Raw genomic sequence first — 144,179 nt, forward strand, 5'->3', positions numbered from 1 at the left:
AAAGGGGTTTACAGGCATCCTAGACCCCCTAAAGTCCAGAAAATATTGGTGGCCTAAAAACTGTCAGATAGCTCTGAATATCCCAAAAACATTTGCAGCCTGGAAGGGGCATTAACCCGCATCCCAGACCCCTGAAATTCCCAAAAATATTTTTGCCACAAAAAATGCATCCTACACCCTTGAAAGTTCGGTATATGTTAGCAGCCCAAAAAAGGCCTAAAAATGCTTCTTAGGCCTGCAAAAATGTTGAAAACTTTGAAGGCCCAAAAAAGTGGGTTATAGGCATCATAGACCCTTTAAGGTCCAGAAAATATTGTTGGTCCAAAAACTGTGCCAGACAGCTTTTCATGTCCCAAAATCATTTGCAGCCTGAAAGGGGCATTAACCCGCATCCTAGACCACTGAAATTGCCAAAAATATTTTGGCACAAAAAATGCATCCTACACCCTTGGAAGTTCAGAATATGTTAGCAGCCCAAAAAAGGCCTTAAAATGCATTTTCGTCCTGCAAAAAGGTTGAAAACTTTGAAGGCCCAAAAAAGGGGTTTACAGGCATCCTAGACCCCCTAAAGTCCAGAAAATATTGGTGGTCCAAAAACTGTGCCAGACAGCTCTCCATGTCCCAAAATCATTTGCAGCCTGAAAGGGGCATTAACCCGCATCCTAGACCACTGAAATTCCCAAAAATACTTTTGGCACAAAAAATGCATCCTACACCCTTGAAAGTTCAGTATATGTTAGCAGCCCAAAAAAGGCCTAAAAATGCATCTTAGGCCTGCAAAAATGTTGAAAACGTTGAAGGCCCAAAAAAGGAGGTTACAGGCATCCTACACCCCTTAAAGTCCAGAAAATATTGGTGGCTCAAAAACTGTGCCAGAGAGCTCTGCATGTCCCAAAAACATTTGCAGCCTGAAAGGGGCATTAACCCGCTTCCCAGACCCCTGAAATTCCCAAAAATATTTTTGGCACAAAAAATGCATCCTACACCCTTGAAAGTTCAGTATATGTTAGCAGACCAAAAAAGGCCTAAAAATGCATCTTAGACTTGCAAAAATGTTCAAAACTTTGAAGGCCCAAAAAAGGGGTTTACAGGCATCCTAGACCCCCTAAAGTCCAGAAAATGTTGGAGTCCCAAAAACGGTGCCAGAGAGCTCTACATGTCCCTAAATTATTTGCCGCCTGAAAGGGGCATTAACCCGCATCCTAGACCACTGAAATTCCCAAAACTATTTTTGGCACAAAAAATGCATCCTACACCCCTGAAAGTTCAGAATATGTTAGCAGCCCAAAAAAGGCCATAAAATGAATCTTATACCTGCAAAATTGTTGAAAACTTTGAAGGCCCAAAAAAGGGGTTTACAGGCATCCCAGACCACCTAAAGTCCAGAAAATGTTGGTGGCCCAAATACTGTCAGATAGCTCTGAATATCCCAAAAACATTTGCAGCCTGGAAGGGGCATTAACCCGCATCCCAGACCCCTGAAATTCCCAAAAATATTTTTGCCACAAAAAATGCATCCTACACCCCTGATAGTTCAGAATATGTTAGCAGCCCAAAAAAGGCCTTAAAATGCATTTTCGGCCTGCAAAAAGGTTGAAAACTTTGAAGGCCCAAAAAGGGGTTTACAGGCATCCTAGACCCCCTAAAGTCCAGAAAATATTGGTGGCCTAAAAACTGTCAGATAGCTCTGAATATCCCAAAAACATTTGCAGCCTGGAAGGGGCATTAACCCGCATCCCAGAGCCCTGAAATTCCCAAAAATATTTTTGCCACAAAAAATGCATCCTACACCCCTGATAGTTCAGAATATGTTAGCAGCCCAAAAAAGGCCTTAAAATGCATTTTCGTCCTGCAAAAAGGTTGAAAACTTTGAAGGCCCAAAAAAGGAGTTTACAGGCATCCTAGACCCCCTAAAGTCCAGAAAATATTGGTGGTCCAAAAACTGTGCCAGACAGCTCTCCATGTCCCAAAATCATTTGCAGCCTGAAAGGGGCATTAACCCGCATCCTAGACCACTGAAATTCCCAAAAATACTTTTGGCACAAAAAATGCATCCTACACCCTTGAAAGTTCAGTATATGTTAGCAGCCCAGAAAAGGCCTAAAAATGCATCTTAGGCCTGCAAAAATGTTGAAAACGTTGAAGGCCCAAAAAAGGAGGTTACAGGCATCCTATACCCCTTAAAGTCCAGAAAATGTTGGTGGCCCAAATACTGTGCCAGAGAGCTCTGCATGTCCCAAAATCATTTACAGCCTGAAAGGGGCATTAACCCGCATCATAGACCACTGAAATTCCCAAAAATATTTTAGCACAAAAAATGCATCCTACACCCCTGTAAGTTCATAATATGTTAGCAGCCCAAAAAAGGCCTTAAGTTGCATTTTCGTCCTGCAAAAAGGTTGAAAACTTTGAAGGACCAAAAAAGGGGTTTACAGGCATCCTAGACCCCCTAAAGTCGAGAAAATGTTGGTGGCCCAAAAACTGTGCCAGAGAGCTCTGCATGTCCCAAAATCATTTGCAGCCTGAAAGGGCCATTAACCCGCATCATAGACCACTGAAATTCCCAAAAATATATTAGCACAAAAAATGCATCCTACACCCCTGTAAGTTCATAATATGTTAGCAGCCAAAAAAGGCCTTAAATGCATTTTCGGCCTGCAAAAAGGTTGAAAACTTTGAAGGACCAAAAAACGGGTTTACAGGCATCCTAGACCCCCTAAAGTCCAGAAAATATTGGTGGCCTAAAAACTGTCAGATAGCTCTGAATATCCCAAAAACATTTGCAGCCTGGAAGGGGCATTAACCCGCATCCCAGACCCCTGAAATTCCCAAAAATATTTTTGCCACAAAAAATGCATCCTACACCCTTGAAAGTTCAGTATATGTTAGCAGCCCAAAAAAGGCCTTCAAATGCATTTTCGTCCTGCAAAAAGGTTGAAAACTTTGAAGGCCCAAAAAAGTGGTTTACAGGCATCCTAGACCCCCTAAAGTCGAGAAAATGTTGGTGGCCCAAAAACTGTGCCAGAGAGCTCTACATGTCGCTAAATCATTTGCAGCCTGAAAGGGGCATTAACCCGCATCCTAGACCACTGAAATTCCCAAAACTATTTTTGGCACAAAAAATGCATCCTACACCCCTGATAGTTCAGAATGTTAGCAGCCCAAAAGACCTTAAAATGCATCTTAGGCCTGCAAAAATTTTGAAAACTTTGAAGGCCCAAAAAAGGGGTTTACAGGCATCCTAGACCCCCTAAAGTCCAGAAAATATTGGTGGCCTAATAACTGTGTCAGATAGCTCTGAATATCCCAAAAACATTTGCAGCCTGAAAGGGGCATTAACCTGCATCCCAGACCCCTGAAATTCCCAAAAATGTTTTTGGCACAAAAAATGCATCCTACACCCTTGAAAGTTCATAATATGTTAGCAGCCCAAAAAGGCCTTAAAATGCATTTTCGTCCTGCAAAAAGGTTGAAAACTTTGAAGGACTAAAAAAGGGTTTTACAGGCATCCTAGTCCCCCTAAAGTCCAGAAAATATTGGTGGTCCAGAAACTGTGCCAGACAGCTTTCCATGTCCCAAAATCATTTGCAGCCTGAAAGGGGCATTAACCCACATCCCAGACCCCTGAAATTCCCAAAAATATTTTTGGCACAAAAAATGCATCCTACACCCTTGAAAGTTCAGTATATGTTAGCAGCCCAAAAAAGGATTTAAAATACATTTTAGGCCTGCAAAAATGGTGAAAACTTTTACGGCCCAAAAAAGGGGTTTACAGGCATCTTAGACCCCCTAAAGTCCAGAAAATGTTGGTGGCCCAAATACTGTGCCAGAGAGCTCTGCATGTCCCAAAATCATTTGCAGCCTGAAAGGGACATTAACCCGCATCATAGACCACTGAAATTCCCAAAAATATTTTAGCACAAAAAATGCATCCTACACCCCTGTAAGTTCATAATATGTTAGCAGCCAAAAAAGGCCTTAAAATGCATTTTCGGCCTGCAAAAAGGTTGAAAACTTTGAAGGACCAAAAAACGGGTTTACAGGCATCCTAGACCCCCTAAAGTCCAGAAAATATTGGTGGCCTAAAAACTGTCAGATAGCTCTGAATATCCCAAAAACATTTGCAGCCTGGAAGGGGCATTAACCCGCATCCCAGACCCCTGAAATTCCCAAAAATATTTTTGGCACAAAAATGCATCCTACACCCTTGAAAGTTCAGAATATGTTAGCATCCCAAAAGGCCTTAAAATGCATCTTAGGCCTGCAAAAATGTTGAAAACTTTGAAGGCCCAAAAAAGGGGTTTACAGGCATCCTAGACCCCCTAAAGTCCAGAAAATATTGGTGGCTTAAAAACTGTGTCAGATAGCTCTGAATATCCCAAAAACATTTGCAGCCTGAAAGGGGCATTAACCCGCATCCCAGACCCCTGAAATTCCCAAAAATATTTTTGGCACAAAAAATGCATCCTACACCCTTGAAAGTTCAGTATATGTTAGCAGCCCAAAAAAGGCCTAAAAATGCATCTTAGGCCTGCAAAAATGTTGAAAACGTTGAAGGCCCAAAAAAGGAGGTTACAGGCATCCTACACCCCTTAAAGTCCAGAAAATGTTGGTGGCCCAAAAACTGTGCCAGAGAGCTCTGCATGTCCCAAAATCATTTGCAGCCTGAAAGGGACATTAACCCGCATCCCAGACCACTGAAATTCCCAAAACTAGTTTTGGCACAAAAAATGCATCCTACACCCCTGAAAGTTCAGAATATGTTAGCAGCCCAAAAAAGGCCTTAAAATGCATCTTAGGCCTGCAAAAATGTTGAAAACTTTGAAGCCCCAAAAAGGGGGTTTACAGGCATCCCAGACCACCTAAAGTCCAGAAAATGTTGGTGGCCCAAATACTGTGCCAGAGAGCTCTGCATGTCCCAAAATCATTTGCAGCCTGAAAGGGGCATTAACCCGCATCCTAGACCACTGAAATTCCCAAAACTATTTTTGGCACAAAAAATGCATCCTACACCCCTGAAAGTTCAGAATATGTTAGCAGCCCAAAAAAGGATTTAAAATACATTTTAGGCCTGCAAAAATGGTGAAAACTTTGAAGGCCCAAAAAAGGGGTTTACAGGCATCCTAGACACCCTAAAGTCCAGAAAATGTTGGTGGCCCAAATACTGTGCAAGAGAGCTCTGCATGTCCCAAAATCATTTGCAGCCTGAAAGGGGCATTAACCCGCATCCTAGACCACTGAAATTCCCCAGACTATTTTTGGCACAAAAAATGCATCCTACACCCCTGAAAGTTCAGAATATGTTAGCAGCCCAAAAGGCCTGAAAATGCATCTTAGGCCTGCAAAAATGTGGAAAACTTTCAAGGCCCAAAAAAGTGGTTTACAGGCATCCTAGACCCCCTAAAGTCCAGAACATTTTGGTGGCCCAAAAACTGTGCCAGAGAGCTCTGCATGTCCCAAAAATATTTGCAGCCTGAAAGGGGCATTAACTCTCATCATAGACCACTAAAATTCCCAAAAATATTTTGGCACAGAAAATGCATCTTACACCCCTGCAAGTTCAGAATATGTTAGCAGCCCAAAAAAGGCCTTAAACTGCATTTTCGGCCTGCAAAAAGCTTGAAAACTTTGAAGGACCAAAAAAGGGGTTTACAGGCATCCTAGACCCCCTAAAGTCCAAATAGTATTGGTGGTCCAAAAACTGTGCCAGACAGCTCTCCATGTCCCAAAATCATTTGCAGCCTGAAAGGGGCATTAACCCACATCCCAGACCCCTGAAACTCCCAAAAATATTTTTGGCACAAAAAATGCATCCTACACCCTTGAAAGTTCAGTATATGTTAGCAGACCAAAAAAGGCCTAAAAATGCATCTTAGGCTTGCAAACATGTTCAAAACTTTGAAGGCCCAAAAAAGGGGTTTACAGGCATCCTAGACCCCCTAAAGTCCAGAAAATGTTGGTGGCCCAAAAACTGTGCCAGAGAGCTCTGCATGTCCCAAAAATATTTGCAGCCTGAAAGGGGCATTAACCCACATCATAGATCACTAAAATTCCCAAAAATATTTTGGCACAAAAAATGCATCCTACACCCCTGCAAGTTCAGAATATGTTAGCAGCCCAAAAAAAGCCTTAAAATGCATTTGCAGCCTGAAAGGGGCATTAACCCGCATCCCAGATCCCTGAAATTCCCAAAAATATTTTTGGGACAAAAAATGCATCCTACACCCCTGCAAGTTCATAATATGTTAGCAGCCCGAAAAAGGCCTTAAAATGCATCTTAGGCCTGCAAAAATGTTGAAAACTTTGAAGGCCCAAAAAAAGTGGTTTACAGGCATCCTAGACCCCCTAATGTCCAGAACATTTTGGTGGCCCAAAAACTGTGCCAGAAAGCTCTGCATGTCCCAAAATCATTTGCAGCCTGAAAGGGGCATTAACCCGCATCCCAGACCCCTGAAATTCCCAAAAATATTTTTGGCACAAAAAATGCATCCTACACCCTTGAAAGTTCAGTATATGTTAGCAGCCCAAAAAGGATTTAAAATACATTTTAGGCCTGCAGAAATGGTGAAAACTTTGAAGGCCCAAAAAAGGGGTTTACAGGCATCCTAGACCCCCTAAAGTCCAGAAAATGTTGGTGGCCCAAAAACTGTGCCAGAGATCTCTGCATGTCCCAAAATCATTTGCAGCCTGAAAGGGGCATTAACCCGCATCATAGACCACTAAAATTCCCAAAAATATTTTGGCACAAAAAATGCATCTTACACCCCTGCAAGTTCAGAGTATGTTAGCAGCCCAAAAAAGGCCTTAAAATGCATTTTCGTCCTGCAAAAAGGTTAAAAACTTTGAAGGACTAAAAAAGGGGTTTACAGGCATCCTAGGCCCCCTAAAGTCCAGAAAATGTTACTGGCCCAAAAACTGTGCAAGAGAGCTCTGCATGTCCCAAAATCATTTGCAGCCTAAAAGGGGCATTAACGCGCTTCATAGACCACTAAAATTCCCAAAAATATGTTGGCACAAAAAATGCATCCTACACCCCTGCAAGTTGAGAATAAGTTAGCAGCCCAAAAAAGGCCTTAAAATGCATTTTAGGCCTGCAAAAAGGTTGAAACCTTTGAAGGGCCAAAAAAGGGGTTTACAGGCATCCTAGACCCCCTAAAGTCCAGAAAATTTGGTGGCCCAAAAACTGTACCAGAGAGCTCTGCATGTCGCAAAATCATTTGCAGCCTGAAAGGAGCATTAACCCGCATCATAGACCACTAAAATTCCCAAAAATATTTTGGCACAAAAAATGCATCCTACACCCCTGCAAGTTCATAATATGTTAGCAGCCCAAAAAAGGCCTTAAAATGCATTTTCAGCCTGCAAAAAGGTTGAAAACTTTGAAGGCACAAAAAAGGGGTTTACAGGCATCCTAGACCCCCTAAAGTACAGAAATTGTGGTGGCCCAAAAACTGTGCCAGATAGCTCTGCATGTCCCACAATCATTTGCAGTCTGAAAGGGGCATTAACTCTCATCATAGACCACCAAAATTCACAAAAATATTTTGGCACAAAAAATGCATCCTACACCCCTGCAAGTTCAGAATATGTTAGCAGCCCAAAAAAGGCCTTGAAATGCATTTTCGGCCTGCAAAAAGGTTGAAAACTTTGAAAGACCAAAAAAGGGGTTTACAGGCATCCTAGACCCCCTAAAGTCCAGAAAATATTGGTGGCCTAATAACTGTGCCAGAGAGCTCTGCATGTCCCAAAATCATTTGCAGCCTGAAAGGGGCATTAACCCGCATCATAGACCACTGAAATTCCCAAAACTATTTTTGGCACTAAAAATGCATCCTACACCCCTGAAAGTTCAGAATATGTTAGCAGCCCAAAAAAAGCCTTAAAATGCATTTTAGGCCTGCAAAAATGTTGAAAACTTTGAAGGCCCAAAAAAGGGGGTTACAGGCATCCTTGTCCCCTTAAAGTCCAGAAAATGTTACTGGCCCAAAAACTGTGCAAGAGAGCTCTGCATGTCCCAAAATCATTTGCAGCCTAAAAGGGGCATTAACGCGCTTCATAGACCACTAAAATTCCCAAAAATATGATGGCACAAAAAATGCATCCTACACCCCTGCAAGTTGAGAATAAGTTAGCAGCCCAAAAAAGGCCTTAAAATGCATTTTAGGCCTGCAAAAAGGTTGAAAACTTTGAAGGACTAAAAACGGGGTTTACATTCATCCTAGACCCCCTAAAGTCCAGAAAATATTGGTGGTCAAGAAACTGTGCCAGACAGCTTTCCATGTCCCAAAATCATTTGCAGCCTGAAAGGGGCATTAACCCGCATCCTAGACCACTGAAATTCCCAAAAATACATTTGGCACAAAAAATGCATCCTACACCCTTGAAAATTCAGTATATGTTAGCAGCCTAAAAATGCATCTTAGGCCTGCAAAAATGTTGAAAACTTTGAAGGCTCAAAAAAGGGGTTTACAGGCATCCTAGACCCCCTAAAGTCCAGAACATTTTGGTGGCCCAAAAACTGTGCCAGAGAGCTCTGCATGTCCCAAACTCATTTGCAGGCTGAAAGGGGCATTAACCCGCATCCCAGACCCCTGAAATTCCAAAAATATTTTTGCCACAAAAAATGCATCCTACACCCTTGAAAGTTCAGTATATGTTAGCAGCCCAAATAAGGCCTAGAAAGGCATCTTAGGCCTGCAAAAAGGTTGAAAACTTTGAAGGCCCAAAAAAGGGGTTTACAGGCATCCTAGACCCCGTAAAGTCCAGAAAATGTTGGTGGCCCAAAAACTGTGATAGAGAGCTCTGCATGTCCCAAAATCATTTGCAGGCTGAAAGGGGCATTAACCCACATCCTAGACCACTGAAATTCCCAAAAATACATTTGGCACAAAAAATGCATCCTACACCCCTTTAAGTTCATAAAATGTTAGCAGCCCAAAAAAGGCCTTAAAATGCATTTTTCGTCCTGCAAAAAGGTTGAAAACTTTGAAGGCCCAAAAAAGGGGTTTACAGGCATCCTAGACCCACTAAAGTCCAGAAAATGTTGGTGGCCCAAAAACTGAGCCAGAGAGCTCTGCATGTCCCAAAATCATTTGCAGCCTGAAAGGGCATTAACCCGCATCATAGACCACTAAAATTCCCAAAAATATTTTAGCACAAAAAATGCATCCTACACCCCTGCAAGTTCAGAATATGTTAGCAGCCCATAAAAGGCCTAAAAATGCATTTTAGGCCTGCAAAAATGTTGAAAACTTTGAAGGCCCAAAAAGGGGGTTACAGGCATCCTAGACCCCCTAAAGTCCAGAAAATATTGGTGGCCTAAAAACTGTGCCAGAGAGCTCTGCATGTCCCAAAATCATTTGCAGCCTGAAAGGGGCATTAACTCGCATCCTAGACCACTGAAATTCCCAAAACTATTTTTGGCACTAAAAATGCATCCTACACCCCTGACAGTTCAGAATATGTTAGCAGCCCAAAAAAGGCCTTAAAATGCATTTTCAGCCTGCAAAAAGGTTGAAAACTTTTAAGGCCCAAAAAAGGGGTTTACAGGCATCCTAGACCCCCTAAAGTACAGAAATTGTGGTGGCCCAAAAACTGTGCCAGATAGCTCTGCATGTCCCAAAATCATTTGCAGCCTGAAAGGGGCATTAACTCTCATCATAGACCACCAAAATTCCCAAAAATATTTAGGCACAAAAAATACATCCTACACCCCTGCAAGTTCAGAATATGTTAGCAGCCCAAAAAAGGCCTTGAAATGCATTTTCGGCCTGCAAAAAGGTTGAAAACTTTGAAAGCCCAAAAAAGGGGTTTACAGGCATCCTAGACCCCGTAAAGTCCAGAAAATGTTGGTGGCCCAAAAACTGTGATAGAGAGCTCTGCATGTCCCAAAATCATTTGCAGCCTGAAAGGGGCATTAACCCGCATCATAGACCACTGAAATTCCCAAAACTATTTTTGGCACTAAAAATGCATCCTACACCCCTGAAAGTTCAGTATATGTTAGCAGCCCAAAAAATGCCTAAAAATGCGTCTTAAGCACGCAAATATGTTGAAAACTTCGAAGGCCCAAAAAAGGAGTTTACAGACATCCTAGACCCCCTAAAGTCCAGAAAATGTTGGTGGCCCAAAAACTATGCCAGAGAGCTCTGCATGTCCCATTATCATTTGCAGCCTGAAAGGGGCATTAACCCGCATCATAGACCACTAAAATTCCCAAAAACATTTTGGCACAAAAAATGCATCCTACACCCCTTTAAGTTCATAAAATGTTAGCAGCCCAAAAAAGGCCTTAAAATGCATTTTTCGTCCTGCAAAAAGGTTGAAAACTTTGAAGGCCCAAAAAAGGGGTTTACAGGCATCCTAGACCCACTAAAGTCCAGAAAATGTTGGTGGTCCAAAAACTGTGCCAGACAGCTCTCCATGTCCCAAAATCATTTGCAGCCTGAAAGGGGCATTAACCCGCATCCTCGACCACTGAAATTCCCAAAAATACTTTTGGCACAAAAATGCATCCTACACCCCTGCAAGTTCAGAATATGTTAGCAGCCCAAAAAAAGCCTTAAAATGCATTTTAGGCCTGCAAAAATGTTGAAAACTTTGGAGGCCCAAAAAAGTGGGTTACAGGCATCCTTGTCCCCTTAAAGTCCAGAAAATGTTACTGGCCCAAAACTGTGCCAGAGAGCTCTGCATGTCCCAAAATCATTTGCAGCCTAAAAGGGGCATTAACCCGCATCATAGACCACTAAAATTCCCAAAAATATTTTGGCACAAAATATGCATCCTACACCCCTGCAAGTTCATAATATGTTAGCAGCCCAAAAAAGGCCTTAAAATGCATTTTCAGCCTGCAAAAAGGTTGAAAACTTTGAAGGCCCAAAAAAGGGGTTTACAGGCATCCTAGACCCCCTAAAGTACAGAAATTGTAGTGGCCCAAAAACTGTGCCAGAGAGCTCTGCATGTCCCAAAATCATTTGCAGCCTGAAAGGGGCATTAACCCACATCATAGACCACTAAAATTCCCAAAAATATTTTAGCACAAAAAATGCATCCTACACCCTTGAAAGTTCAGTATATGTTAGCAGCCCAAAAAAGGCCTTAAAATGCATTTTCGTCCTGCAAAAAGGTTGAAAACTTTGAAGGACCAAAAAAGGGGTTTACAGGCATACTAGACCCCCTAAAGTCCAGAAAATATTGGTGGCCCAAAAACTGTGCCAGAGAGCTCTGCATGTCCCAAAATCATGTCCAGCCTGAAAGGGGCATTAACCCGAATCCTAGACCACTGAAATTCCCAAAAATACTTTTGGCACAAAAACTGCATCCTACACCCCTGAAAGTTCAGAATATGTTAGCAGCCCAAAAGGCCTTAAAATGCAGCTTAGGCCTGCAAAAATGTTGAAAACGTTGAAGGCCCAAAAAAGGGGTTTACAGGCATCCTAGACCCCCTAAAGTCCTGAAAATATTGGTGGCCTAATAACTGTGTCAGATAGCTCTGAATATCCCAAAAACACTTGCAGCCCGAAAGGGGCATTAACCCGCATCCCAGACCCCTGAAATTTCCAAAAATATTTTTGGCACAAAAAATGCATCCTACACCCCTGAAAGTTCAGAATATGTTAGCAGCCCAAAAAATGCCTAAAAATGCATCTTAGGTCTGCAAAAATGTTGAAAACTTTGAAGGCCCAAAAAAGGGTTTACAGGCATCCTAGACCCCCTAAAGTCCAGAAAATGTTGGTGGCCCAGAAACTGTGCCAGAGAGCTCTGCATGTCCCAAAATCATTTGCAGCCTGAAAGGGGTATTAACCCGCATCATAGACCACTAAAATTCCCAAAAATATTTTGGCACAAAAAATGCATCCTACACCCCTGCAAGTTCATAATATGTTAGCAGCCCAAAAAAAGGCCTTAAAATGCATTTTCGGCCTGCAAAAAGGTTTAAAACTTTGAAGGCCCAAAAAAGGGTTTACAGGCATCCTAGACCCCCTAAAGTCCAGAAAATGTTGGTGGCCCAGAAACTGTGCCAGAGAGCTCTGCATGTCCCAAAATCATTTGCAGCCTGAAAGGGGCATTAACCCGCATCCTAGACCACTGAAATTCCCAAAAATACCTTTGGCACAAAAAATGCATCCTACACCCTTGAAAGTTCAGTATATGTTAGCAGCCCAAAAAAGACCTAAAAATGCATCTTAGGCCTGCAAAAATGTTGAAAACTTTGAAGGCCCAAAAAAGGGGGTTACAGGCATCCAAGACCCCTTAAAGACCAGAAAATGTTGGTGGCCCAAAAACTGTGCCAGAGAGCTCTGCACGTCCCAAAATCATATGCAGCCTGAAAGGGGCATTAACCCGCATCCTACACCACTGAAATTCCCAAAAATACCTTTGGCACAAAAAATGCATCCTACACCCTTGAAAGTTCAGTATATGTTAGCAGCCCAAAAAAGACCTAAAAATGCATCTTAGGCCTGCAAAAATGTTGAAAACTTTCAAGGCCCAAAAAAGTGGTTTACAGGCATCCTAGACCCCCTAATGTCCAGAACATTTTGGTGGCCCAAAAACTGTGCCAGAAAGCTCTGCATGTCCCAAAATCATCTGCAGCCTGAAAGGGGCATTAACCCGCATCCCAGACCCCTGAAATTCCCAAAAATATTTTTGGCACAAAAAATGCATCCTACACCCTTGAAAGTTCAGTATATGTTAGCAGCCCAAAAAAGGATTTAAAATACATTTTAGGCCTGCAAAAATGGTGAAAACTTTTATGGCCCAAAAAAGGGGTTTACAGGCATCCTAGACCCCCTAAAGTCCAGAAAATGTTGGTGGCCCAAAAACTGTGCCAGAGAGCTCTGCATGTCCCAACATCATTTGCAGCCTGAAAGGGGCATTAACTCTCATCATAGACCACTAAAATTCCCAAAAATATTTTGGCACAAAAAATGCATCTTACACCCCTGCAAGTTCAGAATATGTTAGCAGCCCAAAAAAGGCCTTAAAATGCATTTTCGGCCTGCAAAAAGGTTGAAAACTTTGAAGGACCAAAAAAGGGGTTTACAGGCATCCTAGACCCCCTAAAGTCCAGAAAATATTGGTGGCCGAAAAACTGTGCCAGAGAGCTCTGCATGTCCCAAAATCATGTGCAGCCTGAAAGGGGCATTAACCCGAATCCTAGACCACTGAAATTCCCAAAAATACTTTTGGCACAAAAACTGCATCCTACACCCCTGAAAGTTCAGAATATGTTAGCAGCCCAAAAGGCCTTAAAATGCAGCTTAGGCCTGCAAAAATGTTGAAAACGTTGAAGGCCCAAAAAAGGGGTTTACAGGCATCCTAGACCCCCTAAAGTCCTGAAAATATTGGTGGCCTAATAACTGTGTCAGATAGCTCTGAATATCCCAAAAACACTTGCAGCCCGAAAGGGGCATTAACCCGCATCCCAGACCCCTGAAATTCCCAAAAATATTTTTGGCACAAAAAATGCATCCTACACCCCTGAAAGTTCAGAATATGTTAGCAGCCCAAAAGGCCTAAAAATGCATCTTAGGTCTGCAAAAATGTTGAAAACGTTGAAGGCCCAAAAAAGGGTTTACAGGCATCCTAGACCCCCTAAAGTCCAGAAAATGTTGGTGGCCCAGAAACTGTGCCAGAGAGCTCTGCATGTCCCAAAATCATTTGCAGCCTGAAAGGGGTATTAACCCGCATCATAGACCACTAAAATTCCCAAAAATATTTTGGCACAAAAAATGCATCCTACACCCCTGCAAGTTCATAATTGTTAGCAGACCAAAAAAGGCCTAAAAATGCATCTTAGGCTTGCAAACATGTTGAAAACTTTGAAGGCCCAAAAAAGGGGGTTACAGGCATCCTAGACCCCTTAAAGACCAGAAAATGTTGGTGGCCCAAAAACTGTGCCAGAGAGCTCTGCATGTCCCAAAATCATTTGCAGCCTAAAAGGGGCATTAACCCGCATCCTAGACCACTGAAATTCCCCAAACTATTTTTGGCACAAAAAATGCATCCTACACCCCTGAAAGTTCAGAATATGTTAGCAGCCCAAAAGGCCTTAAAATGCATCTTAGGCCTGCAAAAATGTTGAAAACTTTCAAGGCCCAAAAAAGGGGTTTACAGGCATCCTAGACCCCCTAATGTCCAGAACATTTTGGTGGCCCAAAAACTGTGCCAGAAAGCTCTGCATGTCCCAAAATCATTTGCAGCCTGAAAGGGGCATTAACCCGCATCCCAGACCCCTGAAATTCCCAAAAATATTTTTGGCACAAAAAATGCATCCTACACCCTTGAAAGTTCAGTATATGTTAGCAGCCCAAAAAAGGATGTAAAATACATTTTAGGCCTGCAAAAATGGTGAAAACTTTTACGGCCCAAAAAAGGGGTTTACAGGCATCCTAGACCCCCTAAAGTCCAGAAAATGTTGGTGGCCCAAAAACTGTGCCAGAGAGCTCTGCATGTCCCAAAATCATTTGCAGCCTGAAAGGGGCATTAACTCTCATCATAGACCACTAAAATTCCCAAAAATATTTTGGCACAAAAAATGCATCTTACACCCCTGCAAGTTCAGAATATGTTAGCAGCCCAAAAAAGGCCTTAAAATGCATCTTAGGCTGCAAACATGTTCAAAACTTTGAAGGCCCAAAAAAGGGGTTAACAGGCATCCTAGACCCCCTAAAGTCCAGAAAATGTTGGTGGCCCAAAAACTGTGCCAGAGAGCTCTGCATGTCCCAAAAATATTTGCAGCCTGAAAGGGGCATTAACCCGCATCCCAGACCCCTGAAATTCCCATAAATATTTTTGGCACAAAAAATGCATCCTACACCCCTGCAAGTTCAGAATATGTTAGCAGCCCAAAAAAAGCCTAAAAATGCATCTTAGGCCTGCAAAAATGTTGAAAACTTTGAAGGCCCAAAAAGGGGGTTACAGGCATCCTAGACCCCTTAAAGACCAGAAAATGTTGGTGGCCCAAAAACTGTGCCAGAGAGCTCTGCATGTCCCAAAATCATTTGCAGCCTAAAAGGGGCATTAACCCGCATCCTAGACCACTGAAATTCCCAAAACCATTTTTGGCACAAAAAATGCATCCTACACCCCTGAAAGTTCAGTATATGTTAGCAGCCCAAAAAAGGCCTTAAAATGTATCTTAGGCCTGCAAAAATGTTGAAAACTTTGAAGGCCCAAAAAAGGGGTTTACAGGCATCCTAGACCCCCTAAAGTCCAGAAAATGTTGGTGGCCCAAAAACTGTGCCAGAGAGCTCTGCATGTCCCAAAAATATTTGCAGCTGAAAGGGGCATTAACTCTCATCATAGACCACTAAAATTCCCAAAAATATTTTGGCACAAAAAATGTATCCTACACCCCTGAAAGTTCAGAATATGTTAGCAGCTCAAAAGGCCTTAAAATGTATTTTAGGCCTGCAAAAATGTTGAAAACTTTGAAGGCCCAAAAAAGTGGTTTACAGGCATCCTAGACCCCCTAAAGTCCAGAACATTTTGGTGGCCCAAAAACTGCCAGAGAACTCTGCATGTCCCAAAATTATTTGCAGCCTGAAAGGGGCATTAACCCGCATCCCAGACCCCTGAACTTCCCAAAAATATTTTTGGCACAAAAAATGCATCCTACACCCTTGAAAGTTCAGTATATGTTAGCAGTCCAAAAGGCCTTAAAATGCATCTTAGGTGTGCAAAAATGTTGAAAACATTGAAGGCCCAAAAAGGGGTTTACAGGCATCCTAGACCCCCTAAACTCCAGAAAATGTTGGTGGCCCAAAAACTGTGCCAGAGAGCTCTGCATGTCCCAAAATCATTTGCAGCCTGAAAGGGGCATTAACCCGCATCCCAGACCCCTGAAATTCCCAAAAATATTTTTGGCACAAAAAATGCATCCTACACCCTTGAAAGTTCAGTATATGTTAGCAGCCCAAAAAAGGCCTTAAAATGCATTTTCGGACTGCAAAAAGGTTGAAAACTTTGAAGGCCCAAAAAAGTGGTCTACAGGCATCCTAGACCCCCTAAAGTCCAGAAAATGTTGGTGGCCCAAAAACTGTCCCAGAGAGCTCTGCATGTCCCAAAATCATTTGCAGCCTGAAAGGGGCATTAACCCGAATCCTAGACCACTAAAATTCCCAAAAATATGTTGGCACAAAAAATGCATCCTACACCCCTGAAAGTTCAGAATATGTTAGCAGCCCAAAAATGGCCTTAAAATGCATTTTCGTCCTGCAAAAAGGTTGAAAACTTTGAAGGACCAAAAAAGGGGTTTACAGGCATCCTGGACCCCCTAAAGTCCAGAAAATATTGGTGGTCCAAAAACTGTGCCAGACAGCTCTCCATGTCCCAAAATCATTTGCAGCCTGAAAGGGGCATTAACCCGCATCCTCGACCACTGAAATTCCCAAAAATACTTTTGGCACAAAAATGCATCCTACACCCCTGCAAGTTCAGAATATGTTAGCAGCCCAAAAAAAGCCTTAAAATGCATTTTAGGCCTGCAAAAATGTTGAAAACTTTGAAGGCCCAAAAAAGGGGGTTACAGGCATCCTTGTCCCCTTAAAGTCCAGAAAATGTTACTGGCCCAAAAACTGTGCCAGAGAGCTCTGCATGTCCCAAAATCATTTGCAGCCTAAAAGGGGCATTAACGCGCTTCATAGACCACTAAAATTCCCAAAAATATGTTGGCACAAAAAATGCATCCTACACCCCTGCAAGTTGAGAATAAGTTAGCAGCCCAAAAAAGGCCTTAAAATGCATTTTAGGCCTGCAAAAAGGTTGAAACCTTTGAAGGGCCAAAAAAGGGGTTTACAGGCATCCTAGACCCCCTAAAGTCCAGAAAATGTTGGTGGCCCAAAAACTGTACCAGAGACCTCTGCATGTCCCAAAATCATTTGCAGCCGGAAAGGGGCATTAACTCTCATCATAGACCACCAAAATTCCCAAAAATATTTTGGCACAAAAAATGCATCCTACACCCCTGCACGTTCAGAATATGTTAGCAGCCCAAAAAAGGCCTTGAAATGCATTTTTGGCCTGCAAAAAGGTTGAAAACTTTGAAGGACCAAAAAAGGGGTTTACAGGCATCCTAGACCCCCTAAAGTCCAAATAGTATTGGTGGTCCAAAAACTGTGCCAGACAGCTCTCCATGTCCCAAAATCATTTGCAGCCTGAAAGGGGCATTAACCCACATCCCAGACCCCTGAAATTCCCAAAAATATTTTTGGCACAAAAAATGCATCCTACACCCTTGAAAGTTCAGTATATGTTAGCAGACCAAAAAAGGCCTAAAAATGCATCTTAGGCTTGCAAACATGTTCAAAACTTTGAAGGCCCAAAAAAGGGGTTTACAGGCATCCTAGACCCCCTAAAGTCCAGAAAATGTTGGTGGCCCAAAAACTGTGCCAGAGAGCTCTGCATGTCCCAAAAATATTTGCAGCCTGAAAGGGGCATTAACTCTCATCATAGACCACTAAAATTCCCAAAAATATTTTGGCACAAAAAATGCATCCTACACCCCTGCAAGTTCAGAATATGTTAGCAGCCCAAAAAAAGCCTAAAAATGCATCTTAGGCCTGCAAAAATGTTGAAAACTTTGAAGGCCCAAAAAAGGGGGTTACAGGCATCCTAGACCCCTTAAAGACCAGAAAATGTTGGTGGCCCAAAAACTGTGCCAGAGAGCTCTGCATGTCCCAAAATCATTTGCAGCCTAAAAGGGGCATTAACCCGCATCCTAGACCACTGAAATTCCCCAAACTATTTTTGGCACAAAAAATGCATCCTACACCCCTGAAAGTTCAGAATATGTTAGCAGCCCAAAAGGCCTTAAAATGCATCTTAGGCCTGCAAAAATGTTGAAAACTTTCAAGGCCCAAAAAAGTGGTTTACAGGCATCCTAGACCCCCTAATGTCCAGAACATTTTGGTGGCCCAAAAACTGTGCCAGAAAGCTCTGCATGTCCCAAAATCATTTGCAGCCTGAAAGGGGCATTAACCCGCATCCCAGACCCCTGAAATTCCCAAAAATATTTTTGGCACAAAAAATGCATCCTACACCCTTGAAAGTTCAGTATATGTTAGCAGCCCAAAAAAGGATGTAAAATACATTTTAGGCCTGCAAAAATGGTGAAAACTTTTACGGCCCAAAAAAGGGGTTTACAGGCATCCTAGACCCCCTAAAGTCCAGAAAATGTTGGTGGCCCAAAAACTGTGCCAGAGAGCTCTGCATGTCCCAAAATCATTTGCAGCCTGAAAGGGGCATTAACTCTCATCATAGACCAATAAAATTCCCAAAAATATTTTGGCACAAAAAATGCATCTTACACCCCTGCAAGTTCAGAATATGTTAGCAGCCCAAAAAAGGCCTTAAAATGCATTTTCGGCCTGCAAAAATGTTGAAAACTTTGAAGGACCAAAAAAGGGGTTTACAGGCATCCTAGACCCCCTAAAGTCCAGAAAATATTGGTGGGCGAAAAACTGTGCCAGAGAGCTCTGCATGTCCCAAAAACATTTGCAGCCTGAAAGGGGCATTAACCCGCATCCCAGACCCCTGAAATTCCCATAAATATTTTTGGCACAAAAAATGCATCCTACACCCTTGAAAGTTTAGAATATGTTAGCAGACCAAAAAAGGCCTAAAAATGCATCTTAGGCTTGCAAACATGTTCAAAACTTTGAAGGCCCAAAAAAGGGGTTAACAGGCATCCTAGACCCCCTAAAGTCCAGAAAATGTTGGTGGCCCAAAAACTGTGCCAGAGAGCTCTGCATGTCCCAAAAATATTTGCAGCCTGAAAGGGGCATTAACCCGCATCCCAGACCCCTGAAATTCCCATAAATATTTTTGGCACAAAAAATGCATCCTACACCCCTGCAAGTTCAGAATATGTTAGCAGCCCAAAAAAAGCCTAAAAATGCATCTTAGGCCTGCAAAAATGTTGAAAACTTTGAAGGCCCAAAAAAGGGGGTTACAGGCATCCTAGACCCCTTAAAGACCAGAAAATGTTGGTGGCCCAAAAACTGTGCCAGAGAGCTCTGCATGTCCCAAAATCATTTGCAGCTGAAAGGGGCATTAACTCTCATCATAGACCACTAAAATTCCCAAAAATATTTTGGCACAAAAAATGTATCCTACACCCCTGAAAGTTCAGAATATGTTAGCAGCTCAAAAGGCCTTAAGATGTATTTTAGGCCTGCAAAAATGTTGAAAACTTTGAAGGCCCAAAAAAGGGGTTTACAGGCATCCTAGACCCCCTAAAGTCCAGAAAATGTTGGTGGTCCAAAAACTGTCCCAGACGGTTCTCCATGTCCCAAAATCATTTGCAGCCTGAAAGGGGCATTAACCCGCATCCTAGACCACTGAAATTCCCAAAAATACTTTTGGCACAAAAAATGCATCCTACACCCCTGTAATTTTATAATAAGTTAGCAGCCCAAAAAAGGCCTAAAAATGCATCTTAGGCCTGCAAAAATGTTGAAAACTTTGAAGGCCCAAAAAAGTGGTTTACAGGCATCCTAGACCCCCTAAAGTCCAGAACATTTTGGTGGCCCAAAAACTGCCAGAGAACTCTGCATGTCCCAAAATTATTTGCAGCCTGAAAGGGGCATTAACCCGCATCCCAGACCCCTGAACTTCCCAAAAATATTTTTGGCACAAAAAATGCATCCTACACCCTTGAAAGTTCAGTATATGTTAGCAGTCCAAAAGGCCTTAAAATGCATCTTAGGCGTGCAAAAATGTTGAAAACTTTGAAGGCCCAAAAAGGGGTTCACAGGCATCCTAGACCCCCTAAACTCCAGAAAATGTTGGTGGCCCAAAAACTGTGCCAGAGAGCTCTGCATGTCCCAAAATCATTTGCAGCCTGAAAGGGGCATTAACCCGCATCCCAGACCCCTGAAATTCCCAAAAATATTTTTGGCACAAAAAATGCATCCTACACCCCTGAAAGTTCAGAATATGTTAACAGCCCAAAAAATGCCTAAAAATGCATCTTAGGTCTGCAAAAATGTTGAAAACTCTGAAGGCCCAAAAAAGGGTTTACAGGCATCCTAGACCCCCTAAAGTCCAGAAAATGTTGGTGGCCCAAAAACTGTGCCAGAGAGCTCTGCATGTCCCAAAATCATTTGCAGTCTGAAAGGGGCATTACTCCGCATCATAGACCACTAAAATTCCCAAAAATATTTTGGCACAAAAAATGCATTCTACACCCCTGCAAGTTCATAATATGTTAGCAGCCCAAAAAAGGCCTTAAAATGCATTTTCGGACTGCAAAAAGGTTGAAAACTTTGAAGGCCCAAAAAAGGGGTCTACAGGCATCCTAGACCCCCTAAAGTCCAGAAAATGTTGGTGGCCCAAAAACTGTACCAGAGAGCTCTGCATGTCCCAAAATCATTTGCAGCCTGAAAGGGGCATTAACCCACATCCTAGACCACTGAAATTCCCAAAAATACTTTTGGCACAAAAAATGCATCCTACACCCTTGAAAGTTCAGTATATGTTAGCAGCCCAAAAAAGGCCTAAACATGCATCTTAGGCCTGCAAAAATGTTGAAAACTTTGAAGGCCCAAAAAAGGGGTTTACAGGCATCCTAGACCCCCTAAAGTCCAGAAAATGTTGGTGGCCCAAAAACTGTGCCAGAGAGCTCTGCATGTCCCAAAATCATTTGCAGCCTGAAAGGGGCATTAACCCGAATCCTAGACCACTAGAATTCCCAAAAATATGTTGGCACAAAAAATGCATCCTACACCCCTGAAAGTTCAGAATATGTTAGCAGCCCAAAAATGGCCTTAAAATGCATTTTCGTCCTGCAAAAAGGTTGAAAACTTTGAAGGACCAAAAAAGGGGTTTACAGGCATCCTGGACCCCCTAAAGTCCAGAAAATATTGGTGGTCCAAAAACTGTGCCAGACAGCTCTCCATGTCCCAAAATCATTTGCAGCCTGAAAGGGGCATTAACCCGCATCCTCGACCACTGAAATTCCCAAAAATACTTTTGGCACAAAAATGCATCCTACACCCCTGCAAGTTCAGAATATGTTAGCAGCCCAAAAAAAGCCTTAAAATGCATTTTAGGCGTGCAAAAATGTTGAAAACTTTGAAGGCCCAAAAAAGGGGGTTACAGGCATCCTTGTCCCCTTAAAGTCCAGAAAATGTTACTGGCCCAAAAACTGTGCCAGAGAGCTCTGCATGTCCCAAAATCATTTGCAGCCTAAAAGGGGCATTAACGCGCTTCATAGACCACTAAAATTCCCAAAAATATGTTGGCACAAAAAATGCATCCTACACCCCTGCAAGTTGAGAATAAGTTAGCAGCCCAAAAAAGGCCTTAAAATGCATTTTAGGCCTGCAAAAAGGTTGAAACCTTTGAAGGGCCAAAAAAGGGGTTTACAGGCATCCTAGACCCCCTAAAGTCCAGAAAATATTGGTGGCCCAAAAACTGTACCAGAGACCTCTGCATGTCCCAAAATCATTTGCAGCCTGAAAGGGGCATTAACTCTCATCATAGACCACCAAAATTCCCAAAAATATTTTGGCACAAAAAATGCATCCTACACCCCTGCACGTTCAGAATATGTAAGCAGCCCAAAAAAGGCCTTGAAATGCATTTTTGGCCTGCAAAAAGGTTGAAAACTTTGAAGGACCAAAAAAGGGGTTTACAGGCATCCTAGACCCCCTAAAGTCCAGAAAATATTGCTGGCCTAATAACTGTGCCAGAGAGCTCTGCATGTCCCAAAATCATTTGCAGCCTGAAAGGGGCATTAACCCGCATCATAGACCACTGAAATTCCCAAAACTATTTTTGGCACTAAAAATGCATCCTACACCCCTGAAAGTTCAGAATATGTTAGCATCCCAAAAAAGGATTTAAAATACATTTCAGGCCTGCACAAATGGTGAAAACTTTCAAGGCCCAAAAAAGGGGTTTACAGGCATCCTAGACCCCCTAAAGTCCAGAAAATGTTGGTGGCCTAATAACTGTGTCAGATAGCTCTGAATATCCCAAAAACATTTGCAGCCTGAAAGGGGCATTAACCCGCATCCCAGACCACTAAAATTCCCAAAAATATTTTGGCACAAAAAATGCATCCTACACCCCTGCAAGTTCATAATATGTTAGGAGCCCAAAAAAGGCCTTAAAATGCATTTTCGGCCTGCAAAAAGGTTGAAAACTTTGAAGGCCCAAAAAAGGGGTTTACAGGCATCCTAGACCCCCTAAAGTCCAGAAAATGTTGGTGGCCCAAAAACTGTGCCAGAGAGCTCTGCATGTCCCAAAATCATTTGCAGCCTGAAAGGGGAATTAACCCGCATCATAGACCACTAAAATTCCCAAAAATATTTTGGCACAAAAAATGCATCCTACACCCCTGAAAGTTCAGAATATGTTAGCAGCCCAAAAGGCCTTAAAATGCATCTTAGGCCTGCAAAAATGTTGAAAACTTTGAAGGCCCAAAAAAGTGGTTTACAGGCATCCTAGACCCCCTAAATTCCAGAAAATGTTGGTGGCCCAAAAACTGTGCCAGAGAGCTCTGCATGTCCCAAAATCATTTGCAGTCTGAAAGGGGCATTAACCCGCATCATAGACCACTAAAATTCCCAAAAATATTTTGGCACAAAAAATGCATCCTACACCCTTGAAAGTTCAGAATATGTTAGCAGACCAAAAAAGGCCTAAAAATGCATCTTAGGCTTGCAAACATGTTCAAAACTTTGAAGGCCCAAAAAAGGGGTTAACAGGCATCCTAGACCCCCTAAAGTCCAGAAAATGTTGGTGGCCCAAAAACTGTGCCAGAGAGCTCTGCATGTCCCAAAAATATTTGCAGCCTGAAAGGGGCATTAACCCGCATCCCAGACCCCTGAAATTCCCATAAATATTTTTGGCACAAAAAATGCATCCTACACCCCTGCAAGTTCAGAATATGTTAGCAGCCCAAAAAAAGCCTAAAAATGCATCTTAGGCCTGCAAAAATGTTGAAAACTTTGAAGGCCAAAAAAAGGGGGTTACAGGCATCCTAGACCCCTTAAAGACCAGAAAATGTTGGTGGCCCAAAAACTGTGCCAGAGAGCTCTGCATGTCCCAAAATCATTTGCAGCCTGAAAGGGGTATTAACCCGCATCATAGACCACTAAAATTCCCAAAAATACCTTTGGCACAAAAAATGCATCCTACACCCTTGAAAGTTCAGTATATGTTAGCAGCCCAAAAAAGACCTAAAAATGCATCTTAGGCCTGCAAAAATGTTGAAAACTTTGAAGGCCCAAAAAAGGGGGTTACAGGCATCCAAGACCCCTTAAAGACCAGAAAATGTTGGTGGCCCAAAAACTGTGCCAGAGAGCTCTGCATGTCTCAAAATCAGTTGCAGCCTGAAAGGGGCATTAACCCGCATCCTAGACCACTGAAATTCCCAAAACCATTTTTGGCACAAAAAATGCATCCTACACCCCTGAAAGTTCAGAATATGTTAGCATCACAAAAAAGGCCTTAAAATGCATCTTAGGCCTGCAAAAATGTTGAAAACTTTCAAGGCCCAAAAAAGTGGTTTACAGGCATCCTAGACCCCCTAATGTCCAGAACATTTTGGTGGCCCAAAAACTGTGCCAGAAAGCTCTGCATGTCCCAAAATCATTTGCAGCCTGAAAGGGGCATTAACCCGCATCCCAGACCCCTGAAATTCCCAAAAATATTTTTGGCACAAAAAATGCATCCTACACCCTTGAAAGTTCAGTATATGTTAGCAGCCCAAAAAAGGATTTAAAATACATTTTAGGCCTGCAAAAATGGTGAAAACTTTTATGGCCCAAAAAAGGGGTTTACAGGCATCCTAGACCCCCTAAAGTCCAGAAAATGTTGGTGGCCCAAAAACTGTGCCAGAGAGCTCTGCATGTCCCAAAATCATTTGCAGCCTGAAAGGGGCATTAACTCTCATCATAGACCACTAAAATTCCCAAAAATATTTTGGCACAAAAAATGTATCCTACACCCCTGAAAGTTCAGAATATGTTAGCAGCCCAAAAGGCCTTAAAATGTATCTTAGGCCTGCAAAAATGTTGAAAACTTTGAAGGCCCAAAAAAGGGATTTACAGGCATCCTAGACCCCCTAAAGTCCAGAAAATGTTGGTGGTCCAAAAACTGTCCCAGCCGGTTCTCCATGTCCCAAAATCATTTGCAGCCTGAAAGGGGCATTAACCCGCATCCTAGACCACTGAAATTCCCCAAACTATTTTTGGCACAAAAAATGCATCCTACACCCCTGAAAGTTCAGAATATGTTAGCAGCCCAAAAGGCCTTAAAATGCATCTTAGGCCTGCAAAAATGTTGAAAACTTTCAAGGCCCAAAAAAGTGGTTTACAGGCATCCTAGACCCCCTAATGTCCAGAACATTTTGGTGGCCCAAAATCTGTGCCAGAAAGCTCTGCATGTCCCAAAATCATTTGCAGCCTGAAAGGGGCATTAACCCACATCCTAGACCACTGAAATTCCCAAAAATACTTTTGGCACAAAAAATGCATCCTACACCCTTGAAAGTTCAGTATATGTTAGCAGCCCAAAAAAGGCCTAATCATGCATCTTAGGCCTGCAAAAATGTTGAAAACTTTGAAGGCCCAAAAAAGGGGTTTACAGGCATCCTAGAACCCCTAAAGTCCAGAAAATGTTGGTGGCCCAAAAACGGTGCCAGAGAGCTCTGCATGTCCCAAAATCATTTGCAGCCTGAAAGGGGCATTAACCCGAATCCTAGACCACTAAAATTCTCAAAAATATGTTGGCACAAAAAATGCATCCTACACCCCTGAAAGTTCAGAATATGTTAGCAGCCCAAAAATGGCCTTAAAATGCATTTTCGTCCTGCAAAAAGGTTGAAAACTTTGAAGGACCAAAAAAGGGGTTTACAGGCATCCTGGACCCCCTAAAGTCCAGAAAATATTGGTGGTCCAAAAACTGTGCCAGACAGCTCTCCATGTCCCAAAATCATTTGCAGCCTGAAAGGGGCATTAACCCGCATCCTCGACCACTGAAATTCCCAAAAATACTTTTGGCACAAAAATGCATCCTACACCCCTGGAAGTTCAGAATATGTTAGCAGCCCAAAAAAAGCCTTAAAATGCATTTTAGGCCTGCAAAAATGTTGAAAACTTTGAAGGCCCAAAAAAGGGGGTTACAGGCATCCTTGTCCCCTTAAAGTCCAGAAAATGTTACTGGCCCAAAAACTGTACCAGAGACCTCTGCATGTCCCAAAATCATTTGCAGCCTGAAAGGGGCATTAACTCTCATCATAGACCACCAAAATTCCCAAAAATATTTTGGCACAAAAAATGCATCCTACACCCCTGCACGTTCAGAATATGTTAGCAGCCCAAAAAAGGCCTTGAAATGCATTTTTGGCCTGCAAAAAGGTTGAAAACTTTGAAGGACCAAAAAAGGGGTTTACAGGCATCCTAGACCCCCTAAAGTCCAAATAGTATTGGTGGTCCAAAAACTGTGCCAGACAGCTCTCCATGTCCCAAAATCATTTGCAGCCTGAAAGGGGCATTAACCCACATCCCAGACCCCTGAAATTCCCAAAAATATTTTTGGCACAAAAAATGCATCCTACACCCTTGAAAGTTCAGTATATGTTAGCAGACCAAAAAAGGCCTAAAAATGCATCTTAGGCTTGCAAACATGTTCAAAACTTTGAAGGCCCAAAAAAGGGGTTTACAGGCATCCTAGACCCCCTAAAGTCCAGAAAATGTTGGTGGCCCAAAAACTGTGCCAGAGAGCTCTGCATGTCCCAAAAATATTTGCAGCCTGAAAGGGGCATTAACTCTCATCATAGACCACTAAAATTCCCAAAAATATTTTGGCACAAAAAATGCATCCTACACCCCTGCAAGTTCAGAATATGTTAGCAGCCCAAAAAAAGCCTAAAAATGCATCTTAGGCCTGCAAAAATGTTGAAAACTTTGAAGGCCCAAAAAAGGGGGTTACAGGCATCCTAGACCCCTTAAAGACCAGAAAATGTTGGTGGCCCAAAAACTGTGCCAGAGAGCTCTGCATGTCCCAAAATCATTTGCAGCCTAAAAGGGGCATTAACCCGCATCCTAGACCACTGAAATTCCCCAAACTATTTTTGGCACAAAAAATGCATCCTACACCCCTGAAAGTTCAGAATATGTTAGCAGCCCAAAAGGCCTTAAAATGCATCTTAGGCCTGCAAAAATGTTGAAAACTTTCAAGGCCCAAAAAAGTGGTTTACAGGCATCCTAGACCCCCTAATGTCCAGAACATTTTGGTGGCCCAAAAACTGTGCCAGAAAGCTCTGCATGTCCCAAAATCATTTGCAGCCTGAAAGGGGCATTAACCCGCATCCCAGACCCCTGAAATTCCCAAAAATATTTTTGGCACAAAAAATGCATCCTACACCCTTGAAAGTTCAGTATATGTTAGCAGCCCAAAAAAGGATGTAAAATACATTTTAGGCCTGCAAAAATGGTGAAAACTTTTACGGCCCAAAAAAGGGGTTTACAGGCATCCTAGACCCCCTAAAGTCCAGAAAATGTTGGTTGCCCAAAAACTGTGCCAGAGAGCTCTGCATGTCCCAAAATCATTTGCAGCCTGAAAGGGGCATTAACTCTCATCATAGACCACTAAAATTCCCAAAAATATTTTGGCACAAAAAATGCATCTTACACCCCTGCAAGTTCAGAATATGTTAGCAGCCCAAAAAAGGCCTTAAAATGCATTTTCGGCCTGCAAAAATGTTGAAAACTTTGAAGGACCAAAAAAGGGGTTTACAGGCATCCTAGACCCCCTAAAGTCCAGAAAATATTGGTGGGCGAAAAACTGTGCCAGAGAGCTCTGCATGTCCCAAAAACATTTGCAGCCTGAAAGGGGCATTAACCCGCATCCCAGACCCCTGAAATTCCCATAAATATTTTTGGCACAAAAAATGCATCCTACACCCTTGAAAGTTCAGAATATGTTAGCAGACCAAAAAAGGCCTAAAAATGCATCTTAGGCTTGCAAACATGTTCAAAACTTTGAAGGCCCAAAAAAGGGGTTAACAGGCATCCTAGACCCCCTAAAGTCCAGAAAATGTTGGTGGCCCAAAAACTGTGCCAGAGAGCTCTGCATGTCCCAAAAATATTTGCAGCCTGAAAGGGGCATTAACCCGCATCCCAGACCCCTGAAATTCCCATAAATATTTTTGGCACAAAACATGCATCCTACACCCCTGCAAGTTCAGAATATGTTAGCAGCCCAAAAAAAGCCTAAAAATGCATCTTAGGCCTGCAAAAATGTTGAAAACTTTGAAGGCCCAAAAAAGGGGGTTACAGGCATCCTAGACCCCTTAAAGACCAGAAAATGTTGGTGGCCCAAAAACTGTGCCAGAGAGCTCTGCATGTCCCAAAATCATTTGCAGCTGAAAGGGGCATTAACTCTCATCATAGACCACTAAAATTCCCAAAAATATTTTGGCACAAAAAATGTATCCTACACCCCTGAAAGTTCAGAATATGTTAGCAGCTCAAAAGGCCTTAAGATGTATTTTAGGCCTGCAAAAATGTTGAAAACTTTGAAGGCCCAAAAAAGGGGTTTACAGGCATCCTAGACCCCCTAAAGTCCAGAAAATGTTGGTGGTCCAAAAACTGTCCCAGACGGTTCTCCATGTCCCAAAATCATTTGCAGCCTGAAAGGGGCACTAACCCGCATCCTAGACCACTGAAATTCCCAAAAATACTTTTGGCACAAAAAATGCATCCTACACCCCTGTAATTTTATAATAAGTTAGCAGCCCAAAAAAGGCCTAAAAATGCATCTTAGGCCTGCAAAAATGTTGAAAACTTTGAAGGCCCAAAAAAGTGGTTTACAGGCATCCTAGACCCCCTAAAGTCCAGAACATTTTGGTGGCCCAAAAACTGCCAGAGAACTCTGCATGTCCCAAAATTATTTGCAGCCTGAAAGGGGCATTAACCCGCATCCCAGACCCCTGAACTTCCCAAAAATATTTTTGGCACAAAAAATGCATCCTACACCCTTGAAAGTTCAGTATATGTTAGCAGTCCAAAAGGCCTTAAAATGCATCTTAGGCGTGCAAAAATGTTGAAAACTTTGAAGGCCCAAAAAGGGGTTTACAGGCATCCTAGACCCCCTAAACTCCAGAAAATGTTGGTGGCCCAAAAACTGTGCCAGAGAGCTCTGCATGTCCCAAAATCATTTGCAGCCTGAAAGGGGCATTAACCCGCATCCCAGACCCCTGAAATTCCCAAAAATATTTTTGGCACAAAAAATGCATCCTACACCCCTGAAAGTTCAGAATATGTTAACAGCCCAAAAAATGCCTAAAAATGCATCTTAGGTCTGCAAAAATGTTGAAAACTCTGAAGGCCCAAAAAAGGGTTTACAGGCATCCTAGACCCCCTAAAGTCCAGAAAATGTTGGTGGCCCAAAAACTGTGCCAGAGAGCTCTGCATGTCCCAAAATCATTTGCAGTCTGAAAGGGGCATTACTCCGCATCATAGACCACTAAAATTCCCAAAAATATTTTGGCACAAAAAATGCATTCTACACCCCTGCAAGTTCATAATATGTTAGCAGCCCAAAAAAGGCCTTAAAATGCATTTTCGGACTGCAAAAAGGTTGAAAACTTTGAAGGCCCAAAAAAGGGGTCTACAGGCATCCTAGACCCCCTAAAGTCCAGAAAATGTTGGTGGCCCAAAAACTGTACCAGAGAGCTCTGCATGTCCCAAAATCATTTGCAGCCTGAAAGGGGCATTAACCCACATCCTAGACCACTGAAATTCCCAAAAATACTTTTGGCACAAAAAATGCATCCTACACCCTTGAAAGTTCAGTATATGTTAGCAGCCCAAAAAAGGCCTAAACATGCATCTTAGGCCTGCAAAAATGTTGAAAACTTTGAAGGCCCAAAAAAGGGGTTTACAGGCATCCTAGACCCCCTAAAGTCCAGAAAATGTTGGTGGCCCAAAAACTGTGCCAGAGAGCTCTGCATGTCCCAAAATCATTTGCAGCCTGAAAGGGGCATTAACCCGAATCCTAGACCACTAGAATTCCCAAAAATATGTTGGCACAAAAAATACATCCTACACCCCTGAAAGTTCAGAATATGTTAGCAGCCCAAAAATGGCCTTAAAATGCATTTTCGTCCTGCAAAAAGGTTGAAAACTTTGAAGGACCAAAAAAGGGGTTTACAGGCATCCTGGACCCCCTAAAGTCCAGAAAATATTGGTGGTCCAAAAACTGTGCCAGACAGCTCTCCATGTCCCAAAATCATTTGCAGCCTGAAAGGGGCATTAACCCGCATCCTCGACCACTGAAATTCCCAAAAATACTTTTGGCACAAAAATGCATCCTACACCCCTGCAAGTTCAGAATATGTTAGCAGCCCAAAAAAAGCCTTAAAATGCATTTTAGGCGTGCAAAAATGTTGAAAACTTTGAAGGCCCAAAAAAGGGGGTTACAGGCATCCTTGTCCCCTTAAAGTCCAGAAAATGTTACTGGCCCAAAAACTGTGCCAGAGAGCTCTGCATGTCCCAAAATCATTTGCAGCCTGAAAGGGGCATTAACCCGCATCCCAGACCACTAAAATTCCCAAAAATATTTTGGCACAAAAAATGCATCCTACACCCCTGCAAGTTCATAATATGTTAGGAGCCCAAAAAAGGCCTTAAAATGCATTTTCGGCCTGCAAAAAGGTTGAAAACTTTGAAGGCCCAAAAAAGGGGTTTACAGGCATCCTAGACCCCCTAAAGTCCAGAAAATGTTGGTGGCCCAAAAACTGTGCCAGAGAGCTCTGCATGTCCCAAAATCATTTGCAGCCTGAAAGGGGAATTAACCCGCATCATAGACCACTAAAATTCCCAAAAATATTTTGGCACAAAAAATGCATCCTACACCCCTGAAAGTTCAGAATATGTTAGCAGCCCAAAAGGCCTTAAAATGCATCTTAGGCCTGCAAAAATGTTGAAAACTTTGAAGGCCCAAAAAAGTGGTTTACAGGCATCCTAGACCCCCTAAATTCCAGAAAATGTTGGTGGCCCAAAAACTGTGCCAGAGAGCTCTGCATGTCCCAAAATCATTTGCAGTCTGAAAGGGGCATTAACCCGCATCATAGACCACTAAAATTCCCAAAAATATTTTGGCACAAAAAATGCATCCTACACCCTTGAAAGTTCAGAATATGTTAGCAGACCAAAAAAGGCCTAAAAATGCATCTTAGGCTTGCAAACATGTTCAAAACTTTGAAGGCCCAAAAAAGGGGTTAACAGGCATCCTAGACCCCCTAAAGTCCAGAAAATGTTGGTGGCCCAAAAACTGTGCCAGAGAGCTCTGCATGTCCCAAAAATATTTGCAGCCTGAAAGGGGCATTAACCCGCATCCCAGACCCCTGAAATTCCCATAAATATTTTTGGCACAAAAAATGCATCCTACACCCCTGCAAGTTCAGAATATGTTAGCAGCCCAAAAAAAGCCTAAAAATGCATCTTAGGCCTGCAAAAATGTTGAAAACTTTGAAGGCCAAAAAAAGGGGGTTACAGGCATCCTAGACCCCTTAAAGACCAGAAAATGTTGGTGGCCCAAAAACTGTGCCAGAGAGCTCTGCATGTCCCAAAATCATTTGCAGCCTGAAAGGGGTATTAACCCGCATCATAGACCACTAAAATTCCCAAAAATACCTTTGGCACAAAAAATGCATCCTACACCCTTGAAAGTTCAGTATATGTTAGCAGCCCAAAAAAGACCTAAAAATGCATCTTAGGCCTGCAAAAATGTTGAAAACTTTGAAGGCCCAAAAAAGGGGGTTACAGGCATCCAAGACCCCTTAAAGACCAGAAAATGTTGGTGGCCCAAAAACTGTGCCAGAGAGCTCTGCATGTCTCAAAATCAGTTGCAGCCTGAAAGGGGCATTAACCCGCATCCTAGACCACTGAAATTCCCAAAACCATTTTTGGCACAAAAAATGCATCCTACACCCCTGAAAGTTCAGAATATGTTAGCATCACAAAAAAGGCCTTAAAATGCATCTTAGGCCTGCAAAAATGTTGAAAACTTTCAAGGCCCAAAAAAGTGGTTTACAGGCATCCTAGACCCCCTAATGTCCAGAACATTTTGGTGGCCCAAAAACTGTGCCAGAAAGCTCTGCATGTCCCAAAATCATTTGCAGCCTGAAAGGGGCATTAACCCGCATCCCAGACCCCTGAAATTCCCAAAAATATTTTTGGCACAAAAAATGCATCCTACACCCTTGAAAGTTCAGTATATGTTAGCAGCCCAAAAAAGGATTTAAAATACATTTTAGGCCTGCAAAAATGTTGAAAACTTTTATGGCCCAAAAAAGGGATTTACAGGCATCCTAGACCCCCTAAAGTCCAGAAAATGTTGGTGGTCCAAAAACTGTCCCAGCCGGTTCTCCATGTCCCAAAATCATTTGCAGCCTGAAAGGGGCATTAACCCGCATCCTAGACCACTGAAATTCCCCAAACTATTTTTGGCACAAAAAATGCATCCTACACCCCTGAAAGTTCAGAATATGTTAGCAGCCCAAAAGGCCTTAAAATGCATCTTAGGCCTGCAAAAATGTTGAAAACTTTCAAGGCCCAAAAAAGTGGTTTACAGGCATCCTAGACCCCCTAATGTCCAGAACATTTTGGTGGCCCAAAATCTGTGCCAGAAAGCTCTGCATGTCCCAAAATCATTTGCAGCCTGAAAGGGGCATTAACCCACATCCTAGACCACTGAAATTCCCAAAAATACTTTTGGCACAAAAAATGCATCCTACACCCTTGAAAGTTCAGTATATGTTAGCAGCCCAAAAAAGGCCTAATCATGCATCTTAGGCCTGCAAAAATGTTGAAAACTTTGAAGGCCCAAAAAAGGGGTTTACAGGCATCCTAGAACCCCTAAAGTCCAGAAAATGTTGGTGGCCCAAAAACTGTGCCAGAGAGCTCTGCATGTCCCAAAATCATTTGCAGCCTGAAAGGGGCATTAACCCGAATCCTAGACCACTAAAATTCTCAAAAATATGTTGGCACAAAAAATGCATCCTACACCCCTGAAAGTTCAGAATATGTTAGCAGCCCAAAAATGGCCTTAAAATGCATTTTCGTCCTGCAAAAAGGTTGAAAACTTTGAAGGACCAAAAAAGGGGTTTACAGGCATCCTGGACCCCCTAAAGTCCAGAAAATATTGGTGGTCCAAAAACTGTGCCAGACAGCTCTCCATGTCCCAAAATCATTTGCAGCCTGAAAGGGGCATTAACCCGCATCCTCGACCACTGAAATTCCCAAAAATACTTTTGGCACAAAAATGCATCCTACACCCCTGGAAGTTCAGAATATGTTAGCAGCCCAAAAAAAGCCTTAAAATGCATTTTAGGCCTGCAAAAATGTTGAAAACTTTGAAGGCCCAAAAAAGGGGGTTACAGGCATCCTTGTCCCCTTAAAGTCCAGAAAATGTTGGTGGCCCAAAAACTGTACCAGAGACCTCTGCATGTCCCAAAATCATTTGCAGCCTGAAAGGGGCATTAACTCTCATCATAGACCACCAAAATTCCCAAAAATATTTTGGCACAAAAAATGCATCCTACACCCCTGCACGTTCAGAATATGTTAGCAGCCCAAAAAAGGCCTTGAAATGCATTTTTGGCCTGCAAAAAGGTTGAAAACTTTGACGGACCAAAAAAGGGGTTTACAGGCATCCTAGACCCCCTAAAGTCCAAATAGTATTGGTGGTCCAAAAACTGTGCCAGACAGCTCTCCATGTCCCAAAATCATTTGCAGCCTGAAAGGGGCATTAACCCACATCCCAGACCCCTGAAATTCCCAAAAATATTTTTGGCACAAAAAATGCATCCTACACCCTTGAAAGTTCAGTATATGTTAGCAGACCAAAAAAGGCCTAAAAATGCATCTTAGGCTTGCAAACATGTTCAAAACTGTGAAGGCCCAAAAAAGGGGTTTACAGGCATCCTAGACCCCCTAAAGTCCAGAAAATGTTGGTGGCCCAAAAACTGTGCCAGAGAGCTCTGCATGTCCCAAAAATATTTGCAGCCTGAAAGGGGCATTAACTCTCATCATAGACCACTAAAATTCCCAAAAATATTTTGGCACAAAAAATGCATCCTACACCCCTGCAAGTTCAGAATATGTTAGCAGCCCAAAAAAAGCCTAAAAATGCATCTTAGGCCTGCAAAAATGTTGAAAACTTTGAAGGCCCAAAAAAGGGGGTTACAGGCATCCTAGACCCCTTAAAGACCAGAAAATGTTGGTGGCCCAAAAACTGTGCCAGAGAGCTCTGCATGTCCCAAAATCATTTGCAGCCTAAAAGGGGCATTAACCCGCATCCTAGACCACTGAAATTCCCCAAACTATTTTTGGCACAAAAAATGCATCCTACACCCCTGAAAGTTCAGAATATGTTAGCAGCCCAAAAGGCCTTAAAATGCATCTTAGGCCTGCAAAAATGTTGAAAACTTCAAGGCCCAAAAAAGTGGTTTACAGGCATCCTAGACCCCGTAATGTCCAGAACATTTTGGTGGCCCAAAAACTGTGCCAGAAAGCTCTGCATGTCCCAAAATCATTTGCAGCCTGAAAGGGGCATTAACCCGCATCCCAGACCCCTGAAATTCCCAAAAATATTTTTGGCACAAAAAATGCATCCTACACCCTTGAAAGTTCAGTATATGTTAGCAGCCCAAAAAAGGATGTAAAATACATTTTAGGCCTGCAAAAATGGTGAAAACTTTTACGGCCCAAAAAAGGGGTTTACAGGCATCCTAGACCCCCTAAAGTCCAGAAAATGTTGGTGGCCCAAAAACTGTGCCAGAGAGCTCTGCATGTCCCAAAATCATTTGCAGCCTGAAAGGGGCATTAACTCTCATCATAGACCACTAAAATTCCCAAAAATATTTTGGCACAAAAAATGCATCTTACACCCCTGCAAGTTCAGAATATGTTAGCAGCCCAAAAAAGGCCTTAAAATGCATTTTCGGCCTGCAAAAATGTTGAAAACTTTGAAGGACCAAAAAAGGGGTTTACAGGCATCCTAGACCCCCTAAAGTCCAGAAAATATTGGTGGGCGAAAAACTGTGCCAGAGAGCTCTGCATGTCCCAAAAACATTTGCAGCCTGAAAGGGGCATTAACCCGCATCCCAGACCCCTGAAATTCCCATAAATATTTTTGGCACAAAAAATGCATCCTACACCCTTGAAAGTTCAGAATATGTTAGCAGACCAAAAAAGGCCTAAAAATGCATCTTAGGCTTGCAAACATGTTCAAAACTTTGAAGGCCCAAAAAAGGGGTTAACAGGCATCCTAGACCCCCTAAAGTCCAGAAAATGTTGGTGGCCCAAAAACTGTGCCAGAGAGCTCTGCATGTCCCAAAAATATTTGCAGCCTGAAAGGGGCATTAACCCGCATCCCAGACCCCTGAAATTCCCATAAATATTTTTGGCACAAAAAATGCATCCTACACCCCTGCAAGTTCAGAATATGTTAGCAGCCCAAAAAAAGCCTAAAAATGCATCTTAGGCCTGCAAAAATGTTGAAAACTTTGAAGGCCCAAAAAAGGGGGTTACAGGCATCCTAGACCCCCTAAAGTCCAGAAAATGTTGGTGGTCCAAAAACTGTCCCAGACGGTTCTCCATGTCCCAAAATCATTTGCAGCCTGAAAGGGGCATTAACCCGCATCCTAGACCACTGAAATTCCCAAAACCATTTTTGGCACAAAAAATGCATCCTACACCCCTGAAAGTTCAGTATATGTTAGCAGCCCAAAAAAGGCCTTAAAATGTATCTTAGGCCTGCAAAAATGTTGAAAACTTTGAAGGCCCAAAAAAGGGGTTTACAGGCATCCTAGACCCCCTAAAGTCCAGAAAATGTTGGTGGCCCAAAAACTGTGCCAGAGAGCTCTGCATGTCCCAAAAATATTTGCAGCTGAAAGGGCATTAACTCTCATCATAGACCACTAAAATTCCCAAAAATATTTTGGCACAAAAAATGTATCCTACACCCCTGAAAGTTCAGAATATGTTAGCAGCTCAAAAGGCCTTAAAATGTATTTTAGGCCTGCAAAAATGTTGAAATCTTTGAAGGCCCAAAAAAGGGGTTTACAGGCATCCTAGACCCCCTAAAGTCCAGAAAATGTTGGTGGTCCAAAAACTGTCCCAGACGGTTCTCCATGTCCCAAAATCATTTGCAGCCTGAAAGGGGCATTAACCCGCATCCTAGACCACTGAAATTCCCAAAAATACTTTTGGCACAAAAAATGCATCCTACACCCCTGTAATTTTATAATAAGTTAGCAGCCCAAAAAAGGCCTAAAAATGCATCTTAGGCCTGCAAAAATGTTGAAAACTTTGAAGGCCCAAAAAAGTGGTTTACAGGCATCCTAGACCCCCTAAAGTCCAGAACATTTTGGTGGCCCAAAAACTGCCAGAGAACTCTGCATGTCCCAAAATTATTTGCAGCCTGAAAGGGGCATTAACCCGCATCCCAGACCCCTGAACTTCCCAAAAATATTTTTGGCACAAAAAATGCATCCTACACCCTTGAAAGTTCAGTATATGTTAGCAGTCCAAAAGGCCTTAAAATGCATCTTAGGCGTGCAAAAATGTTGAAAACTTTGAAGGCCCAAAAAGGGGTTTACAGGCATCCTAGACCCCCTAAACTCCAGAAAATGTTGGTGGCCCAAAAACTGTGCCAGAGAGCTCTGCATGTCCCAAAATCATTTGCAGCCTGAAAGGGGCATTAACCCGCATCCCAGACCCCTGAAATTCCCAAAAATATTTTTGGCACAAAAAATGCATCCTACACCCCTGAAAGTTCAGAATATGTTAACAGCCCAAAAAATGCCTAAAAATGCATCTTAGGTCTGCAAAAATGTTGAAAACTCTGAAGGCCCAAAAAAGGGTTTACAGGCATCCTAGACCCCCTAAAGTCCAGAAAATGTTGGTGGCCCAAAAACTGTGCCAGAGAGCTCTGCATGTCCCAAAATCATTTGCAGTCTGAAAGGGGCATTAACCCACATCCTAGACCACTGAAATTCCCAAAAATACTTTTGGCACAAAAAATGCATCCTACACCCTTGAAAGTTCAGTATATGTTAGCAGCCCAAAAAAGGCCTAAACATGCATCTTAGGCCTGCAAAAATGTTGAAAACTTTGAAGGCCCAAGAAAGGGGTTTACAGGCATCCTAGACCCCCTAAAGTCCAGAAAATGTTGGTGGCCCAAAAACTGTGCCAGAGAGCTCTGCATGTCCCAAAATCATTTGCAGCCTGAAAGGGGCATTAACCCGAATCCTAGACCACTAAAATTCCCAAAAATATGTTGGCACAAAAAATGCATCCTACACCCCTGAAAGTTCAGAATATGTTAGCAGCCCAAAAATGGCCTTAAAATGCATTTTCGTCCTGCAAAAAGGTTGAAAACTTTGAAGGACCAAAAAAGGGGTTTACAGGCATCCTGGACCCCCTAAAGTCCAGAAAATATTGGTGGTCCAAAAACTGTGCCAGACAGCTCTCCATGTCCCAAAATCATTTGCAGCCTGAAAGGGGCATTAACCCGCATCCTCGACCACTGAAATTCCCAAAAATACTTTTGGCACAAAAATGCATCCTACACCCCTGCAAGTTCAGAATATGTTAGCAGCCCAAAAAAAGCCTTAAAATGCATTTTAGGCGTGCAAAAATGTTGAAAACTTTGAAGGCCCAAAAAAGGGGGTTACAGGCATCCTTGTCCCCTTAAAGTCCAGAAAATGTTACTGGCCCAAAAACTGTGCCAGAGAGCTCTGCATGTCCCAAAATCATTTGCAGCCTAAAAGGGGCATTAACGCGCTTCATAGACCACTAAAATTCCCAAAAATATGTTGGCACAAAAAATGCATCCTACACCCCTGCAAGTTGAGAATAAGTTAGCAGCCCAAAAAAGGCCTTAAAATGCATTTTAGGCCTGCAAAAAGGTTGAAACCTTTGAAGGGCCAAAAAAGGGGTTTACAGGCATCCTAGACCCCCTAAAGTCCAGAAAATATTGGTGGCCCAAAAACTGTACCAGAGACCTCTGCATGTTCCAAAATCATTTGCAGCCTGAAAGGGGCATTAACTCTCATCATAGACCACCAAAATTCCCAAAAATATTTTGGCACAAAAAATGCATCCTACACCCCTGCACGTTCAGAATATGTTAGCAGCCCAAAAAAGGCCTAAAAATGCATCTTAGGCTTGCAAACATGTTCAAAACTTTGAAGGCCCAAAAAAGGGGTTAACAGGCATCCTAGACCCCCTAAAGTCCAGAAAATGTTGGTGGCCCAAAAACTGTGCCAGAGAGCTCTGCATGTCCCAAAAATATTTGCAGCCTGAAAGGGGCATTAACCCGCATCCCAGACCCCTGAAATTCCCATAAATATTTTTGGCACAAAAAATGCATCCTACACCCCTGCAAGTTCAGAATATGTTAGCAGCCCAAAAAAAGCCTAAAAATGCATCTTAGGCCTGCAAAAATGTTGAAAACTTTGAAGGCCCAAAAAAGGGGGTTACAGGCATCCTAGACCCCCTAAAGTCCAGAAAATGTTGGTGGTCCAAAAACTGTCCCAGACGGTTCTCCATGTCCCAAAATCATTTGCAGCCTGAAAGGGGCATTAACCCGCATCCTAGACCACTGAAATTCCCAAAACCATTTTTGGCACAAAAAATGCATCCTACACCCCTGAAAGTTCAGTATATGTTAGCAGCCCAAAAAAGGCCTTAAAATGTATCTTAGGCCTGCAAAAATGTTGAAAACTTTGAAGGCCCAAAAAAGGGGTTTACAGGCATCCTAGACCCCCTAAAGTCCAGAAAATGTTGGTGGCCCAAAAACTGTGCCAGAGAGCTCTGCATGTCCCAAAAATATTTGCAGCTGAAAGGGCATTAACTCTCATCATAGACCACTAAAATTCCCAAAAATATTTTGGCACAAAAAATGTATCCTACACCCCTGAAAGTTCAGAATATGTTAGCAGCTCAAAAGGCCTTAAAATGTATTTTAGGCCTGCAAAAATGTTGAAATCTTTGAAGGCCCAAAAAAGGGGTTTACAGGCATCCTAGACCCCCTAAAGTCCAGAAAATGTTGGTGGTCCAAAAACTGTCCCAGACGGTTCTCCATGTCCCAAAATCATTTGCAGCCTGAAAGGGGCATTAACCCGCATCCTAGACCACTGAAATTCCCAAAAATACTTTTGGCACAAAAAATGCATCCTACACCCCTGTAATTTTATAATAAGTTAGCAGCCCAAAAAAGGCCTAAAAATGCATCTTAGGCCTGCAAAAATGTTGAAAACTTTGAAGGCCCAAAAAAGTGGTTTACAGGCATCCTAGACCCCCTAAAGTCCAGAACATTTTGGTGGCCCAAAAACTGCCAGAGAACTCTGCATGTCCCAAAATTATTTGCAGCCTGAAAGGGGCATTAACCCGCATCCCAGACCCCTGAACTTCCCAAAAATATTTTTGGCACAAAAAATGCATCCTACACCCTTGAAAGTTCAGTATATGTTAGCAGTCCAAAAGGCCTTAAAATGCATCTTAGGCGTGCAAAAATGTTGAAAACTTTGAAGGCCCAAAAAGGGGTTTACAGGCATCCTAGACCCCCTAAACTCCAGAAAATGTTGGTGGCCCAAAAACTGTGCCAGAGAGCTCTGCATGTCCCAAAATCATTTGCAGCCTGAAAGGGGCATTAACCCGCATCCCAGACCCCTGAAATTCCCAAAAATATTTTTGGCACAAAAAATGCATCCTACACCCCTGAAAGTTCAGAATATGTTAACAGCCCAAAAAATGCCTAAAAATGCATCTTAGGTCTGCAAAAATGTTGAAAACTCTGAAGGCCCAAAAAAGGGTTTACAGGCATCCTAGACCCCCTAAAGTCCAGAAAATGTTGGTGGCCCAAAAACTGTGCCAGAGAGCTCTGCATGTCCCAAAATCATTTGCAGTCTGAAAGGGGCATTAACCCACATCCTAGACCACTGAAATTCCCAAAAATACTTTTGGCACAAAAAATGCATCCTACACCCTTGAAAGTTCAGTATATGTTAGCAGCCCAAAAAAGGCCTAAACATGCATCTTAGGCCTGCAAAAATGTTGAAAACTTTGAAGGCCCAAGAAAGGGGTTTACAGGCATCCTAGACCCCCTAAAGTCCAGAAAATGTTGGTGGCCCAAAAACTGTGCCAGAGAGCTCTGCATGTCCCAAAATCATTTGCAGCCTGAAAGGGGCATTAACCCGAATCCTAGACCACTAAAATTCCCAAAAATATGTTGGCACAAAAAATGCATCCTACACCCCTGAAAGTTCAGAATATGTTAGCAGCCCAAAAATGGCCTTAAAATGCATTTTCGTCCTGCAAAAAGGTTGAAAACTTTGAAGGACCAAAAAAGGGGTTTACAGGCATCCTGGACCCCCTAAAGTCCAGAAAATATTGGTGGTCCAAAAACTGTGCCAGACAGCTCTCCATGTCCCAAAATCATTTGCAGCCTGAAAGGGGCATTAACCCGCATCCTCGACCACTGAAATTCCCAAAAATACTTTTGGCACAAAAATGCATCCTACACCCCTGCAAGTTCAGAATATGTTAGCAGCCCAAAAAAAGCCTTAAAATGCATTTTAGGCGTGCAAAAATGTTGAAAACTTTGAAGGCCCAAAAAAGGGGGTTACAGGCATCCTTGTCCCCTTAAAGTCCAGAAAATGTTACTGGCCCAAAAACTGTGCCAGAGAGCTCTGCATGTCCCAAAATCATTTGCAGCCTAAAAGGGGCATTAACGCGCTTCATAGACCACTAAAATTCCCAAAAATATGTTGGCACAAAAAATGCATCCTACACCCCTGCAAGTTGAGAATAAGTTAGCAGCCCAAAAAAGGCCTTAAAATGCATTTTAGGCCTGCAAAAAGGTTGAAACCTTTGAAGGGCCAAAAAAGGGGTTTACAGGCATCCTAGACCCCCTAAAGTCCAGAAAATATTGGTGGCCCAAAAACTGTACCAGAGACCTCTGCATGTTCCAAAATCATTTGCAGCCTGAAAGGGGCATTAACTCTCATCATAGACCACCAAAATTCCCAAAAATATTTTGGCACAAAAAATGCATCCTACACCCCTGCACGTTCAGAATATGTTAGCAGCCCAAAAAAGGCCTTGAAATGCATTTTTGGCCTGCAAAAAGGTTGAAAACTTTGAAGGACCAAAAAAGGGGTTTACAGGCATCCTAGACCCCCTAAAGTCCAGAAAATATTGCTGGCCTAATAACTGTGCCAGAGAGCTCTGCATGTCCCAAAATCATTTGCAGCCTGAAAGGGGCATTAACCCGCATCATAGACCACTGAAATTCCCAAAACTATTTTTGGCACTAAAAATGCATCCTACACCCCTGAAAGTTCAGAATATGTTAGCATCCCAAAAAAGGATTTAAAATACATTTCAGGCCTGCACAAATGGTGAAAACTTTCAAGGCCCAAAAAAGTGGTTTACAGGCATCCTAGACCCCCTAAATTCCAGAAAATGTTGGTGGCCCAAAAACTGTGCCAGAGAGCTCTGCATGTCCCAAAATCATTTGCAGTCTGAAAGGGGCATTAACCCGCATCATAGACCACTAAAATTCCCAAAAATATTTTGGCACAAAAAATGCATCCTACACCCCTGCAAGTTCATAATATGTTAGCAGCCCAAAAAAGGCCTTAAAATGCATTTTCGGCCTGCAAAAATGTTGAAAACTTTGAAGGACCAAAAAAGGGGTTTACAGGCATCCTAGTCCCCCTAAAGTCCAGAAAATATTGGTGGCCGAAAAACTGTGCCAGAGAGCTCTGCATGTCCCAAAAACATTTGCAGCCTGAAAGGGGCATTAACCCGCATCCCAGACCCCTGAAATTCCCATAAATATTTTTGGCACAAAAAATGCATCCTACACCCTTGAAAGTTCAGAATATGTTAGCAGACCAAAAAAGGCCTAAAAATGCATCTTAGGCTTGCAAACATGTTCAAAACTTTGAAGGCCCAAAAAAGGGGTTAACAGGCATCCTAGACCCCCTAAAGTCCAGAAAATGTTGGTGGCCCAAAAACTGTGCCAGAGAGCTCTGCATGTCCCAAAAATATTTGCAGCCTGAAAGGGGCATTAACCCGCATCCCAGACCCCTGAAATTCCCATAAATATTTTTGGCACAAAAAATGCATCCTACACCCCTGCAAGTTCAGAATATGTTAGCAGCCCAAAAAAAGCCTAAAAATGCATCTTAGGCCTGCAAAAATGTTGAAAACTTTGAAGGCCAAAAAAAGGGGGTTACAGGCATCCTAGACCCCTTAAAGACCAGAAAATGTTGGTGGCCCAAAAACTGTGCCAGAGAGCTCTGCATGTCCCAAAATCATTTGCAGCCTGAAAGGGGTATTAACCCGCATCATAGACCACTAAAATTCCCAAAAATACCTTTGGCACAAAAAATGCATCCTACACCCTTGAAAGTTCAGTATATGTTAGCAGCCCAAAAAAGACCTAAAAATGCATCTTAGGCCTGCAAAAATGTTGAAAACTTTGAAGGCCCAAAAAGGGGTTTACAGGCATCCTAGACCCCCTAAACTCCAGAAAATGTTGGTGGCCCAAAAACTGTGCCAGAGAGCTCTGCATGTCCCAAAATCATTTGCAGCCTGAAAGGGGCATTAACCCGCATCCCAGACCCCTGAAATTCCCAAAAATATTTTTGGCACAAAAAATGCATCCTACACCCCTGAAAGTTCAGAATATGTTAACAGCCCAAAAAATGCCTAAAAATGCATCTTAGGTCTGCAAAAATGTTGAAAACTCTGAAGGCCCAAAAAAGGGTTTACAGGCATCCTAGACCCCCTAAAGTCCAGAAAATGTTGGTGGCCCAAAAACTGTGCCAGAGAGCTCTGCATGTCCCAAAATCATTTGCAGTCTGAAAGGGGCATTACTCCGCATCATAGACCACTAAAATTCCCAAAAATATTTTGGCACAAAAAATGCATTCTACACCCCTGCAAGTTCATAATATGTTAGCAGCCCGAAAAAGGCCTTAAAATGCATTTTCGGACTGCAAAAAGGTTGAAAACTTTGAAGGCCCAAAAAAGGGGTCTACAGGCATCCTAGACCCCCTAAAGTCCAGAAAATGTTGGTGGCCCAAAAACTGTGCCAGAGAGCTCTGCATGTCCCAAAATCATTTGCAGCCTGAAAGGGGCATTAACCCGAATCCTAGACCACTAAAATTCCCAAAAATATGTTGGCACAAAAAATGCATCCTACACCCCTGAAAGTTCAGAATATGTTAGCAGCCCAAAAATGGCCTTAAAATGCATTTTCGTCCTGCAAAAAGGTTGAAAACTTTGAAGGACCAAAAAAGGGGTTTACAGGCATCCTGGACCCCCTAAAGTCCAGAAAATATTGGTGGTCCAAAAACTGTGCCAGACAGCTCTCCATGTCCCAAAATCATTTGCAGCCTGAAAGGGGCATTAACCCGCATCCTCGACCACTGAAATTCCCAAAAATACTTTTGGCACAAAAATGCATCCTACACCCCTGCAAGTTCAGAATATGTTAGCAGCCCAAAAAAAGCCTTAAAATGCATTTTAGGCGTGCAAAAATGTTGAAAACTTTGAAGGCCCAAAAAAGGGGGTTACAGGCATCCTTGTCCCCTTAAAGTCCAGAAAATGTTACTGGCCCAAAAACTGTGCCAGAGAGCTCTGCATGTCCCAAAATCATTTGCAGCCTAAAAGGGGTATTAACGCGCTTCATAGACCACTAAAATCCCCAAAAATATGTTGGCATAAAAAATGCATCCTACACCCCTGCAAGTTGAGAATAAGTTAGCAGCCCAAAAAAGGCCTTAAAATGCATTTTAGGCCTGCAAAAAGGTTGAAACCTTTGAAGGGCCAAAAAAGGGGTTTACAGGCATCCTAGACCCCCTAAAGTCCAGAAAATATTGGTGGCCCAAAAACTGTACCAGAGACCTCTGCATGTCCCAAAATCATTTGCAGCCTGAAAGGGGCATTAACTCTCATCATAGACCACCAAAATTCCCAAAAATATTTTGGCACAAAAAATGCATCCTACACCCCTGCACGTTCAGAATATGTTAGCAGCCCAAAAAAGGCCTTGAAATGCATTTTTGGCCTGCAAAAAGGTTGAAAACTTTGAAGGACCAAAAAAGGGGTTTACAGGCATCCTAGACCCCCTAAAGTCCAGAAAATATTGCTGGCCTAATAACTGTGCCAGAGAGCTCTGCATGTCCCAAAATCATTTGCAGCCTGAAAGGGGCATTAACCCGCATCATAGACCACTGAAATTCCCAAAACTATGTTTGGCACTAAAAATGCATCCTACACCCCTGAAAGTTCAGAATATGTTAGCATCCCAAAAAAGGATTTAAAATACATTTCAGGCCTGCACAAATGGTGAAAACTTTCAAGGCCCAAAAAAGGGGTTTACAGGCATCCTAGACCCCCTAAAGTCCAGAAAATGTTGGTGGCCTAATAACTGTCAGATAGCTCTGAATATCCCAAAAACATTTGCAGCCTGAAAGGGGCATTAACCCGCATCCCAGACCACTAAAATTCCCAAAAATATTTTGGCACAAAAAATGCATCCTACACCCCTGCAAGTTCATAATATGTTAGCAGCCCAAAAAAGGCCTTAAAATGCATTTTCGGCCTGCAAAAATGTTGAAAACTTTGAAGGACCAAAAAAGGGGTTTACAGGCATCCTAGTCCCCCTAAAGTCCAGAAAATATTGGTGGCCGAAAAACTGTGCCAGAGAGCTCTGCATGTCCCAAAAACATTTGCAGCCTGAAAGGGGCATTAACCCGCATCCCAGACCCCTGAAATTCCCATAAATATTTTTGGCACAAAAAATGCATCCTACACCCTTGAAAGTTCAGAATATGTTAGCAGACCAAAAAAGGCCTAAAAATGCATCTTAGGCTTGCAAACATGTTCAAAACTTTGAAGGCCCAAAAAAGGGGTTAACAGGCATCCTAGACCCCCTAAAGTCCAGAAAATGTTGGTGGCCCAAAAACTGTGCCAGAGAGCTCTGCATGTCCCAAAAATATTTGCAGCCTGAAAGGGGCATTAACCCGCATCCCAGACCCCTGAAATTCCCATAAATATTTTTGGCACAAAAAATGCATCCTACACCCCTGCAAGTTCAGAATATGTTAGCAGCCCAAAAAAAGCCTAAAAATGCATCTTAGGCCTGCAAAAATGTTGAAAACTTTGAAGGCCAAAAAAAGGGGGTTACAGGCATCCTAGACCCCTTAAAGACCAGAAAATGTTGGTGGCCCAAAAACTGTGCCAGAGAGCTCTGCATGTCCCAAAATCATTTGCAGCCTGAAAGGGGTATTAACCCGCATCATAGACCACTAAAATTCCCAAAAATACCTTTGGCACAAAAAATGCATCCTACACCCTTGAAAGTTCAGTATATGTTAGCAGCCCAAAAAAGACCTAAAAATGCATCTTAGGCCTGCAAAAATGTTGAAAACTTTGAAGGCCCAAAAAAGGGGGTTACAGGCATCCAAGACCCCTTAAAGACCAGAAAATGTTGGTGGCCCAAAAACTGTGCCAGAGAGCTCTGCATGTCTCAAAATCAGTTGCAGCCTGAAAGGGGCATTAACCCGCATCCTAGACCACTGAAATTCCCAAAACCATTTTTGGCACAAAAAATGCATCCTACACCCCTGAAAGTTCAGAATATGTTAGCATCCCAAAAAAGGCCTTAAAATGCATCTTAGGCCTGCAAAAATGTTGAAAACTTTCAAGGCCCAAAAAAGTGGTTTACAGGCATCCTAGACCCCCTAATGTCCAGAACATTTTGGTGGCCCAAAATCTGTGCCAGAAAGCTCTGCATGTCCCAAAATCATTTGCAGCCTGAAAGGGGTATTAACATGCATCATAGACCACTAAAATTCCCAAAAATATTTTGGCACAAAAAATGCATCCTACACCCCTGCAAGTTCATAATATGTTAGCAGCCCAAAAAAGGCCTTAAAATGCATTTTTGGCCTGCAAAAAGGTTGAAAACTTTGAAGGCCCAAAAAAGGGGTTAACAGGCATCCTAGACCCCCTAAAGTCCAGAAAATGTTGGTGGCCCAAAAACTGTGCCAGAGAGCTCTGCATGTCCCAAAATCATTTGCAGCCTGAAAGGGGCATTAACCCGCATCCTAGACCACTGAAATTCCCAAAAATACCTTTGGTACAAAAATGCATCCTACACCCTTGAACGTTCAGTATATGTTAGCAGCCCAAAAAAGGCCTAAAAATGCATCTTAGGGATGCAAAAATGTTGAAAACTTTGAAGGCCCAAAAAACGGGGTTACAGGCATCCTAGACCCCTTAAAGACCAGAAAATATTGGTGGCCGAAAAACTGTGCCAGAGAGCTCTGCATGTCCCAAAATCATTTGCAGCCTGAAAGGGGCATTAACCCGCATCCTAGACCACTGAAATTCCCAAAACCATTTTTGGCACAAAAAATGCATCCTACACCCCTGAAAGTTCAGTATATGTTAGCAGCCCAAAAAAGACCTTAAAATGCATCTTAGGCCTGTAAAAATGTTGAAAACTTTGAAGGCCCAAAAAAGGGGTTTACAGGCATCCTAGACCCCCTAAAGTCCAGAAAATGTTGGTGGCCCAAAAACTGTGCCAGAGAGCTATGCATGTCCCAAAATCATTTGCAGCCTGAAAGGGGCATTAACCCGCATCCTAGACCACTGAAATTCCAAAACTATTTTTGGCACAAAAAATGCATCCTACACCCCTGAAAGTTCAGAATATGTTAGCATCCCAAAAAAGGCCTTAAAATGCATCTTAGGCCTGCAAAAATGTTGAAAACTTTTAAGGCCCAAAAAAGGGGTTAACAGGCATCCTAGACCCCCTAAAGTCCAGAAAATGTTGGTGGCCCAAAAACTGTGCCAGAGAGCTCTGCATGTCCCAAAATCATTTGCAGCCTGAAAGGGGCATTAACCCGCATCCTAGACCACTGAAATTCCCAAAAATACCTTTGGTACAAAAATGCATCCTACACCCTTGAACGTTCAGTATATGTTAGCAGCCCAAAAAAGGCCTAAAAATGCATCTTAGGGATGCAAAAATGTTGAAAACCTTGAAGGCCCAAAAAAGGGGGTTACAGGCATCCTAGACCCCTTAAAGACCAGAAAATATTGGTGGCCGAAAAACTGTGCCAGAGAGCTCTGCATGTCCCAAAATCATTTGCAGCCTGAAAGGGGCATTAACCCGCATCCTAGACCACTGAAATTCCCAAAACCATTTTTGGCACAAAAAATGCATCCTACACCCCTGAAAGTTCAGTATATGTTAGCAGCCCAAAAAAGACCTTAAAATGCATCTTAGGCCTGTAAAAATGTTGAAAACTTTGAAGGCCCAAAAAAGGGGTTTACAGGCATCCTAGACCCCCTAAAGTCCAGAAAATGTTGGTGGCCCAAAAACTGTGCCAGAGAGCTATGCATGTCCCAAAATCATTTGCAGCCTGAAAGGGACATTAACCCGCATCCTAGACCACTGAAATTCCAAAACTATTTTTGGCACAAAAAATGCATCCTACACCCCTGAAAGTTCAGAATATGTTAGCATCCCAAAAAAGGCCTTAAAATGCATCTTAGGCCTGCAAAAATGTTGAAAACTTTTAAGGCCCAAAAAAGGGGTTAACAGGCATCCTAGACCCCCTAAAGTCCAGAAAATGTTGGTGGCCCAAAAACTGTGCCAGAGAGCTCTGCATGTCCCAAAATCATTTGCAGCCTGAAAGGGGCATTAACCCGCATCCCAGAACCCTGAAATTCCCAAAAATATTTTTGGCACAAAAAATGCATCCTACACCCTTGAAAGTTCAGTATATGTTAGCAGCCCAAAAAAGGATTTAAAATACATTTTAGGCCTACAAAAATGGTGAAAACTTTTACGGCCCAAAAAAGGGGTTTACAGGCATCCTAGACCCCCTAAAGTCCAAAAAATGTTGGTGACCCAAAAACTGTGCCAGAGAGCTCTGCATGTCCCAAAATCATTTGCAGCCTGAAAGGGGCATTAACTCTCATCATAGACCACAAAAATTCCCAAAAATATTTCGGCACAAAAAATGCATCTTACACCCCTGCAAGTTCAGAATATGTTAGCAGCCCAAAAAAGGCCTTAAAATGCATTTTCGGCCTGCAAAAAGGTTGAAAACTTTGAAGGACCAAAAAAGGGGTTTACAGGCATCCTAGACCCCCTAAAGTCCAGAAAATATTGGTGGCCGAAAAACTGTGCCAGAGAGCTCTGCATGTCCCAAAAACATTTGCAGCCTGAAAGGGGCATTAACCCGCATCCTAGACCCCTGAAATTCCCATAAATATTTTTGGCACAAAAAATGCATCCTACACCCTTGAAAGTTCAGTATATGTTAGCAGCCCAAAAAAAGGCCTAAAAATGCATCTTAGGCTTGCAAACATGTTCAAAACTTTGAAGGCCCAAAAAAGGGGTTTACAGGCATCCTAGACCCCCTAAAGTCCAGAAAATGTTGGTGGCCCAAAAACTGAGCCAGAGAGCTCTGCATGTCCCAAAATCATTTGCAGCCTGAAAGGGGCATTAACCCGCATCCTAGACCACTGAAATTCCCAAAAATACCTTTGGTACAAAAAATGCATCCTACACCCTTGAACGTTCAGTATATGTTAGCAGCCCAAAAAAGGCCTAAAAATGCATCTTAGGGATGCAAAAATGTTGAAAACTTTGAAGGCCCAAAAAAGGGGGTTACAGGCATCCTAGACCCCTTAAAGACCAGAAAATATTGGTGGCCGAAAAACTGTGCCAGAGAGCTCTGCATGTCCCAAAATCATTTGCAGCCTGAAAGGGGCATTAACCCGCATCCTAGACCACTGAAATTCCCAAAACCATTTTTGGCACAAAAAATGCATCCTACACCCCTGAAAGTTCAGTATATGTTAGCAGCCCAAAAAAGACCTTAAAATGCATCTTAGGCCTGTAAAAATGTTGAAAACTTTGAAGGCCCAAAAAAGGGGTTTACAGGCATCCTAGACCCCCTAAAGTCCAGAAAATGTTGGTGGCCCAAAAACTGTGCCAGAGAGCTATGCATGTCCCAAAATCATTTGCAGCCTGAAAGGGGCATTAACCCGCATCCTAGACCACTGAAATTCCAAAACTATTTTTGGCACAAAAAATGCATCCTACACCCCTGAAAGTTCAGAATATGTTAGCATCCCAAAAAAGGCCTTAAAATGCATCTTAGGCCTGCAAAAATGTTGAAAACTTTGAAGGCCCAAAAAAGGGGTTAACAGGAATCCTAGACCCCCTAAAGTCCAGAAAATGTTGGTGGCCCAAAAACTGTGCCAGAGAGCTCTGCATGTCCCAAAATCATTTGCAGCCTGAAAGGGGCATTAACCCGCATCCCAGACCCCTGAAATTCCCAAAAATATTTTTGGCACAAAAAATGCATCCTACACCCTTGAAAGTTCAGTATATGTTAGCAGCCCAAAAAAGGATTTAAAATACATTTTAGGCCTACAAAAATGGTGAAAACTTTTACGGCCCAAAAAAGGGGTTTACAGGCATCCTAGACCCCCTAAAGTCCAGAAAATGTTGGTGACCCAAAAACTGTGCCAGAGAGCTCTGCATGTCCCAAAATCATTTGCAGCCTGAAAGGGGCATTAACTCTCATCATAGACCACAAAAATTCCCAAAAATATTTTGGCACAAAAAATGCATCTTACACCCCTGCAAGTTCAGAATATGTTAGCAGCCCAAAAAAGGCCTTAAAATGCATTTTCGTCCTGCAAAAAGGTTGAAAACTTTGAAGGACCAAAAAAGGGATTTACAGGCATCCTAGACCCCCTAAAGTCCAGAAAATATTGGTGGCCCAAAAACTGTGCCAGAGAGCTCTGCATGTCCCAAAATCATTTGCAGCCTGAAAGGGGCATTATCATGCATCCCAGACCCCTGAAATTCCCAAAAATACATTTGGCACAAAAAATGCATCCTACACCCTTGAAAGTTCAGTATATGTTAGCAGCCCAAAAAAAGGCCTAAAAATGCATCTTAGGCCTGCAAAAATGTTGAAAACTTTGAAGGCCCAAAAAAGGGGTTTACAGGCATCCTAGACCCCCTAAAGTCCAGAACATTTTGGTGGCCCAAAAACTGTGCCAGAGAGCTCTGCATGTCCCAAAATCATTTGCAGCCTGAAAGGGGCATTAACCCGCATCCCAGACCCCTGAAATTCCCAAAAATATTTTTGGCACAAAAAATGCATCCTACACCCTTGAAAGTTCAGTATATGTTAGCAGCCCAAATAAGGCCTAGAAATGCATCTTAGGCCTGCAAAAAGGTTGAAAACTTTGAAGGCCCAAAAAAGGGGTTTACAGGCATCCTAGACCCCGTAAAGTCCAGAAAATGTTGGTGGCCCAAAAACTGTGATAGAGAGCTCTGCATGTCCCAAAATCATTTGCAGCCTGAAAGGGGCATTAACCCGCATCATAGACCACTGAAATTACCAAAACTATTTTTGGCACTAAAAATGCATCCTACACCCCTGAAAGTTCAGAATATGTTAGCATCCCAAAAAAGGATTTAAAATACATTTTAGGCCTGCAAAAATGGTGAAAACTTTTACGGCCCAAAAAAGGGGTTTACAGGCATCCTAGACCCCCTAAAGTCCAGAAAATATTGGTGGCCTAATAACTGTGTCAGATAGCTCTGAATATCCCAAAAACATTTGCAGCCTGAAAGGGGCATTAACCCGCATCCCAGACCCCTGAAATTCCCAAAAATATTTTTGGCACAAAAAATGCATCCTACACCCCTGAAAGTTCAGAATATGTTAACAGCCCAAAAAATGCCTAAAAATGCATCTTAGGCCTGCAAAAATGTTGAAAACTCTGAAGGCCCAAAAAAGGGTTTACAGGCATCCTAGACCCCCTAAAGTCCAGAAAATGTTGGTGGCCCAAAAACTGTGCCAGAGAGCTCTGCATGTCCCAAAATCATTTGCAGTATGAAAGGGGCATTAACCCGCATCATAGACCACTAAAATTCCCAAAAATATTTTGGCACAAAAAATGCATCCTATACCCCTGCAAGTTCATAATATGTTAGCAGCCCAAAAAAGGCCTTAAAATGCATTTTCGGCCTGCAAAAAGGTTGAAAACTTTGAAGGCCCAAAAAAGGGGTTTACAGGCATCCTAGACCCCCTAAAGTCCAGAAAATGTTGGTGGCCCAAAAACTGTGCCAGAGAGCTCTGCATGTCCCAAAATCATTTGCAGCCTGAAAGGGGAATTAACCCGCATCATAGACCACTAAAATTCCCAAAAATATTTTGGCACAAAAAATGCATCCTACACCCCTGAAAGTTCAGAATATGTTAGCAGGCCAAAAGGCTGCATCTTAGGCCTGCAAAAATGTGGAAAACTTTGAAGGCCCAAAAAAGTGGTTTACAGGCATCCTAAACCCCCTAAACTTCAAAGAATGTTGGTGGCCCAAAAACTGTGCCAGAGAGCTCTGCATGTCCCAAAATCATTTGCAGTCTGAAAGGGGCATTAACCCGCATCATAGACCACTAAAATTCCAAAAAATATTTTGGCACAAAAAATCATCCTACACCCCTGCAAGTTCATAATATGTTAGCAGACCAAAAAAGGCCTTAAAATGCATTTTTCGTCCTGCAAAAAGGTTGAAAACTTTGAAGGACTAAAAACGGGGTTTATATTCATTCTAGACTCCCTAAAGTCCAGAAAATATTGGTGGTCCAAAAACTGTGCCAGACAGCTTTCCGTGTCCCAAAATCATTTGCAGCCTGAAAGGGGAATTAACCCGCATCATAGACCACTAAAATTCCCAAAAATATTTTAGCACAAAAAATGCATCCTACACCCTTGAAAGTTCAGTATATGTTAGCAGCGCAAAAAATGCCTTAAAATGCATTTTCGTCCTGCAAAAATGTTGAAAACTTTGAAGGCCCAAAAAAGGGGGTTACAGGCATCCTAGACCCCTTAAAGACCAGAAAATGTTGGTGGCCCAAAAACTGTGCCAGAGAGCTCTGCATGTCCCAAAATCATTTGCAGCCTGAAAGGGGCATTAACCCGCATCCTAGACCACTGAAATTCCCAAAACCATTTTTGGCACAAAAAATGCATCCTACACCCCTGAAAGTTCAGTATATGTTAGCAGCCCAAAAAAGGCATTAAAATGCATTTTAGGCCTGCAAAAATGTTGAAAACTTTGAAGGCCCAAAAAAGGGGTTTATAGGCATCCTAGACCCCCTAAAGTACAGAAAATGTTTGTGGCCCAAAAACTGTGCCAGAGAGCTATGCATGTCCCAAAATCATTTGCAGCCTGAAAGGGGCATTAACCCGCATCCTAGACCACTGAAATTCCAAAACTATTTTTGGCACAAAAAATGCATCCTACACCCTTGAAAGTTCAGTATATGTTAGCAGCGCAAAAAAGGCCTTAAAATGCAGCTTAGGCCTGCAAAAATGTTGAAAACTTTGAAGGCCCAAAAAAGGGGTTTACAGGCATCCTAGACCCCCTAAAGTCCTGAAAATATTGGTGGCCTAATAACTGTGTCAGATAGCTCTGAATATCCCAAAAACACTTGCAGCCTGAAAGGGGCATTAACCCGCATCCCAGACCCCTGAAATTCCCAAAAATGTTTTTGGCACAAAAAATGCATCCTACACCCTTGAAAGTTCAGTATATGTTAGCAGCCCAAAAAATGCCTAAAAATGCGTCTTAAGCACGCAAATATGTTGAAAACTTGGAAGGCCAAAAAAGGAGTTTACAGACATCCTAGACCCCTAAAGTCCAGAAAATGTTGGTGGCCCAAAAACTGTGTCAGAGAGCTCTGCATGTCCCAATATCATTTGCAGCCTGAAAGGGGCATTAACCCACATCATAGACCACTAAAATTCCCAAAAATATTTTGGCACAAAAAATGCATCCTACACCCCTTTAAGTTCATAAAATGTTAGCAGCCCAAAAAAGGCCTTAAAATGCATTTTTCGTCCTGCAAAAAGGTTGAAAACTTTGAAGGACTAAAAAAGGGGTTTACAGGCATCCTAGACCCCCTAAAGTCCAGAAAATATTGGTGGCCCAAAAACTGAGCCGGAGAGCTCTGCATGTCCCAAAATCATTTGCAGCCTGAAAGGGGCATGAACCCGCATCATAGACCACTAAAATTCCCAAAAATATTTTAGCACAAAAAAATGCATCCTACACCCTTGAAAGTTCAGTATATGTTAGCAGCGCAAAAAAGGCCTTAAAATGCATTTTCGTCCTGCAAAAATGTTGAAAACTTTGAAGGCCCAAAAAAGGGGGTTACAGGCATCCTAGACCCCTTAAAGACCAGAAAATGTTGGTGGCCCAAAAACTGTGCCAGAGAGCTCTGCATGTCCCAAAATCATTTGCAGCCTGAAAGGGGCATTAACCCGCATCCTAGACCACTGAAATTCCCAAAACCATTTTTGGCACAAAAAATGCATCCTACACCCCTGAAAGTTCAGTATATGTTAGCAGCCCAAAAAAGGCATTAAAATGCATCTTAGGCCTGCAAAAATGTTGAAAACTTTGAAGGCCCAAAAAAGGGGTTTACAGGCATCCTAGACCCCCTAAAGTACAGAAAATGTTTGTGGCCCAAAAACTGTGCCAGAGAGCTATGCATGTCCCAAAATCATTTGCAGCCTGAAAGGGGCATTAACCCGCATCCTAGACCACTGAAATTCCAAAACTATTTTTGGCACAAAAAATGCATCCTACACCCTTGAAAGTTCAGTATATGTTAGCAGCGCAAAAAAGGCCTTAAAATGCATTTTCATCCTGCAAAAAGGTTGAAAACTTTGAAGGACCAAAAAAGGGGTTTAGAGGAATACTAGACCCCCTAAAGTCCAGAAAATATTGGTGGCCCAAAAACTGTGCCAGAGAGCTCTGCATGTCCCAAAATCCGTTGCAGCCTGAAAGGGGCATTAACCCGAATCCTAGACCACTGAAATTCCCAAAAATACTTTTGGCACAAAAACTGCATCCTACACCCCTGAAAGTTCAGAATATTTTAGCCGCCCAAAAGGCCTTAAAATGCAGCTTAGGCCTGCAAAAATGTTGAAAACTTTGAAGGCCCAAAAAAGGGGTTTACAGGCATCCTAGACCCCCTAAAGTCCTGAAAATATTGGTGGCCTAATAACTGTGTCAGATAGCTCTGAATATCCCAAAAACACTTGCAGCCTGAAAGGGGCATTAACCCGCATCCCAGACCCCTGAAATTCCCAAAAATATTTTTGGCACAAAAAATGCATCCTACACCCCTGAAAGTTCAGAATTTGTTAGCAGCCCAAAAAATGCCTAAAAATGCATCTTAGGCCTGCAAAAAGTTTGAAAACTTTGAAGGCCCAAAAAAGGGTTTACAGGCATCCTAGACCCCCTAAAGTCCAGAAAATGTTGGTGGCCCAGAAACTGTTCCAGAGAGCTCTGCATGTCCCAAAATCATTTGCAGCCTGAAAGGGGTATTAACATGCATCATAGACCACTAAAATTCCCAAAAATATTTTGGCACAAAAAATGCATCCTACACCCCTGCAAGTTCATAATATGTTAGCAGCCCAAAAAAGGCCTTAAAATGCATTTTTGGCCTGCAAAAAGGTTGAAAACTTTGAAGGCCCAAAAAAGGGGTTAACAGGCATCCTAGACCCCCTAAAGTCCAGAAAATGTTGGTGGCCCAAAAACTGTGCCAGAGAGCTCTGCATGTCCCAAAATCATTTGCAGCCTGAAAGGGGCATTAACCCGCATCCTAGACCACTGAAATTCCCAAAAATACCTTTGGTACAAAAATGCATCCTACACCCTTGAACGTTCAGTATATGTTAGCAGCCCAAAAAAGGCCTAAAAATGCATCTTAGGGATGCAAAAATGTTGAAAACTTTGAAGGCCCAAAAAAGGGGGTTACAGGCATCCTAGACCCCTTAAAGACCAGAAAATATTGGTGGCCGAAAAACTGTGCCAGAGAGCTCTGCATGTCCCAAAATCATTTGCAGCCTGAAAGGGGCATTAACCCGCATCCTAGACCACTGAAATTCCCAAAACCATTTTTGGCACAAAAAATGCATCCTACACCCCTGAAAGTTCAGTATATGTTAGCAGCCCAAAAAAGACCTTAAAATGCATCTTAGGCCTGTAAAAATGTTGAAAACTTTGAAGGCCCAAAAAAGGGGTTTACAGGCATCCTAGACCCCCTAAAGTCCAGAAAATGTTGGTGGCCCAAAAACTGTGCCAGAGAGCTATGCATGTCCCAAAATCATTTGCAGCCTGAAAGGGGCATTAACCCGCATCCTAGACCACTGAAATTCCAAAACTATTTTTGGCACAAAAAATGCATCCTACACCCCTGAAAGTTCAGAATATGTTAGCATCCCAAAAAAGGCCTTAAAATGCATCTTAGGCCTGCAAAAATGTTGAAAACTTTTAAGGCCCAAAAAAGGGGTTAACAGGCATCCTAGACCCCCTAAAGTCCAGAAAATGTTGGTGGCCCAAAAACTGTGCCAGAGAGCTCTGCATGTCCCAAAATCATTTGCAGCCTGAAAGGGGCATTAACCCGCATCCCAGAACCCTGAAATTCCCAAAAATATTTTTGGCACAAAAAATGCATCCTACACCCTTGAAAGTTCAGTATATGTTAGCAGCCCAAAAAAGGATTTAAAATACATTTTAGGCCTACAAAAATGGTGAAAACTTTTACGGCCCAAAAAAGGGGTTTACAGGCATCCTAGACCCCCTAAAGTCCAAAAAATGTTGGTGACCCAAAAACTGTGCCAGAGAGCTCTGCATGTCCCAAAATCATTTGCAGCCTGAAAGGGGCATTAACTCTCATCATAGACCACAAAAATTCCCAAAAATATTTTGGCACAAAAAATGCATCTTACACCCCTGCAAGTTCAGAATATGTTAGCAGCCCAAAAAAGGCCTTAAAATGCATTTTCGGCCTGCAAAAAGGTTGAAAACTTTGAAGGACCAAAAAAGGGGTTTACAGGCATCCTAGACCCCCTAAAGTCCAGAAAATATTGGTGGCCGAAAAACTGTGCCAGAGAGCTCTGCATGTCCCAAAAACATTTGCAGCCTGAAAGGGGCATTAACCCGCATCCTAGACCCCTGAAATTCCCATAAATATTTTTGGCACAAAAAATGCATCCTACACCCTTGAAAGTTCAGTATATGTTAGCAGCCCAAAAAAAGGCCTAAAAATGCATCTTAGGCTTGCAAACATGTTCAAAACTTTGAAGGCCCAAAAAAGGGGTTTACAGGCATCCTAGACCCCCTAAAGTCCAGAAAATGTTGGTGGCCCAAAAACTGAGCCAGAGAGCTCTGCATGTCCCAAAATCATTTGCAGCCTGAAAGGGGCATTAGCCCGCATCCTAGACCACTGAAATTCCCAAAAATACCTTTGGTACAAAAAATGCATCCTACACCCTTGAACGTTCAGTATATGTTAGCAGCCCAAAAAAGGCCTAAAAATGCATCTTAGGGATGCAAAAATGTTGAAAACTTTGAAGGCCCAAAAAAGGGGGTTACAGGCATCCTAGACCCCTTAAAGACCAGAAAATATTGGTGGCCGAAAAACTGTGCCAGAGAGCTCTGCATGTCCCAAAATCATTTGCAGCCTGAAAGGGGCATTAACCCGCATCCTAGACCACTGAAATTCCCAAAACCATTTTTGGCACAAAAAATGCATCCTACACCCCTGAAAGTTCAGTATATGTTAGCAGCCCAAAAAAGACCTTAAAATGCATCTTAGGCCTGTAAAAATGTTGAAAACTTTGAAGGCCCAAAAAAGGGGTTTACAGGCATCCTAGACCCCCTAAAGTCCAGAAAATGTTGGTGGCCCAAAAACTGTGCCAGAGAGCTATGCATGTCCCAAAATCATTTGCAGCCTGAAAGGGGCATTAACCCGCATCCTAGACCACTGAAATTCCAAAACTATTTTTGGCACAAAAAATGCATCCTACACCCCTGAAAGTTCAGAATATGTTAGCATCCCAAAAAAGGCCTTAAAATGCATCTTAGGCCTGCAAAAATGTTGAAAACTTTGAAGGCCCAAAAAAGGGGTTAACAGGCATCCTAGACCCCCTAAAGTCCAGAAAATGTTGGTGGCCCAAAAACTGTGCCAGAGAGCTCTGCATGTCCCAAAATCATTTGCAGCCTGAAAGGGGCATTAACCCGCATCCCAGACCCCTGAAATTCCCAAAAATATTTTTGGCACAAAAAATGCATCCTACACCCTTGAAAGTTCAGTATATGTTAGCAGCCCAAAAAAGGATTTAAAATACATTTTAGGCCTACAAAAATGGTGAAAACTTTTACGGCCCAAAAAAGGGGTTTACAGGCATCCTAGACCCCCTAAAGTCCAGAAAATGTTGGTGACCCAAAAACTGTGCCAGAGAGCTCTGCATGTCCCAAAATCATTTGCAGCCTGAAAGGGGCATTAACTCTCATCATAGACCACAAAAATTCCCAAAAATATTTTGGCACAAAAAATGCATCTTACACCCCTGCAAGTTCAGAATATGTTAGCAGCCCAAAAAAGGCCTTAAAATGCATTTTCGGCCTGCAAAAAGGTTGAAAACTTTGAAGGACCAAAAAAGGGGTTTACAGGCATCCTAGACCCCCTAAAGTCCAGAAAATATTGGTGGCCGAAAAACTGTGCCAGAGAGCTCTGCATGTCCCAAAAACATTTGCAGCCTGAAAGGGGCATTAACCCGCATCCTAGACCCCTGAAATTCCCATAAATATTTTTGGCACAAAAAATGCATCCTACACCCTTGAAAGTTCAGTATATGTTAGCAGCCCAAAAAAAGGCCTAAAAATGCATTTTAGGCTTGCAAACATGTTCAAAACTTTGAAGGCCCAAAAAAGGGGTTTACAGGCATCCTAGACCCCCTAAAGTCCAGAAAATATTGGTGGCCGAAAAACTGTGCCAGAGAGCTCTGCATGTCCCAAAAACATTTGCAGCCTGAAAGGGGCATTAACCCGCATCATAGACCACTAAAATTCCCAAAAATATTTTGGCACAAAAAATGCATCCTACACCCCTGCAAGTTCAGAATATGTTAGCAGCCCAAAAAAGGCCTAAAAATGCATTTTCGTCCTGCAAAAAGGTTGAAAACTTTGAAGGACCAAAAAAGGGGTTTACAGGCATACTAGACCCCCTAAAGTCTAGAAAATATTGGTGGCCCAAAAACTGTGCCAGAGAGCTCTGCATGTCCCAAAATCATTTTTCAGCCTGAAAGGGGCATTAACCCGAATCCTAGACCACTGAAATTCCCAAAAATACTTTTGGCACAAAAACTGCATCCTACACCCCTGAAAGTTCAGAATATGTTAGCAGCCCAAAAAATGCCTAAAAATGCATCTTAGGCCTGCAAAAATTTTGAAAACTTTGAAGGCCCAAAAAAGGGTTTACAGGCATCCTAGACCCCCTAAAGTCCAGAAAATGTTGGTGGCCCAGAAACTGTGCCAGAGAGCTCTGCATGTCCCAAAATCATTTGCAGCCTGAAAGGGGTATTAACCTGCATCATAGACCACTAAAATTCCCAAAAATATTTTGGCACAAAAAATGCATCCTACACCCCTGCAAGTTCATAATATGTTAGCAGCCCAAAAAAAGGCCTTAAAATGCATTTTCGGCCTGCAAAAAGGTTGAAAACTTTGAAGGCCCAAAAAAGGGGTTAACAGGCATCCTTGTCCCCTTAAAGTGCAGAAAATGTTGGTGGCCCAAAAACTGTGCCAGAGAGCTCTGCATGTCCCAAAATCATTTGCAGCCTGAAAGGGGCATTAACCCACATCTTAGACCACTGAAATTCCCAAAAATACCTTTGGCACAAAAAATGCATCCTACACCCTTGAAAGTTCAGTATATGTTAGCAGCCCAAAAAAGGCCTAAAAATGCATCTTAGGCCTGCAAAAATGTTGAAAACTTTGAAGGCCCAAAAAAGGGGGTTACAGGCATCCTAGACCCCTTAAAAACCAGAAAATGTTGGTGGCCCAAAAACTGTGCCAGAGAGCTCTGCATGTCCCAAAATCATTTGCAGCCTGAAAGGGGCATTAACCCGCATCCTAGACCACTGAAATTCCAAAACTATTTTTGGCACAAAAAATGCATCCTACACCCTTGAAAGTTCAGTATATGTTAGCAGCCCAAAAAAGGCCTTAAAATGCATCTTAGGCCTGCAAAAATGTTGAAAACTTTGAAGGCCCATAAAAAGGGGTTTACAGGCATCCTAGACCCCCTAAAGAACAGAAAATGTTTGTGGCCCAAAAACTGTGCCAGAGAGCTATGCATGTCCCAAAATCATTTGCAGCCTGAAAGGGGCATTAACCCGCATCCTAGACCACTGAAATTCCAAAACTATTTTTGGCACAAAAAATGCATCCTACACCCTTGAAAGTTCAGTATATGTTAGCAGCGCAAAAAAGGCCTTAAAATGCATTTTCGTCCTGCAAAAAGGTTGAAAACTTTGAAGGACCAAAAAAGGGGTTTACAGGCATACTAGACCCCCAAAAGTCCAGAAAATATTGGTGGCCCAAAAACTGTGCCAGAGAGCTCTGCATGTCCCAAAATCATTTGCAGCCTGAAAGGGGCATTAACCCGAATCCTAGACCACTGAAATTCCCAAAAATACTTTTGGCACAAAAACTGCATCCTACACCCCTGAAAGTTCAGAATATGTTAGCAGCCCAAAAAAGGATTTAAAATACATTTTAGGCCTACAAAAATGGTGAAAACTTTTACGGCCCAAAGAAGGGGTTTACAGGCATCCTAGACCCCCTAAAGTCCAGAAAATGTTGGTGGCCCAAAAAGTGTGCCAGAGAGCTCTGCATGTCCCAAAATCATTTGCAGCCTGAAAGGGGCATTAACTCTCATCATAGACCACTAAAATTCCCAAAAATATTTTGGCACAAAAAATGCATCCTACACCCCTGCAAGTTCAGTATATGTTAGCAGCCCAAAAAAGGCCTTAAAATGCATCTTAGGCCTGCAAAAATGTTGAAAACTTTGAAGGCCCAAAAAAGGGGTTTACAGGCATCCTAGACCCCCTAAAGTGCAGAAAATGTTCGTGGCCCAAAAACTGTGCCAGAGAGCTATGCATGTCCCAAAATCATTTGCAGCCTGAAAGGGGCATTAACCCGCATCCTAGACCACTGAAATTCCAAAACTATTTTTGGCACAAAAAATGCGTCCTACACCCCTGCAAGTTCATAATATTTTAGCAGCCCAAAAAAAGGCCTTAAAATGCATTTTTGGCCTGAAAAAAGGTTGAAAACTTTGAAGGCCCAAAAAAGGGGTTAACAGGCATCCTAGACCCCCTAAAGTCCAGAAAATGTTGGTGGCCCAAAAACTGTGCCAGAGAGCTCTGCATGTCCCAAAATCATTTGCAGCCTGAAAGGGGCATTATCATGCATCCCAGACCCCTGAAATTCCCAAAAATATTTTTGGCACAAAAAATGCATCCTACACCCTTGAAAGTGCAGTATATGTTAGCAGCCCAAAAAAGGCCTAAAAATGCATCTTAGGCCTGCAAAAATGTTGAAAACTTTGAAGGACCAAAAAAGGGGTTTGCAGGCATCCTAGACCCCCTAAAGTCCAGAAAATATTGGTGGTCCAAAAACTGTGCCAGAGAGCTCTGCATGTCCCAAAATCATTTGCAGCCTGAAAGGGGCATTAACCCGAATCCCAGACCCCTGAAATTCCCATAAATATTTTTGGCACAAAAAATGCATCCTACACCCTTGAAAGTTCAGTATATGTTAGCAGACCAAAAAAGGCCTAAAAATGCATCTTAGGCTTGCAAACATGTTCAAAACTTTGAAGGCCCAAAAAAGGGGTTTACAGGCATCCTAGACCCCCTAAAGTCCAGAAAATGTTGGTGGCCCAAAAACTGTGCCAGAGAGCTCTGCATGTCCCAAAAATATTTGCAGCCTGAAAGGGGCATTCACTCTCATCATAGACCACTAAAATTCCCAAAAATATTTTGGCACAAAAAATGCATCTTACACCCCTGCAAGTTCAGAATATGTTAGCAGCCCAAAAAAGGCCTTACAATGCATTTTCGTCCTGCAAAAAGGTTGAAAACTTTGAAGGACCAAAGAAGGGGTACAAGCATCCTAGACCGCCTAAAGTCCAAAAAATATTGGTGGTCCAAAAACTGTGCCAGACAGCTCTCCATGTCCCAAAATCATTTGCAGCCTGAAAGGGGCATTGACCCGCATCCTAGACCACTGAAATTCCCAAAAATACTTTTGGCACAAAAAATGCATCCTACACCCCTGTTATTTCATAATAAGTTAGCAGCCCAAAAAAGGCCTAAAAATGCATCTTAGGCCTGCAAAAATGTTGAAAACTTTGAAGGCCCAAAAAAGTGGTTTACAGGCATCCTAGACCCCCTAAAGTCCAGAACATTTTGGTGGCCCAAAAACTGCCAGAGAACTCTGCATGTCCCAAAATTATTTGCAGCCTGAAAGGGGCATTAACCCGCATCCCAGACCCCTGAAATTCCCAAAAATATTTTTGGCACAAAAAATGCATCCTACACCCTTGAAAGTTCAGTATATGTTAGCAGTCCAAAAGGCCTTAAAATGCATTTAAGGCCTGCAAAAATGTTGAAAACTTTGAAGGCCCAAAAAGGGGTTTGCAGGCATCCTGGACCCCTAAACTCCAGAAAATGTTGGTGGCCCAAAAACTGTGCCAGAGAGCTCTGCATGTCCCAAAATCATTTGCAGCCTGAAAGGGGCATTAACCCGCATCATAGACCACTAAAATTCACAAAAATATTTTGGCACAAAAAATGCATCCTACACCCCTGCAAGTTCATAATATGTTAGCAGCCCAAAAAAGGCCTTAAAATGCATTTTCGGCCTGCAAAAAGGTTGAAAACTTTGAAGGCCCAAAAAAGGGGTTTACAGGCATCCTAGACCCCCTAAAGTCCAGAAAATGTTGGTGGCCCAAAAACTGTGCCAGAGAGCTCTGCATGTCCCAAAATCATTTGCAGCCTGAAAGGGGAATTAACCCGCATCATAGACCACTAAAATTCCCAAAAATATCTTGGCACAAAAAATGCATCCTACACCCCTGAAAGTTCAGAATATGTTAGCAGCCCAAAAGGCCTTAAAATGCATCTTAGGCCTGCAAAAATGTTGAAAACTTTGAAGGCCCAAAAAAGTGGTTTACAGGCATCCTAGACCCCCTAAAGTCCAGAACGTTTTGGTGGCCCAAAAACTGTGCCAGAGAGCTCTGCATGTACCAAAATCATTTGCAGCCTGAAAGGGGAATTAACCCGCATCATTGACCACTAAAATTTCCAAAAATATATTGGCACAAAAAATGCATCCTACACCCCTGAAAGTTCAGAATATGTTAGCAGCCCAAAAGGCCTTAAAATGCATCTTAGGCCTGCAAAAATGTTGAAAACTTTGAAGGCCCAAAAAAGTGGTTTACAGGCATCCTAGACCCCCTAAAGTCCAGAACATTTTGGTGGCCCAAAAACTGTGCCAGAGAGCTCTGCATGTCCCAAAATCATTTGCAGCCTGAAAGGGGCATTATCATGCATCCCAGACCCCTGAAATTCCCAAAAATATTTTTGGCACAAAAAATGCATCCTACACCCTTGAAAGTGCAGTATATGTTAGCAGCCCAAAAAAGGCCTAAAAATGCATTTTAGGCCTGCAAAAATGTTGAAAACTTTGAAGGACCGAAAAAGGGGTTTGCAGGCATCCTAGACCCCCTAAAGTCCAGAAAATATTGGTGGTCCAAAAACTGTGCCAGAGAGCTCTGCATGTCCCAAAATCATTTGCAGCCTGAAAGGTGCATTAACCCGAATCCTAGACCAATGAAATTCCCAAAAATACTTTTGGCACAAAAAAATGCATTCTACACCCCTGATAGTTCAGAATATGTTAGCAGCCCAAAAAAGGCCTTAAAATGCATTTTCGTCCTGCAAAAAGGTTGAAAACTTTGAAGGACCAAAAAAGGGATTTACAGGCATCCTAGACCCCCTAAAGTCCAGAAAATATTGGTGGCCGAAAAACTGTGCCAGAGAGCTCTGCATGTCCCAAAAATATTTGCAGCCTGAAAGGGGCATTCACTCTCATCATAGACCACTAAAATTCCCAAAAATATTTTGGCACAAAAAAATGCATTCTACACCCCTGATAGTTCAGAATATGTTAGCAGCCCAAAAAAGGCCTTAAAATGCATTTTCGTCCTGCAAAAAGGTTGAAAACTTTGAAGGACCAAAAAAGGGATTTACAGGCATCCTAGACCCCCTAAAGTCCAGAAAATATTGGTGGCCCAAAAACTGTGCCAGAGAGCTCTGCATGTCCCAAAATCATTTGCAGCCTGAAAGGGGCATTATCATGCATCCCAGACCCCTGAAATTCCCAAAAATACATTTGGCACAAAAAATGCATCCTACACCCTTGAAAGTTCAGTATATGTTAGCAGCCCAAAAAAAGGCCTAAAAATGCATCTTAGGCCTGCAAAAATGTTGAAAACTTTGAAGGCCCAAAAAAGGGGTTTACAGGCATCCTAGACCCCCTAAAGTCCAGAACATTTTGGTGGCCCAAAAACTGTGCCAGAGAGCTCTGCATGTCCCAAAATCATTTGCAGCCTGAAAGGGGCATTAACCCGCATCCCAGACCCCTGAAATTCCCAAAAATATTTTTGGCACAAAAAATGCATCCTACACCCTTGAAAGTTCAGTATATGTTAGCAGCCCAAATAAGGCCTAGAAATGCATCTTAGGCCTGCAAAAAGGTTGAAAACTTTGAAGGCCCAAAAAAGGGGTTTACAGGCATCCTAGACCCCGTAAAGTCCAGAAAATGTTGGTGGCCCAAAAACTGTGATAGAGAGCTCTGCATGTCCCAAAATCATTTGCAGCCTGAAAGGGGCATTAACCCGCATCATAGACCACTGAAATTACCAAAACTATTTTTGGCACTAAAAATGCATCCTACACCCCTGAAAGTTCAGAATATGTTAGCATCCCAAAAAAGGATTTAAAATACATTTTAGGCCTGCAAAAATGGTGAAAACTTTTACGGCCCAAAAAAGGGGTTTACAGGCATCCTAGACCCCCTAAAGTCCAGAAAATATTGGTGGCCTAATAACTGTGTCAGATAGCTCTGAATATCCCAAAAACATTTGCAGCCTGAAAGGGGCATTAACCCGCATCCCAGACCCCTGAAATTCCCAAAAATATTTTTGGCACAAAAAATGCATCCTACACCCCTGAAAGTTCAGAATATGTTAACAGCCCAAAAAATGCCTAAAAATGCATCTTAGGCCTGCAAAAATGTTGAAAACTCTGAAGGCCCAAAAAAGGGTTTACAGGCATCCTAGACCCCCTAAAGTCCAGAAAATGTTGGTGGCCCAAAAACTGTGCCAGAGAGCTCTGCATGTCCCAAAATCATTTGCAGTATGAAAGGGGCATTAACCCGCATCATAGACCACTAAAATTCCCAAAAATATTTTGGCACAAAAAATGCATCCTATACCCCTGCAAGTTCATAATATGTTAGCAGCCCAAAAAAGGCCTTAAAATGCATTTTCGGCCTGCAAAAAGGTTGAAAACTTTGAAGGCCCAAAAAAGGGGTTTACAGGCATCCTAGACCCCCTAAAGTCCAGAAAATGTTGGTGGCCCAAAAACTGTGCCAGAGAGCTCTGCATGTCCCAAAATCATTTGCAGCCTGAAAGGGGAATTAACCCGCATCATAGACCACTAAAATTCCCAAAAATATTTTGGCACAAAAAATGCATCCTACACCCCTGAAAGTTCAGAATATGTTAGCAGGCCAAAAGGCTGCATCTTAGGCCTGCAAAAATGTGGAAAACTTTGAAGGCCCAAAAAAGTGGTTTACAGGCATCCTAAACCCCCTAAACTTCAAAGAATGTTGGTGGCCCAAAAACTGTGCCAGAGAGCTCTGCATGTCCCAAAATCATTTGCAGTCTGAAAGGGGCATTAACCCGCATCATAGACCACTAAAATTCCAAAAAATATTTTGGCACAAAAAATCATCCTACACCCCTGCAAGTTCATAATATGTTAGCAGACCAAAAAAGGCCTTAAAATGCATTTTTCGTCCTGCAAAAAGGTTGAAAACTTTGAAGGACTAAAAACGGGGTTTATATTCATTCTAGACTCCCTAAAGTCCAGAAAATATTGGTGGTCCAAAAACTGTGCCAGACAGCTTTCCGTGTCCCAAAATCATTTGCAGCCTGAAAGGGGAATTAACCCGCATCATAGACCACTAAAATTCCCAAAAATATTTTAGCACAAAAAATGCATCCTACACCCTTGAAAGTTCAGTATATGTTAGCAGCGCAAAAAATGCCTTAAAATGCATTTTCGTCCTGCAAAAATGTTGAAAACTTTGAAGGCCCAAAAAAGGGGGTTACAGGCATCCTAGACCCCTTAAAGACCAGAAAATGTTGGTGGCCCAAAAACTGTGCCAGAGAGCTCTGCATGTCCCAAAATCATTTGCAGCCTGAAAGGGGCATTAACCCGCATCCTAGACCACTGAAATTCCCAAAACCATTTTTGGCACAAAAAATGCATCCTACACCCCTGAAAGTTCAGTATATGTTAGCAGCCCAAAAAAGGCATTAAAATGCATTTTAGGCCTGCAAAAATGTTGAAAACTTTGAAGGCCCAAAAAAGGGGTTTATAGGCATCCTAGACCCCCTAAAGTACAGAAAATGTTTGTGGCCCAAAAACTGTGCCAGAGAGCTATGCATGTCCCAAAATCATTTGCAGCCTGAAAGGGGCATTAACCCGCATCCTAGACCACTGAAATTCCAAAACTATTTTTGGCACAAAAAATGCATCCTACACCCTTGAAAGTTCAGTATATGTTAGCAGCGCAAAAAAGGCCTTAAAATGCAGCTTAGGCCTGCAAAAATGTTGAAAACTTTGAAGGCCCAAAAAAGGGGTTTACAGGCATCCTAGACCCCCTAAAGTCCTGAAAATGTTGGTGGCCCAAAAACTGTGTCAGAGAGCTCTGCATGTCCCAATATCATTTGCAGCCTGAAAGGGGCATTAACCCACATCATAGACCACTAAAATTCCCAAAAATATTTTGGCACAAAAAATGCATCCTACACCCCTTTAAGTTCATAAAATGTTAGCAGCCCAAAAAAGGCCTTAAAATGCATTTTTCGTCCTGCAAAAAGGTTGAAAACTTTGAAGGACTAAAAAAGGGGTTTACAGGCATCCTAGACCCCCTAAAGTCCAGAAAATATTGGTGGCCCAAAAACTGAGCCGGAGAGCTCTGCATGTCCCAAAATCATTTGCAGCCTGAAAGGGGCATGAACCCGCATCATAGACCACTAAAATTCCCAAAAATATTTTAGCACAAAAAAATGCATCCTACACCCTTGAAAGTTCAGTATATGTTAGCAGCGCAAAAAAGGCCTTAAAATGCATTTTCGTCCTGCAAAAATGTTGAAAACTTTGAAGGCCCAAAAAAGGGGGTTACAGGCATCCTAGACCCCTTAAAGACCAGAAAATGTTGGTGGCCCAAAAACTGTGCCAGAGAGCTCTGCATGTCCCAAAATCATTTGCAGCCTGAAAGGGGCATTAACCCGCATCCTAGACCACTGAAATTCCCAAAACCATTTTTGGCACAAAAAATGCATCCTACACCCCTGAAAGTTCAGTATATGTTAGCAGCCCAAAAAAGGCATTAAAATGCATCTTAGGCCTGCAAAAATGTTGAAAACTTTGAAGGCCCAAAAAAGGGGTTTACAGGCATCCTAGACCCCCTAAAGTACAGAAAATGTTCGTGGCCCAAAAACTGTGCCAGAGAGCTATGCATGTCCCAAAATCATTTGCAGCCTGAAAGGGGCATTAACCCGCATCCTAGACCACTGAAATTCCAAAACTATTTTTGGCACAAAAAATGCATCCTACACCCTTGAAAGTTCAGTATATGTTAGCAGCGCAAAAAAGGCCTTAAAATGCATTTTCATCCTGCAAAAAGGTTGAAAACTTTGAAGGACCAAAAAAGGGGTTTAGAGGAATACTAGACCCCCTAAAGTCCAGAAAATATTGGTGGCCCAAAAACTGTGCCAGAGAGCTCTGCATGTCCCAAAATCCGTTGCAGCCTGAAAGGGGCATTAACCCGAATCCTAGACCACTGAAATTCCCAAAAATACTTTTGGCACAAAAACTGCATCCTACACCCCTGAAAGTTCAGAATATTTTAGCCGCCCAAAAGGCCTTAAAATGCAGCTTAGGCCTGCAAAAATGTTGAAAACTTTGAAGGCCCAAAAAAGGGGTTTACAGGCATCCTAGACCCCCTAAAGTCCTGAAAATATTGGTGGCCTAATAACTGTGTCAGATAGCTCTGAATATCCCAAAAACACTTGCAGCCTGAAAGGGGCATTAACCCGCATCCCAGACCCCTGAAATTCCCAAAAATATTTTTGGCACAAAAAATGCATCCTACACCCCTGAAAGTTCAGAATTTGTTAGCAGCCCAAAAAATGCCTAAAAATGCATCTTAGGCCTGCAAAAAGTTTGAAAACTTTGAAGGCCCAAAAAAGGGTTTACAGGCATCCTAGACCCCCTAAAGTCCAGAAAATGTTGGTGGCCCAGAAACTGTTCCAGAGAGCTCTGCATGTCCCAAAATCATTTGCAGCCTGAAAGGGGTATTAACATGCATCATAGACCACTAAAATTCCCAAAATTATTTTGGCACAAAAAATGCATCCTACACCCCTGCAAGTTCATAATATGTTAGCAGCCCAAAAAAGGCCTTAAAATGCATTTTTGGCCTGCAAAAAGGTTGAAAACTTTGAAGGCCCAAAAAAGGGGTTAACAGGCATCCTAGACCCCCTAAAGTCCAGAAAATGTTGGTGGCCCAAAAACTGTGCCAGAGAGCTCTGCATGTCCCAAAATCATTTGCAGCCTGAAAGGGGCATTAACCCGCATCCTAGACCACTGAAATTCCCAAAAATACCTTTGGTACAAAAATGCATCCTACACCCTTGAACGTTCAGTATATGTTAGCAGCCCAAAAAAGGCCTAAAAATGCATCTTAGGGATGCAAAAATGTTGAAAACTTTGAAGGCCCAAAAAAGGGGGTTACAGGCATCCTAGACCCCTTAAAGACCAGAAAATATTGGTGGCCGAAAAACTGTGCCAGAGAGCTCTGCATGTCCCAAAATCATTTGCAGCCTGAAAGGGGCATTAACCCGCATCCTAGACCACTGAAATTCCCAAAACCATTTTTGGCACAAAAAATGCATCCTACACCCCTGAAAGTTCAGTATATGTTAGCAGCCCAAAAAAGACCTTAAAATGCATCTTAGGCCTGTAAAAATGTTGAAAACTTTGAAGGCCCAAAAAAGGGGTTTACAGGCATCCTAGACCCCCTAAAGTCCAGAAAATGTTGGTGGCCCAAAAACTGTGCCAGAGAGCTATGCATGTCCCAAAATCATTTGCAGCCTGAAAGGGGCATTAACCCGCATCCTAGACCACTGAAATTCCAAAACTATTTTTGGCACAAAAAATGCATCCTACACCCCTGAAAGTTCAGAATATGTTAGCATCCCAAAAAAGGCCTTAAAATGCATCTTAGGCCTGCAAAAATGTTGAAAACTTTTAAGGCCCAAAAAAGGGGTTAACAGGCATCCTAGACCCCCTAAAGTCCAGAAAATGTTGGTGGCCCAAAAACTGTGCCAGAGAGCTCTGCATGTCCCAAAATCATTTGCAGCCTGAAAGGGGCATTAACCCGCATCCCAGAACCCTGAAATTCCCAAAAATATTTTTGGCACAAAAAATGCATCCTACACCCTTGAAAGTTCAGTATATGTTAGCAGCCCAAAAAAGGATTTAAAATACATTTTAGGCCTACAAAAATGGTGAAAACTTTTACGGCCCAAAAAAGGGGTTTACAGGCATCCTAGACCCCCTAAAGTCCAAAAAATGTTGGTGACCCAAAAACTGTGCCAGAGAGCTCTGCATGTCCCAAAATCATTTGCAGCCTGAAAGGGGCATTAACTCTCATCATAGACCACAAAAATTCCCAAAAATATTTTGGCACAAAAAATGCATCTTACACCCCTGCAAGTTCAGAATATGTTAGCAGCCCAAAAAAGGCCTTAAAATGCATTTTCGGCCTGCAAAAAGGTTGAAAACTTTGAAGGACCAAAAAAGGGGTTTACAGGCATCCTAGACCCCCTAAAGTCCAGAAAATATTGGTGGCCGAAAAACTGTGCCAGAGAGCTCTGCATGTCCCAAAAACATTTGCAGCCTGAAAGGGGCATTAACCCGCATCCTAGACCCCTGAAATTCCCATAAATATTTTTGGCACAAAAAATGCATCCTACACCCTTGAAAGTTCAGTATATGTTAGCAGCCCAAAAAAAGGCCTAAAAATGCATCTTAGGCTTGCAAACATGTTCAAAACTTTGAAGGCCCAAAAAAGGGGTTTACAGGCATCCTAGACCCCCTAAAGTCCAGAAAATGTTGGTGGCCCAAAAACTGAGCCAGAGAGCTCTGCATGTCCCAAAATCATTTGCAGCCTGAAAGGGGCATTAGCCCGCATCCTAGACCACTGAAATTCCCAAAAATACCTTTGGTACAAAAAATGCATCCTACACCCTTGAACGTTCAGTATATGTTAGCAGCCCAAAAAAGGCCTAAAAATGCATCTTAGGGATGCAAAAATGTTGAAAACTTTGAAGGCCCAAAAAAGGGGGTTACAGGCATCCTAGACCCCTTAAAGACCAGAAAATATTGGTGGCCGAAAAACTGTGCCAGAGAGCTCTGCATGTCCCAAAATCATTTGCAGCCTGAAAGGGGCATTAACCCGCATCCTAGACCACTGAAATTCCCAAAACCATTTTTGGCACAAAAAATGCATCCTACACCCCTGAAAGTTCAGTATATGTTAGCAGCCCAAAAAAGACCTTAAAATGCATCTTAGGCCTGTAAAAATGTTGAAAACTTTGAAGGCCCAAAAAAGGGGTTTACAGGCATCCTAGACCCCCTAAAGTCCAGAAAATGTTGGTGGCCCAAAAACTGTGCCAGAGAGCTATGCATGTCCCAAAATCATTTGCAGCCTGAAAGGGGCATTAACCCGCATCCTAGACCACTGAAATTCCAAAACTATTTTTGGCACAAAAAATGCATCCTACACCCCTGAAAGTTCAGAATATGTTAGCATCCCAAAAAAGGCCTTAAAATGCATCTTAGGCCTGCAAAAATGTTGAAAACTTTGAAGGCCCAAAAAAGGGGTTAACAGGCATCCTAGACCCCCTAAAGTCCAGAAAATGTTGGTGGCCCAAAAACTGTGCCAGAGAGCTCTGCATGTCCCAAAATCATTTGCAGCCTGAAAGGGGCATTAACCCGCATCCCAGACCCCTGAAATTCCCAAAAATATTTTTGGCACAAAAAATGCATCCTACACCCTTGAAAGTTCAGTATATGTTAGCAGCCCAAAAAAGGATTTAAAATACATTTTAGGCCTACAAAAATGGTGAAAACTTTTACGGCCCAAAAAAGGGGTTTACAGGCATCCTAGACCCCCTAAAGTCCAGAAAATGTTGGTGACCCAAAAACTGTGCCAGAGAGCTCTGCATGTCCCAAAATCATTTGCAGCCTGAAAGGGGCATTAACTCTCATCATAGACCACAAAAATTCCCAAAAATATTTTGGCACAAAAAATGCATCTTACACCCCTGCAAGTTCAGAATATGTTAGCAGCCCAAAAAAGGCCTTAAAATGCATTTTCGGCCTGCAAAAAGGTTGAAAACTTTGAAGGACCAAAAAAGGGGTTTACAGGCATCCTAGACCCCCTAAAGTCCAGAAAATATTGGTGGCCGAAAAACTGTGCCAGAGAGCTCTGCATGTCCCAAAAACATTTGCAGCCTGAAAGGGGCATTAACCCGCATCCTAGACCCCTGAAATTCCCATAAATATTTTTGGCACAAAAAATGCATCCTACACCCTTGAAAGTTCAGTATATGTTAGCAGCCCAAAAAAAGGCCTAAAAATGCATTTTAGGCTTGCAAACATGTTCAAAACTTTGAAGGCCCAAAAAAGGGGTTTACAGGCATCCTAGACCCCCTAAAGTCCAGAAAATATTGGTGGCCGAAAAACTGTGCCAGAGAGCTCTGCATGTCCCAAAAACATTTGCAGCCTGAAAGGGGCATTAACCCGCATCATAGACCACTAAAATTCCCAAAAATATTTTGGCACAAAAAATGCATCCTACACCCCTGCAAGTTCAGAATATGTTAGCAGCCCAAAAAAGGCCTAAAAATGCATTTTCGTCCTGCAAAAAGGTTGAAAACTTTGAAGGACCAAAAAAGGGGTTTACAGGCATACTAGACCCCCTAAAGTCCAGAAAATATTGGTGGCCCAAAAACTGTGCCAGAGAGCTCTGCATGTCCCAAAATCATTTTTCAGCCTGAAAGGGGCATTAACCCGAATCCTAGACCACTGAAATTCCCAAAAATACTTTTGGCACAAAAACTGCATCCTACACCCCTGAAAGTTCAGAATATGTTAGCAGCCCAAAAAATGCCTAAAAATGCATCTTAGGCCTGCAAAAATTTTGAAAACTTTGAAGGCCCAAAAAAGGGTTTACAGGCATCCTAGACCCCCTAAAGTCCAGAAAATGTTGGTGGCCCAGAAACTGTGCCAGAGAGCTCTGCATGTCCCAAAATCATTTGCAGCCTGAAAGGGGTATTAACCTGCATCATAGACCACTAAAATTCCCAAAAATATTTTGGCACAAAAAATGCATCCTACACCCCTGCAAGTTCATAATATGTTAGCAGCCCAAAAAAAGGCCTTAAAATGCATTTTCGGCCTGCAAAAAGGTTGAAAACTTTGAAGGCCCAAAAAAGGGGTTAACAGGCATCCTTGTCCCCTTAAAGTGCAGAAAATGTTGGTGGCCCAAAAACTGTGCCAGAGAGCTCTGCATGTCCCAAAATCATTTGCAGCCTGAAAGGGGCATTAACCCACATCTTAGACCACTGAAATTCCCAAAAATACCTTTGGCACAAAAAATGCATCCTACACCCTTGAAAGTTCAGTATATGTTAGCAGCCCAAAAAAGGCCTAAAAATGCATCTTAGGCCTGCAAAAATGTTGAAAACTTTGAAGGCCCAAAAAAGGGGGTTACAGGCATCCTAGACCCCTTAAAAACCAGAAAATGTTGGTGGCCCAAAAACTGTGCCAGAGAGCTCTGCATGTCCCAAAATCATTTGCAGCCTGAAAGGGGCATTAACCCGCATCCTAGACCACTGAAATTCCAAAACTATTTTTGGCACAAAAAATGCATCCTACACCCTTGAAAGTTCAGTATATGTTAGCAGCCCAAAAAAGGCCTTAAAATGCATCTTAGGCCTGCAAAAATGTTGAAAACTTTGAAGGCCCATAAAAAGGGGTTTACAGGCATCCTAGACCCCCTAAAGAACAGAAAATGTTTGTGGCCCAAAAACTGTGCCAGAGAGCTATGCATGTCCCAAAATCATTTGCAGCCTGAAAGGGGCATTAACCCGCATCCTAGACCACTGAAATTCCAAAACTATTTTTGGCACAAAAAATGCATCCTACACCCTTGAAAGTTCAGTATATGTTAGCAGCGCAAAAAAGGCCTTAAAATGCATTTTCGTCCTGCAAAAAGGTTGAAAACTTTGAAGGACCAAAAAAGGGGTTTACAGGCATACTAGACCCCCAAAAGTCCAGAAAATATTGGTGGCCCAAAAACTGTGCCAGAGAGCTCTGCATGTCCCAAAATCATTTGCAGCCTGAAAGGGGCATTAACCCGAATCCTAGACCACTGAAATTCCCAAAAATACTTTTGGCACAAAAACTGCATCCTACACCCCTGAAAGTTCAGAATATGTTAGCAGCCCAAAAAAGGATTTAAAATACATTTTAGGCCTACAAAAATGGTGAAAACTTTTACGGCCCAAAGAAGGGGTTTACAGGCATCCTAGACCCCCTAAAGTCCAGAAAATGTTGGTGACCCAAAAACTGTGCCAGAGAGCTCTGCATGTCCCAAAATCATTTGCAGCCTGAAAGGGGCATTAACTCTCATCATAGACCACTAAAATTCCCAAAAATATTTTGGCACAAAAAATGCATCTTACACCCCTGCAAGTTCAGAATATGTTAGCAGCCCAAAAAAGGCCTTAAAATGCATTTTCGGCCTGCAAAAAGGTTGAAAACTTTGAAGGACCAAAAAAGGGGTTTACAGGCATCCTAGACCCCCTAAAGTCCAGAAAATGTTGGTGGCCCAAAAAGTGTGCCAGAGAGCTCTGCATGTCCCAAAATCATTTGCAGCCTGAAAGGGGCATTAACTCTCATCATAGACCACTAAAATTCCCAAAAATATTTTGGCACAAAAAATGCATCCTACACCCCTGCAAGTTCAGTATATGTTAGCAGCCCAAAAAAGGCCTTAAAATGCATCTTAGGCCTGCAAAAATGTTGAAAACTTTGAAGGCCCAAAAAAGGGGTTTACAGGCATCCTAGACCCCCTAAAGTGCAGAAAATGTTCGTGGCCCAAAAACTGTGCCAGAGAGCTATGCATGTCCCAAAATCATTTGCAGCCTGAAAGGGGCATTAACCCGCATCCTAGACCACTGAAATTCCAAAACTATTTTTGGCACAAAAAATGCGTCCTACACCCCTGCAAGTTCATAATATTTTAGCAGCCCAAAAAAAGGCCTTAAAATGCATTTTTGGCCTGAAAAAAGGTTGAAAACTTTGAAGGCCCAAAAAAGGGGTTAACAGGCATCCTAGACCCCCTAAAGTCCAGAAAATGTTGGTGGCCCAAAAACTGTGCCAGAGAGCTCTGCATGTCCCAAAATCATTTGCAGCCTGAAAGGGGCATTAACCCGCATCCTAGACCACTGAAATTCCCAAAACCATTTTGGCACAAAAAATGCATCCTACACCCCTGAAAGTTCAGTATATGTTAGCAGCCCAAAAAAGGCCTTAAAATGCATCTTAGGCCTGTAAAAATGTTGAAAACTTTGAAGGCCCAAAAAAGGGGTTTACAGGCATCCTAGACCCCCTAAAGTCCAGAAAATGTTCGTGGCCCAAAAACTGTGCCAGAGAGCTATGCATGTCCCAAAATCATTTGCAGCCTGAAAGGGGCATTAACCCGCATCCTAGACCACTGAAATTACAAAACTATTTTTGGCACAAAAAATGCATCCTACACCCCTGAAAGTTCAGAATATGTTAGCATCCCAAAAAAGGCCTTAAAATGCATCTTAGGCCTGCAAAAATGTTGAAAACTTTGACGGCCCAAAAAAGGGGTTTACAGGCATCCTAGACCCCCTAAAGTCCAGAAAATGTTGGTGACCCAAAAACTGTGCCAGAGAGCTCTGCATGTCCCAAAATCATTTGCAGCCTGAAAGGGGCATTAACTCTCATCATAGACCACTAAAATTCCCAAAAATATTTTGGCACAAAAAATGCATCTTACACCCCTGCAAGTTCAGAATATGTTAGCAGCCCAAAAAAGGGGTTTACAGGCATCCTAGACCCCCAAAAGTCCAGAAAATGTTGGTGACCCAAAAACTGTGCCAGAGAGCTCTGCATGTCCCAAAATCATTTGCAGCCTGAAAGGGGCATTAACTCTCATCATACACCACTAAAATTCCCAAAAATATTTTGGCACAAAAAATGCATCTTACACCCCTGCAAGTTCAGAATATGTTAGCAGCCCAAAAAAGGCCTTAAAATGCATTTTTGGCCTGCAAAAAGGTTGAAAACTTTGAAGGACCAAAAAAGGGGTTTACAGGCATCCTAGACCCCCTAAAGTCCAGAAAATATTGGTGGCCGAAAAACTGTGCCAGAGAGCTCTGCATGTCCCAAAAACATTTGCAGCCTGAAAGGGGCATTAACCCGCATCCCAGACCCCTGAAATTCCCATAAATATTTTTGGCACAAAAATGCATCCTACACCCTTGAAAGTTCAGTATATTTTAGCAGACCAAAAAAGGCCTAAAAATGCATCTTAGGCTTGCAAACATGTTCAAAACTTTGAAGGCCCAAAAAAGGGGTTTACAGGCATCCTAGACCCCCTAAAGTCCAGAAAATGTTGGTGGCCCAGAAACTGTGCCAGAGAGCTCTGCATGTCCCAAAATCATTTGCAGCCTGAAAGGGGTATTAACCTGCATCATAGACCACTAAAATTCCCAAAAATATTTTGGCACAAAAAATGCATCCTACACCCCTGCAAGTTCATAATATGTTAGCAGCCCAAAAAAAGGCCTTAAAATGCATTTTCGGCCTGCAAAAAGGTTGAAAACTTTGAAGGCCCAAAAAAGGGGTTAACAGGCATCCTTGTCCCCTTAAAGTGCAGAAAATGTTGGTGGCCCAAAAACTGTGCCAGAGAGCTCTGCATGTCCAAAAATCATTTGCAGCCTGAAAGGGGCATTAACCCACATCTTAGACCACTGAAATTCCCAAAAATACCTTTGGCACAAAAAATGCATCCTACACCCTTGAAAGTTCAGTATATGTTAGCAGCCCAAAAAAGGCCTAAAAATGCATCTTAGGCCTGCAAAAATGTTGAAAACTTTGAAGGCCCAAAAAAGGGGGTTACAGGCATCCTAGACCCCTTAAAAACCAGAAAATGTTGGTGGCCCAAAAACTGTGCCAGAGAGCTCTGCATGTCCCAAAATCATTTGCAGCCTGAAAGGGGCATTAACCCGCATCCTAGACCACTGAAATTCCAAAACTATTTTTGGCACAAAAAATGCATCCTACACCCTTGAAAGTTCAGTATATGTTAGCAGCCCAAAAAAGGCCTTAAAATGCATCTTAGGCCTGCAAAAATGTTGAAAACTTTGAAGGCCCATAAAAAGGGGTTTACAGGCATCCTAGACCCCCTAAAGAACAGAAAATGTTTGTGGCCCAAAAACTGTGCCAGAGAGCTATGCATGTCCCAAAATCATTTGCAGCCTGAAAGGGGCATTAACCCGCATCCTAGACCACTGAAATTCCAAAACTATTTTTGGCACAAAAAATGCATCCTACACCCTTGAAAGTTCAGTATATGTTAGCAGCGCAAAAAAGGCCTTAAAATGCATTTTCGTCCTGCAAAAAGGTTGAAAACTTTGAAGGACCAAAAAAGGGGTTTACAGGCATACTAGACCCCCAAAAGTCCAGAAAATATTGGTGGCCCAAAAACTGTGCCAGAGAGCTCTGCATGTCCCAAAATCATTTGCAGCCTGAAAGGGGCATTAACCCGAATCCTAGACCACTGAAATTCCCAAAAATACTTTTGGCACAAAAACTGCATCCTACACCCCTGAAAGTTCAGAATATGTTAGCAGCCCAAAAAAGGATTTAAAATACATTTTAGGCCTACAAAAATGGTGAAAACTTTTACGGCCCAAAGAAGGGGTTTACAGGCATCCTAGACCCCCTAAAGTCCAGAAAATGTTGGTGACCCAAAAACTGTGCCAGAGAGCTCTGCATGTCCCAAAATCATTTGCAGCCTGAAAGGGGCATTAACTCTCATCATAGACCACTAAAATTCCCAAAAATATTTTGGCACAAAAAATGCATCTTACACCCCTGCAAGTTCAGAATATGTTAGCAGCCCAAAAAAGGCCTTAAAATGCATTTTCGGCCTGCAAAAAGGTTGAAAACTTTGAAGGACCAAAAAAGGGGTTTACAGGCATCCTAGACCCCCTAAAGTCCAGAAAATGTTGGTGGCCCAAAAAGTGTGCCAGAGAGCTCTGCATGTCCCAAAATCATTTGCAGCCTGAAAGGGGCATTAACTCTCATCATAGACCACTAAAATTCCCAAAAATATTTTGGCACAAAAAATGCATCCTACACCCCTGCAAGTTCAGTATATGTTAGCAGCCCAAAAAAGGCCTTAAAATGCATCTTAGGCCTGCAAAAATGTTGAAAACTTTGAAGGCCCAAAAAAGGGGTTTACAGGCATCCTAGACCCCCTAAAGTGCAGAAAATGTTCGTGGCCCAAAAACTGTGCCAGAGAGCTATGCATGTCCCAAAATCATTTGCAGCCTGAAAGGGGCATTAACCCGCATCCTAGACCACTGAAATTCCAAAACTATTTTTGGCACAAAAAATGCGTCCTACACCCCTGCAAGTTCATAATATTTTAGCAGCCCAAAAAAAGGCCTTAAAATGCATTTTTGGCCTGAAAAAAGGTTGAAAACTTTGAAGGCCCAAAAAAGGGGTTAACAGGCATCCTAGACCCCCTAAAGTCCAGAAAATGTTGGTGGCCCAAAAACTGTGCCAGAGAGCTCTGCATGTCCCAAAATCATTTGCAGCCTGAAAGGGGCATTAACCCGCATCCTAGACCACTGAAATTCCCAAAACCATTTTGGCACAAAAAATGCATCCTACACCCCTGAAAGTTCAGTATATGTTAGCAGCCCAAAAAAGGCCTTAAAATGCATCTTAGGCCTGTAAAAATGTTGAAAACTTTGAAGGCCCAAAAAAGGGGTTTACAGGCATCCTAGACCCCCTAAAGTCCAGAAAATGTTCGTGGCCCAAAAACTGTGCCAGAGAGCTATGCATGTCCCAAAATCATTTGCAGCCTGAAAGGGGCATTAACCCGCATCCTAGACCACTGAAATTACAAAACTATTTTTGGCACAAAAAATGCATCCTACACCCCTGAAAGTTCAGAATATGTTAGCATCCCAAAAAAGGCCTTAAAATGCATCTTAGGCCTGCAAAAATGTTGAAAACTTTGACGGCCCAAAAAAGGGGTTTACAGGCATCCTAGACCCCCTAAAGTCCAGAAAATGTTGGTGACCCAAAAACTGTGCCAGAGAGCTCTGCATGTCCCAAAATCATTTGCAGCCTGAAAGGGGCATTAACTCTCATCATAGACCACTAAAATTCCCAAAAATATTTTGGCACAAAAAATGCATCTTACACCCCTGCAAGTTCAGAATATGTTAGCAGCCCAAAAAAGGGGTTTACAGGCATCCTAGACCCCCAAAAGTCCAGAAAATGTTGGTGACCCAAAAACTGTGCCAGAGAGCTCTGCATGTCCCAAAATCATTTGCAGCCTGAAAGGGGCATTAACTCTCATCATACACCACTAAAATTCCCAAAAATATTTTGGCACAAAAAATGCATCTTACACCCCTGCAAGTTCAGAATATGTTAGCAGCCCAAAAAAGGCCTTAAAATGCATTTTTGGCCTGCAAAAAGGTTGAAAACTTTGAAGGACCAAAAAAGGGGTTTACAGGCATCCTAGACCCCCTAAAGTCCAGAAAATATTGGTGGCCGAAAAACTGTGCCAGAGAGCTCTGCATGTCCCAAAAACATTTGCAGCCTGAAAGGGGCATTAACCCGCATCCCAGACCCCTGAAATTCCCATAAATATTTTTGGCACAAAAATGCATCCTACACCCTTGAAAGTTCAGTATATTTTAGCAGACCAAAAAAGGCCTAAAAATGCATCTTAGGCTTGCAAACATGTTCAAAACTTTGAAGGCCCAAAAAAGGGGTTTACAGGCATCCTAGACCCCCTAAAGTCCAGAAAATGTTGGTGGCCCAAAAACTGTGCCAGAGAGCTCTGCATGTCCCAAACATATTTGCAGCCTGAAAGGGGCATTAACCCACATCATAGATCACTAAAATTCCCAAAAATATTTTGGCACAAAAAATGTATCCTACACCCCTGAAAGTTCAGAATATGTTAGCAGCCCAAAAGGCCTTAAAATGTATCTTAGGCCTGCAAAAATGTTGAAAATTTTGAAGGCCCAAAAAAGGGGTTTACAGGCATCCTAGACCCCTAAAGTCCAGAAAATGTTGGTGGTCCAAAAACTGTCCCAGACGGTTCTCCATGTCCCAAAATCATTTGCAGCCTGAAAGGGGCATTAACCCGCATCATAGACCACTGAAATTCCCAAAACCATTTTTGGCACAAAAAATGCATCCTACACCCCTGAAAGTTCAGTATATGTTAGCAGCCCAAAAAAGGCCTTAAAATGTATCTTAGGCCTGCAAAAATGTTGAAAACTTTGAAGGCCCAAAAAAGGGGTTTACAGGCATCCTAGACTCCCTAAAGTCCAGAAAATGTTGCTGGCCCAAAAACTGTGCCAGAGAGCTCTGCATGTCCCAAAAATATTTGCAGCCTGAAAGGGACATTAACTCTCATCATAGACCACTAAAATTCCCAAAAATATTTTGGCACAAAAAATGTATCCTACACCCCTGAAAGTTCAGAATATGTTAGCAGCCCAAAAAAGGCCTTAAAATGTATCTTAGGCCTGCAAAAATGTTGAAAACTTTGAAGGCCCAAAAAAGGGGGTTACAGGCATCCGAGACCCCATAAAGTCCAGAAAATGTTGGTGGCCCAAAAAGTGTGCCAGAGAGCTCTGCATGTCCCAAAATCATTTGCAGCCTGAAAGGGGTATTAACCTGCATCATAGACCACTAAAATTCCCAAAAATATTTTGGCACAAAAAATGCATCCTACACCCTTGAAAGTTCAGAATATGTTAGCATCCCAAAAAAGGCCTTAAAATGCATCTTAGGCCTGCAAAAATGTTGAAAACTTTGAAGGCCCAAAAAAGGTGTTTACAGGCATCCTAGACCCCCTAAAGTCCAGAAAATATTGGTGGTCCAAAAACTGTGCCATACGGTTCTCCATGTCCCAAAATCATTTGCAGCCTGAAAGGGGCGTTAACCCGCATCCTAGACCACTGAAATTCCCAAAAATACTTTTGGCGCAAAAAATGCATCCTACACCCTTGAAAGTTCAGTATATGTTAGCAGCCCAAAAAAGGCCTAAAAATGCATCTTAGGCCTGCAAAAATGTTGAAAACTTTGAAGGCCCAAAAAAGGGGGTTACAGGCATCCTAGACCCCTTAAAGACCAGAAAATGTTGGTGGCCCAAAAACTGTGCCAGAGAGCTCTGCATGTCCCAAAAATATTTACAGCCTGAAAGGGGCATTAACTCTCATCATAGACCACTAAAATTCCCAAAAATATTTTGGCACAAAAAATGCATCTTACACCCCTGCAAGTTCAGAATATGTTAGCAGCCCAAAAAAGGCCTTAAAATGCATTTTCGGCCTGCAAAAAGGTTGAAAACTTTGAAGGACCAAAAAAGGGGTTTACAGGCATCCTATACCCCCTAAAGTCCAAAAAATATTGGTGGTCCAAAAACTGTGCCAGACAGCTCTCCATGTCCCAAAATCATTTGCAGCCTGAAAGGGGCATTAACCCACATCCCAGACCCCTGAAATTCCCAAAAATATTTTTGGCACAAAAAATGCATCCTACACCCTTGAAAGTTCAGTATATGTTAGCAGACCAATAAAAGCCTAAAAATGCATCTTAGGCATGCAAACATGTTCAAAACTTTGAAGGCCCAAAAAAGGGGTTTACAGGCATCCTAGACCCCCTAATGTCCAGAAAATGTTGGTGGCCCAAAAACTGTGCCAGAGAGCTCTGCATGTCCCAAAAATATTTGCAGCCTGAAAGGGGCATTAACCCACATCATAGATCACTAAAATTCCCAAAAATATTTTGGCACAAAAAATGTATCCTACACCCTTGCAAGTTCCGAATATGTTAGCAGCCCAAAAAAAGCCTAAAAATGCATCTTAGGCCTGCCAAAATTTTGAAAACTTTGAAGGCCCAAAAAAGGGGGTTACAGGCATTCTAGACCCCCTAAAGTCCAGAAAATGTTGGTGGCCCAAAAACTGTCCCAGAGAGCTCTGCATGTCCCAAAATCATTTGCAGCCTAAAAGGGGCATTAACCCGCATCCTAGACCACTGAAATTCCCAAAACCATTTTTGGCACAAAAAATGCATCCTACACCCCTGAAAGTTCAGTATATGTTAGCAGCCCAAAAAAGGCCTTAAAATGTATCTTAGGCCTGCAAAAATGTTGAAAACTTTGAAGGCCCAAAAAAGGGGTTTACAGGCATCCTAGACTCCCTAAAGTCCAGAAAATGTTGGTGGCCCAAAAACTGTGCCAGAGAGCTCTGCATGTCCCAAAAACATTTGCAGCCTGAAAGGGGCATTAACTCTCATCATAGACCACTAAAATTCCCAAAAATATTTTGGCACAAAAAATGTATCCTACAACCCTGAAAGTTCAGAATATGTTAGCAGCCCAAAAGGCCTTAAAATGTATCTTAGGCCTGCAAAAATGTTGAAAACTTTGAAGGCCCAAAAAAGGGGTTTACAGGCATCCTAGACCCCCTAAAGTCCAGAAAATGTTGGTGGTCCAAAAACTGTCCCAGACGGTTCTCCATGTCCCAAAATCATTTGCAGCCTGAAAGGGGCATTAACCCGCATCCTAGACCACTGAAATTCCCAAAAATACTTTTGGCACAAAAAATGCATCCTACACCCCTGTAATTTCATAATAAGTTAGCAGCCCAAAAAAGGCCTAAAAATGCATCTTAGGCCTGCAAAAATGTTGAAACTTTGAAGGCCCAAAAAAGTGGTTTAAAGGCATCCTAGACCCCCTAAAGTCCAGAACATTTTGGTGGCCCAAAAACTGCCAGAGAACTCTGCATGTCCCAAAATTATTTGCAGCCTGAAAGGGGCATTAACCCGCATCCTAGACCACTGAAATTCACCAAACTATTTTTGGCACAAAAAATGCATCCTACACCCCTGAAAGTTCAGAATATGTTAGCAGCCCAAAAGGCCTTAAAATGCATCTTAGGACTGCAAAAATGTTGAAAACTTTCAAGGCCCAAAAAAAGGGGGTTACAGGCATCCTAGACCCCGTAAAGACCAGAAAATGTTGGTGGCCCAAAAACTGTGCCAGAGAGCTCTGCATGTCCCAAAATCATTTGCAGCCTGAAAGGGGCATTAACCCGCATCCCAGACCCCTGAAATTCCCAAAAATATTTTTGGCACAAAAAATGCATCCTACACCCTTGAAAGTTCAGTATATGTTAGCAGCCCAAAAAAGGATTTAAAATACATTTTAGGCCTGCAAAAATGGTGAAAACTTTTACGGCCCAAAAAAAGGGTTTACAGGCATCCTAGACCCCCTAAAGTCCAGAAAATGTTGGAGGCCCAAAAAGTGTGCCAGAGAGCTCTGCATGTCCCAAAATCATTTGCAGCCTGAAAGGGGCATTAACTCTCATCATAGATCACTAAAATTCCCAAAAATATTTTGGCACAAAAAATGCATCTTACACCCCTGCAAGTTCAGAATATGTTAGCAGCCCAAAAAAGGCCTTAAAATGCATTTTCGGCCTGCAAAAAGGTTGAAAACTTTGAAGGACCAAAAAAGGGGTTTACAGGCATCCTAGACCCCCTAAAGTCCAGAAAATATTGGTGGCCGAAAAACTGTGCCAGAGAGCTCTGCATGTCCCAAAAACATTTGCAGCCTGAAAGGGGCATTAACCCGCATCCCAGACCCCTGAAATTCCCATAAATATTTTTGGCGCAAAAAATGCATCCTACACCCTTGAAAGTTCAGTATATGTTAGCAGACCAAAAAAGGCCTAAAAATGCATCTTAGGCTTGCAAACATGTTCAAAACTTTGAAGGCCCAAAAAGGGGTTTACAGGCATCCTAGACCCCCTAAAGTCCAGAAAATGTTGGTGGCCCAAAAACTGTGCCAGAGAGCTCTGCATGTCCCAAAAATATTTGCAGCCTGAAAGGGGCATTAACTTTCATCATAGACCACTAAAATTTCCAAAAATATTTTGGCACAAAAAATGCATCTTACACCCCTGCAAGTTCAGAATATGTTAGCAGCCCAAAAAAGGCCTTAAAATGCATTTTCGGCCTGCAAAAAGGTTGAAAACTTTGAAGGACCAAAAAAGGGGTTACAGGCATCCTAGACCCCCTAAAGTCCAAAAAATATTGGTGGTCCAAAAACTGTGCCAGACAGCTCTCCATGTCCCAAAATCATTTGCAGCCTGAAAGGGGTATTAACCCACATCCCAGACCCCTGAAATTCCCAAAAATATTTTTGGCACAAAAAATGCATCCTATACCCTTGAAAGTTCAGTATATGTTAGCAGCCCAATAAAGGCCTAAAAATGCATCTTAGGCTTGCAAAAATGTTCAAAACTTTGAAGGCCCAAAAAAGGGGTTTACAGGCATCCTAGACCCCCTAAAGTCCAGAAAGTGTTGGTGGCCCAAAAACTGTCCCAGAGAGCTCTGCGTGTCCCAAAAATATTTGCAGCCTGAAAGGGGCATTAACCCGCATCCTAGACCACTGAAATTCCCAAAACCATTTTTGGCACAAAAAATGCATCCTACACCCCTGAAAGTTCAGTATATGTTAGCAGCCCAAAAAAGGCCTTAAAATGTATCTTAGGCCTGCAAAAATGTTGAAAACTTTGAAGGCCCCAAAAAAGGGGTTTACAGGCATCCTAGACCCCCTAAAGTCCAGAAAATGTTGGTGGCCCAAAAACTGTGCCAGAGAGCTCTGCATGTCCCAAAAATATTTGCAGCCTGAAAGGGGCATTAACTCTCATCATAGACCACTAAAATTCCCAAAAATATTTTGGCACAAAAAATGTATCCTACACCCCTGAAAGTTCAGAATATGTTAGCAGCCCAAAAGGCCTTAAAATGTATTTTAGGCCTGCAACAATGTTGAAAACTTTGAAGGCCCAAAAAGGGGTTTACAGGCATCCTAGACCCCCTAAAGTACAGAAAATGTTGGTGGTCCAAAAACTGTCCCAGACGGTTCTCCATGTCCCAAAATCATTTGCAGCCTGAAAGGGGCATTAACCCGCATCCTAGACCACTGAAATTCCCAAAAATACTTTTGGCACAAAAAATGCATCCTACACCCCTGTTATTTCATAATAAGTTAGCAGCCCAAAAAAGGCCTAAAAATGCATCTTAGGCCTGCAAAAATGTTGAAAACTTTGAAGGCCCAAAAAAGTGGTTTACAGGCATCCTAGACCCCCTAAAGTCCAGAACATTTTGGTGGCCCAAAAACTGCCAGAGAACTCTGCATGTCCCAAAATTATTTGCAGCCTGAAAGGGGCATTAACCCGCATCCCAGACCCCTGAAATTCCCAAAAATATTTTTGGCACAAAAAATGCATCCTACACCCTTGAAAGTTCAGTATATGTTAGCAGTCCAAAAGGCCTTAAAATGCATTTAAGGCCTGCAAAAATGTTGAAAACTTTGAAGGCCCAAAAAGGGGTTTGCAGGCATCCTGGACCCCTAAACTCCAGAAAATGTTGGTGGCCCAAAAACTGTGCCAGAGAGCTCTGCATGCCCCAAAATCATTTGCAGCCTGAAAGGGGCATTAACCCGCATCATAGACCACTAAAATTCACAAAAATATTTTGGCACAAAAAATGCATCCTACACCCCTGCAAGTTCATAATATGTTAGCAGCCCAAAAAAGGCCTTAAAATGCATTTTCGGCCTGCAAAAAGGTTGAAAACTTTGAAGGCCCAAAAAAGGGGTTTACAGGCATCCTAGACCCCCTAAAGTCCAGAAAATGTTGGTGGCCCAAAAACTGTGCCAGAGAGCTCTGCATGTCCCAAAATCATTTGCAGCCTGAAAGGGGAATTAACCCGCATCATAGACCACTAAAATTCCCAAAAATATCTTGGCACAAAAAATGCATCCTACACCCCTGAAAGTTCAGAATATGTTAGCAGCCCAAAAGGCCTTAAAATGCATCTTAGGCCTGCAAAAATGTTGAAAACTTTGAAGGCCCAAAAAAGTGGTTTACAGGCATCCTAGACCCCCTAAAGTCCAGAACGTTTTGGTGGCCCAAAAACTGTGCCAGAGAGCTCTGCATGTCCCAAAATCATTTGCAGCCTGAAAGGGGAATTAACCCGCATCATTGACCACTAAAATTTCCAAAAATATATTGGCACAAAAAATGCATCCTACACCCCTGAAAGTTCAGAATATGTTAGCAGCCCAACAGGCCTTAAAATGCATCTTAGGCCTGCAAAAATGTTGAAAACTTTGAAGGCCCAAAAAAGTGGTTTACAGGCATCCTAGACCCCCTAAAGTCCAGAACATTTTGGTGGCCCAAAAACTGTGCCAGAGAGCTCTGCATGTCCCAAAATCATTTGCAGCCTGAAAGGGGCATTATCATGCATCCCAGACCCCTGAAATTCCCAAAAATATTTTTGGCACAAAAAATGCATCCTACACCCTTGAAAGTGCAGTATATGTTAGCAGCCCAAAAAAGGCCTAAAAATGCATTTTAGGCCTGCAAAAATGTTGAAAACTTTGAAGGACCGAAAAAGGGGTTTGCAGGCATCCTAGACCCCCTAAAGTCCAGAAAATATTGGTGGTCCAAAAACTGTGCCAGAGAGCTCTGCATGTCCCAAAATCATTTGCAGCCTGAAAGGTGCATTAACCCGAATCCTAGACCAATGAAATTCCCAAAAATACTTTTGGCACAAAAAAATGCATTCTACACCCCTGATAGTTCAGAATATGTTAGCAGCCCAAAAAAGGCCTTAAAATGCATTTTCGTCCTGCAAAAAGGTTGAAAACTTTGAAGGACCAAAAAAGGGATTTACAGGCATCCTAGACCCCCTAAAGTCCAGAAAATATTGGTGGCCGAAAAACTGTGCCAGAGAGCTCTGCATGTCCCAAAAATATTTGCAGCCTGAAAGGGGCATTCACTCTCATCATAGACCACTAAAATTCCCAAAAATATTTTGGCACAAAAAAATGCATTCTACACCCCTGATAGTTCAGAATATGTTAGCAGCCCAAAAAAGGCCTTAAAATGCATTTTCGTCCTGCAAAAAGGTTGAAAACTTTGAAGGACCAAAAAAGGGATTTACAGGCATCCTAGACCCCCTAAAGTCCAGAAAATATTGGTGGCCCAAAAACTGTGCCAGAGAGCTCTGCATGTCCCAAAATCATTTGCAGCCTGAAAGGGGCATTATCATGCATCCCAGACCCCTGAAATTCCCAAAAATATTTTTGGCACAAAAAATGCATCCTACACCCTTGAAAGTGCAGTATATGTTAGCAGCCCAAAAAAGGCCTAAAAATGCATCTTAGGCCTGCAAAAATGTTGAAAACTTTGAAGGACCAAAAAAGGGGTTTGCAGGCATCCTAGACCCCCTAAAGTCCAGAAAATATTGGTGGTCCAAAAACTGTGCCAGAGAGCTCTGCATGTCCCAAAATCATTTGCAGCCTGAAAGGGGCATTAACCCGAATCCCAGACCCCTGAAATTCCCATAAATATTTTTGGCACAAAAAATGCATCCTACACCCTTGAAAGTTCAGTATATGTTAGCAGACCAAAAAAGGCCTAAAAATGCATCTTAGGCTTGCAAACATGTTCAAAACTTTGAAGGCCCAAAAAAGGGGTTTACAGGCATCCTAGACCCCCTAAAGTCCAGAAAATGTTGGTGGCCCAAAAACTGTGCCAGAGAGCTCTGCATGTCCCAAAAATATTTGCAGCCTGAAAGGGGCATTCACTCTCATCATAGACCACTAAAATTCCCAAAAATATTTTGGCACAAAAAATGCATCTTACACCCCTGCAAGTTCAGAATATGTTAGCAGCCCAAAAAAGGCCTTACAATGCATTTTCGTCCTGCAAAAAGGTTGAAAACTTTGAAGGACCAAAGAAGGGGTACAAGCATCCTAGACCGCCTAAAGTCCAAAAAATATTGGTGGTCCAAAAACTGTGCCAGACAGCTCTCCATGTCCCAAAATCATTTGCAGCCTGAAAGGGGCATTGACCCGCATCCTAGACCACTGAAATTCCCAAAAATACTTTTGGCACAAAAAATGCATCCTACACCCCTGTTATTTCATAATAAGTTAGCAGCCCAAAAAAGGCCTAAAAATGCATCTTAGGCCTGCAAAAATGTTGAAAACTTTGAAGGCCCAAAAAAGTGGTTTACAGGCATCCTAGACCCCCTAAAGTCCAGAACATTTTGGTGGCCCAAAAACTGCCAGAGAACTCTGCATGTCCCAAAATTATTTGCAGCCTGAAAGGGGCATTAACCCGCATCCCAGACCCCTGAAATTCCCAAAAATATTTTTGGCACAAAAAATGCATCCTACACCCTTGAAAGTTCAGTATATGTTAGCAGTCCAAAAGGCCTTAAAATGCATTTAAGGCCTGCAAAAATGTTGAAAACTTTGAAGGCCCAAAAAGGGGTTTGCAGGCATCCTGGACCCCTAAACTCCAGAAAATGTTGGTGGCCCAAAAACTGTGCCAGAGAGCTCTGCATGTCCCAAAATCATTTGCAGCCTGAAAGGGGCATTAACCCGCATCATAGACCACTAAAATTCACAAAAATATTTTGGCACAAAAAATGCATCCTACACCCCTGCAAGTTCATAATATGTTAGCAGCCCAAAAAAGGCCTTAAAATGCATTTTCGGCCTGCAAAAAGGTTGAAAACTTTGAAGGCCCAAAAAAGGGGTTTACAGGCATCCTAGACCCCCTAAAGTCCAGAAAATGTTGGTGGCCCAAAAACTGTGCCAGAGAGCTCTGCATGTCCCAAAATCATTTGCAGCCTGAAAGGGGAATTAACCCGCATCATAGACCACTAAAATTCCCAAAAATATCTTGGCACAAAAAATGCATCCTACACCCCTGAAAGTTCAGAATATGTTAGCAGCCCAAAAGGCCTTAAAATGCATCTTAGGCCTGCAAAAATGTTGAAAACTTTGAAGGCCCAAAAAAGTGGTTTACAGGCATCCTAGACCCCCTAAAGTCCAGAACGTTTTGGTGGCCCAAAAACTGTGCCAGAGAGCTCTGCATGTCCCAAAATCATTTGCAGCCTGAAAGGGGAATTAACCCGCATCATTGACCACTAAAATTTCCAAAAATATATTGGCACAAAAAATGCATCCTACACCCCTGAAAGTTCAGAATATGTTAGCAGCCCAAAAGGCCTTAAAATGCATCTTAGGCCTGCAAAAATGTTGAAAACTTTGAAGGCCCAAAAAAGTGGTTTACAGGCATCCTAGACCCCCTAAAGTCCAGAACATTTTGGTGGCCCAAAAACTGTGCCAGAGAGCTCTGCATGTCCCAAAATCATTTGCAGCCTGAAAGGGGCATTATCATGCATCCCAGACCCCTGAAATTCCCAAAAATATTTTTGGCACAAAAAATGCATCCTACACCCTTGAAAGTGCAGTATATGTTAGCAGCCCAAAAAAGGCCTAAAAATGCATTTTAGGCCTGCAAAAATGTTGAAAACTTTGAAGGACCGAAAAAGGGGTTTGCAGGCATCCTAGACCCCCTAAAGTCCAGAAAATATTGGTGGTCCAAAAACTGTGCCAGAGAGCTCTGCATGTCCCAAAATCATTTGCAGCCTGAAAGGTGCATTAACCCGAATCCTAGACCAATGAAATTCCCAAAAATACTTTTGGCACAAAAAAATGCATTCTACACCCCTGATAGTTCAGAATATGTTAGCAGCCCAAAAAAGGCCTTAAAATGCATTTTCGTCCTGCAAAAAGGTTGAAAACTTTGAAGGACCAAAAAAGGGCTTTACAGGCATCCTAGACCCCCTAAAGTCCAGAAAATATTGGTGGCCGAAAAACTGTGCCAGAGAGCTCTGCATGTCCCAAAAATATTTGCAGCCTGAAAGGGGCATTCACTCTCATCATAGACCACTAAAATTCCCAAAAATATTTTGGCACAAAAAAATGCATTCTACACCCCTGATAGTTCAGAATATGTTAGCAGCCCAAAAAAGGCCTTAAAATGCATTTTCGTCCTGCAAAAAGGTTGAAAACTTTGAAGGACCAAAAAAGGGATTTACAGGCATCCTAGACCCCCTAAAGTCCAGAAAATATTGGTGGCCCAAAAACTGTGCCAGAGAGCTCTGCATGTCCCAAAATCATTTGCAGCCTGAAAGGGGCATTATCATGCATCCCAGACCCCTGAAATTCCCAAAAATATTTTTGGCACAAAAAATGCATCCTACACCCGTGAAAGTGCAGTATATGTTAGCAGCCCAAAAAAGGCCTAAAAATGCATCTTAGGCCTGCAAAAATGTTGAAAACTTTGAAGGACCAAAAAAGGGGTTTGCAGGCATCCTAGACCCCCTAAAGTCCAGAAAATATTGGTGGTCCAAAAACTGTGCCAGAGAGCTCTGCATGTCCCAAAATCATTTGCAGCCTGAAAGGGGCATTAACCCGAATCCCAGACCCCTGAAATTCCCATAAATATTTTTGGCACAAAAAATGCATCCTACACCCTTGAAAGTTCAGTATATGTTAGCAGACCAAAAAAGGCCTAAAAATGCATCTTAGGCTTGCAAACATGTTCAAAACTTTGAAGGCCCAAAAAAGGGGTTTACAGGCATCCTAGACCCCCTAAAGTCCAGAAAATGTTGGTGGCCCAAAAACTGTGCCAGAGAGCTCTGCATGTCCCAAAAATATTTGCAGCCTGAAAGGGGCATTCACTCTCATCATAGACCACTAAAATTCCCAAAAATATTTTGGCACAAAAAATGCATCTTACACCCCTGCAAGTTCAGAATATGTTAGCAGCCCAAAAAAGGCCTTACAATGCATTTTCGTCCTGCAAAAAGGTTGAAAACTTTGAAGGACCAAAGAAGGGGTACAAGCATCCTAGACCGCCTAAAGTCCAAAAAATATTGGTGGTCCAAAAACTGTGCCAGACAGCTCTCCATGTCCCAAAATCATTTGCAGCCTGAAAGGGGCATTGACCCGCATCCTAGACCACTGAAATTCCCAAAAATACTTTTGGCACAAAAAATGCATCCTACACCCTTGAAAGTTCAGTATATGTTAGCAGCCCAAAAAAGTCCTAAAAATGCATCTTAGGCCTGCAAAAATATTGAAAACTTTGAAGGCCCAAAAAAGGGGTTTACAGGCATCCTAGGCCCCCTAAAGTCCAGAAAATGCTGGTGGCCCAAAAACTGTGCCAGACAGCTCTCCATGTCCCAAAATCATTTGCAGCCTGAAAGGGGCATTAACCCGCATCCCAGACCCCTGAAATTCCCATAAATATTTTTGGCACAAAAAATGCATCCTACACCCTTGAAAGTTCAGTATGTTAGCAGACCAAAAAAGGCCTAAAAATGCTTCTTAGGCTTGCAAACATGTTCAAAACTTTGAAGGCCCAAAAAAGGGGTTTACAGGCATCCTAGACCCCCTAAAGTCCAGAAAGTGTTGGTGGCCCAAAAACTGTCCCAGAGAGCTCTGCGTGTCCCAAAAATATTTGCAGCCTGAAAGGGGCATTAACCCGCATCCTAGACCACTGAAATTCCCAAAACCATTTTTGGCACAAAAAATGCATCCTACACCCCTGAAAGTTCAGTATATGTTAGCAGCCCAAAAAAGGCCTTAAAATGTATCTTAGGCCTGCAAAAATGTTGAAAACTTTGAAGGCCCCAAAAAAGGGGTTTACAGGCATCCTAGACCCCCTAAAGTCCAGAAAATGTTGGTGGCCCAAAAACTGTCCCAGAGAGCTCTGCGTGTCCCAAAAATATTTGCAGCCTGAAAGGGGCATTAACCCGCATCCTAGACCACTGAAATTCCCAAAACCATTTTTGGCACAAAAAATGCATCCTACACCCCTGAAAGTTCAGTATATGTTAGCAGCCCAAAAAAGGCCTTAAAATGTATCTTAGGCCTGCAAAAATGTTGAAAACTTTGAAGGCCCCAAAAAAGGGGTTTACAGGCATCCTAGACCCCCTAAAGTCCAGAAAATGTTGGTGGCCCAAAAACTGTGCCAGAGAGCTCTGCATGTCCCAAAAATATTTGCAGCCTGAAAGGGGCATTAACTCTCATCATAGACCACTAAAATTCCCAAAAATATTTTGGCACAAAAAATGTATCCTACACCCCTGAAAGTTCAGAATATGTTAGCAGCCCAAAAGGCCTTAAAATGTATTTTAGGCCTGCAACAATGTTGAAAACTTTGAAGGCCCAAAAAAGGGGTTTACAGGCATCCTAGACCCCCTAAAGTCCAGAAAATGTTGGTGGTCCAAAAACTGTGCCAGACGGTTCTCCATGTCCCAAAATCATTTGCAGCCTGAAAGGGGCATTAACCCGCATCCTAGACCACTGAAATTCCCAAAAATACTTTTGGCACAAAAAATGCATCCTACACCCCTGTAATTTCATAATAAGTTAGCAGCCCAAAAAAGGCCTAAAAATGCATCTTAGGCCTGCAAAAATGTTGAAAACTTTGAAGGCCCAAAAAAGTGGTTTACAGGCATCCTAGACCCCCTAAAGTCCAGAACATTTTGGTGGCCCAAAAACTGCCAGAGAACTCTGCATGTCCCAAAATTATTTGCAGCCTGAAAGGGGCATTAACCCGCATCCCAGACCCCTGAAATTCCCAAAAATATTTTTGGCACAAAAAATGCATCCTACACCCTTGAAAGTTCAGTATATGTTAGCATTCCAAAAGGCCTTAAAATGCATTTAAGGCCTGCAAAAATGTTGAAAACTTTGAAGGCCCAAAAAGGGGTTTGCAGGCATCCTGGACCCCTAAACTCCAGAAAATGTTGGTGGCCCAAAAACTGTGCCAGAGAGCTCTGCATGTCCCAAAATCATTTGCAGCCTGAAAGGGGCATTAACCCGCATCATAGACCACTAAAATTCACAAAAATATTTTGGCACAAAAAATGCATCCTACACCCCTGCAAGTTCATAATATGTTAGCAGCCCAAAAAAGGCCTTAAAATGCATTTTCGGCCTGCAAAAAGGTTGAAAACTTTGAAGGCCCAAAAAAGGGGTTTACAGGCATCCTAGACCCCCTAAAGTCCAGAAAATGTTGGTGGCCCAAAAACTGTGCCAGAGAGCTCTGCATGTCCCAAAATCATTTGCAGCCTGAAAGGGGAATTAACCCGCATCATAGACCACTAAAATTCCCAAAAATATCTTGGCACAAAAAATGCATCCTACACCCCTGAAAGTTCAGAATATGTTAGCAGCCCAAAAGGCCTTAAAATGTATCTTAGGCCTGCAAAAATGTTGAAAACTTTGAAGGCCCAAAAAAGTGGTTTACAGGCATCCTAGACCCCCTAAAGTCCAGAACGTTTTGGTGGCCCAAAAACTGTGCCAGAGAGCTCTGCATGTCCCAAAATCATTTGCAGCCTGAAAGGGGAATTAACCCGCATCATAGACCACTAAAATTTCCAAAAATATATTGGCACAAAAAATGCATCCTACACCCCTGAAAGTTCAGAATATGTTAGCAGCCCAAAAGGCCTTAAAATGCATCTTAGGCCTGCAAAAATGTTGAAAACTTTGAAGGCCCAAAAAAGGGGTTTACAGGCATCCTAGACCCACTAAAGTCCAGAAAATATTGGTGGCCTAATAACTGAGCCAGAGAGCTCTGCATGTCCCAAAATCATTTACAGCCTGAAAGGGGCATTAACCCACATCATAGACCACTAAAATTCCCAAAAATATGTTGGCACAAAAAAAAGGCATCCTACACCCCTGAAAGTTCAGAATATGTTAGCAGCCCAAAAAAAGGCCTTAAAATGCATTTTCGTCCTGCAAAAAGGTTGAAAACTTTGAAGGACCAAAAAAGGGGTTTACAGGCATCCTAGACCCCCTAAAGTCCAGAAAATATTGGTGGTCCAAAAACTGTGCCAGAGAGCTCTCCATGTCCCAAAATCATTTGCAGCCTGAAAGGGACATTAACCCGCATCATAGACCACTAAAATTCCCAAAAATATTTTGGCACAAAAAATGCATCCTACACCCCTGCAAGTTCATAATATGTTAGCAGCCCCAAAAAGGCCTTAAAATGCATTTTCAGCCTGCAAAAAGGTTGAAAACTTTGAAGGCCGAAAAAAGGGGTTTACAGGCATCCTAGACCCCCTAAAGTACAGAAATTGTGGTGGCCCAAAAACTGTGCCAGAGAGCTCTGCATGTCCCAAAATCATTTGCAGCCTGAAAGGGGCATTAACCCGCATCATAGACCACTAAAATTCCCAAAAATACTTTTGGCACAAAAAATGCATCCTACAACCTTGAAAGTTCAGTATATGTTAGCAGCCCAGAACAGTCCTTAAAATGCATCTTAGGCCTGCAAAAATGTTGAAAACTTGGAAGCCCCAAAAAAGGGGTTTACAGGCATCCTACACCCCCTGAAGTCCAGAAAATGTTGGTGGCCTAGAAACTGTGCCAGAGAGCTCTGCATGTCCCAAAATTATTTGCAGCCTGAAAGGGGCATTAACCCGCATCCTAGACCACTGAAATTCCCAAAACTATTTTTGGCACAAAAAATGCATCCTACACCCCTGAAAGTTCAGAATATGTTAGCAGCCCAAAAGGCCTTAAAATGCATTTTAGGCCTGCAAAAATGTTGAAAACTTTGAAGGCCCAAAAAAGGGGTTTACAGGCATCCTAGACCCCCCTAAAGTCCAGAAAATATTGGTGGCCTAATAACTTTGTCAGATAGCTCTGAATATCTCAAAAACATTTCCAGCCTGAAAGGGGCATTAACCCGCATCCCAGACCCCTGAAATTCCCAAAAATATTTTGGCACAAAAAATGCATCCTACACCTTTGCAAGTTCAGAATATGTTAGCAGCCCAAAAAAGGCCTTAAATGCATTTTCGTCCTGCAAAAAGGTTGAAAACATTGAAGGACCAAAAAAGGGGTTTACAGGCATCCTAGACCCCCTAAAGTCCAGAAAATATTGGTGGCCTAAAAACTGAGCCAGAGAGCTCTGCATGTCCCAAAATCATTTGCAGCCTGAAAGGGGCATTAACAAGCATCCAAGACCACTGAAATTCCCAAAAATATGTTGGCACAAAAAAAAGGCATCCTACACCCCTGAAAGTTCAGAATATGTTAGCAGCCCAAAAAAAGGCCTTAAAATGCATTTTCGTCCTGCAAAAAGGTTGAAAACTTTGAAGGACCAAAAAAGGGGTTTACAGGCATCCTAGACCCCCCTAAAGTCCAGAAAATATTGGTGGCCTAATAACTTTGTCAGATAGCTCTGAATATCTCAAAATCATTTGCAGCCTGAAAGGGGCATTAACCCGCATCCTAGACCACTGAAATGCCCAAAAATACTTTTGGCACAAAAAATGCATCCTACACCCTTGAAAGTTCAGTATATGTTAGCAGCCCAAAAAGGCCTTAAAATGCATCTTAGGCCTGCAAAGATATTGAAAACGTTGAAGGCCCAAAAAAGGGGTTTACAAGCATCCAAGACCCCCTAAAGTCCAGAAAATATTGGTGGCCTAAAAACTGTGCCAGAGAGCTCTGCATGTCCCAAAATCATTTGCAGCCTGAAAGGGGCATTAACCCGCATCCAAGACCACTGAAATTCCCAAAAATACTTTTGGCACAAAAAATGCATCCTACACCCTTGAAAGCTCAGTATATGTTAGCAGCCCAAAAAAGGCCTAAAAATGCATCTTAGGCCTGCAAACATGTTGAAAACTTTGAAGGCCCAAAAAAGGGGGTTACAGGCATCCTAGACCCCTTAAAGTCCAGAAATTGTTGGTGCCCAAAAACTGTGCCAGAGAGCTCTGCATGTCCCAAAATCATTTGCAGCCTGAAAGGGGCATTAACCCGCATCCTAGACCACTGAAATTCCCAAAGCTATTTTTGGCACAAAAAATGTATCCTACACCCCTGAAAGTTCAGAATATGTTAGCAGCCCAAAAAAGGCCTTAAAATGCATCTTAGGCCTGCAAAAATGTTGAAAACTTTGAAGGCCCAAAAAAGTGGTTTACAGGCATCCTAGACGCCCTAATGTCCAGAACATTTTGGTGGCCCAAAAACTGTGCCAGAAAGCTCTACATGTCCCAAAATCATGTGCAGCCTGAAAGGGGCATTAACCCACATCCCAGACCCCTGAAATTCCCAAAAATATTTTTGGCACAAAAAATGCATCCTACTCCCTTGAAAGTTCAGTATATGTTAGCAGCCCAAAAAAGGATTTAAAATACATTTTAGGCCTGCAAAAATGGTGAAAACATTTACGGCTCAAAAAAGGGGTTTACAGGCATCTTAGACCCCCTAAAGTCCAGAAAATGTTGGTGGCCCAAATACTGTGCCAGAGAGCTCGGCATGTCCCAAAATCATTTGCAGCCTGAAAGGGGCATTAACCCGCATCCTAGACCACTGAAATTCCCAAAACTATTTTTGGCACAAAAAATGCATCCTACACCCCTGAAAGTTCCGTATATGTTAGCAGCCCAAAAAAGGATTTAAAATACATTTTAGGCCTGAAAAAATGGTGAAAACGTTTACGGCCCAAAAAAGGGGTTTATAGGCAGCCTAGACCCCCTAAAGTCCAGAAAATGTTGGTGGCCAAAAACTGTGCCAGAGAGCTCTGCATGTCCCAAAATCATTTGCAGCCTGAAAGGGGCATTAACCCGCATCATAGACCACTAAAATTCCCAAAAATATTTTGGCACAGAAAATGCATCCTACACCACTGAATATTCAGGATATGTTAATAGCCCAAAATAGGTTTGAAAATGCATTTTAGCCCTTCAAAAATGTTGAAAACTTTGAAGGACCAAAAAAGGGGTTTACAGGCATCCTAGACCCCCTAAAGTCCAGAAAATATTGGTGGCCTAAAAACTGTGTCAGATAGCTCTGAATATCCCAAAAACATTTGCAGCCTGAAAGGGGCATTAACCCGCATCCCAGACCCCTGAAATTCCCAAAAATATTGTTGGCACTAAAAATGCATCCTACACCCTTGAAAGTTCAAGTATATGTTAGCAGCCCAAAAAAGGCCTAAAAAATGCATCTTAGGCCTGCAAAAATGTCGAAAACTTTGAAGGCCCAAAAAAGGGTTTTACAGGCATCCTAGACCCCCTAAAGTCCAGAAAATGTTGGTGGCCCAAAAACTGTGCCAGAGCGCTCTGCATGTCCCAAAATCAGTTGCAGCCTGAAAGGGGCATTAACCCGCATCATAGACCACTAAAATTCCCAAAAATATTTTGGCACAAAAAATGCATCTACACCCCTGCAAGTTCATAATATGTTAGCAGCCCAAAAAAGGCCTTCAAATGCATTTTCGGCCTGCAAAAAAGTTGAAAACTTCGAAGGCCCAAAAAAGGGATTTACAGGCATCCTAGACCCCCTAAAGTCCAGAAAATGTTGGTGGCCCAAAAACTGTGCCAGAGAGCTCTCCATGTCCCAAAATCATTTGCAGTCTGAAAGGGGCTTTAACTCGCATCCCAGTCCCCTGAAATTACCAAAAATATTTTTGGCACAAAAAATGCATCCTACACCCCTGCAAGTTCAGAATATGTTAGTAGCCCACAAAAGCCCTTAAAATGCATTTTAGGCCTGCAAAAATGTTGAAAACTTTGAAGGCCCAAAAAAGGGGTTTACAGGCATCCTAGACACCCTAAAGTACAGAAAATATCAGTGGCCTAAAAACTGTGGCGGGTAACTCTGAATATCCCCAAAACATTTGCAGCCTGAAAAGGGCATTAACCCGGATCCCAGACCACTGAAATTCCCAAAAATATTTTTGTCACAAAAAATGCATCCTACACCCCTGAAAGTTCAGAATATGTTAGCAGCCCAAAAAAGGCCTTAAAATGCATCTTAGGCCTGCAAAGATATTGAAAACGTTGAAGGCCCAAAAAAGGGGTTTACAAGCATCCAAGACCCCTTAAAGTCCAGAAAATGTTGGTTCCCAAAAACTGTGCCAGAGAGCTCTGCATGTCCCAAAATCATGTGCAGCCTGAAAGGGGCATTAACCCGCATCCTAGACCACTGAAATTCCCAAAACTATTCTTGGCACAAAAAATGCATCCTCCACCCCTGCAAGTTCATAATATGTTAGCAGCCCAAAAGGCCTTAAAATGCATCTTAGGCCTGCAAAAATGTTGAAAACCTTGAAGGCCCAAAAAAGTGGTTTACAGGCATCCTAGACCCCCTAATGTCCAGAACATTTTGGTGGCCCAAAAACTGTGCCAGAAAGCTCTACATGTCCCAAAATCATGTGCAGCCTGAAAGGGGCATTAACCCACATCCCAGACCACTGAAATTCCCAAAAATATTTTTGGCACAAAAAATGCATCATACACCCTTGAAAGTTCAGTATATGTTAGCAGCCCAAAAAAGGATTTAAAATACATTTTAGGCCTGCAAAAATAGTGAAAACATTTACGGCCCAAAAAAGAGGTTTACAGGCATCTTAGACCCCCTAAAGTCCAGAAAATGTTGGTGGCCCAAATACTGTGCCAGAGAGCTCTGCATGTCCCAAAATCATTTACAGCCTGAAAGGGGCATTAACCCGCATCCTAGACCCCTGAAATTCCCAAAACTATTTTTGGCACAAAAAATGCATCCTACACCCCTGATAGTTCAGAATGTTAGCAGCCCAAAGGCCTTAAAATGCATTTTAGGCCTGCAAAAATTTTGAAGGCCCAAAAAAGGGGTTTACAGGCATCCTGGACCCCCTAAAGTCCAGGAAATATTGGTGGCCTAATAACTGTCAGATAGCTCTGAATATCCCAAAAACATTTGCAGCCTGAAAGGGGCATTAACCTGCATCCCAGACCCCTGAAATTCCCAAAAATGTTTTTGGCACAAAAAATGCATCCTACACCCTTGAAAGTTCCCTATATGTTAGCAGCCCAAAAAATGCCTAAAAATGCGTCTTAGGCCTGCAAATATGTTGAAAACTTGGAAGGCCCAAAAAAGGAGTTTACAGACATCCTAGACCCCCTAAAGTCCAGAAAATGTTGGTGGCCCAAAAACTGTGCCAGAGAGCTCTGCATGTCCCAAAATCATTTGCAGCCTGAAAGGGGCATTAACCCGCATCCCAGACCACTGAAATTCCCAAAAATATTTGTGGCACAAAAAATGCATCCTACACCCTTGAAAGTTCAGAATATGTTAGCAGCCCATAAAAGGCCTTAAAATGCATTTTAGGCCTGCAAAAATGTTGAAAACTTTGAAGGCCCAAAAAAGGGGTTTACAGGCATCCTAGACCCCCTAAAGTCCAGAAAATATTGGTGTTCCAAAAACTGTGTTAGATAGCTCTGAATATCCCAAAAACATTTGCAGCCTGAAAGGGGCATTAACCCACATCCCAGACCCCTGAAATTCCCAAAAATATTTTTGGCACAAAAAATGCATCCTACACCCTTGAAAGTTCGGTATATGTTAGCAGCCCAAAAAAGGCCTAAAAATGCATCTTAGGCCTGCAAAAATGTTGAAAACTTTGAAGGCCCAAAAAAGGGGTTTACAGGCATCCTAGACTCCCTAAAGTCCAGAAAATATTGGTGGCCCAAAAAACTGCCAGAGAGCTCTGCATGTCCCAAAATCATTTGCAGCCTGAAAGGGGCATTAACCCGCATCCTAGACCGCTGAAATTCCCAAAACTATTTTTGGCACAAAAAATGCATCCTACACCCCTGATAGTTCAGAATGTTAGCAGCCCAAAAGACCTTAAAATGCATTTTAGGCCTGCAAAAATTTTGAAGGCCCAAAAAAGGGGTTTACAGGCATCCTAGACCCCCTAAAGTCCAGGAAATATTGGTGGCCTAATAACTGTCAGATAGCTCTGAATATCCCAAAAACATTTGCAGCCTGAAAGGGGCATTAACCTGCATCATAGACCACTAAAATTCCCAAAAATATTTTTGTCACAAAAAATGCATCGTACACCCATGAAAGTTCAGAATATGTTAGCAGCCCAAAAAAGGCCTCAAAATGCATCTTAGGCCTGCAAAAATGTTGAAATCTTTGAAGGCCCAAAAAAGGGGTTCACAGGCATCCTAGACACCCTAAAGTACAGAAAATATTGGTGGCCTAAAAACTGTGTCGGGTAGCTCTGAATATCCCAAAAACATTTGCAGCCTGAAAAGGGCATTAATCCGCATCCCAGACCACCAAAATTCCCAAAAATATTTTTGGCACAAAAAATGCATCCTACACCCTTGAAAGTTCAGGTATATGTTAGCAGCCCAAAAAAGGCCTAAAAATGCATCTTAGGCTTGCAAAAATGTTAAAAACTTTGAAGGCCCAAAAAAGGGGTTTACAGGCATCCTAGACCCCCTAAAGTCCAGAAAATGTTGGTGGCCCAAAAAGTGTGTCAGAGAGCTCTACATGTCCAAAAATCATTTGCAGCCTGAAAGGGGCATTAACCCGCATCATAGACCACTAAAATTCCCAAAAGTATTTTGGCACAAAAAATGCATCCTACACCCTTGAAAGTTCAGTATATGTTAGCAGCCCACAAAAGGCCTAAAAATGCATCTTAGGCCTGCAAAAATGTTGAAAACTTTGAAGGCCCAAAAAAGGGGGTTACAGGGATCCTAGACCCCTTAAAGTCCAGAAAATGTTGGTGGCCCAAAAACTGTGCCAGAGAGCTTTGCATGTCCCAAAATCATTTGCAGCCTAAAAGGGGCATTAACCCGCTTCATAGACCTCTAAAATTCCCCAAAATATTTTTGGCACAAAAAATGCATCCTACACACCTGAAAGTTCAGAATATGTTAGTAGCCCACAAAAGCCCTTAAAATGCATTTTCGGCCTGCAAAAAGGTTGAAAACTTTGAAGGCCCAAAAAAGGGGTTTACAGGCATCCCAGACCCCCTAAAGTCCAGAAAATGTTGGTGGCCCAAAAACTGTGGCGAGCTCTGCATCTCCCAAAATCATTTGCAGCCTGAAAGGGGCATTAACCCGCATCATAGACCACTAAAATTCCCAAAAATATTTTGGCACAAAAAATGCATCCTACACCCCTGAATATTCAGGATATGTTAGCCCAAAAAAGGCCTTAAAATGCATTTTCGGCCTGCAAAAAGGTTGAAAACTTTGAAGGACCAAAAAAGGGGTTTACAGGCATCCTAGACCCCCTAAAGTCCAGAAAATGTTGGTGGCCTAAAAACTGTGTCAGATAGCTCTGAATATCCCAAACACATTTGCAGCCTGGAAGGGGCATTAACCCGCATCCCAGACTCCTGAAATTCCCAAACATCTTTTTGGCACAAAAAATGCATCCTACACCCTTGAAAGTTCAGTATATGTTAGCAGCCCAAAAAAGGCCTAAAAATGCATCTTAGGCCTGCAAAAATGTTCAAAACTTTGAAGGCCCAAAAAAGGGGTTTACAGGCATCCTAGACCCCCTAAAGTCCAGAAAATGTTGGTGGCCCAAAATCTGTGCCAGATAGCTCTGAGTATCCCAAAAACATTTGCAGCCTGAAAAGGGCATTAACTCGCATCCCAGACCCCTGAAATTCCAAAAATATTTTTGGCACAAAAAATGCATCCTACACCCTTGAAAGTTCAGTATATGTTAGCAGCCCGAAAAAGGCCTAAAAATGCATCTTAGGCCTGCAAAAATGTTGAACACTTTGAAAGCCCAAAAAAGGGGGTTACAGGCATCCTAGACCCCTTAAAGTCCAGAAAATGTTGGTGGCCCAAAAACTGTGCCAGAGAGCTCTGCATGTCCCAAAATCATTTGCAGCCTGAAAGGGGCATTAACCCGCATCCTAGACCACTGAAATTCCCAAAACTATTTTTGGCACAAAAAATGCATCCTACACCCCTGAAAGTTCAGAATATGTTAGCAGCCCAAAAAAGGCCTTAAAATGCATCTTAGGCTTGCAAAAATGTTCAAAACTTTGAAGGCCCAAAAAAGGGGTTTACAGGCATCCTGGGCCCCCTAAAGTCCAGAAAATATTGGTGGCCCAAAAAATGTGCCAGAGAGCTCTGCATGTCCCAAAAACATTTGCAGCCTGAAAGGGGCATTAACCCGCATCCCAGACCCCTGAAATTCCCAAAAATATTTTTGGCACAAAAAATGCATCCTACACCCTTGAAAGTTCAGTATATGTTAGCAGACATAAAAAGGCCTAAAAATGCATCTTAGGCTTGCAAAGATGTTCAAAACTTTGAAGGCCCAAAAAAGGGGTTTACAGGCATCCTAGACCCCCTAAAGTCCAGAAAATGTTGGTGGCCCAAAAACTATGCCAGAGAGCTCTATATGTCCCTAAATCATTTGCAGCCTGAAAGGGGCATTAACCCGCATCATAGACCACTAAAATTCCCAAATATATTTTGGCACAAAAAATGCATCCTACACCCCTGCAAGTTCAGAATATGTTAGCAGACCAGAAAAGGCCTTGAAATGCATTTTCATCCTGCAAAAAGGTTGAAAACTTTGAAGGACCAAAATAAGGGGTACAGGCATCCTAGACCCCCTAAAGTCCAGAAAATACCTAGACCACTGAAATTCCCAATAATACTTTTGGCACAAAAAATGCATCCTACACCCTTGAAAGTTCAGAATATGTTAGCAGCCCAAAAGCCCTTAAAATGGATCTTAGGCCTGCAAAAATGTTGAAAACTTTGAAGGCCCAAAAAAGGGGTTTACAGGTATCCTAGACCCCCTAAAGTCCAGAAAATATTGGTGGTCCAAAAACTGTGCCAGACAGCTCTCCATGTCCCAAAATCATTTGCAGCCTGGAAGGGACATTAACCCGCATCATAGACCACTGAAATTCCCAAAAATATTTTTGGCACAAAAAATTCATCCTACACCCCTGATAGTTCAGAATATGTTAGCAGCCCAAAAAAGGCCTTAAAATGCATTTTCGTCCTGCAAAAAGGTTGAAAACTTTGAAGGACCAAAAAAGGGGTTTACAGGAATCCTAGACCCCCTAAAGTCCAGAAAATGTTGGTGGCCCAAAAACTGTGTAAGAGAGCTCTGCATGTCCCAAAATCATTTGCAGCCTGAAAGGGGCATTAACCCGCATCATAGACCACTGAAATTCCCAAACATATTTTAGCACAAAAAATGCATCCTACACCCCTGTACGTTCATAATATGTTAGCAGCCCAAAAGGCCTTAAAATGCATCTTAGGCCTGCAAAAATTTGGAAAACTTTGAAGGCCCAAAAAAGGGGTTTACAGGCATCCTAGACCCCCTAAAGTCCAGAAAATATTGGTGGCCTAATAACTTTGTCAGATAGCTCTGAATATCTCAAAAACATGTGCAGCCTGAAAGGGGCATTAACCCGCATCCCAGACCACTGAAATTCCCAAAACTATTTTTGGCACAAAAAATGCATCCTACACCCCTGAAAGTTCAGAATATGTTAGCAGCCCAAAAAAGGCCTTAAAATGCATCTTAGGCCTGCAAAGATATTGAAAAAGTTGAAGGCCCAAAAAAGGGGTTTACAAGCATCCAAGACCCCCTAAAGTCCAGAAAATATTGGTGGCCTAAAAACTGTGCCAGAGAGCTCTGCATGTCCCAAAATCATTTGCAGCCTGAAAGGGGCATTAACCCGTATCCAAGACCACTGAAATTCCCAAAACCATTTTTGGCACAAAAAATTCATCCTACACCCCTGAAAGTTCAGAATATGTTAGCAGCCCAAAAGGCCTTAAAATGCATCTTAGGCCTGCAAAAATGTTGAAAACTTGGAAGGCCCAAAAAAGTGGTTTACAGGCATCCTAGACCCCCTAAAGTCCAGAACTAGAACATGTTGGTGGCCCAAAAACTGTGCCAGAGAGCTCTGCATGTCCCAAAATCATTTGCAGCCTGAAAGGGGCATTAACCCGCATCATAGACCACTAAATTTCCCAAAAATATTTTGGCACAAAAAATGCATCCTACACCCCTGCAAGTTCATAATATGTTAGCAGCCCAAAAAAGGCCTTAAAATGCATCTGAGGCTTGCAAAAATATTCAAAACTATGAAGGCCCAAAAAAGGGGTTTACAGGCATCCTAGACCCCCTAAAGTCCAGAAAATGTTGGTGGCCCAAAAACTGTGCCAGAGAGCTCAACATGTCTCAAAATCATTTGCAGCCTGAAAGGGGCATTAATATTAATCCGCATCATAGACCACTAAAAGTCCTAAAAATATTTTGGCACAAAAAATGCATCCTACACCCCTGCAAGTTCATAATATGTTAGCAGCCCAAAAAAGGCCTTAAAATGCATTTTCGGCCTGCAAAAAGGTTGAAAACTTTGAAGGCCCAAAAAAGGGGATTACAGGCATCCCTGACCCCCCTAAAGTCCAGAAAATATTGGTGGCCTAAAAACTGTCAGATAGCTCTGAATATCCCAAAAACATTTGCAGCCTGGAAGGGGCATTAACCCGCATCCTAGACCACTGAAATTCCCAAAAATACTTTTGGCAAAAAAAAATGCATCCTACACCCCTTGAAAGTTCAGTATATGTTGACAGCCCAAAAAAGGCCTAAAAATGCATCTTAGGCCTGCAAAAATGTTGAAAACTTTTAAGGCCCAAAAAAGGGGTTTACAGGCATCCTAGACCCCCTAAAGTCCAGAAAATGTGGGTGGCCTAAAAACTGTGCCAGAGAGCTCTGCATGTCCCAAAATAATTTGCAGCCTGAAAGGGGCATTAACCCGCATCCCAGATCCCTGAAATTCCCAAAAATATTTTTGGCACAAAAAATGCATCCTACACCCTTGAAAGTTCAATATATGTTAGCAGCCCAAAAAAGGCCTAAAAATGCATCTGAGGCTTGCAAAAATATTCAAAACTATGAAGGCCCAAAAAAGGGGTTTACAGGCATCCTAGACCCCCTAAAGTCCAGAAAATGTTGGTGGCCCAAAAACTGTGCCAGAGAGCTCTGCATGTCCCAAAATAATTTGCAGCCTGAAAGGGGCATTAACCCGCATCCCAGACCCCTGAAATTCCCAAAAATATTTTTGGCACAAAAAATGCATCCTACACCCTTGAAAGTTCAGTATATGTTAGCAGCCCAAAAAATGCCTAAAAATGTATCTTAGGCTTGCAAAAATGTACAAAACTTTGAAGTCCCAAAAAAGGGGTTTACAGGCATTCTAGACCCCCTAAAGTCCAGAAAATATTGGTGGCCTAAAAACTGTGCCAGAGAGCTCTGCATGTCCCTAAATCATTTGCAGCCTGAAAGGGGCATTAACCCGCATCCTAGACCACTGAAATTCCCAAAACTATTTTTGGCACAAAAAATGCATCCTCCACCCCTGATAGTTCAGAATATGTTAGCAGCCCAAAAGGCCTTAAAATGCATCTTAGGCTTGCAAAAATGTTCAAAACTTTGAAAGCCCAAAAAGTGGTTTACAGGTATCCTAGACCCCCTAAAGTCCAGAAAATATTGGTGGCCTAATAACTGTGTCAGATAGCTCTGAATATCCCAAAAACATTTGCAGCCTGAAAGGGGCATTAACCCGCATCCCAGACCCCTGAAATTCCCAAAAATATTTTTGGCACAAAAAATGCATCCTACACTCTTGAAAGTTCAGTATATGTTAGTAGCCCAAAAAATGCCTAAAAAGGCATCTTAGGCCTGCAAAAATGTACAAAACTTTGAAGTCCCATAAAAGGGGTTTACAGGCATCCTAGACCCCCTAAAGTCCAGAAAATATTGGTGGCCCAAAAACTGTGCCAGAGAGCTCTGCATATCCCAAAAACATTTGCAGCCTGAAAGGGGCATTAACCCGCATCTCAGACCCCTGAAATTCCCAAAAATATTTTTGGCACAAAAAATGCATTCTACACCCTTGAAAATTCAGTATATGTTAGCAGCCCAAAAAAGGCCTAAAAATGCATTTTCCTCCTGCAAAAATGTTGAAAACTTTGAAGGCCCAAAAAAGTGGGTTACAGGCATCCTAGACCCCTTAAAGTCCAGAAAATGTTGGTGGCCCAAAAACTGTGCCAGAGAGCTCTGCATGTCCCAAAATCATTTGCAGCCTGAAAGGGGCATTAACCCACATCCTAGACCACTGAAATTCCCAAAACCATTTTTGGCACAAAAAATGCATCCTACACCCCTGAAAGTTCAGAATATGTTAGCAGCCCAAAAGGCCTTAAAATGCATCTTAGGCTTGCAAAAATGTTCAAAACTTTGAAAGCCCAAAAAGTGGTTTACAGGTATCCTAGACCCCCTAAAGTCCAGAAAATATTGGTGGCCTAATAACTGTGTCAGGTAGCTCTGAATATCCCAAAAACATTTGCAGCCTGAAAGGGGCATTAACCCGCATCCCAGACCCCTGAAATTCCTAAAAATATTTTTTGCACAAAAAATGCATCCTACACCCTTGAAAGTTCAGTATATGTTAGCAGCCCAAAAAATGCCTAAAAAGGCATCTTAGGCCTGCAAAAATGTTGAAAACTTTGAAGGCCCAAAAAAGTGTTTTACAGGCATCCTAGAACCCCTAAAGTCCAGAAAATTTTGGTGGCCTAATAACTGTGCCAGAGAGCTCTGCATGTCCCAAAATCATTTGCAGCCTGAAAGGGGCATTAACCCGCATCCTAGACCACTGAAATTCCAAAAAAACATTTTTGGCACAAAAAATGCATCTACACCCCTGAAAGTTCAGAATATGTTAGCAGCCGAAAAAAGGCCTTAAAATGCATCTTAGGCCTGCAAAAATGTTGAAAACTTTGAAGGCCCAAAAAAGGGGGTTACAGGCATCCTAGAACCCCTAACGTCCAGAAAATATTGGTGGCCTAAAAACTGTGCCAGAGAGCTCTGCATGACCCAAAATCATTTGCAGCCTGAAAGGGGCATTAACCCGCTTCATAGACCTCTAAAATTCCCAAAAATATGTTGGCACAAAAAATGCATCCTACACCCCTGCAAGTTCAGAATATGTTAGCAGCCCAAAAAAGGCCTAAAAATGCATCTTAGGCCTGCAAAAATGTTGAAAACTTTGAAGGCCCAAAAAAGGGGGTTATAGGCATCCTAGACCTCTTAAAGTCCAGAAAATGTTGGTGGCCCAAAAACTGTGCCAGAGAGCTCTGCATGTCCCAAAATCATTTGCAGCCTGAAAGGTGCATGAACCCGCATCCTAGCCCACTGAAATTCCAAAAAAACATTTTTGGCACAAAAAATGCATCTACACCCCTGAAAGTTCAGAATATGTTAGCAGCCGAAAAAAGGCCTTAAAATGCATCTTAGGCCTGCAAAAATGTTGAAAACTTTGAAGGCCCAAAAAAGGGGGTTACAGGCATCCTAGAACCCCTAACGTCCAGAAAATATTGGTGGCCTAAAAACTGTGCCAGAGAGCTCTGCATGACCCAAAATCATTTGCAGCCTGAAAGGGGCATTAACCCGCTTCATAGACCTCTAAAATTCCCAAAAATATGTTGGCACAAAAAATGCATCCTACACCCCTGCAAGTTCAGAATATGTTAGCAGCCCAAAAAAGGCCTAAAAATGCATCTTAGGCCTGCAAAAATGTTGAAAACTTTGAAGGCCCAAAAAAGGGGTTTACAGGTATCCTAGACCCCCTAAAGTACAGAAAATGTTGGTGGCCTAAAAACTGTGCCAGAGAGCTCTGCATGTCCCAAAATCATTTGCAGCCTGAAAGGGGCATTAACCTGCATCCTAGACCACTGAAATTCCCAAAACTATTTTTGGCATCAAAAATACATCCTACACCCTTGAAAGTTCAGTATATGTTAGCAGCCCAAAAAAGGCCTAAAAATGCATTTTCGTCCGGCAAAAAGGTTGAAAGCTTTGAAGGACCAAAAAAGGGGTTTACAGGCATCCTAGACCTCCTAAAGTCCAGAAAATGTTGGTGGCCCAAAAACTGTGCCAGAGAGCTCTGCATGTCCCAAAATCATTTGCAGCCTGAAAGGGGCATTAACCCGCATCTCAGACCCCTGAAATTCCCAAAAATATTTTTGGCACAAAAAATGCATCCTACACCCTTGAAAGTTCAGTATATGTTAGCAGACCAAAAAAGGCCTAAAAATGCATTTTCGTATTGCAAAAAGGTTGAAAACTTTGGAGGACCAAAAAAGTGGTTTACAGGCATCCTAGACCCCCTAAAGAACAGAAAATGTTGGTGGCCCAAAAACTGTGCCAGAGAGCTCTGCATGTCCCAAAATCATTTGCAGCCTGAAAGGGGCATTAACCCGCATCCTAGACCACTGAAATTCCCAAAAATACTTTTGCCACAAAAAATGCATCCTACCCCCTTGAAAGTTCAGTATATGTTAGCAGCCCAAAAAAGACCTAAAAATGCATTTAGGCCTGCAAAAATGTTGAAAACTTTGAAGGCCCAAAAAAGGGGGTTACAGGCATCCTAGACCCCTTAAAGTCCAGAAAATATTGGTGGCCCAAAAACTGTGCCAGAGAGCTCTGCATGTCCCAAAATCATTTGCAGCCTGAAAGGGGCATTAACCCGCATCCTAGACCACTGAAATTCCCAAAAATATTTTTGGCACAAAAAATGCATCCTACACCCTTGAAAGTTCAGTATATGTTAGCAGACCAAAAAAGGCCTAAAAATGCATTTTCGTATTGCAAAAAGGTTGAAAACTTTGAAGGACCAAAAAAGGGGTTTACAGGCATCCTTGACCCCCTAAAGTCCAGAAAATATTGGTGGTTCAAAAACTGCGCCAGACAGCTCTCCATGTCCCAAAATCATTTGCAGCCTGAAAGGGGCATTAACCCGCATCCTAGACCACTGAAATTCCCAAAAATACTTTTGGCACAAAAAATGCATCCTACACCCTTGAAAGTTCAGTATATGTTAGCAGCCCAAAAAAGGCCCAAAAATGCATCTTAGGCCTGCAAAAATGTTGAAAACTTTGAAGGCCCAAAAAAGGGGTTTACAGGTATCCTAGACCCACTAAAGTACAGAAAATGTTGGTGGCCTAAAAACTGTGCCAGAGAGCTCTGCATGTCGCAAAATCATTTGCAGCCTGAAAGGGGCATTAACCTGCATCCTAGACCACTGAAATTCCCAAAACTATTTTTGGCATCAAAAATACATCCTACACCCTTGAAAGTTCAGTATATGTTAGCAGCCCAAAAAAGGCCTAAAAATGCATTTTCGTCCGGCAAAAAGGTTGAAAACTTTGAAGGACCAAAAAAGGGGTTTACAGGCATCCTAGACCCCCTAAAGTCCAGAAAATGTTGGTGGCCCAAAAACTGTGCCAGAGAGCTCTGCATGCCCCAAAATAATTTGCAGCCTGAAAGGTGCATTAACCCGCATCCTAGACCACTGAAATTCCCAAAACCAAATGCATCCTACACCCCTGAAAGTTCAGAATATGTTAGCAGCCCAAAAGGCCTTAAAATGCATCTTAGGCCTGCAAAAATGTTGAAAACTTTGAAGGCCCAAAAAAGTGGTTTACAGGCATCCTAGACCCCCTAAAGTCCAGAACATTTTGGTGGCCCAAAAACTGTGCCAGAGAGCTCTGCATGTCCCAAAATCATTTGCAGCCTGAAAGGGGCATTAACCCGCATCCTAGACCACTGAAATTCCCAAAAATACTTTTGGCACAAAAAATGCATCCTACACCCTTGAAAGTTCAATATATGTTAGCAGCCCAAAAAAGGCCTAAAAATGCATCTTAGGCCTGCAAAAATGTTGAAAACTTTGAAGGCCCAAAAAAGGGGTTTACAGGCATCCTAGACCCCCTAAAGAACAGAAAATGTTGGTGGCCCAAAAACTGTGCCAGAGAGCTCTGCATGTCCCAAAATCATTTGCAGCCTGAAAGGGGCATTAACCCGCATCCTAGACCACTGAAATTCCCAAAAATACTTTTGGCACAAAAAATGCATCCTACACCCTTGAAAGTTCAGTATATGTTAGCAGCCCAAAAAAGACCTAAAAATGCATTTAGGCCTGCAAAAATGTTGAAAACTTTGAAGGCCCAAAAAAGGGGGTTACAGGCATCCTAGACCCCTTAAAGTCCAGAAAATATTGGTGGTCCAAAAACTGCGCCAGACAGCTCTCCATGTCCCAAAATAATTTGCAGCCTGAAAGGTGCATTAACCCGCATCCTAGACCACTGAAATTCCCAAAAATACTTTTGGCACAAAAAATGCATCCTACACCCCTTGAAAGTTCAGTATATGATGGCAGCCCAAAAAAGGCCTAAAAATGCATCTTAGGCCTGCAAAAATGTTGAAAACTTTGAAGGCCCAAAAAAGGGGGTTACAGGCATCCTAGACCTCTTAAAGTCCAGAAAATGTTGGTGGCCCAAAAACTGTGCCAGAGAGCTCTGCATGCCCCAAAATAATTTGCAGCCTGAAAGGTACATTAACCCGCATCCTAGACCACTGAAATTCCCAAAAATATTTTGGCACAAAAAATGCATCCTACACCCCTGCAAGTTCATAATATGTTAGCAGCCCAAAAGGCCTTAAAATGCATTTTAGGCCTGCAAAAATGTTGAAAACTTTGAAGGCCCAAAAAAGTGGTTTACAGGCATCCTAGACCCCCTAAAGTCCTGAACATTTTGGTGGCCCAAAAACTGTGCCAGAGAGCTCTGCATGTCCCAAAATCATTTGCAGCCTGAAAGGGGCATTAACCCGCATCGTAGACCACTAAAATTCCCAAAAATATTTTGGCACAAAAAATGCATCCTACACCCCTGCAAGTTCATAAATTGTTAGCAGCCCAAAAAAGGCCTTAAAATGCATTTTCGTCTTGCAAAAAAGGTTGAAAACTTTGAAGGCCCAAAAAAGGGGTTTACAGGCATCCTAGACCCCCTAAAGTCCAGAAAATATTGGTGGTCCAAAAACTGTGCCAGACAGCTCTCCATGTCCCAAAATCATTTGCAGCCCGAAAGGGGCATTAACCCGCATCCTAGACCACTGAAATTCCTAAAAATACTTTTGGCATAAAAAATGCATCCTACGCCCTTGCAAGTTCAGAATATGTTAGCACCCCAAAAAAGGCCTTAAAATGCATTTTAGGACTGCAAAAATGTTGAAAACTTTGAAGGCCCAAAGAAGGGGTTTACAGGCATCCTAGACCCCCTAAAGTCCAGAAAATGTTGGTGGCCCAAAAACTGTGCCAGAGAGCTCTGCATGTCCCAAAATCATTTGCAGCCTGAAAGGGGCATTAACCCGCATCCCAGACTCCTGAAATTCCCAAAAATATTTTTGGCACAAAAAATGCATCCTACACCCTTGAAAGTTCAGTATATGTTAGCAGCCCAAAAAATGCCTAAAAATGCATCTTAGGCCTGCAAAAATGTTGAAAACTTTGAAGGCCCAAAAAAGGGGTTTACAGGCATCCTAGACCCCCTAAAGTCCAGAAAATGTGAGTGGCCTAAAAACTGTGCCAGAGAGCTCTGCATGTCCCAAAATCATTTGCAGCCTGAAAGGGGCATTAACCCGCATCCCAGACCCCTGAAATTCCCAAAAATATTTTTGGCACAAAAAATGCATCCTACACCCTTGAAAGTTGAGTATATGTTAGCAGCCCAAAAAAGGCCTTAAAATGCATTTTCGGCCTGCAAAAATGTTGAAAACTTTGAAGGCCCAAAAAAGGGGTTTACAGGCATACTAGACCCCTTAAAGTCCAGAAAATGTTGGTGGCCCAAAAACTGTGCCAGAGAGCTCTGCATGTCCCAAAATCATTTGCAGCCTGAAAGGGGCATTAACCCGCATCCCAGACCCCAGAAATTCCCAAAAATGTTTTTGGCACAAAAAATGCATGCTACACCCTTGAAAGTTCAGTATATGTTAGCAGACCAAAAAAGGCCTAAAAATGCATTTTCGTCCTGCAAAAATGTTGAAAACTTTGAAAGCCCAAAAAAGGGGGTTACAGGCACCCTAGACCTATTAAAGTCCAGAAAATGTTGGTGGCCCAAAAACTGTGCCAGAGAGCTCTGCATGTCCCAAAATTATTTGCAGCCTGAAAGGTGCATTAACCCGCATCCTAGCCCACTGAAATTCCCAAAACCATTTTTGGCACAAAAAATGCATCTACACCCCTGAAAGTTCAGAATATGTTAGCAGCCCAAAAAAGGCCTTAAAATGCATCCTAGGCCTGCAAAAATGTTGAAAACTTTGAAGGCCCAAAAACGGGGGTTAGAGGCATCCTAGACCCCCTAAAGTCCAGAAAATATTGGTGGCCTAAAAACTGTGCCAGAGAGCTCTGTATGACCCAAAATCATTTGCAGCCTGAAAGGGGCATTAACCCGCATCCTAGACCACTAAAATTCCCAAAAATATTTTGGCACAAAAAATGCATCCTACACCCCTGCAAGTTCAGAATATGTTAGCAGCCCAAAAAGGCCTTAAAATGCATATTCATCCTGCAAAAAGGTTGAAAACATTGAAGGACCAAACAAGGGGTTTACAGGCATCCTAGTCCTCCTAAAGTCCAGAAAATATTGGTGGTCCAAAAACTGTGCCAGACAGCTCTCCATGTCCCAAAATCATTTGCAGCCTGAAAGGGGCATTAACCCGCATCCTAGACCACTGAAATTCCCAAAAATGTTTTTGGCACAAAAATGCATCCTACACCCTTGAAAGTTCAGTATATGTTAGCAGCCCAAAAAATGCCTAAAAATGTATCTTAGGCTTGCAAAAATGTACAAAACTTTGAAGTCCCAAAAAAGGGGTTTACAGGCATCCTAGACCCCCTAAAGTCCAGAAAATATTGGTGGCCCAAAAACTGTGCCAGAGAGCTCTGCATATCCCAAAAACATTTGCAGCCTGAAAGGGGCATTAACCCGCATCCTAGCCCACTGAAATTCCCAAAACCATTTTTGGCACAAAAAATGCATCTACACCCTTGAAAATTCAGTATATGTTAGCAGACCAAAAAGGCCTAAAAATGCATTTTCGTCCTGCAAAAATGTTGAAAACTTTGAAGGCCCAAAAAAGGGGGTTACAGGCATCCTAGACCCCCTAACGTCCAGAAAATATTGGTGGCCTAAAAACTGTGCCAGAGAGCTCTGCATGACCCAAAATCATTTGCAGCCTGAAAGGGGCATTAACCCGCTTAATAGACCTCTAAAATTCCCAAAATTATGTTGGCACAAAAAATGCATCCTACACCCCTGCAAGTTCAGAATATGTTAGCAGCCCAAAAAAGGCCTAAAAATGCATTTTCGTCCTGCAAAAAGGTTGAAAACTTTGAAGGCCCAAAAAAGGGGTTTGACGGCATCCTAGACCCCCTAAAGACCAGAAAATATTAGTGGTCCAAAAACTGCGCCAGACAGCTCTCCATGCCCCAAAATCATTTGCGGCCTGAAAGGGGCATTAACCCACATCATAGACCACTAAAATTCCCAAAAATATTTTAGCACTAAAAATGCATCGTACACCCCTTCAAGTTCATAATATGTTAGCAGCCCAAAAAAGGCCTAAAAATGTATCTTAGGCTTTCAAAAATGTTCAAAACTTTGAAGGCCCAAAAAAGGGGTTTACAGGCATCCTAGACCCCCTAAAGTCCAGAAAATATTGGTGGCCCAAAAACTGTGCAAGAGAGCTCTGCATATCCCAAAAACATTTGCAGCCTGAAAGGGGCATTAACCCGCATCTCAGACCCCTGAAATTCCCAAAAATATTTTTGCCACAAAAAATGCATCCTACACCCTTGAAAGTTCAGTATATGTTAGCAGACCAAAAAAGGCCTAAAAATGCATTTTCGTCCTGCAAAAATGTTGAAAACTTTGAAAGCCCAAAAAAGGGGGTTACAGGCACCCTAGACCTATTAAAGTCCAGAAAATGTTGGTGGCCCAAAAACTGTGCCAGAGAGCTCTGCATGTCCCAAAATTATTTGCAGCCTGAAAGGTGCATTAACCCGCATCCTAGCCCACTGAAATTCCCAAAACCATTTTTGGCACAAAAAATGCACCTACACCCCTGAAAGTTCAGAATATGTTAGCAGCCCAAAAAAGGCCTTAAAATGCATCCTAGGCCTGCAAAAATGTTGAAAACTTTGAAGGCCCAAAAACGGGGGTTAGAGGCATCCTAGACCCCCTAAAGTCCAGAAAATATTGGTGGCCTAAAAACTGTGCCAGAGAGCTCTGTATGACCCAAAATCATTTGCAGCCTGAAAGGGGCATTAACCCGCATCCTAGACCACTAAAATTCCCAAAAATATTTTGGCACAAAAAATGCATCCTACACCCCTGCAAGTTCAGAATATGTTAGCAGCCCAAAAAGGCCTTAAAATGCATATTCATCCTGCAAAAAGGTTGAAAACATTGAAGGACCAAACAAGGGGTTTACAGGCATCCTAGTCCTCCTAAAGTCCAGAAAATATTGGTGGTCCAAAAACTGTGCCAGACAGCTCTCCATGTCCCAAAATCATTTGCAGCCTGAAAGGGGCATTAACCCGCATCCTAGACCACTGAAATTCCCAAAAATACTTTTGGCACAAAAAATGCATCCTACACCCTTGAAAGTTCAGTATATGTTAGCAGCCCAAAAAATGCCTAAAAATGTATCTTAGGCTTGCAAAAATGTACAAAACTTTGAAGTCCCAAAAAAGGGGTTTACAGGCATCCTAGACCCCCTAAAGTCCAGAAAATATTGGTGGCCCAAAAACTGTGCCAGAGAGCTCTGCATATCCCAAAAACATTTGCAGCCTGAAAGGGGCATTAGCCCGCATCCTAGCCCACTGAAATTCCCAAAATCATTTTTGGCACAAAAAATGCATCTACAGCCTTGAAAATTCAGTATATGTTAGCAGACCAAAAAGGCCTAAAAATGCATTTTCGTCCTGCAAAAATGTTGAAAACTTTGAAGGCCCAAAAAAGGGGGTTACAGGCATCCTAGACCCCCTAAAGTCCAGAAAATGTTGGTGGCCCATAAACTGTGCCAGAGAGCTCTGCATGTCCCAAAATCATTTGCAGCCCGAAAGGTGCATTAACTCGCATCCTAGCCCACTGAAATTCCCAAAACCATTTTTGGCACAAAAAATGCATCTACACCCCTGAAAGTTCAGAATATGTTAGCAGCCCAAAAAATGCCTTAAAATGCATCTTAGGCCTGCAAAAATGTTGAAAACTTTGAAGGCCCAAAAAAGGGGGTTACAGGCATCCTAGACCCCCTAACGTCCAGAAAATATTGGTGGCCTAAAAACTGTGCCAGAGAGCTCTGCATGACCCAAAATCATTTGCAGCCTGAAAGGGGCATTAACCCGCTTCATAGACCTCTAAAATTCCCAAAAATATGTTGGCACAAAAAATGCATCCTACACCCCTGCAAGTTCAGAATATGTTAGCAGCCCAAAAAAGGCCTAAAAATGCATTTTCGTCCTGCAAAAAGGTTGAAAACTTTGAAGGCCCAAAAAAGGGGTTTGACGGCATCCTAGACCCCCTAAAGACCAGAAAATATTGGTGGTCCAAAAACTGCGCCAGACAGCTCTCCATGCCCCAAAATCATTTGCGGCCTGAAAGGGGCATTAACCCACATCATAGACCACTAAAATTCCCAAAAATATTTTAGCACTAAAAATGCATCGTACACCCCTTCAAGTTCATAATATGTTAGCAGCCCAAAAAAGGCCTTAAAATGCATTTTCGGCCTGCAAAAATGTTGAAAACTTTGAAGGCCCAAAAAAGGGGTTTACAGGCATCCTAGACCCCTTAAAGTCCAGAAAATGTTGGTGGCCCAAAAACTGTGCCAGAGAGCTCTGCATGTCCCAAAAACATTTGCAGCCTGAAAGGGGCATTAACCCGCATCTCAGACCCCTGAAATTCCCGAAAATATTTTTGCCACAAAAAATGCATCCTACACCCTTGAAAGTTCAGTATATGTTAGCAGCCCAAAAAAGGCCTAAAAATGTATCTTAGGCTTTCAAAAATGTTCAAAACTTTGAAGGCCCAAAAAAGGGGTTTACAGGCATCCTAGACCCCCTAAAGTCCAGAAAATATTGGTGGCCCAAAAACTGTGCAAGAGAGCTCTGCATATCCCAAAAACATTTGCAGCCTGAAAGGGGCATTAACCCGCATCTCAGACCCCTGAAATTCCCAAAAATATTTTTGCCACAAAAAATGCATCCTACACCCTTGAAAGTTCAGTATATGTTAGCAGACCGAAAAAGGCCTAAAAATGCATTTTTGTCCTGCAAAAATGTTGAAAACGTTGAAAGCCCAAAAAAGGGGGTTACAGGCATCCTAGACCTATTAAAGTCCAGAAAATGTTGGTGGCCCAAAAACTGTGCCAGAGAGCTCGGCATGTCCCAAAATTATTTGCAGCCTGAAAGGTGCATTAACCCGCATCCTAGCCCACTGAAATTCCCAAAACCATTTTTGGCACAAAAAATGCATCTACACCCCTGAAAGTTCAGAATATGTTAGCAGCCCAAAAAAGGCCTTAAAATGCATCCTAGGCCTGCAAAAATGTTGAAAACTTTGAAGGCCCAAAAACGGGGGTTAGAGGCATCCTAGACCCCCTAAAGTTCAGAAAATATTGGTGGCCTAAAAACTGTGCCAGAGAGCTCTGCATGACCCAAAATCATTTGCAGCCTGAAAGGGGCATTAACCCGCATCCTAGACCACTAAAATTCCCAAAAATATTTTGGCACAAAAAATGCATCCTACACCCCTGCAAGTTCAGAATATGTTAGCAGCCCAAAAAAGGCCTTAAAATGCATATTCATCCTGCAAAAAGGTTGAAAACATTGAAGGACCAAACAAGGGGTTTACAGGCATCCTAGTCCCCCTAAAGTCCAGAACATGTTGGTGGCCCAAAAACTGTGCCAGAGAGCTCTGCATGTCCCAAAATCATTTGCAGCCTGAAAGGGGCATTAACCCGCATCGTAGACCACTAAAATTCCCAAAAATATTTTGGCACAAAAAATGCATCCTACACCCCTGCAAGTTCATAAATTGTTAGCAGCCCAAAAAAGGCATTAAAATGCATTTTCGTCTTGCAAAAAAGGTTGAAAACTTTGAAGGCCCAAAAAAGGGGTTTACAGGCATCCTAGACCCCCTAAAGTCCAGAAAATATTGGTGGTCCAAAAACTGTGCCAGACAGCTCTCCATGTCCCAAAATCATTTGCAGCCCGAAAGGGGCATTAACCCGCATCCTAGACCACTGAAATTCCTAAAAATACTTTTGGCATAAAAAATGCATCCTACGCCCTTGCAAGTTCAGAATATGTTAGCACCCCAAAAAAGGCCTTAAAATGCATTTTAGGACTGCAAAAATGTTGAAAACTTTGAAGGCCCAAAGAAGGGGTTTACAGGCATCCTAGACCCCCTAAAGTCCAGAAAATGTTGGTGGCCCAAAAACTGTGCCAGAGAGCTCTGCATGTCCCAAAATCATTTGCAGCCTGAAAGGGGCATTAACCCGCATCCCAGACTCCTGAAATTCCCAAAAATATTTTTGGCACAAAAAATGCATCCTACACCCTTGAAAGTTCAGTATATGTTAGCAGCCCAAAAGACCTTAAAATGCATTTTAGGCCTGCAAAAATGTTGAAAACTTTGAAGGCCCAAAAAAGTGGTTTACAGGCATCCTAGACCCCCTAAAGTCCTGAACATTTTGGTGGCCCAAAAACTGTGCCAGAGAGCTCTGCATGTCCCAAAATCATTTGCAGCCTGAAAGGGGCATTAACCCGCATCCCAGACTCCTGAAATTCCCAAAAATATTTTTGGCACAAAAAATGCATCCTACACCCTTGAAAGTTCAGTATATGTTAGCAGACCAAAAAAGGCCTAAAAATGCATTTTCGTATTGCAAAAAGGTTGAAAACTTTGAAGGACCAAAAAAGGGGTTTACAGGCATCCTAGACCCCCTAAAGTCCAGAAAATATTGGTGGTTCAAAAACTGCGCCAGACAGCTCTCCATGTCCCAAAATCATTTGCAGCCTGAAAGGGGCATTAACCCGCATCCCAGACCCCTGAAATTCCCAAAAATATTTTTGGCATAAAAAATGCATCCTACACCCTTGAAAGTTCAGTATATGTTAGCAGCCCAAAAAATGCCTAAAAATGCATCTTAGGCCTGCAAAAATGTTGAAAACTTTGAAGGCCCAAAAAAGGGGTTTACAGGCATCCTAGACCCCCTAAAGTCCAGAAAATGTGAGTGGCCTAAAAACTGTGCCAGAGAGCTCTGCATGTCCCAAAATCATTTGCAGCCTGAAAGGGGCATTAACCCGCATCCCAGACCCCTGAAATTCCCAAAAATATTTTTGGCACAAAAAATGCATCCTACACCCTTGAAAGTTCAGTATATGTTAGCAGCCCAAAAAATGCCTAAAAATGCATCTTAGGCCTGCAAAAATGTTGAAAACTTTGAAAGCCCAAAAAAGGGGGTTACAGGCATCCTAGACCCCTTAAAGTCCAGAAAATGTTGGTGGCCCAAAAACTGTGTCAGATAGCTCTGAATATCCGAAAGACATTTGAAGCCTGGAAGGGGCATTAACCCGCATCCCAGACCCCTGAAATTCCCAAAAATATTTTTGGCACAAAAAATGCATCCTTGAAAGTTCAGTATATGTTAGCAGCCCAAAAAAGGCCTTAAAATGCATTTTCGGCCTGCAAAAATGTTGAAAACTTTGAAGGCCCAAAAAAGGGGTTTACAGGCATACTAGACCCCTTAAAGTCCAGAAAATGTTGGTGGCCCAAAAACTGTGCCAGAGAGCTCTGCATGTCCCAAAATCATTTGCAGCCTGAAAGGGGCATTAACCCGCATCCCAGACCCCAGAAATTCCCAAAAATGTTTTTGGCACAAAAAATGCATGCTACACCCTTGAAAGTTCAGTATATGTTAGCAGCCCAAAAAAGGCCTAAAAATGTATCTTAGGCTTCCAAAAATGTTCAAAACTTTGAAGGCCCAAAAAAGGGGTTTACAGGCATCCTAGACCCCCTAAAGTCCAGAAAATATTGGTGGCCCAAAAACTGTGCAAGAGAGCTCTGCATATCCCAAAAACATTTGCAGCCTGAAAGGGGCATTAACCCGCATCTCAGACCCCTGAAATTCCCAAAAATATTTTTGGCACAAAAAATGCATCCTACACCCTTGAAAGTTCAGTATATGTTAGCAGACCAAAAAAGGCCTAAAAATGCATTTTCGTCCTGCAAAAAAGTTGAAAACTTTGAAGGCCCAAAAAAGGGGGTTACAGGCATCCTAGACCTATTAAAGTCCAGAAAATGTCGGTGGCCCAAAAACTGTGCCAGAGAGCTCTGCATGTCCCAAAATTATTTGCAGCCTGAAAGGTGCATTAACCCGCATCCTAGCCCACTGAAATTCCCAAAACCATTTTTGGCACAAAAAATGCATCTACACCCCTGAAAGTTCAGAATATGTTAGCAGCCCAAAAAATGCCTAAAAATGCATCTTAGGCCTGCAAAAATGTTGAAAACTTTGAAGGCCCAAAAAAGTGTTTTACAGGCATCCTAGAACCCCTAAAGTCCAGAAAATTTTGGTGGCCCAAAAACTGTGCCAGAGAGCTCTGCATGTCCCAAAATCATTTGCAGCCTGAAAGGGGCATTAACCCGCATCCTAGACCACTGAAATTCCCAAAAATGTTTTTGGCACAAAAAATGCATCCTACACCCTTGAAAGTTCAGTATATGTTAGCAGCCCAAAAAATGCCTAAAAATGTATCTTAGGCTTGCAAAAATGTACAAAACTTTGAAGTCCCAAAAAAGGGGTTTACAGGCATCCTAGACCCCCTAAAGTCCAGAAAATATTGGTGGCCCAAAAACTGTGCCAGAGAGCTCTGCATATCCCAAAAACATTTGCAGCCTGAAAGGGGCATTAACCCGCATCCTAGCCCACTGAAATTCCCAAAACCATTTTTGGCACAAAAAATGCATCTACACCCTTGAAAATTCAGTATATGTTAGCAGACCAAAAAGGCCTAAAAATGCATTTTCGTCCTGCAAAAATGTTGAAAACTTTGAAGGCCCAAAAAAGGGGGTTACAGGCATCCTAGACCCCCTAAAGTCCAGAAAATGTTGGTGGCCCATAAACTGTGCCAGAGAGCTCTGCATGTCCCAAAATCATTTGCAGCCTGAAAGGTGCATTAACTCGCATCCTAGCCCACTGAAATTCCCAAAACCATTTTTGGCACAAAAAATGCATCTACACCCCTGAAAGTTCAGAATATGTTAGCAGCCCAAAAAATGCCTTAAAATGCATTTTAGGCCTGCAACAATGTTGAAAACTTTGAAGGCCCAAAAAAGGGGGTTACAGGCATCCTAGACCCCCTAACGTCCAGAAAATATTGGTGGCCTAAAAACTGTGCCAGAGAGCTCTGCATGACCCAAAATCATTTGCAGCCTGAAAGGGGCATTAACCCGCTTCATAGACCTCTAAAATTCCCAAAAATATTTTAGCACTAAAAATGCATTGTACACCCCTTCAAGTTCATAATATGTTAGCAGCCCAAAAAAGGCCTAAAAATTCATTTTCGTCCTGCAAAAAGGTTGAAAACTTTGAAGTCCCAAAAAAGGGGTTTGACGGCATCCTAGACCCCCTAAAGACCAGAAAATATTGGTGGTCCAAAAACTGCGCCAGACAGCTCTCCATGCCCCAAAATCATTTGCGGCCTGAAAGGGGCATTAACCCACATCATAGACCACTAAAATTCCCAAAAATATTTTAGCACTAAAAATGCATTGTACACCCCTTCAAGTTCATAATATGTTAGCAGCCCAAAAAAGGCCTTAAAATGCATTTTCGGCCTGCAAAAATGTTGAAAACTTTGAAGGCCCAAAAAAGGGGTTTACAGGCATCCTAGACCCCCTAAAGTCCAGAAAATATTGGTGGCCCAAAAACTGTGCAAGAGAGCTCTGCATATCCCAAAAACATTTGCAGCCTGAAAGGGGCATTAACCCGCATCTCAGACCCCTGAAATTCCCAAAAATATTTTTGCCACAAAAAATGCATCCTACACCCTTGAAAGTTCAGTATATGTTAGCAGACCAAAAAAGGCCTAAAAATGCATTTTCGTCCTGCAAAAATGTTGAAAACTTTGAAAGCCCAAAAAAGGGGGTTACAGGCATCCTAGACCTATTAAAGTCCAGAAAATGTTGGTGGCCCAAAAACTGTGCCAGAGAGCTCTGCATGTCCCAAAATTATTTGCAGCCTGAAAGGTGCATTAACCCGCATCCTAGCCCACTGAAATTCCCAAAACCATTTTTGGCACAAAAAATGCATCTACACCCCTGAAAGTTCAGAATATGTTAGCAGCCCAAAAAAGGCCTTAAAATGCATCCTAGGCCTGCAAAAATGTTGAAAACTTTGAAGGCCCAAAAACGGGGGTTAGAGGCATCCTAGACCCCCTAAAGTCCAGAAAATATTGGTGGCCTAAAAACTGTGCCAGAGAGCTCTGCATGACCCAAAATCATTTGCAGCCTGAAAGGGGCATTAACCCGCATCCTTGACCACTAAAATTCCCAAAAATATTTTGGCACAAAAAATGCATCCTACACCCCTGCAAGTTCAGAATATGTTAGCAGCCCAAAAAAGGCCTTAAAATGCATATTCATCCTGCAAAAAGGTTGAAAACATTGAAGGACCAAACAAGGGGTTTACAGGCATCCTAGTCCCCCTAAAGTCCAGAAAATATTGGTGGTCCAAAAACTGTGCCAGACAGCTCTCCATGTCCCAAAATCATTTGCAGCCTGAAAGGGGCATTAACCCGCATCCTAGACCACTGAAATTCCCAAAAATACTTTTGGCACAAAAAATGCATCCTACACCCTTGAAAGTTCAGTATATGTTAGCAGCCCAAAAAAGGCCTAAAAATGCATCTTAGGCCTGCAAAAATGTTGAAAACTTTGAAGGCCCAAAAAAGGGGTTTACAGGTATCCTAGACCCCCTAAAGTACAGAAAATGTTGGTGGCCTAAAAACTGTGCCAGAGAGCTCTGCATGTCCCAAAATCATTTGCAGCCTGAAAGGGGCATTAACCCGCATCCTAGACCACTGAAATTCCCAAAACTATTTTTGGCACAAAAAATGCATCCTACACCCCTGATAGTTCAGAATATGTTAGCAGCCCAAAAGGCCTTAAAATGCATCTTAGGCCTGCAAAAATGTTGAAAACTTTGAAGGCCCAAAAAAGGGGGTTACAGGCATCCTAGACCCCTTAAAGACCAGAAAATGTTGGTGGCCCACAAACTGTGCCAGAGAGCTCTGCATGACCCAAAATCATTTGCAGCCTGAAAGGGGCATTAACCCACATCATAGACCACTAAAATTCCCAAAAATATTTTGGCACAAAAAATGCATCCTACACCCCTGCAAGTTCAGAATATGTTAGCAGCCCAAAAAAGGCCTAAAAATGCATCTTAGGCCTGCAAAAATGTTGAAAACTTTGAAGGCCCAAAAAAGGGGTTTACAGGTATCCTAGACCCCCTAAAGTACAGAAAATGTTGGTGGCCTAAAAACTGTGCCAGAGAGCTCTGCATGTCTCAAAATCATTTGCAGCCTGAAAGGGGCATTAACCTGCATCCTAGACCACTGAAATTCCCAAAACTATTTTTGGTACAAAAAATGCATCCTACACCCTTGAAAGTTGAGTATATGATAGCAGCCCAAAAAAGGCCTAAAAATGCATCTTAGGCCTGCAAAAATGTTGAAAACTTTTAAGGCCCAAAAAAGGGGTTTACAGGCATCCTAGACCCCCTAAAGTCCAGAAAATGTTGGTGGCCCAAAAACTGTGCCAGAGAGCTCTGCATGTCCCAAAATCATTTGCAGCCTGAAAGGGGCATTAACCCGCATCCTAGACCACTGAAATTCCCAAAAATACTTTTGGCACAAAAAATGCATCCTACACCCTTGAAAGTTCAGTATATGTTAGCAGCCCAAAAAAGACCTAAAAATGCATTTAGGCCTGCAAAAATGTTGAAAACTTTGAAGGCCCAAAAAAGGGGGTTACAGGCATCCTAGACCCCTTAAAGTCCAGAAAATATTGGTGGCCCAAAAACTGTGCCAGAGAGCTCTGCATGTCCCAAAATCATTTGCAGCCTGAAAGGGGCATTAACCCGCATCCTAGACCACTGAAATTCCCAAAAATACTTTTGGCACAAAAAATGCATCCTACACCCTTGAAAGTTCAGTATATGTTAGCAGACCAAAAAAGGCCTAAAAATGCATTTTCGTCCTGCAAAAAGGTTGAAAACTTTGAAGGACCAAAAAAGGGGTTTACAGGCATCCTAGACCTCCTAAAGTCCAGAAAATATTGGTGGCCCAAAAACTGTGCCAGATCGCTCTGCATATCCCAAAAACATTTGCAGCCTGAAAGGGGCATTGACCCGCATCCTAGACCACTGAAATTCCCAAAAATATTTTTGGCACAAAAAATGCATCCTACACCCTTGAAAGTTCAGTATATGTTAGCAGCCCAAAAAAGGCCTAAAAATGCATCTTAGGCCTGCAAAAATGTTGAAAACTTTGAAGGCCCAAAAAAGGGGTTTACAGGCATCCTAGACCCCTTAAAGTCCAGAAAATGTTGGTGGCCCAAAAACTGTGCCAGAGAGCTCTGCATGTCCCAAAATCATTTGCAGCCTGAAAGGGGCATTAACCCGCATCATAGACCACTGAAATTCCCAAAACCGTTTTTGGCACAAAAAATTCATCCTACACCCCTGAAAGTTCAGAATATGTTAGCAGCCCAAAGAAGGCCTTAAAATGCATCTTAGGCCTGCAAAAATGTTGAAAACCTTGAAGGCCCAAAAAAGGGGTTTACAGGCATCCTAGACCCCCTAAAGTCCAGAAAATATTGGTGGCCTAAAAACTGTGCCAGAGAGCTCTGCATGTCCCAAAATCATTTGCAGCCTGAAAGGGGCATTGACCCGCATCCTAGACCACTGAAATTCCCAAAACTATTTTTGGCACAAAAAATGCATCCTCCACCCCTGATAGTTCAGAATATGTTAGCAGCCCAAAAAATTCCTAAAAATGCATCTTAGGCCTGCAAAAATGTTGAAATCTTTGAAGGCCCAAAAAAGTGTTTTACAGGCATCCTAGAACCCCTAAAGTCCAGAAAATGTTGGTGGCCCAAAAACTGTGCCAGAGAGCTCTGCATGTCCCAAAATCATTTGCAGCCTGAAAGGGGCATTAACCCGCATCCTAGACCACTGAAATTCCCAAAAAGTTTTTGGCACAAAAAATGCATCCTACACCCTTGAAAGTTCAGTATATGTTAGCAGCCCAAAAAATGCCTAAAAATGTATTTTAGGCTTGCAAAAATGTACAAAACTTTGAAGTCCCAAAAAAGGGGTTTACAGGCATCCTAGACCCCCTAAAGTCCAGAAAATATTGGTGGCCCAAAAACTGTGCCAGAGAGCTCTGCATATCCCAAAAACATTTGCAGCCTGAAAGGGGCATTAACCCGCATCCTAGCCCACTGAAATTCCCAAAACCATTTTTGGCACAAAAAATGCATCTACACCCTTGAAAATTCAGTATATGTTAGCAGACCAAAAAGGCCTAAAAATGCATTTTCGTCCTGCAAAAATGTTGAAAACTTTGAAGGCCCAAAAAAGGGGGTTACAGGCATCCTAGACCCCCTAAAGTCCAGAAAATGTTGGTGGCCCATAAACTGTGCCAGAGAGCTCTGCATGTCCCAAAATCATTTGCAGCCTGAAAGGTGCATTAACCCGCATCCTAGCCCACTGAAATTCCCAAAACCATTTTTGGCACAAAAAATGCATCTACACCCCTGAAAGTTCAGAATATGTTAGCAGCCCAAAAAATGCCTTAAAATGCATCTTAGGCCTGCAAAAAGGTTGAAAACATTGAAGGACCAAAAAAGGGGTTTACAGGCATCCTAGTCCCCCTAAAGTCCAGAAAATATTGGTGGTCCAAAAACTGTGCCAGACAGCTCTCCATGTCCCAAAATCATTTGCAGCCTGAAAGGGGCATTAACCCGCATCCTAGACCACTGAAATTCCCAAAAATACTTTTGGCACAATAAATGCATCCTACACCCTTGAAAGTTCAGTATATGTTAGCAGCCCAAAAAAGGCCTAAAAATGCATCTTAGGCCTGCAAAAATGTTGAAAACTTTGAAGGCCCAAAAAAGGGGTTTACAGGCATCCTAGACCCCCTAAAGTCCAGAAAATATTGGTGGTCCAAAAACTGTGCCAGACAGCTCTCCGTGTCCCAAAATCATTTGCAGCCAGAAAGGGGCATTAACTCTCATCCTAGACCACTGAAATTCCCAAAAATACTTTTGGCACAAAAAATGCATCCTACACCCTTGAAAGTTGAGTATATGATAGCAGCCCAAAAAAGGCCTAAAAATGCATCTTAGGCCTGCAAAAATGTTGAAAACTTTGAAGGACCAAAAAAGGGGTTTACAGGCATCCTAGACCCCCTAAGGTCCAGAAAATGTTGGTGGCCCAAAAACTGTGCCAGAGAGCTCTGCATGCCCCAAAATAATTTGCAGCCTGAAAGGTGCATTAACCCGCATCCTAGACCACTGAAATTCCCAAAACCATTTTTGGCACAAAAAATGCATCCTACACCCCTGAAAGTTCAGAATATGTTAGCAGCCCAAAAGGCCTTAAAATGCATCTTAGGCCTGCAAAAATGTTGAAAACTTTGAAGGCCCAAAAAAGTGGTTTACAGGCATCCTAGACCCCCTAAAGTACAGAAAATGTTGGTGGCCCAAAAACTGTGGCAGAGAGCTCTGCATGTCCCAAAATCATTTGCAGCCTGAAAGGGGCATTGACCCGCATCCTAGACCACTGAAATTCCCAAAACTATTTTTGGCACAAAAAATGCATCCTACACCCCTGAAAGTTCAGAATATGTTAGCAGCCCAAAAAATGCCTAAAAATGCATCTTAGGCCTGCAAAAATGTTGAAAACTTTGAAGGCCCAAAAAAGTGTTTTACAGGCATCCTAGGACCCCTAAAGTCCAGAAAATTTTGGTGGCCCAAAAACTGTGCCAGAGAGCTCTGCATGTCCCAAAATCATTTGCAGCCTGAAAGGGGCATTAACCCGCATCCTAGACCACTGAAATTCCCAAAAATGTTTTTGGCACAAAAAATGCATCCTACACCCTTGAAAGTTCAGCCCAAAAAATGCCTAAAAATGTATCTTAGGCTTGCAAAAATGTACAAAACTTTGAAGTCCCAAAAAAGGGGTTTACAGGCATCCTAGACCCCCTAAAGTCCAGAAAATATTGGTGGCCCAAAAACTGTGCCAGAGAGCTCTGCATATCCCAAAAACATTTGCAGCCTGAAAGGGGCATTAACCCGCATCCTAGACCACTGAAATTCCCAAAACCATTTTTGGCACAAAAAATACATCTACACCCTTGAAAATTCAGTATATGTTAGCAGACCAAAAAGGCCTAAAAATGCATTTTCGTCCTGCAAAAATGTTGAAAACTTTGAAGGCCCAAAAAAGGGGGTTACAGGCATCCTAGACCCCCTAAAGTCCAGAAAATGTTGGTAGCCCATAAACTGTGCCAGAGAGCTCTGCATGTCCCAAAATCATTTGCAGCCTGAAAGGTGCCTTAACCCGCATCCTAGCCCACTGAAATTCCCAAAACCATTTTTGGCACAAAAAATGCATCTACACCCCTGAAAGTTCAGAATATGTTAGCAGCCCAAAAAATGCCTTAAAATGCATCTTAGGCCTGCAAAAATGTTGAAAACTTTGAAGGCCCAAAAAAGGGGGTTACAGGCATCCTAGACCCCCTAACGTCCAGAAAATATTGGTGGCCTAAAAACTGTACCAGAGAGCTCTGCATGACCCAAAATCATTTGCAGCCTGAAAGGGGCATTAACCCGCTTCATAGACCTCTAAAATTCCCAAAAATATGTTGGCACAAAAAATGCATCCTACACCCCTGCAAGTTCAGAATATGTTAGCAGCCCAAAAAAGGCCTAAAAATGCATTTTCGTCCTGCAAAAAGGTTGAAAACTTTGAAGGCCCAGAAAAGGGGTTTAACGGCATCCTAGACCCCCTAAAGACCAGAAAATATTGGTGGTCCAAAAACTGCGCCAGACAGCTCTCCATGTCCCAAAATCATTTGCGGCCTGAAAGGGGCATTAACCCACATCATAGACCACTAAAATTCCCAAAAATATTTTAGCACAAAAAATGCATCGTACACCCCTTCAAGTTCATAATATGTTAGCAGCCCAAAAAAGGCCTTAAAATGCATTTTCGGCCTGCAAAAATGTTGAAAACTTTGAAGGCCCAAAAAAGGGGTTTATAGGCATCCTAGACCCCTTAAAATCCAGAAAATGTTGGTGGCCCAAAAACTGTGCCAGAGAGCTCTGCATATCCCAAAAACATTTGCAGCCTGAAAGGGGCATTAACCCGCATCTCAGACCCCTGAAATTCCCAAAAATATTTTTGGCACAAAAAATGCATCCTACACCCTTGAAAGTTCAGTATATGTTAGCAGACCAAAAAAGGCCTAAAAATGCATTTTCGTCCTGCAAAAATGTTGAAAACTTTGAAGGCCCAAAAAAGGGGGTTACAGGCATCCTAGACCTATTAAAGTCCAGAAAATGTTGGTGGCCCAAAACTGTGCCAGAGAGCTCTGCATGTCCCAAAATTATTTGCAGCCTGAAAGATGCATTAACCCGCATCCTAGCCCACTGAAATTCCCAAAACCATTTTTGGCACAAAAAATGCATCTACACCCCTGAAAGTTCAGAATATGTTAGCAGCCCAAAAAAGGCCTTAAAATGCATCCTAGGCCTGCAAAAATGTTGAAAACTTTGAAGGCCCAAAAAAGGGGGTTACAGGCATCCTAGACCCCCTAAAGTCCAGAAAATATTGGTGGCCTAAAAACTGTGCCAGAGAGCTCTGCATGACCCAAAATCATTTGCAGCCTGAAAGGGGCATTAACCCGCATCATAGACCACTAAAATTCCCAAAAATATTTTGGCACAAAAAATGCATCCTACACCCCTGCAAGTTCAGAATATGTTAGCAGCCCAAAAAAGGCCTTAAAATGCATATTCATCCTGCAAAAAGGTTGAAAACATTGAAGGACCAAAAAGGGGTTTACAGGCATCCTAGTCCCCCTAAAGTCCAGAAAATATTGGTGGTCCAAAAACTGTGCCAGACAGCTCTCCATGTCCCAAAATCACTTGCAGCCTGAAAGGGGCATTAACCCGCATCCTAGACCACTGAAATTCCCAAAAATACTTTTGGCACAAAAAATGCATCCTACACCCTTGAAAGTTCAGTATATGTTAGCAGCCCAAAAAAGGCCTAAAAATGCATCTTAGGCCTGCAAAAATGTTGAAAACTTTGAAGGCCCAAAAAAGGGGTTTACAGGCATCATAGACCCCCTAAAGTCCAGAAAATATTGGTGGTCCAAAAACTGTGCCAGACAGCTCTCCATGTCCCAAAATCATTTGCAGCCTGAAAGGGGCATTAACCCGCATCCTAGACCACTGAAATTCCCAAAAATACTTTTGGCACAAAAAATGCATCCTACACCCTTGAAAGTTGAGTATATGATAGCAGCCCAAAAAAGGCCTAAAAATGCATCTTAGGCCTGCAAAAATGTTGAAAACTTTGAAGGCCCAAAAAAGGGGGTTACAGGCATCCTAGACCCCTTAAAGACCAGAAAATGTTGGTGGCCCACAAACTGTGCCAGAGAGCTCTGCATGACCCAAAATCATTTGCAGCCTGAAAGGGGCATTAACCCACATCATAGACCACTAAAATTCCCAAAAATATTTTGGCACAAACAATGCATCCTACACCCCTGCAAGTTCAGAATATGTTAGCTGCCCAAAAAAGGCCTTAAAATGCATCTTAGGCCTGCAAAAATGTTGAAAACTTTGAAGGCCCAAAAAGGGGTTTACAGGCATCCTAGACCCCCTAAACTCCAGAACCAGAACATGTTGGTGGCCCAAAAACTGTGCCAGAGAGCTCTGCATGTCCCACAATCATTTGCAGCCTGAAAGGGGCATTAACCCGCATCGTAGACCACTAAAATTCCCAAAAATATTTTGGCACAAAAAATGCATCCTACGCCCTTGCAAGTTCATAATATGTTAGCAGCCCAAAAAAGGCCTTAAAATGCATTTTCGTCTTGCAAAAAAGGTTGAAAACTTTGAAGGCCCAAAAAAGGGGTTTACAGGCATCCTAGACCCCCTAAAGTCCAGAAAATATTGGTGGTCCAAAAACTGTGCCAGACAGCTCTCCATGTCCCAAAATCATTTGCAGCCCGAAAGGGGCATTAACCCGCATCCTAGACCACTGAAATTCCCAAAAATATTTTTGGCATAAAAAATGCATCCTACGCCCTTGCAAGTTCAGAATATGTTAGCACCCCAAAAAAGGCCTTAAAATGCATTATAGGACTGCAAAAATGTTGAAAACTTTGAAGGCCCAAAGAAGGGGTTTACAGGCATCCTAGAGCCCCTAAAGTCCAGAAAATGTTGGTGGCCCAAAAACTGTGCCAGAGAGCTCTGCATGTCCCAAAATCATTTGCAGCCTGAAAGGGGCATTAACCCGCATCCCAGACTCCTGAAATTCCCAAAAATATTTTTGGCACAAAAAATGCATCCTACACCCTTGAAAGTTCAGTATATGTTAGCAGCCCAAAAAATGCCTAAAAATGCATCTTAGGCCTGCAAAAATGTTGAAAACTTTGAAGGCCCAAAAAAGGGGTTTACAGGCATCCTAGACCCCTTAAAGTCCAGAAAATGCTGGTGGCCCAAAAACTGTGCCAGAGAGCTCTGCATGTCCCAAAATCATTTGCGGCCTGAAAGGGGCATTAACCCACATCATAGACCACTAAAATTCCCAAAAATATTTTAGCACAAAAAATGCATCGTACACCCCTTCAAGTTCATAATATGTTAGCAGCCCAAAAAAGGCCTTAAAATGCATTTTCGGCCTGCAAAAATGTTGAAAACTTTGAAGGCCCAAAAAAGGGGTTTACAGGCATCCTAGACCCCTTAAAGTCCAGAAAATGCTGGTGGCCCAAAAACTGTGCCAGAGAGCTCTGCATGTCCCAAAATCATTTGCGGCTTGAAAGGGGCATTAACCCACATCATAGACCACTAAAATTCCCAAAAATATTTTAGCACAAAAAATGCATCGTACACCCCTTCAAGTTCATAATATGTTAGCAGCCCAAAAAAGGCCTTAAAATGCATTTTCGGCCTGCAAAAATGTTGAAAACTTTGAAGGCCCAAAAAAGGGGTTTACAGGCATCCTAGACCCCTTAAAGTCCAGAAAATGTTGGTGGCCCAAAAACTGTGCCAGAGAGCTCTGCATGTCCCAAAATCATTTGCAGCCTGAAAGGGGCATTAACCCGCATCCTAGACCACTGAAATTCCCCAAACCATTTTTGGCACAAAAAAATGCATCCCACACCCCTGAAAGTTCAGAATATGTTAGCAGCCCAAAAGGCCTAAAAATGCATCTTAGGCCTGCAAAAATGTTGAAAACTTTGAAGGCCCAAAAAAGTGGTTTACATGCATCCTAGACCCCCTAAAGTCCAGAACATTTTGGTGGCCCAAAAACTGTGCCAGAGAGCTCTGCATGTCCCAAAATCATTTGCAGCCTGAAAGGGGCATTAACCCGCATCCTAGACCACTGAAATTCCCAAAAATATTTTTGGCACAAAAAATGCATCCTACACCCTTGAAAGTTCAGTATATGTTAGCAGACCAAAAAAGGCCTAAAAATGCATTTTCGTATTGCAAAAAGGTTGAAAACTTTGAAGGACCAAGAAAGGGGTTTACAGGCATCCTAGACCCCCTAAAGTCCAGAAAATGTTGGTGGCCCAAAAACTGTGTCAGATAGCTCTGAATATCCGAAAGACATTTGAAGCCTGGAAGGGGCATTAACCCGCTTCATAGACCTCTAAAATTCCCAAAAATATGTTGGCACAAAAAATGCATCCTACACCCCTGCAAGTTCATAATATGTTAGCAGCCCAAAAAAGGCCTTAAAATGCATTTTCGGCCTGCAAAAATGTTGAAAACTTTGAAGGCCCAAAAAAGGGGTTTACAGGCATCCTAGACCCCTTAAAGTCCAGAAAATGCTGGTGGCCCAAAAACTGTGCCAGAGAGCTCTGCATGTCCCAAAATCATTTGCGGCCTGAAAGGGGCATTAACCCACATCATAGACCACTAAAATTCCCAAAAATATTTTAGCACTAAAAATGCATTGTACACCCCTTCAAGTTCATAATATGTTAGCAGCCCAAAAAAGGCCTTAAAATGCATTTTCGGCCTGCAAAAATGTTGAAAACTTTGAAGGCCCAAAAAAGGGGTTTACAGGCATCCTAGACCCCCTAAAGTCCAGAAAATATTGGTGGCCCAAAAACTGTGCAAGAGAGCTCTGCATATCCCAAAAACATTTGCAGCCTGAAAGGGGCATTAACCCGCATCTCAGACCCCTGAAATTCCCAAAAATATTTTTGCCACAAAAAATGCATCCTACACCCTTGAAAGTTCAGTATATGTTAGCAGACCAAAAAAGGCCTAAAAATGCATTTTCGTCCTGCAAAAATGTTGAAAACTTTGAAAGCCCAAAAAAGGGGGTTACAGGCATCCTAGACCTATTAAAGTCCAGAAAATGTTGGTGGCCCAAAAACTGTGCCAGAGAGCTCTGCATGTCCCAAAATTATTTGCAGCCTGAAAGGTGCATTAACCCGCATCCTAGCCCACTGAAATTCCCAAAACCATTTTTGGCACAAAAAATGCATCTACACCCCTGAAAGTTCAGAATATGTTAGCAGCCCAAAAAAGGCCTTAAAATGCATCCTAGGCCTGCAAAAATGTTGAAAACTTTGAAGGCCCAAAAACGGGGGTTAGAGGCATCCTAGACCCCCTAAAGTCCAGAAAATATTGGTGGCCTAAAAACTGTGCCAGAGAGCTCTGCATGACCCAAAATCATTTGCAGCCTGAAAGGGGCATTAACCCGCATCCTTGACCACTAAAATTCCCAAAAATATTTTGGCACAAAAAATGCATCCTACACCCCTGCAAGTTCAGAATATGTTAGCAGCCCAAAAAAGGCCTTAAAATGCATATTCATCCTGCAAAAAGGTTGAAAACATTGAAGGACCAAACAAGGGGTTTACAGGCATCCTAGTCCCCCTAAAGTCCAGAAAATATTGGTGGTCCAAAAACTGTGCCAGACAGCTCTCCATGTCCCAAAATCATTTGCAGCCTGAAAGGGGCATTAACCCGCATCCTAGACCACTGAAATTCCCAAAAATACTTTTGGCACAAAAAATGCATCCTACACCCTTGAAAGTTCAGTATATGTTAGCAGCCCAAAAAAGGCCTAAAAATGCATCTTAGGCCTGCAAAAATGTTGAAAACTTTGAAGGCCCAAAAAAGGGGTTTACAGGTATCCTAGACCCCCTAAAGTACAGAAAATGTTGGTGGTCTAAAAACTGTGCCAGAGAGCTCTGCATGTCCCAAAATCATTTGCAGCCTGAAAGGGGCATTAACCCGCATCCTAGACCACTGAAATTCCCAAAACTATTTTTGGCACAAAAAATGCATCCTACACCCCTGATAGTTCAGAATATGTTAGCAGCCCAAAAGGCCTTAAAATGCATCTTAGGCCTGCAAAAATGTTGAAAACTTTGAAGGCCCAAAAAAGGGGGTTACAGGCACCCTAGACCCCTTAAAGACCAGAAAATGTTGGTGGCCCACAAACTGTGCCAGAGAGCTCTGCATGACCCAAAATCATTTGCAGCCTGAAAGGGGCATTAACCCACATCATAGACCACTAAAATTCCCAAAAATATTTTGGCACAAAAAATGCATCCTACACCCCTGCAAGTTCAGAATATGTTAGCAGCCCAAAAAAGGCCTAAAAATGCATCTTAGGCCTGCAAAAATGTTGAAAACTTTGAAGGCCCAAAAAAGGGGTTTACAGGTATCCTAGACCCCCTAAAGTACAGAAAATGTTGGTGGCCTAAAAACTGTGCCAGAGAGCTCTGCATGTCTCAAAATCATTTGCAGCCTGAAAGGGGCATTAACCTGCATCCTAGACCACTGAAATTCCCAAAACTATTTTTGGTACAAAAAATGCATCCTACACCCTTGAAAGTTGAGTATATGATAGCAGCCCAAAAAAGGCCTAAAAATGCATCTTAGGCCTGCAAAAATGTTGAAAACTTTTAAGGCCCAAAAAAGGGGTTTACAGGCATCCTAGACCCCCTAAAGTCCAGAAAATGTTGGTGGCCCAAAAACTGTGCCAGAGAGCTCTGCATGTCCCAAAATCATTTGCAGCCTGAAAGGGGCATTAACCCGCATCCTAGACCACTGAAATTCCCAAAAATACTTTTGGCACAAAAAATGCATCCTACACCCTTGAAAGTTCAGTATATGTTAGCAGCCCAAAAAAGACCTAAAAATGCATTTAGGCCTGCAAAAATGTTGAAAACTTTGAAGGCCCAAAAAAGGGGGTTACAGGCATCCTAGACCCCTTAAAGTCCAGAAAATATTGGTGGCCCAAAAACTGTGCCAGAGAGCTCTGCATGTCCCAAAATCATTTGCAGCCTGAAAGGGGCATTAACCCGCATCCTAGACCACTGAAATTCCCAAAAATACTTTTGGCACAAAAAATGCATCCTACACCCTTGAAAGTTCAGTATATGTTAGCAGACCAAAAAAGGCCTAAAAATGCATTTTCGTCCTGCAAAAAGGTTGAAAACTTTGAAGGACCAAAAAAGGGGTTTACAGGCATCCTAGACCTCCTAAAGTCCAGAAAATATTGGTGGCCCAAAAACTGTGCCAGATCGCTCTGCATATCCCAAAAACATTTGCAGCCTGAAAGGGGCATTGACCCGCATCCTAGACCACTGAAATTCCCAAAAATATTTTTGGCACAAAAAATGCATCCTACACCCTTGAAAGTTCAGTATATGTTAGCAGCCCAAAAAAGGCCTAAAAATGCATCTTAGGCCTGCAAAAATGTTGAAAACTTTGAAGGCCCAAAAAAGGGGTTTACAGGCATCCTAGACCCCTTAAAGTCCAGAAAATGTTGGTGGCCCAAAAACTGTGCCAGAGAGCTCTGCATGTCCCAAAATCATTTGCAGCCTGAAAGGGGCATTAACCCGCATCATAGACCACTGAAATTCCCAAAACCGTTTTTGGCACAAAAAATTCATCCTACACCCCTGAAAGTTCAGAATATGTTAGCAGCCCAAAGAAGGCCTTAAAATGCATCTTAGGCCTGCAAAAATGTTGAAAACCTTGAAGGCCCAAAAAAGGGGTTTACAGGCATCCTAGACCCCCTAAAGTCCAGAAAATATTGGTGGCCTAAAAACTGTGCCAGAGAGCTCTGCATGTCCCAAAATCATTTGCAGCCTGAAAGGGGCATTGACCCGCATCCTAGACCACTGAAATTCCCAAAACTATTTTTGGCACAAAAAATGCATCCTCCACCCCTGATAGTTCAGAATATGTTAGCAGCCCAAAAAATTCCTAAAAATGCATCTTAGGCCTGCAAAAATGTTGAAATCTTTGAAGGCCCAAAAAAGTGTTTTACAGGCATCCTAGAACCCCTAAAGTCCAGAAAATGTTGGTGGCCCAAAAACTGTGCCAGAGAGCTCTGCATGTCCCAAAATCATTTTCAGCCTGAAAGGGGCATTAACCCGCATCCTAGACCACTGAAATTCCCAAAAAGTTTTTGGCACAAAAAATGCATCCTACACCCTTGAAAGTTCAGTATATGTTAGCAGCCCAAAAAATGCCTAAAAATGTATTTTAGGCTTGCAAAAATGTACAAAACTTTGAAGTCCCAAAAAAGGGGTTTACAGGCATCCTAGACCCCCTAAAGTCCAGAAAATATTGGTGGCCCAAAAACTGTGCCAGAGAGCTCTGCATATCCCAAAAACATTTGCAGCCTGAAAGGGGCATTAACCCGCATCCTAGCCCACTGAAATTCCCAAAACCATTTTTGGCACAAAAAATGCATCTACACCCTTGAAAATTCAGTATATGTTAGCAGACCAAAAAGGCCTAAAAATGCATTTTCGTCCTGCAAAAATGTTGAAAACTTTGAAGGCCCAAAAAAGAGGGTTACAGGCATCCTAGACCCCCTAAAGTCCAGAAAATGTTGGTGGCCCATAAACTGTGCCAGAGAGCTCTGCATGTCCCAAAATCATTTGCAGCCTGAAAGGTGCATTAACCCGCATCCTAGCCCACTGAAATTCCCAAAACCATTTTTGGCACAAAAAATGCATCTACACCCCTGAAAGTTCAGAATATGTTAGCAGCCCAAAAAATGCCTTAAAATGCATCTTAGGCCTGCAAAAAGGTTGAAAACATTGAAGGACCAAAAAAGGGGTTTACAGGCATCCTAGTCCCCCTAAAGTCCAGAAAATATTGGTGGTCCAAAAACTGTGCCAGACAGCTCTCCATGTCCCAAAATCATTTGCAGCCTGAAAGGGGCATTAACCCGCATCCTAGACCACTGAAATTCCCAAAAATACTTTTGGCACAATAAATGCATCCTACACCCTTGAAAGTTCAGTATATGTTAGCAGCCCAAAAAAGGCCTAAAAATGCATCTTAGGCCTGCAAAAATGTTGAAAACTTTGAAGGCCCAAAAAAGGGGTTTACAGGCATCCTAGACCCCCTAAAGTCCAGAAAATATTGGTGGTCCAAAAACTGTGCCAGACAGCTCTCCGTGTCCCAAAATCATTTGCAGCCAGAAAGGGGCATTAACTCTCATCCTAGACCACTGAAATTCCCAAAAATACTTTTGGCACAAAAAATGCATCCTACACCCTTGAAAGTTGAGTATATGATAGCAGCCCAAAAAAGGCCTAAAAATGCATCTTAGGCCTGCAAAAATGTTGAAAACTTTGAAGGACCAAAAAAGGGGTTTACAGGCATCCTAGACCCCCTAAGGTCCAGAAAATGTTGGTGGCCCAAAAACTGTGCCAGAGAGCTCTGCATGCCCCAAAATAATTTGCAGCCTGAAAGGTGCATTAACCCGCATCCTAGACCACTGAAATTCCCAAAACCATTTTTGGCACAAAAAATGCATCCTACACCCCTGAAAGTTCAGAATATGTTAGCAGCCCAAAAGGCCTTAAAATGCATCTTAGGCCTGCAAAAATGTTGAAAACTTTGAAGGCCCAAAAAAGTGGTTTACAGGCATCCTAGACCCCCTAAAGTACAGAAAATGTTGGTGGCCCAAAAACTGTGGCAGAGAGCTCTGCATGTCCCAAAATCATTTGCAGCCTGAAAGGGGCATTAACCCGCATCCTAGACCACTGAAATTCCCAAAAATATTTTTGGCACAAAAAATGCATCCTACACCCCTGAAAGTTCAGAATATGTTAGCAGCCCAAAGAAGGCCTTAAAATGCATCTTAGGCCTGCAAAAATGTTGAAAACTTTGAAGGCCCAAAAAAGGGGTTTACAGGCATCCTAGACCCCCTAAAGTCCAGAAAATATTGGTGGCCTAAAAACTGTGCCAGAGAGCTCTGCATGTCCCAAAATCATTTGCAGCCTGAAAGGGGCATTGACCCGCATCCTAGACCACTGAAATTCCCAAAACTATTTTTGGCACAAAAAATGCATCCTCCACCCCTGATAGTTCAGAATATGTTAGCAGCCCAAAAAATGCCTAAAAATGCATCTTAGGCCTGCAAAAATGTTGAAAACTTTGAAGGCCCAAAAAAGTGTTTTACAGGCATCCTAGGACCCCTAAAGTCCAGAAAATTTTGGTGGCCCAAAAACTGTGCCAGAGAGCTCTGCATGTCCCAAAATCATTTGCAGCCTGAAAGGGGCATTAACCCGCATCCTAGACCACTGAAATTCCCAAAAATGTTTTTGGCACAAAAAATGCATCCTACACCCTTGAAAGTTCAGCCCAAAAAATGCCTAAAAATGTATCTTAGGCTTGCAAAAATGTACAAAACTTTGAAGTCCCAAAAAAGGGGTTTACAGGCATCCTAGACCCCCTAAAGTCCAGAAAATATTGGTGGCCCAAAAACTGTGCCAGAGAGCTCTGCATATCCCAAAAACATTTGCAGCCTGAAAGGGGCATTAACCCGCATCCTAGACCACTGAAATTCCCAAAACCATTTTTGGCACAAAAAATACATCTACACCCTTGAAAATTCAGTATATGTTAGCAGACCAAAAAGGCCTAAAAATGCATTTTCGTCCTGCAAAAATGTTGAAAACTTTGAAGGCCCAAAAAAGGGGGTTACAGGCATCCTAGACCCCCTAAAGTCCAGAAAATGTTGGTAGCCCATAAACTGTGCCAGAGAGCTCTGCATGTCCCAAAATCATTTGCAGCCTGAAAGGTGCCTTAACCCGCATCCTAGCCCACTGAAATTCCCAAAACCATTTTTGGCACAAAAAATGCATCTACACCCCTGAAAGTTCAGAATATGTTAGCAGCCCAAAAAATGCCTTAAAATGCATCTTAGGCCTGCAAAAATGTTGAAAACTTTGAAGGCCCAAAAAAGGGGGTTACAGGCATCCTAGACCCCCTAACGTCCAGAAAATATTGGTGGCCTAAAAACTGTACCAGAGAGCTCTGCATGACCCAAAATCATTTGCAGCCTGAAAGGGGCATTAACCCGCTTCATAGACCTCTAAAATTCCCAAAAATATGTTGGCACAAAAAATGCATCCTACACCCCTGCAAGTTCAGAATATGTTAGCAGCCCAAAAAAGGCCTAAAAATGCATTTTCGTCCTGCAAAAAGGTTGAAAACTTTGAAGGCCCAGAAAAGGGGTTTAACGGCATCCTAGACCCCCTAAAGACCAGAAAATATTGGTGGTCCAAAAACTGCGCCAGACAGCTCTCCATGTCCCAAAATCATTTGCGGCCTGAAAGGGGCATTAACCCACATCATAGACCACTAAAATTCCCAAAAATATTTTAGCACAAAAAATGCATCGTACACCCCTTCAAGTTCATAATATGTTAGCAGCCCAAAAAAGGCCTTAAAATGCATTTTCGGCCTGCAAAAATGTTGAAAACTTTGAAGGCCCAAAAAAGGGGTTTATAGGCATCCTAGACCCCTTAAAATCCAGAAAATGTTGGTGGCCCAAAAACTGTGCCAGAGAGCTCTGCATATCCCAAAAACATTTGCAGCCTGAAAGGGGCATTAACCCGCATCCTAGCCCACTGAAATTCCCAAAACCATTTTTGGCACAAAAAATGCATCTACACCCCTGAAAGTTCAGAATATGTTAGCAGCCCAAAAAAGGCCTTAAAATGCATCCTAGGCCTGCAAAAATGTTGAAAACTTTGAAGGCCCAAAAAAGGGGGTTACAGGCATCCTAGACCCCCTAAAGTCCAGAAAATATTGGTGGCCTAAAAACTGTGCCAGAGAGCTCTGCATGACCCAAAATCATTTGCAGCCTGAAAGGGGCATTAACCCGCATCCTAGACCACTGAAATTCCCAAAAATACTTTTGGCACAAAAAATGCATCCTACACCCTTGAAAGTTCAGTATATGTTAGCAGCCCAAAAAAGGCCTAAAAATGCATATTCATCCTGCAAAAAGGTTGAAAACATTGAAGGACCAAAAAGGGGTTTACAGGCATCCTAGTCCCCCTAAAGTCCAGAAAATATTGGTGGTCCAAAAACTGTGCCAGACAGCTCTCCATGTCCCAAAATCACTTGCAGCCTGAAAGGGGCATTAACCCGCATCCTAGACCACTGAAATTCCCAAAAATACTTTTGGCACAAAAAATGCATCCTACACCCTTGAAAGTTCAGTATATGTTAGCAGCCCAAAAAAGGCCTAAAAATGCATCTTAGGCCTGCAAAAATGTTGAAAACTTTGAAGGCCCAAAAAAGGGGTTTACAGGCATCATAGACCCCCTAAAGTCCAGAAAATATTGGTGGTCCAAAAACTGTGCCAGACAGCTCTCCATGTCCCAAAATCATTTGCAGCCTGAAAGGGGCATTAACCCGCATCCTAGACCACTGAAATTCCCAAAAATACTTTTGGCACAAAAAATGCATCCTACACCCTTGAAAGTTGAGTATATGATAGCAGCCCAAAAAAGGCCTAAAAATGCATCTTAGGCCTGCAAAAATGTTGAAAACTTTGAAGGCCCAAAAAAGGGGGTTACAGGCATCCTAGACCCCTTAAAGACCAGAAAATGTTGGTGGCCCACAAACTGTGCCAGAGAGCTCTGCATGACCCAAAATCATTTGCAGCCTGAAAGGGGCATTAACCCACATCATAGACCACTAAAATTCCCAAAAATATTTTGGCACAAACAATGCATCCTACACCCCTGCAAGTTCAGAATATGTTAGCTGCCCAAAAAAGGCCTTAAAATGCATCTTAGGCCTGCAAAAATGTTGAAAACTTTGAAGGCCCAAAAAAGGGGTTTACAGGCATCCTAGACCCCCTAAACTCCAGAACCAGAACATGTTGGTGGCCCAAAAACTGTGCCAGAGAGCTCTGCATGTCCCACAATCATTTGCAGCCTGAAAGGGGCATTAACCCGCATCGTAGACCACTAAAATTCCCAAAAATATTTTGGCACAAAAAATGCATCCTACGCCCTTGCAAGTTCATAATATGTTAGCAGCCCAAAAAAGGCCTTAAAATGCATTTTCGTCTTGCAAAAAAGGTTGAAAACTTTGAAGGCCCAAAAAAGGGGTTTACAGGCATCCTAGACCCCCTAAAGTCCAGAAAATATTGGTGGTCCAAAAACTGTGCCAGACAGCTCTCCATGTCCCAAAATCATTTGCAGCCCGAAAGGGGCATTAACCCGCATCCTAGACCACTGAAATTCCCAAAAATACTTTTGGCATAAAAAATGCATCCTACGCCCTTGCAAGTTCAGAATATGTTAGCACCCCAAAAAAGGCCTTAAAATGCATTATAGGACTGCAAAAATGTTGAAAACTTTGAAGGCCCAAAGAAGGGGTTTACAGGCATCCTAGAGCCCCTAAAGTCCAGAAAATGTTGGTGGCCCAAAAACTGTGCCAGAGAGCTCTGCATGTCCCAAAATCATTTGCAGCCTGAAAGGGGCATTAACCCGCATCCCAGACTCCTGAAATTCCCAAAAATATTTTTGGCACAAAAAATGCATCCTACACCCTTGAAAGTTCAGTATATGTTAGCAGCCCAAAAAATGCCTAAAAATGCATCTTAGGCCTGCAAAAATGTTGAAAACTTTGAAGGCCCAAAAAAGGGGTTTACAGGCATCCTAGACCCCTTAAAGTCGAGAAAATGTTGGTGGCCCAAAAACTGTGTCAGATAGCTCTGAATATCCGAAAGACATTTGAAGCCTGGAAGGGGCATTAACCCGCTTCATAGACCTCTAAAATTCCCAAAAATATGTTGGCACAAAAAATGCATCCTACACCCCTGCAAGTTCATAATATGTTAGCAGCCCAAAAAAGGCCTTAAAATGCATTTTCGGCCTGCAAAAATGTTGAAAACTTTGAAGGCCCAAAAAAGGGGTTTACAGGCATCCTAGACCCCTTAAAGTCCAGAAAATGCTGGTGGCCCAAAAACTGTGCCAGAGAGCTCTGCATGTCCCAAAATCATTTGCGGCCTGAAAGGGGCATTAACCCACATCATAGACCACTAAAATTCCCAAAAATATTTTAGCACAAAAAATGCATCGTACACCCCTTCAAGTTCATAATATGTTAGCAGCCCAAAAAAGGCCTTAAAATGCATTTTCGGCCTGCAAAAATGTTGAAAACTTTGAAGGCCCAAAAAAGGGGTTTACAGGCATCCTAGACCCCTTAAAGTCCAGAAAATGCTGGTGGCCCAAAAACTGTGCCAGAGAGCTCTGCATGTCCCAAAATCATTTGCGGCTTGAAAGGGGCATTAACCCACATCATAGACCACTAAAATTCCCAAAAATATTTTAGCACAAAAAATGCATCGTACACCCCTTCAAGTTCATAATATGTTAGCAGCCCAAAAAAGGCCTTAAAATGCATTTTCGGCCTGCAAAAATGTTGAAAACTTTGAAGGCCCAAAAAAGGGGTTTACAGGCATCCTAGACCCCTTAAAGTCCAGAAAATGTTGGTGGCCCAAAAACTGTGCCAGAGAGCTCTGCATGTCCCAAAATCATTTGCAGCCTGAAAGGGGCATTAACCCGCATCCTAGACCACTGAAATTCCCCAAACCATTTTTGGCACAAAAAAATGCATCCCACACCCCTGAAAGTTCAGAATATGTTAGCAGCCCAAAAGGCCTAAAAATGCATCTTAGGCCTGCAAAAATGTTGAAAACTTTGAAGGCCCAAAAAAGTGGTTTACATGCATCCTAGACCCCCTAAAGTCCAGAACATTTTGGTGGCCCAAAAACTGTGCCAGAGAGCTCTGCATGTCCCAAAATCATTTGCAGCCTGAAAGGGGCATTAACCCGCATCCTAGACCACTGAAATTCCCAAAAATATTTTTGGCACAAAAAATGCATCCTACACCCTTGAAAGTTCAGTATATGTTAGCAGACCAAAAAAGGCCTAAAAATGCATTTTCGTATTGCAAAAAGGTTGAAAACTTTGAAGGACCAAGAAAGGGGTTTACAGGCATCCTAGACCCCCTAAAGTCCAGAAAATGTTGGTGGCCCAAAAACTGTGCCAGAGAGCTCTGCATGCCCCAAAATAATTTGCAGCCTGAAAGGTGCATTAACCCGCATCCTAGACCACTGAAATTCCCAAAACCATTTTTGGCACAAACAATGCATCCTACACCCCTGCAAGTTCAGAATATGTTAGCAGCCCAAAAAAGGCCTTAAAATGCATATTCGTCCTGCAAAAAGGTTGGAAACATTGAAGGACCAAAAAAGGGGTTTACAGGCATCCTAGTCCCCCTAAAGTCCAGAAAATATTGGTGGTCCAAAAACTGTGCCAGACAGCTCTCCATGTCCCAAAATCATTTGCAGCCTGAAAGGGGCATTAACCCGCATCCTAGACCACTGAAATTCCCAAAAATACTTTTGGCACAAAAAATGCATCCTACACCCTTGAAAGTTCAGTATATGTTAGCAGCCCAAAAAAGGCCTAAAAATGCATCTTAGGCCTGCAAAAATGTTGAAAACTTTGAAGGCCCAAAAAAGGGGTTTACAGGCATCCTAGACCCCCTAAAGTCCAGAAAATGTTGGTGGCCCAAAAACTGTGCCAGAGAGCTCTGCATGCCCCAAAATAATTTGCAGCCTGAAAGGTGCATTAACCCGCATCCTAGACCACTGAAATTCCCAAAACCATTTTTGGCACAAAAAATGCATCCTACAACCCTGAAAGTTCAGAATATGTTAGCAGCCGAAAAGGCATTAAAATGCATCTTAAGCCTGCAAAAATGTTGAAAACTTTGAAGGCCCAAAAAAGTGGTTTACAGGCATCCTAGACCCCCTAAAGTCCAGAACATTTTGGTGGCCCAAAAACTGTGCCAGAGAGCTCTGCATGTCCCAAAATCATTTGCAGCCTGAAAGGGGCATTAACCCGCATCCTAGACCACTGAAATTCCCAAAAATACTTTTGGCACAAAAAATGCATCCTACACCCTTGAAAGTTCATTATATGTTAGCAGCCCAAAAAAGGCCTAAAAATGCATTTTAGGCCTGCAAAAATGTTGAAAACTTTGAAGGCCCAAAAAAGTGGTTTACAGGCATCCTAGACCCCCGAAAGTCCAGAACATTTTGGTGGCCCAAAAACTGTGCCAGAGAGCTCTGCATGTCCCAAAATCATTTGCAGCCCGAAAGGGGCATTAACCCGCATCCCAGACACCTGAAATTCCCAAAAATATTTTTGGTACAAAAAATACATCCTACACCCCTTGAAAGTTCAGTATATGTTGGCAGCCCAAAAAAGGCCTAAAAATGCATCTTAGGCCTGAAAAACTGCAAAAATGTTGAAAACTTTGAAGGCTCAAAAAAGTGGTTTACAGCAATCCTAGACCCCCTAAAGTCCAGAACATTTTGGTGGCCCAAAAACTGTGCCAGAGAGCTCTGCATGTCCCAAAATCATTTGCAGCCTGAAAGGGGCATTAACCCGCATCCCAGACCCCTGAAATTCCCAAAAATATTTTTGGCACAAAAAATGCATCCTACACCCTTGAAAGTTCAGTATATGTTAGCAGCCCAAAAAATGCCTAAAAATGCATATTAGGCCTGCAAAAATGTTGAAAACTTTGAAGGCCCAAAAAAGGGGGTTACAGGCATCCTAGACCCCTTAAAGTCCAGAAAATGTTGGTGGCCCAAAAACTGTGTCAGATAGCTCTGAATATCCCAAAGACATTTGAAGCCTGGAAGGGGCATTAACCCGCATCCCAGACCCCTGTAATTCCCCAAAAATTTTTTGGTACAAAAAATGCATCCTACACCCTTGAAAGTTCAGTATATGTTGGCAGCCCAAAAAATGCCTAAAAATGTATCTCAGGCTTGCAAAAATGTACAAAACTTTGAAGTCCCAAAAAAGGGGTTTACAGGCATCCTAGACCTCTTAAAGTCCAGAAAATGTTGGTGGCCCAAAAACTGTGCCAGAGAGCTCTGCATGTCCCAAAATCATTTGCAGCCTGAAAGGTGCATTAACCCGCATCCTAGCCCACTGAAATTCCCAAAACCATTTTTGGCACAAAAAATGCATCTACACCCCTGAAAGTTCAGAATATGTTAGCAGCCCAAAAAAGACCTTAAAATGCATTTTAGGCCTGCAAAAATGTTGAAAACTTTGAAGGCCCAAAAAAGGGGGTTACAGGCATCCTAGACCCCCTAACGTCCAGAAAATATTGGTGGCCTAAAAACAGTGCCAGAGAGCTCTGCATGACCCAAAATCATTTGCAGCCTGAAAGTGGCATTAACCCGCTTCATAGACCTCTAAAATTCCCAAAAATATGTTGGCACAAAAAATGCATCCTACACCCCTGCAAGTTCAGAATATGTTAGCAGCCCAAAAAAGGCCTAAAAATGCATTTTCATCCTGCAAAAAGGTTGAAAACTTTGAAGGCCCAAAAAAGGGGTTTACCGGCATCCTAGACCCCCTAAAGACCAGAAAATATTGGTGGTCCAAAAACTGTGGCAGACAGCTCTGCATGTCCCAAAATCATTTGCAGCCTGAAAGGGGCATTAACCCACATTATAGACCACTAAAATTCCCAAAAATATTTTAGCACAAAAAATGCATCATACCCCCCTGCAAGTTCATAATATGTTAGCAGCCCAAAAAAGGCCTAAAAATGTATCTTAGGCTTGCAAAAAAATGTTCAAAACTTTGAAGGCCCAAAAAAGGGGTTTACAGGCATCCTAGACCCCCTAAAGTCCAGAAAATGTTGGTGGCCCAAAAACTGTGCCAGAGAGCTCTGCATGTCCCAAAATCATGTGCAGCCTGAAAGGTGCATTAACCCGCATCCTAGCCCACTGAAATTCCCAAAACCATTTTTGGCACAAAAAAATGCATCTACACCCCTGAAAGTTCAGAATATGTTAGCAGCCCAAAAAAGGCCTTAAAATGCATTTTAGGCCTGCAAAAATGTTGAAAACTTTGAAGGCCCAAAAAAGGGGGTTACAGGCATCCTAGACTCCCTAAAGCCCAGAAAATATTGATGGCCTAAAAACTGTGCCAGAGAGCTCTGCATGACCCAAAATCATTTGCAGCCTGAAAGGGGCATTAACCCGCATCATAGACCACTAAAATTCCCAAAAATATTTTGGCACAAAAAATGCATCTACACCCCTGAAAGTTCAGAATATGTTAGCAGCCCAAAAAATGCCTTAAAATGCATCTTAGGCCTGCAAAAAGGTTGAAAACATTGAAGGACCAAAAAAGGGGTTTACAGGCATCCTAGTCCCCCTAAAGTCCAGAAAATATTGGTGGTCCAAAAACTGTGCCAGACAGCTCTCCATGTCCCAAAATCATTTGCAGCCTGAAAGGGGCATTAACCCGCATCCCAGACCCCTGAAATTCCCAAAAATATTTTTGGCACAAAAAATGCATCCTACACCCTTGAAAGTTCAGTATATGTTAGCAGCCCAAAAAATGCATATTAGGCCTGCAAAAATGTTGAAAACTTTGAAGGCCCAAAAAAGGGGGTTACAGGCATCCTAGACCCCTTAAAGTCCAGAAAATGTTGGTGGCCCAAAAACTGTGTCAGATAGCTCTGAATATCCCAAAGACATTTGAAGCCTGGAAGGGGCATTAACCCGCATCCCAGACCCCTGTAATTCCCCAAAAATTTTTTGGTACAAAAAATGCATCCTACACCCTTGAAAGTTCAGTATATGTTGGCAGCCCAAAAAATGCCTAAAAATGTATCTCAGGCTTGCAAAAATGTACAAAACCTTGAAGTCCCAAAAAAGGGGTTTACAGGCATCCTAGACCTCTTAAAGTCCAGAAAATGTTGGTGGCCCAAAAACTGTGCCAGAGAGCTCTGCATGTCCCAAAATCATTTGCAGCCTGAAAGGTGCATTAACCCGCATCCTAGCCCACTGAAATTCCCAAAACCATTTTTGGCACAAAAAATGCATCTACACCCCTGAAAGTTCAGAATATGTTAGCAGCCCAAAAAAGACCTTAAAATGCATTTTAGGCCTGCAAAAATGTTGAAAACTTTGAAGGCCCAAAAAAGGGGGTTACAGGCATCCTAGACCCCCTAACGTCCAGAAAATATTGGTGGCCTAAAAACAGTGCCAGAGAGCTCTGCATGACCCAAAATCATTTGCAGCCTGAAAGTGGCATTAACCCGCTTCATAGACCTCTAAAATTCCCAAAAATATGTTGGCACAAAAAATGCATCCTACACCCCTGCAAGTTCAGAATATGTTAGCAGCCCAAAAAAGGCCTAAAAATGCATTTTCATCCTGCAAAAAGGTTGAAAACTTTGAAGGCCCAAAAAAGGGGTTTACCGGCATCCTAGACCCCCTAAAGACCAGAAAATATTGGTGGTCCAAAAACTGTGGCAGACAGCTCTGCATGTCCCAAAATCATTTGCAGCCTGAAAGGGGCATTAACCCACATTATAGACCACTAAAATTCCCAAAAATATTTTAGCACAAAAAATGCATCATACCCCCCTGCAAGTTCATAATATGTTAGCAGCCCAAAAAAGGCCTAAAAATGTATCTTAGGCTTGCAAAAAAATGTTCAAAACTTTGAAGGCCCAAAAAAGGGGTTTACAGGCATCCTAGACCCCCTAAAGTCCAGAAAATATTGGTGGCCCAAAAACTGTGCCAGAGAGCTCTGCATATCCCAAAAACATTTGCAGCCTGAACGGGGCATTAACCCGCATCTCTGACCCCTGAAATTCCCAAAAGTATTTTTGGCACAAAAAATGCATCCTACACCCTTGAAAGTTCACTATATGTTAGCAGACCAAAAAAGGCCTAAAAATGCATTTTCGTCCTGCAAAAATGTTGAAAACTTTGAAGGCCCAAAAAAGGGGGTTACAGGCATCCTAGACCTCTTAAAGTCCAGAAAATGTTGGTGGCCCAAAAACTGTGCCAGAGAGCTCTGCATGTCCCAAAATCATGTGCAGCCTGAAAGGTGCATTAACCCGCATCCTAGCCCACTGAAATTCCCAAAACCATTTTTGGCACAAAAAAATGCATCTACACCCCTGAAAGTTCAGAATATGTTAGCAGCCCAAAAAAGGCCTTAAAATGCATTTTAGGCCTGCAAAAATGTTGAAAACTTTGAAGGCCCAAAAAAGGGGGTTACAGGCATCCTAGACTCCCTAAAGCCCAGAAAATAT

The sequence above is a fragment of the Ambystoma mexicanum genome, chromosome 6q, assembly GCF_040938575.1.
Source record: "Ambystoma mexicanum isolate Mex_15411 chromosome 6q, UKY_AmexF1_1, whole genome shotgun sequence".
Taxonomy (NCBI): Eukaryota; Metazoa; Chordata; class Amphibia; order Caudata; family Ambystomatidae; genus Ambystoma; species Ambystoma mexicanum.